This window comes from Dipodomys merriami, unplaced genomic scaffold (genome assembly GCF_024711535.1).
Source record: "Dipodomys merriami isolate MVZ:Mamm:240054 unplaced genomic scaffold, mDipMer1.0.p SCAF_213, whole genome shotgun sequence".
Classification (NCBI taxonomy): Eukaryota; Metazoa; Chordata; class Mammalia; order Rodentia; family Heteromyidae; genus Dipodomys; species Dipodomys merriami.
This window is the reverse complement of record NW_027203527.1, coordinates 1,962,501-2,077,315: the sequence shown is the minus strand read 5'-3', so window position 1 is coordinate 2,077,315 and position 114,815 is coordinate 1,962,501. Positions and strand designations below refer to the sequence as shown.

The following is a 114,815-nucleotide window of genomic DNA, read 5'->3' as shown; positions in this document are numbered from 1 at the left end:
TTCACCAGATAATCTAACAACATGATTTAAGATGTGGTCTTTGGAAAACAACATATCAACTCTGACCTCCAGAGAAGTAGAGAGGGCAAAGGTTCATACTTGCCTAGCAAGTATGAAGTCTCAAGTTCTAACTCCAATACAGGTAAGATAAAACAAAAAAGAAAATACAGGTACTAACTCTATACTTTGTGTTCTCTTATTTTTTGTTCTTAATTTTTTTAACTCTTAAATTGCATTGTTGCAAAGCATGGTGGCTCATCCTAGGTCGCTTAAAAAGAGCAGAAGGACTGGAACATGGCTCAAGTGGTAGAGCATCTGCTTAACAAGTGTGAGGCCCCTGAGTTTAGATGCAAGTACTGCAAAAAAAAAAAAAAGTATAGCCATCCTAATCAAAACAAAAATACTATTTTAAAAAAATTTACTTCTGAAAATCTACTTTGCATTCCCACAGAGACGTAGTATGTATTTTAAGGTCTTTTTTTTTTTTTTTTTGAAGAATCATGAATATCTGATGTTCACTACATTTTATCTTTTTTTTTGCTGGTTGTGGGGGTCTGAACTCTGGGCCTGGACACTGTCCCTCAGCACTTCAGCTTAAGGCTAGCACCCTACCACTTGAGCCACAGCACAACTTCTGGCTTTTTCTGCTTATGTGGTGCTGAGGAATCAAACCCAGGGCCTCATGCATGCAAGGAAAGCACTCTACCACTGAGCCACCTTCCAAGCCCTTATCATTGTTTTATACCTACTTTAGAACCCACTTTCCTCCTGCGTTGTTAGACTGAAATCCATCCCTTCTCCATTTTAGTGAGCTGTGCTTTTGTCAGAAAAGCACTTTTCCAGATCTCTCTCTGAAATGATGCCTTTATAAGCCTTAGTGCCTAAGACTCAAGGCTTAAGAGTTTAAGCTTATTTCAAACTTTCATAAAAGGCAGTTTTACAGAAAGTCAAAAGTGTTGGGGAGCTGGTGGCTCACACCTGTAATCCTAGCTACTCAGGAGGCTGAGATGTGAGGATCGCTGCTCAAAGACAGCCCAGGCAGGATAGTCCCTAATACTCTTACCTCCAATAAACCACTCAAAAAACCAGAAGTGGCTGAAGCTTTTTCCTAAGCGGAAAAAGCACAGGGAAGGTATAAAGGCCCTGTGTTCAAGTCCTAAAAGAATTTGATTATTTAGCTTTAGCTAGTCAGAAATTTATATTATGAATCAAAATTACCTTTTCTTTCAGAAGCATAGAACATACACATAAACACTATCATAGAAAGGCTTTTGGGATAAGAAGTAACATGCATACTTGTCCTGAGTCAGGATCTAGCTTCACTTTTAAACTGGGATCTTCACGCTGAAGACATTTCAATGCATGATCCAAATCTAGGGGACAAACAACATTTTATAGATCACTTCTATGCTGTAATGGTGAAAAGAGATAAACAAATAAACACATTTTGAAGAAGAAAATTTCAGATGTAAATGCTTTGTAGACTTTAAAACAAAGTAACATAATCATGATGACCACAGACCGAGTGACCTAAAAGGTACCTCCAATAAGCCAATAAGCAAAAACCTCAGGAAAAAGAATTCCAGATAGTGGGAATACAGTGTAAAGAATAATCTGCTTTTAGAAAAGCAGCAAGAAGGCCAATAGCCAGATAGAATGAGGAGTAGCATCAAATTAGGAGAGACATGGGACAAGGACATCATGGAAGGTCTTAAAGGCCATGGTGAGAAGTCTGAGTTTGCATTAGGAAGCCACTGAAGGTCCTTAAAAGGGACCAGTAACAGCTGAGCACCAGTGGCTCATGCTTATAATCCTAGCTACTCAGGAGGCTGAGATCTGAGGATCACAGTTCAAAGCCAGCACGGGCAGGAAAGTCTGTGAGACTCTTATCTCCAATAAACCACTAGAAAATGGAAGTGCCACTGTGTCTCAAGCAGTAGAGCATTCGCCTTGACCTGAAGAGTGCAGGGACAGCACCCAAGCCCAGAGTTCAAACCCCAGGCAGACAAAAACAAAAACAAAAAAGGACAGTAACATCACATGATTACATTCTGCAAAGTCCAGTCTTTGGAATCCCATAGATAGCACCATAAGAATAAGAGTAAGGAAGAATATAAAATGAGAAAAAAATGGTCAAGATATAAGAAAGATAAAATAGGGGGAGAGGGTAAGGGGGGCGAGGGGAGGATGGGAAGGGATGGGAAGGGAAAACAAAGGAGGAAGCAACAATGTTTAATAAGAAATGTACTTATTATCTTGCCCATGTAATTGTAACCCCTCTGTACAGTATTTTCACAATAAAAAAAAATAAAAGAAAAATAAAATAAAGGAGGTTATAAAATCCAAAGAATCTCTTAAGTAAAACACTAGATTTCCATAAGAAATGCTTACCAATAAATTCAATTGAAATTTAATTCAATCACATAAAAATATTTTTGAAGGTATACTATAACTATTTTACCTAAATTATCAGAGCACTAAGATTATTCATACCTGGCTGCTTAGCCACTGATGGGGGTTCGATGGTACAGAAGAAAACAGGTTCTGGAATCTCTACCCCAGCCAATAAAAGCCTGTCGGCATCACTGTTTTGCCTGTGCTTCTTTTCTCCCTCCTTTTTGGCTCGGCGAGCTGCAGCTAATGCGCTAGACTTGGATGAGACAATAGTGTCTCCAGTAGCAGTCTGCAAGCAAACAAGACAACTCAAACCCAAGAGGCTGCAGCGAGCCCTTACCTTCTGCCCCCCCCAAGAACCTCAAGGCAAAAGACTCTTTTTCGGACTTCAAAATTTTAATCATATTATATGACATTTAAATCATTTAAATATGACATTTCAAATATGACAAAATATCCTTAAAATATGAAGAATTCTAGTAAATCAAGATCAAAACAAAATTTTAATATGATACTTTCTTCTCATCAGAACTTAAGAGGAATAGATTTATAAAGCTCATTTTAACTTTGCATATTTGCTCATTTGATTAGAATAAGAACTCTATCTGAAATACTGCTACAAATGTTCTAACAATGAAACATACATACACACATTCAAAATTCATTTGGCAAAACAAATGTATCTGCCTAAATTTTCAGTCACAACAAGACAGATTAAATAAAAGTCTACTTGGAGTGTTTTAATACCAAAAAGATTTTTATTATAATTTGACAGAAAATAACTGACTAAACTACCCAATGAGAATACACTTGACCATACAGAAATCGAAAGCGTCGATGCAGAATTTGGCTCTTCTTTAAAACTATAATTTCACTTTAATTCAACATCACAAAGTTTTGTGCTAGTTCCCTTCTCTGTAAAGACAGTCCTGCTTAAGCAAGACTCCACACAAACTTGTGGAGATCCTTCCAGTATTTCAAGGAACAGATAGTTCAACATTAGAAGTCCAGTATCTACATTTTCAATATGGAAATTTCTCACCAAAAAAACCCTGAAACTTGCATTTAATCACAAAGAGTTGAAAATGTTCAAAGTAACACTGTGTACTCAATGTGAAATTTTTTTTAAAAAAAGGAGAACTGCACTTGATTTAATCATAAAAAAAGAAATGTCCTTAGTTTTAACCCATTAAAACTAAGTGTTTTAGCATCAAGTGTTTTCATCCATTCATTCTAGGAGTACCTACGCAATCCTTATGATGTGCAAGCTCTGATCTATAAACTGAACAAAAGAAACCAAAACTTGGGCTGGGAAGGTGGCTCAGTGGTAGAGCGCTTGCCTTGCATGCCTGAGGCCCTGGGTTCGATTCCTCAGCACCTCATAAGCAAAAAGAAAAAAGCTGGAAGTGGCGCTGTGGCTCAAGTGGTAGAGCGCTAGCCTTGAGCTGAAGAGCTGAGGGACAGCACCGAGGCCCAGAGTTCAGGGCCCATGACTGGACCCCAAAAAAAAAAAAAAAAAGAAACCAAAACTTTTCCCCTGAAGGAGGCTTCATCAGCCAAATATCTTCTATTACTACCTAACCAATTACATGGTAAAATTATCTATAAAGAGCATATAAGGAGAAAAAAACCCAATGAGAATGAAACTATTTTAAGTAAACTTATAGCCTATATATGTATCCATGAAAAACATACTTTAAGTCAGATGCGGGTGGCTCAAGGCCTGTAATCCTAGCTACACAGGAGGCTGAGATGTGAGGATAATAGTTCAAAGTCAGCCCAGGTAGTAAAGACGATGAAAATTATCTCAAATTAACCACAACAAGTGGAGTTGTAGCTCAAGTTATAGAGTGCTACCTTTGAGCACAAAGGCTCAGGGTCAGAGCCCAGGCCCTGAGTTCAAGCCTCTAGACTAGCATGTGTATGTACACACACCAACACCACTACCACTACCACCACCACCACCACCATCACCATCACCACCACCACCACCACCACCACCAGGGAAAAAAAAACCCAGCATCAAAAAACCCCATAATTTACTTGGATTTGAACTATATGTGAATATAATCCCTCTTGGCTGTGGTCTGTTGTAATTTATTTTTCTAACAATGAATAACATTCAAACATACTAATGTATATATACAATATTTTCTATTCTTCTAATGATGTCTATTTACATTGTTTGTGGACTTTTACTATTATAAAGTACTTACATAAGAGCAATATTTAAATTATTATCATTTATTATAGAGATCATTTAGTTACTTACATGTTTGAGCCCAACAGTCAAAGCAATGTTGCCAGCAGTGAGGGAAGGGATTTCTACATGTTGGTCAGCAAATGGCAAGAGTAGACGACTCACTCTCTCTCTACAAAACCATAATATAGATCTTTTTTTCCAGTAAAGTGCTTTTGAAGAAATAAGTGCAGGTTTAGAAAATAACCTAATTTTCTACTTACGTGCAGTTTCCATTAACATTATGGATGGCCAGCTGGGGCTTCAATGTGCCTGAGTAAATGCGTATAAAAACCAGTGGTCCTCGCTGCCTGTCATGGAGAACTTTAAATGCCAGTGCACATAAGTCACCCTTATACCACGGGCTATAAAATAATGATACATTACAGAAAGTCACTCTTATACCACGGGCTATAAAATAATGATACATTACAGAAAGTCACCCTTATACTACGGGCTATAAAGTAATGCTACATTACAGAAAGTCACCCTTGGGGCTGGGAAGGTGGCTCAGTGGTACAGCACTTGCCTTACATGCCTGAGGCCCTGGGTTCGATTCCTCAGCACCACATAAGCAAAAAGAAAAAAGCCGGAAGTGGCGCTGTGGTTCAAGAGGTAGAACACTAGCCTTGAGCTGAAGAGCTGAGGGACAGCGCCCAGGCCCAGAGTTCAGGCCCCACGACTAGACCCCCCAGAAAGTCACCCTTATACCACAGACTATAAAATAACGATACATTACAGAAAGTCACCCTTATACCATGGCCTAGGAAACACACTTCCTATATGTCTATACAGATCACATCAGAATCACTATGAAAATGTAACTCACATCCTCCAAAGATCCGTCATACCTTTAAATAAAGCTAGCCAGGTCTGTTAATTTACATCACTAAATATCTCTTCCCCCATTGGCTAAATTACTAAATGGAGATATTACTACTAAGTCTTCAAAAGTGAAAAGAACAGACTATCTTTAAATTATGACCTCTAACTTCATTGCTAAAAGTTCCCTCTTCAAAAAGACTATCTCCGCCAGGCGCCGGTGGCTTACACCTATAAATCCTAGCTACTAAGGAGGCTGAAACCTGAGAATCTCGGTTCAAAGCCAGCCTGAGCAGGAAAGTCCATGAGACTCTTACCGACAATAAACCACCAGAAAACCAGAAGTGGCACTGTGGCTCAAGTGGTAGAGTGCTAGTCTTGAGCTGAAGAGTTCAAGCTCCATGACAGGCCAAAAAAAAAAGACTATCTGGGAATGCCATACCACTTCTCAAGACACAGGATGACCAAATGGCTACTTGCCGGTGAGTGCCTTCACTCTTTCCTTTAGCCTTGTCCAGATACATAATCATAAAAATCTATAGTAAGAATCTGAGTTTGTTTATAAAGATCACAATCTTATAGAATGGTGTTTTTCAATTGGTGTTCATGGATAGGTTTTAGAAAGTTTGAATTTTCTTTAAATCGTCAAATTTTGTGTATAGGTACATCTTTTTGAAGAAATACCATGTTTTCATTAGTCTCAAAGAAATCCATGATCCCTAGATGATAGATCCTCTTCTCTGCATTTTATATATGGAAGCATAAGCAACTTGGAATTTAAATCCAACATTACCACGCCTGAATAATAGCTTCACAATGATGTCTTTCTACCTTAGAGATATGAAAAGTTATTAATGCCCTAGTTAACAATTACAAACCACTTCTCTATTTTGTACAATGCTCATATATTCAACAACTATTATTTAAGTACAAAGTTGTTAGTGACAACAGAAATAAGACAGTGACCTTTCCTATAATTGCAAGGTGAAATGAAGTTATTTTATTTTCACTATAATTGGATGTGTCTTTTATCTCCTTTGTCTCTTTTATTTCTGTGTCTCCAAGGTTCATTCTTTTTTTTTCTTTTTTGAGGTGTGGAGGTGATACTGGGGTTTGAATTCAGGGCTTTTGTGTCCATAATATATCATTTTCAAAGACTGTTTTTCATCACTGTTATTCCAAATGGGTAGTGTAACTATTTTTCATTAAGTAAAGTCCACTGCAGGAATTCTACTTATATGACAACATACTTACAGAAATTCATACTCCCGCTCTTCAGGTGAAGGCAAGTACATAGTGATGGCATCTAGCAAGGGCTGGACACCTTTGTTTCTCAGGGCACTTCCACAAAGCACGGGCACTGCTGTTTGGGCCAGAGTCACTCTGTGTATTGCAGCCTGCAGCTAAGTTAAGAAAGTGGAGACAGTAAGTATCTACTTTGTGTTGAGTGTACTGTTTTCTGCCAGAATCTTGCAAGGACAGGCCTTCCAAGCCACCCTTATAAAGCAACCCTTCTTACCACATCATCTTACAGTCATCATTTTCTTTATAACACTAATTACTACACCTGGCATGTGAGATATTTATTAACTGTCTCTTGCTTATTAGAATGTAAAAATCCCCACAAGTATTACAATCTACCCAGTGAAAATATTACTAACTGTCCAGAAACTAGAAAAGTTTAAGATATAAGCAAGTAAAAGAATATGAGTAAGTGAATTGATAATTTTGTGGTTCATCCACAGTTTAACAGAAGAACTGGAAATAAAAACCCACTTTATAATTACTTTTCTCAAAATAATTAGATCTAATATGTTAAACAAAATCCAAAGGAAAACAAAAAAATTAAAGTAGGAAACATTTTTTAAAAAGCACAAAAATCAAGGCTCTTGCAATCTACCTGCTTTTCCAGCTTTCAAAAAAGAACTAGTATGTCTGTTTTACTTTAGATTATAAGCATGCTAAAAACAGAATTCATGTTGGAGGACAACAGGAAACACTACACATCAAATTCTAAGCAAAAATTTTTTAAATGATTTCATATAATTAAAAAGAAAAAGACTTTTTTGTACCTCTAATTTTAAGTAGCTGAAAAGTAGGTTCTTGTGTCTTTAATTAATTAATTAATTTTTGTAGTAGTAGGGTTTGAACTTAGGGTCTTGAATTTGCTCAGTTGGCTTGCTTTTTGGCTGACTACTTGAGCCACACCCCAAACCTTGTTTCTTGCTGGTTATTTTGGAGATGGAGTCTAGTGAATTTTTCTACCAGGGATGGTCACAAAATGCAATCCTTCAGCTTCCAGCCTTTTGAAGAGCAAGGATTACATGCATGAATTAAAGTGCTGGACTTACCTTCATTTTTTTAATGGCTGTTTTGAGATAGGGTCTCACTATGTAGCCCAAGTTGGCTCCAAACATACAATCCTTCTGAATATCCCAAGTGCTAGGATTATAGAAATGAGCTACCATACCTGGTTTTATATTTTTTATGTGAATGATAACTAAGTAAACTTGTTGGGCTCACTCTTGGTCCCATATTTTTTAGATTACCAAAGTGAAACTTTCTTGTTAACTCTTAGAATCATAAAGGAAAATAAACAATATATTTGTCTACAAACAGGGAAAGGTATCTGGCAGATTCCTTGAGGAAATCTCAAGGAAATCTCAAATACTATGAGTATCTCAATTTCCTCTTTGCAGTTTTAATGAATGTTAAAAGACAAAAAACTGGGGCTGGGAAGGTGGCTTAGTGGTAGAGTGCTTTCTTTGTATGCATGAGGCAGTCGGTAAGATTCCTCAGCACCACATAAGCAGAAAAAGCCGAAGTGGGGCTGAGGCTCAAGTGGTAGAGCACTAGCCTACAGCTGAAGAGCTGAGGGACACCACCCAGGCCTAGAGTTCAGGCCCCACGACTGAAAAAAAAAAAAGAAGACAAAAACTATAACAAGTTTCTATTAAATATAAAACAGGTACAGAATATTGATCATGAAGTAGGTTGACATACCCGTAACTTTTAAGTATAACTTTGTATCTATGATTTCCCTAAATATCCTTAGAAAAATCAGAATGTAGAAGGACTGAAGAGTGAAAATACAACTCAATATAAATAAAAAACATCCAATTTCTAATTTTGTAAAGTGTATCTCAAAATAGTAAATCATTGGCATTAATACTTGCATGAGTAATGACTAACCTAATTTTTTAAGTTAGTATTTCCTAATAATATACATAGTTAAAAAACTAAATAAAATTTTGTCAAAGCAACTAAGTAATACAATTACCTTTTCAGCTGGTAGCAAATCAAAATTTTCACTAAATTCTTCTAAAACCAAAGCAGCAAATTCATCATCCAAATCTGCAACCTAAAGAGAAAGGCTTTAAGTTCTTCCCTGTACTTCCACAATTATTAATTTTCTTAAATACAACCAATATGAATTATTTAATTATTTCAAGATAGCTATAGCTTGCATCTTATTATACAGGCGCCCAAACTCTTCATAGCTTTCAGATAGTTTTTCTCTTGAAGAGAAGAAAATTAGAAACTAAGGAAATACTAATAAGACTCCTAAACTCAAAGAGCCAGAATTTGAGTAGAATCTCAATAAAGCACTTTCCCTACCAAGAGTGCTCAGAAGAAATGAAAGAAAACATACAACTTGCAGCCAATAGTAACACAATAGTTTGCTCTTAGATAATTTGGGATTTTAGTTAATAAAAAGTCATCTGGTATCCCTCTAACATTCTAGTTGACCATATTTCCTAAAACAGTCAAAGAATTGATCTTACTGTAATTCTTCACCAAGGGAAATCATTTCATGGAGGGATATTGACATTATTTCAATTCTTTTCTACCTTGAGGAAACAGGAGAATCTAGCAGGTAATAAATTAGTAAAACAGTTTAAAAAGTTGATAGCAGTATAAGGTAGCAAAATATTCAAACTATAGCAGAAATATACCTAATTGTCCAGGAAAGTAGTATCTGTGAGGTCGATCCCATCTGGACTCAGCCTGCTGGAAACAATTCCCCACTGTCTACCTGTTCATTTTCAGTCAAATTATATTACCTCCTTCTACATTATACCCTATGCAGTTAATATTAGAACCGTCTCTCAGGGCTGTTGTGAGGATTAAGTAACCAATTTCAATTCTATTTTCCACTCTATTCAGACATACAAAGTTGATTCTAGTCCCTAATAATATTTTCCACTATGAAAACCAAGACAAAATTGACCATTGTAACCATTTTTAAACACAGTTCAGCAATGTTAAGCACATCAATATCGCTGTGCTGAATACTATCCCACTGTGTGTTTATGACATATTTTATTCACCTCTTGATGAGCAGACGCTTGGCTGGCTCCCACACTTGGCTCTTGTGAGTAACACTGCTAGGGATGCAGATGTACAAATATTTTTTTCAAGGCCCTGTTTTTCATTCTTAGGAGTATGTATACAGAATGAAAATTTGGGATTATATAGTCATTCTATTTTCAATTTTCTGAAGAGCCTCCATGTTTTTTCAATAGCAATGATACAACTATACTCACTAACAATAGTGCCAGTTCACCAACAGTGAAGTTCACCAATAGTGAACTCAGGACCTTGTGTTCACTAGGCAGGAACTCTTTCACTTGAACCGTATGCCCAGCCTTTTTAAATTTTGTTATTTTCCAAGTAGGCTCTTGCTTTATGCCTAAGCCTACCTGGACTATGATCCTCCTATTTAAGCTTCCCTCTTAGCAAAGATAACAGATGTGTGCCACTACATCCAGCTCTTTAGGGATTGAGAAAGATCTCAAGAGTTGTTTTTTCCCAGGCTGGTCTTGAACTGCAATCCTCCCAACCTCAAGATTCCCAAGTAGATAGAATTAGTTGTGAGCCATCACTATGCTCATTTTTTTTTGGGGGGTGGGGGGTTGATTGTAGGTACATTAATGCATGTGAGGTGGTCTCATTGTCTAAATTTTCTTTTTTTTGTCTGTTGTGAGGCTTGAACTCTGGGCTTGGGCACTGTCCCTGCGCTCTTCAGCTCAAGGCAAGTGCTCTACCACTTGAGTCACAGCAGCACTTCCACTTTTCTAGTGGTTTATTGGAGATAAGAGTCTCATGGACTTTCCTGCCCCTGCTGGCTTTGAACCGTGATCCTCAGATCTCAGCCTCCTGAGTAGCTAGGATTACAGGTGTGAGCCACTGGTGCTTGGTTCATTCTCTAAATTTTATTTTATTTTATTTCATTATTTATTTTTGGTCAGTTGTGGGGCCTGAACTCTGGGCCTGAGTGCTGTCCCTCAACTCTTTAGATCAAGACTAGCACCCTACCACTGAGCCACAGTGCCACTTCTGGCTTTTTCTGCTTATGTGGTACTGAGGAATCAAACCCAGGGCCTCATGCATGCAAGGCAAGCACTCTACCACTGAGCCACCTTCCCAGCCCTCTCTAAATTTTATATATACTTATATACTCCTTATAGTTAATTAGGTATTGATTGATAATCACAAATTTTTTGTCATCATATATTATCATGTCCCTGAAGATGCGAGAATACATGCAAATATGTGTTGGCTCCTCAATGAACTATAAGATCCTTCTTTATAGTCCTATCTTTTTTGTATTAAAACAATATGTGTTCACACAAAACAAACCCACAGAAAAACCAACTATACATGCAGTCATGCTGTCTATTTTATTTTTTGTTCTGTGCTCTGCTAACCTAGAGTAGCAGTACTACAAAGTGGGCAGCGGTTGTAACTGAGCTAAGGCAGATCAAGATTCCAGCTCTACCACTTCATTAGCGGTGTGACAATTTAGTTAAGCATTTGAAGACTGTTTCTCCCTTTAACCACCAAAGAACCAGAAGTGGTGCTGTGGTTCAAGTGGTAGGGCACTAGCCTTGAGAAAAAGAAGCTCAGGGACAGTGCCCAGGCCATGAGTTCAAGTCCTAGGGCCAGAAAAAAACAAGCATATAGATAGATAGATAGATAGATAGATAGATAGATAGATAGATAGATAGATAGATAGATAGATTACTTGGTCAAATTTAAGTTAGAAGTGAAAAAAATCAAAGGGATCACACTCAAATACTTTTATCTATTGTAAGATTTAGGGAGTCTGAGGTATGTATTACTTTGTACTATAAATGAATACAAATATTAGAAATATGAACAAACATGAGCTTGCTATTTTCTGTCAAAATTTTGAGGATACAGTCTAGAGCTATATGGTTTAAAATTTTTCTAAATACTTTAATCTCTGGTAAAGATAAAAGCAGCTTGATCTCTGACCATCTTGTCAGTTGCTTTGGTCCAGCAATTATACAAATCAAACCTCAAGAAACTGTTGCACATGTGCAGTGGGAGATACAAAGAGGTTCATAGCAACAGTATTTGTAACAAAAGAAACCTTAAAGTCCATCCACAGGGGAAGATGGTAAGTTGTGCTCAAATCACATATTGAAACATTATGCAGGATAGAAACTGAATATGGTTAAATTTTAACTACATATAGTAACAGGGATGAATCTCTTACATAATAGGAAATAATGTAATAAAATACAAACAGTATATTCCACTTTAAGCTCACAACATGCAAAACTAAGTTCTTTAGGGATATAATTTGTAGTAATTTATAAAAAGCTAAAAAAAAGACAAATACTAAAATACGTCAGAGCTGGAGGTATTAGCTCAGTGGTAGAGCATATACTTCGCACTCTCAAGGCATTGAATTCAACAACCAACACAAAAGTATGTACTCATGCTTCTGTGCATGTGCCAGCACACACACATACACATAGTGACACAGCTGCATATACTGGTGTTGGCTTATTCATTAGACTTAAATATTCCACGTCATTTTATATAAATTTTTACAATAAATAATGCTCTTTCAAAGTTACTGAACACTTAATTTTAAACTCAAGAATTTACTTGTTCAATTAAGCTGTTCCTTGCTTCGAGTGTCTTCTTCAGCAATTCAGGATCACTCATTTCCAAGAGGGGTTTTCTCTCAAAGTCTTTTCCATCGTCTGAATTAGGATTCCAAAGAAGTTTTTCTTTACTTACTACATCCACAATTCCTTTGAAAGTTTTGGCTTCACCAATCGGTAACTATGAGCAGAGTGAGATTAGCATGATAAAAACCATCACTCACTTAGAACTGCCCTGATGACAAAACTCTACTCATACCATTTCCTCCCAAATGTCTATTGCCATTATAGCAATTTTTATTTATAGCCCAACTTCTTCCAAAAAGGTTTTGAGATTACCTCAAAAATGTATATGTCACAAAAAATAAATTAGTGAGGAACCTAAGGAACTTATGTTAATTAATGAATTTACCTGTAAAAGCAAAGGCTTTGCCTTTAACTTCTCTCTGATACTTTGAACTGCATAGAGGAAACTGTAAAAAGCAAAATAATCAGTTTAAAATATTTGAAGCAGGATTAAAAGTATTCCCTAATGAGGGAAGGGGTAACATTGACAAGAAGCCATGTACCCATAACCTTTGTTAATAGTAACAACTTAATAGTAACAATAAAATGTTCTCTAAAATAACTTATTATTTTCAATGCTTACCATTTAACAGCTTTATATGGGACAACACCTCGAATAAACTTGTTAACAGTAATTAAAAATCTACTATAATCCTACATAAAAGAGTTTAGAGATTAAGTTTACAGATGAAGGCTAAATGAGTTAAGATCACATGGGGAAAAAAGATTCAAAAGCAAGTTTACATGTTACTCAAGGATTCTTCTACAGTTGTATTTGCTATTACACAAGGTTACCAGATTTCTTCCAAGAGCCAGACTATTCTCTACATACATCACTGGTATGATACTATGTGGCTCATTTCTATGGTTACCTATGCAATAATCATCTTTGTCACACAGGTAATTTGTAGCTACATAAGGAGATCATTTTGGTCCCAATGTCCTGAGAACCAGCCTATTATTCAGCTATCTCCTTCCCCATCAGCACAGGCACATCACCCTACCAAGGAAACTCCAAACAGAAGGATCAGAATTGAGGCCAGCACATTTTAGAGACTGCTGTGCTGGAATTAATCAAGACAAGAATCCATTCAATAAATAAACAAGCAGCTTTGAATTACTGTGGAGAGTTACATAAACACAAAGAACACAGCTATGCAGTCCCAGAGGAATAACAGTTTGTTCTGTGATTTTAGTGCACGCTCTCTGGTGCTCTCTCTCGCTCTCTGGTGCTCTCTCTCGCTCTCTCTCTCTCTCTCTCTCTCTCTCTCTCTCTCTCTCTCTCTCTCTCTCTCTCTCTCTCTCTCTCTCTCTCTCTCTCTCTCTCTCTCTCTCTCTCCCTCCCTCATCTCCCTCTCCCTCTCTCTCCATAGACCAGAATCTTTCCCTATCACATTTTCCCTGGAATCCTTAGTGTTCTTGATTTTCTCCCTTTCACTGAGCTGTTCCCAGTAGCTGGAGAAAATCAGGGGATAAGTGCAGGAAACTACTCTCTAGCTCTAGGAATTATGAGGGATAAGTAAACATTAGCAATACCAGGTACTATCCCTCTAGAGTTCCAAAGATAACCAATAAAATCAATAAGATAGATAAAACTTTATCAGGATCTGAGAAACATGATCTAGCCCCCTAAACTCAATTGTAATCCATGAAAAGATCAAATTATATGCTAACTTTGATAAACCAAAGACATCCTATATACCTTGCTCCAGTTTTGTCCATCTTGTTTAAAAAACAGATTCGAGGTATTTTGTGTTTGTCAGCTTGCCTCCATACAGTAAGAGTTTGGGCCTAAAACAAAGAAGGGGGGAAAACCCTCAGTGTTAGGTTTTATTTCATTGTCGAGGATCGTCAGGTGGGGCATTCAATAATTTATTAGTACCCTGACTTCATTTTGAAAATTTTCAAATCTGTAGAGAAGCTGGTAAGAGAGTAAATGATTCTAGAATATTAATATTTGGCCACATTTACTTTACTGTCTCTACCAACATGCATGGATTGTGTATGTGGTGGCAGTGTGAATGTGCTGCCCAAATCCCCATTTTCAGGGAAACTGACTGATGTACCAACTGCTGTCCCTCTGGATCTACCACCATACCTGCCCAGGTCCATCTTCTTAGCTGTTCTGGCTAAGGACTGAGCATACCACGGGTACAAGTATAGACCTGTTCCTCTAGGACATGATTTCTCTGACATGATTCCAATTTGGCTCAAGTACTCCCCACTAGCTTGGCCAAATCTTTCGTGGAGCTTTGGTACAGAGACTCAATCTACCTAATGCTTCCTTGCACTTCCTTCACAGGCATCCGACCTGCACTGTGATCTGAATGTTCTCCACCACTTCTGTCTCCTCTCCCTTGCTCTTCGCTCAGTGGCAGATATTGTCATACTTTAACACATGAACAAGGACTTTTTCCTGAATAAATAAATGTAATTACCATACTCAGAAAACTTTATGTTTGACACAATATTTTTATCTGATATCGGTAGTCCATGTTCAAATCTCTCTAATTTTTCCCAGTGATATTTTCTGTAACCTTCTTTTATGATCTGGGACCCAGCTGAAGAGCATAAGTCACATTTAGTTTTCTGGCCTCTTTAGGATTTCTCCAGCTTCTTACCAACGACCACCATCCCCAGTCATTTATAGTACTTTAAGACATTTTTCAATTTCCAGAAAGTTATAGTTAGTTTTGTTATTGTTGTTGTTTCTAGAGGTTTTTCACTTAGATTTCTCTTATTGTCCCATGGTTACATATAGACCAAACATCTTTGGGAGGAATAGAACACAGGTAATACTGTGTCCTTCTTGGTTCATTATACTATATCAATTTGTCCTAATTTGGGGACTACTTAAGATAATATCATGGCCGATCACTGGTGGCTTGTGCCTGTAATTCTGGCTACTTAGGAGGCTGAGACCTGGAAGACTGGAATTAAAAGCTAGCCCAGGAAGAAAAGTCTGTGAGACTGAATGACTCAAGTGGTAGAATGCCTGCTGTGAGCAAGAAAGTAGAGTGAGGGCACAGAAGTCTTAAAGAAGGCCTTGAGTTCAAGCCCTGGTACTGGCATATACACAGAGACACAGAAACATATAATTAGTAATTTTAAGGTTAAAAGAAAATGGATTCCACATTCAACATAGAGCCTATGTTGGTTGTAGGAAAAGAGGATTTAACTATCCCTTAAAAAGAGAGCACTAATAATTAATCCACTATCAAAATTTAACAATCTTCACACACAAATACATATACTTACACACTTCTTTTTGGCAGTGCTAGTATCAAATCCTGGGTCTCATGCACATAAGGAAAGTGACTCCTAGCCCAAGACCTTTCATAGGAGTTGTTGGGAGATAATTTTTCACAGGTCTCTCATGTTCCTACATGTTGTTTTAAAAGACACTGATTCCCTCTATTCTGGCCCATTTTTTCAAGGATCTAGGTCTATTAAACAGCTTTAAAAACAGATAGTGTGTCTTTGGGAACAAAATGCAGGTTTGCTTACCTTCCTAATAAATAATGTCTGCCTTCAGAAGAAAAGGCAGGAATTGATTATTGCACACTATAAAATATTCCTATTAAGTACAAAATTCCTCTTTTTATTGGCTTTTCCCCTGCTCACCGTGTCCAAGACTAGAACTCAAGCTTGGTATCTGATGCTTTTGCTCCTTGGCTGATGGTCTCCTATTTGGGCCCCTCACCCCCACCCCCAAGAGTGCTCTTAATCCCCTTCAGAGCCAATGGTCCCTAACCCCTTTCATGCCACCCTGTAGAGATCCAGAAACCAGAACAAGAAAATACTAAAACTCATTTGTGACTAAAAAGTTCTTTGTCTCTTACTCAGGAACTCTGTGTGTCCTGCCAGAAGCCATGAAACTAGGGCAGATGAATGGGTTGGCTTCAAGTAACAAAACCTCAGGCTCTTTGCAGTTCTTGACACTAACTCTCATTATTTTCTACAGAGAAGCTAACATTTCTATCAAATATCCAAGATCATATTCAATATTAAATTTCAGCCTCCCACCAAAAGTGAAGACAAAGGGTGAACCAATTCAGCAGGGATACTCAGTAGACACTATGTTGGAAATGAACTACACAACTTGGGAAGAAGGGATGTCAGGAGGGGAAAAACTGGGAGAGAAATGTACTCACTACCTGACCTATGTAACTGTAATCCCTCTGTAAATAACCTTTACAATAGAATTTTTAAAAGAAAAAAAAATTAAAAATAAATTTCAGCTTCCCAAAACCATAATGAAGGGCTACAGTTATCTAATTTTAACATATTCTACATATATGTATAGACATGTGTGTCTATATATGTGTACATATACATACACATACATGTTTATAAACACACACGCACATAGGTTCACAAATCATGGTGTCTTTTTTTGGGTGGGTGGGGATCTGCTTATGGGCCTGAACTCTGGGCCTGGGCGCTGTCCCTCAGCTCTTCAGCTCAAGGCTAGTGCTCTACCACTTGAGCCACAGCGCCACTTCCGGTTTTTTCTTTTTGCTTATGTGGTGCTAAGGAATCGAACCCAGGGCCTCATGCATGCAAGGCAAACACTCTACCACTGAGCCTCCTTCCCAGCCCTGCTGTCTTTTTTTTTTAATTTAGCAACATTTTTACCTCTACACCAGCAGAGGCATCAAATACAGCCACTGCACCATCCAATACTCGTAAGCAGCGCTCAACCTCCAGGGTAAAATCCACATGACCTAAGAAAAGGACAAGGAATACTAACAACCATCTTAAAAACAAAAACAATCACAAGACTCAGCAGTTTCACTTCTGGTTATATACCCGAAAAGACATTTGTACACTCATGTCCACAGCAACATTATTTACCAAAAAGTAAAAGCAACCCAAATATCCCTCAGTGGAGGAATAAACAAAACCTGGTACAGACAGGTAGGCCCTCTACATCCACGGGGTTGCAACTGCAGATTCAATCATGGATGGAAAACATTGGAGAAAAAACTGTGTTTAAACTAAATACTTGCAGACTTTTTTTTTGTTATTCTCTAAACCATACAGTATAACAACTTTTTGTAGCATTTAAATTAGTTATTACAATCATGTGAGAGGATATACATAGGTTATATGTAAGTATTTTTCATCTTGTATAAGGGACTTGAACATCTACAGATTTTGGTATCCACAGAAGATCCTGGAACATTATCCCTCACACATATTGAGAGATAGCAATACATAAAAGGGAATACTATGTTCTCTTCAAAGGAAAGAAATCTTACAAGCTGCTACAACATGTTATGTGTTAAGTGAATAAGACTATCATAGGACAAATGTGATATGATTCTATTTGTATGAAGTATTTAAAGTAATCAAGTTCATGGATGTATAAATTGGAATGATGGTGTCGGATGAGGGACAAAACAGAACAGTTGTTTAATAAAGTACAAAGTTTATGTTCTGCAAGATGAAAAAGTTACTGCGCATCTGCTTCAAAGTGATGTGGATATACTTAACATTACTGAATATATATTTAAAAATAGCTGCTGTGGACAGAGGGGAGCAAGATAGTGGCACCAAAAGGGAGCTACTGGGTCCAGGCCCAACTGGGATTCCCACCACTGCTGCTGCTATTGACCATGGCCCTAGCGTTTGACTTGATCTTGGGTGATACGGCATCCTGCCACGGGGCCTGTCAGTTGACCTACTCCTTACACACCAACCCTAAGGAAGAGGAGTTGTCTGCATGTCAGAGAGGTTGCAGGCTGTTTTCAAGTTGTCAGTTTGTGGATGATGGAATTGATTTAAATCGGACCAAATTGTAATGTGAATCTGCATGTACAAAACATATTTCCAACCTGATGAGCAATATGCTTGCCATCTCGGATGCCAAGATCAGCTACTATTTGCCGAATTGAATAAGAACAACTAATGTCCCTGATGCCAAAAATACACCTCCTCTTCCCTCTAACTCTGGTAAGCTCATTCTGGAGTTACATGATGGACTCTGCACAGAGCTTCATAACCTCTTCATGGACCTTTCATCGTCAAGCTGATGATGGGAAGATAGTGATATTCTAGTCAAAGCCAGAAATTCAGTTTGCACCACAGTTGGCACAGGAGGCTACAAATTTGGGATAATCTTCTCTGAGCAAAATGTCCTATCTGCTCTTGAGAAGTTCACAGTCACACAGAAACTATCTTGAAGATGGAGAAAGTGATGGCTTTTTGAGATGCTTCTCTCTCAACTCTGGGTGGATTTTAACCATGACTCTTGTCCTCTCAGTAATGGTTTTACTCTGGATTTGTTGTGCAGCTTTTGCTACAGCTGTAGAACAGTATGTTCCCCCTGAGAAGCTGAGTATCTATGGTGACTTGGAATTTGTGAATGAACAAAAGCTAAGCAAATATCCAGCTTCTTCTCTTGTGGTTGTTAGATCTAAAGTTGAAGATCATGAAGAAGCAGGACCTCTGCCTACTAAAGTAAATCTTGCCCATCCAGAAATTTAAGAGGTCTTCTTAAAAAGAAAAGTGGGAAGGTGGCTCAGTGGTAGAGCACTTGCCTTGCATGCTTGAGGCCCTGAGTTCAATTCCTGAGCACCACATAAGCAGAAAAAACAAAAAGCCGGAAGTAGTGCTACGGCTCAAGTGGTAGTGCACTAGCCTTGAGCTGAAGAGCTGAGGGACAGCGCCCAGGCCCAGAGTTCAGGCCCCACAACCAGACCCCCCCCCCAAAAAAAAGGGGGCTGGGAAGGTGGCTCAGTGGTAGAGCGATTGCCTTGCATGCATGAGGCCCTGGGTTCGATTCCTCAGCAAAAAGAAAAAAGCCGGAAGTGGTGCTGTGGCACAAGTGGTAGAGCACTAGCCTTGGACTGAAGAGCTGAGGGACAGCGCCCAAGTTCAGGCCCCACAACCGGACCCAAAAAAAAAAAAAAAAGAAAAAGAAAAGAAAACTGAAATTTCCATTCCTCATAGAGCTTTTAAAATGGTTTCATGGGGCTGGGAAGGTGGCTCAATGGTAGAGCACTTGCCTTGCATGCATGAGGCCCTGGGTTCGATTCCTCAGCACCACATAAGCAAAAAGAAAAAAGCCGGAAGTGGTGCTGAGGCTCAAGTGGTAGAGCGCTAGCCTTGAGCTGAAGAGCTGAGGGACAGAGTTCAGGCCCCACGACCGGACCCAAAAAAAAAAAAATGGTTTCATTAGATTTAGGCCATAAGTCAATATGAAATGCAAATTAATTCACCCAAATGTGTGAGGACGATATTTACTATAACTGTACCTATAGGGTTTTTCCCCCTAGTAACTTAAGACATGGACATTTGGGGTTGTATTTTTATTTTACTAATGTCTATAGCCACTTTGTAAGTTGTGTTGGTTTTGTTGGTTTTTTTCTCTGTTAGCCAAATTCTATGAGCTGATCGTAGTTCTTCCCCACCTCCTATCATGATACTGTCAATCATCTTAGTTAATAAGCTGAATACTTAGGATATGACACTTTTGCTTAGCAGTGGCCCACAAAGCTGTAATTTGAAATTTAGCAGAAAATGGCATTTAATGACACTACATTTTCAATTGTATTGAATTGAAATAATTAAAATTTTATTTGAATAATTATGTGCTGAAAAAAATAGCTGCTGTGTGCTAGTAACTCATACCTGTAATCCTAGCTACTCAAGAGGCTGAGATCTGAGGACTGCAGTTCAAAGCCTACCTGGGCAGAAAATTCCAGGAGATTTATCTCTACCTAGCTACCAAAAAAAAAGAAAGAAAGCTGGAGGTAGAAGTGTAAAGCACTAGCCTTGACCAAAAAATAAATAAAACTAAAAAAAAAAAAAAAAAAAAAAGAAAGCTTAGGAACAGTGCTCAGGTCCTGAGTTCAAGCTCTACAGGACTAGCACACACACACAAAAAAGTTATGCCAGGGATGCTGGTGCACTCCTGTGATCCTAGCACTCACAGGAGGAGTACATGCAGGACAACTACAAGTTTGAGGCTAGCCTGGGCAACTAAGCAAGACTATATCTCACTATTTTCCCCCAAAAAGTTTAGGATGACTAATTGTATAATGTTTTAATAGCATAATAGTAAAAATAATAATACATCTCCACCCAAATCCCACACAAACAAAAAACTAAAGTCCTATATATCATATCTGTATGGGTGAAACAGAAGCATACCTGGTGTATCAATCAGATTGACTCTGTACCCCTTCCAATCAAAAGTAACGGCTGCTGATTGAATGGTAATGCCTCTTTCTCGCTCCTGAGCCATGAAATCTGTTACTGTGTCTCCATCATCAACATCTAATCAGGAAAAAGAGGACACAGTTTAACAGCCAGAGCATTGCATTGATACTTGGAATCTATTTGACATAATTTTCCTTAAGAAAAATCTTTCCCCAAATATTTGCTCTAATATTTACAAAGCTTTTCTTTTTTCTCAAGGATAGCACTCTACCACTTGAGCCACAGCACCAATTCCATTTATAAAGCTTTTTTCAAACTACTTTGACATAAAAATGCTTTTTCTCATAGTAGGGCATGGCTGAAGTTATAGAGTACTTACCTAGAAAAATACAAGGTCTGGAGTTTTACCAAATATTAATTTGATTAAACTACGTACTTTTTAATTTTTTTCCCATTTTAACTTTTATTACCCTTCTTTATCCTTCTTGATCCCTTGATAGGAGGCAAAGTTGTGTAATCTAACAACACAAACTTATATCCTAGCTTACCACTCACTTACCCTATGATCTTGAGCAAGTTACTTAACTTGGTTTGGAGAGTGAAATGAGATGGTACTGAGTACCTAGTCCAGTAGATGATAAATGGCAGCAACACACAATAAAGTAATAGAGATAACTTAGATATCAGACCATTACTTCAGGTACACAATTTGGAGATATGAGGAAAAGACTTATCAGACATATGACAAAACAGAGAAAACTTAACAATGCTGCATAATACAATAATTATTTTATGAGAAATCAGGTGGTTATACAATTAGGAACCTACTCTCATGAAGCTTCTAATCCTATGTTCTCTCCCTGAAGAAATTCTAAGTCTCAGTCACTTCTCAGGGGATAGAGAAATGGCTACCAGTAGGGGGCATACCATAAAGTAGACTTCTGAACCTTAATTTCCAAAGTAAGCTAAGAGCAGCACTGCTATTTTAAAACAAAAGAAAAACACAAAACAAAATAAAATATTATCTAAGGATCCACATTTACATGCTTAACCAAACAGCTTAATCTTCACATTACAGCTACAAAAATTCAAAACTTAGGTAAATGCCATTATAGTAAACTAAGGATTTTTTAGAAATTCTTTTTTTTCTCCCTTTCTACATGAGAATTTGAGGATTTACTTTTCAGTTCTTTTCTTCAAGAAATGAGACAACCAAAAAATTAATCGTGTTCCTGGGCAACATACAACAAAACTTCTGATGGGTAAACTAAATGTGAATTGGGAAGAATTATCACTTAGGGATATCACTTTGGGCTTTCCTGAAGAGGGTATGGCATGTCCCTATGTGAGACCTGCAAAGAGGCCTACGGATTTGTAACAGCAGATAGTCATTGCTACAGAACATCAGTCTCCTACTAAACTAGGGTGGCTTTTGTACAAAGAAACATCTAAAGCTATTGGGAAACTGTCCCATAACCTTCTGGGTGCAGTGGTGCCAATGAAGCCATTATGGCCTTAAAGTCTGCATGTTCAGTGCAGTATTAAAAGAGCCTTTGATGTATGTTGCAGCTACCTTGTCTTTAAGTTGTGGTTTAGACATCAGTGATTCCATGCCATAATCAAAGGTTCTAGATTGACTTCTTAATCAATTATTTTCCAATGATGCTTTTGCTAATAGGGAGTGGGGATAGGAGGAATCCATTCTAACCTCCCAATGATCTTGTGTATCCAGAATAGTACAATATTCTTTCTGTGGTGGTAGTTTTGCCTGCATCAATATGAGCCATAATTCCAATATTACGGATTCTGTTTAAAAAGGGGAGGGAAAATGCATTATTAGGTATATACTAATAAAATATAAAACAAAATATATATAGTATATACATTTCAAAGCTGGTTAGTATTCTTATAATTTATATAATTACGTAAAACCTAGAAAAAAGCTAGGCGCCATTGGTTCATGCCTGTAATCCTAGCTACTCAGGAGGCTGAGATCTGAGGATCAGAAGGAAAACAGCCTGGGCAGAAAAGTCTGTGAAACAGACTCTTTCTTATCTCCAATTAAATCACAGAAAAAACCAGAAGTGTTGCTGTGGTTCAAGCAAAAGTAGCTCAGGGACATGCTTAGGCCAAGTTCAAGCCTCAGGACTGGCAAAAAAAAACAAACTAAAAAAACAAATTTGAAAAAACTGAAAACATATCCTATCACATTAGTGTGAAAAAAACAGGTAAGCAGAAAAAGCAAGCAACAAAAGCTGCTAAGCAAGTACAATCTTGAGAGAATATCTTATATTCAGTTCGATGAGAAGTTTGCTGTTGTTGTATTAAAAATGTTTAGCATTAAACTGTGAAAGGAAAATTGCTTTTAAGATATACTAACAGCCAGGTGCTGGTGGCTCACGCCTATAATCCTAGCCACTCAGGAGGCTGAGATCTGAGGATCACGGTTCAAAGCCAGCCCAGGCAGAAAAGTCTGTGAGACTCTTATCTCCAATAAAACCATCAGAAAACTGGAAATGGTGCTATGGCTCAAACGGTAGAGCACTGGCCTCGACCTCGAGCTGAGGTGCTGAGAGACAGCGCCCAAGCCCAGAGTTCAAGTCCCAAGACTGACCAAAAAAAAAAAGAAAAAAGATGCACACTAACATCTATCTTTACTTAGCAAAGGCAGAAAGCTACAGAAATTAACATTTCACTAGTAATGCCCATTATAGTATATTTTTAAGCAGTCCATGGGGAGGAACAACATAGTATCAACCATAGTACTTACTTAGCTATAGGAGGGCTAATGATGGAATGTAGCGACTTAATATCATTTCCTATTAAGCCTAAAGGAAAGAGGGTTAAAATTGAACTGTTAATTTTATGAAAATTCCTTTAATTTACAAATGGAAATATCTAAACTTAATTATATCTAAATATATATAAATTATATCTAAATATATATAAATATCTAAACTTATTAATTTCAAGTAAAATTCAAATTTCAAATAAAACTGACATTATTTAAAATTCATTCCCCCTCCCCCCGCAAAAAAATAAAACATGTTTTCCTACAATCTGTAAGGAAAAAGCTAGAGTTGATGGTAAAAGTTGTTTTGGTTTTTTTGGGGGGGAGGGAGGGTCCGGTCATGGGGCCTGAACTCTGGGCCTGGGCGCTGTCCCTCAGCTCTTCAGCTCAAAGCTAGCACTCTACCACTTGAGCCACAGCGCCACTTCCAGCTTTTTTCTTTTTGCTTATGTGGTACTGAGGAATCGAACCCAGGGCCTCAGGCATGCAAGGCAAGCGTTCTACCACTGAGCCACCTTCCCAGCCTGATGGTAAAGGTTTTAAATAGCCAGATACAAGTGGTTCACACCTATAATCCAGTTGCTCAGGAGACTGAGGATTAAGGACTGCAGTTCAAAGCCAGCTAGAGGAGACAAAAACTTAGAAACTGTTTTTTTGTTGGTGGTGGTTTTTTATTTGGTTGTGGGGTTTGACCTCTGGATGTGGGCTCTGTCCTTGAGCTCTTCAGCTCAAGGTAAGCTCTCTACCACTAGAGCCACAGCGTCACTTAAGCCACTTCTGGCTTTCTGGTGGTTAACAGGAGGTAAAATTTCTCAGAGCCACACCAGTGGCTCACACCTGTAATCCTAGCTTCTCAGGAGACTGAGATCTGAGGGTCATGGTTCAAAGCCAGCCTAGGCAGAAAAGTCTGTGAGACTCTTATCTCTAATTAATCACAAGAAAACAGGAAATAGCACTGTGGTTCAAGTGGTAGAGCACTTGCCTTGATCTGTGGAGCTGACGAACAGTGCCCAGGCCCAGAGAGAGTTCAACTTTCCTGCCCAGGCTGGCTTTGAACTGTGATCCTCAGATCTCAGCCTCCTGAGTAGCTCCTCACTTGTGAGGCATCCAGTAGAAACTCCTATCTCCAATTAACCAGAAAAAAAAAAGCAGTTGCATAAAGTAAAAATTTTTTAAAAACCAATATCTAGGTCATATTTTCTGGAAGATACAAAGTAGCCCCAATCTCTGTCACCTCCTATACTTCCAATTACCAAATGTAGAATTAGAATTAATGTTCATAATGATATTGATACAAGTAAAATCTGAATTAAAAAATTTTAAATGCACAGTTCAGGGTACCTATATTTTCTAAAACTTGCAAGCTCAGCATGATCCTCTAAATAGCTAATAACCAAATCATGGTACAATCTGAAACTTACCTGCCCTTGGCAATCCCAGGACACAATACCTTTAAAGATGGCTTGGGAGCTATCACAGAAAATAAGCTGTAAGGGCTGGGAAGGTGGCTCAGTGGTAGAGTGCTTGCCTTGCATGTATGAGGCCCTGGGTTCAATTCCTCAGCACTACATAAGCAGAAGAAAAAAAAAAAAAGCCAGAAGTGGCACTGTGGCTCAAGTAGTAGAGCGCTAGCCTTGAGCTGAAGAGCTGAAGGACAGCACCCAGGACCAGAGTTCAGGCCCCACGACTGGACCAAAAAAAAAAAAGAAAAGAAAAGAAGCTGTAATAATCTAAAACTTCTAAAAGGTCAAGCAGTATTTCTTCTTGAGACACAGTCTTACTATATATCTCAGCCAACCTAGAATTTGCTATGTAGTTCAGGCTGACCTCAAATTTGGTCCCAGTCTCCTGTGTGCTAGGATTATAGGTGTGTTCCACTACACCCAGCCAGCTTATATTTTTTAAAATATAAATATATGCCCATAGTGTCTAAATGCCATGCTTACCATAGATTTCATTAATAAGTAATATTAAAGCACTTTTAAATGCAATTATATTTGTAAATTTAATCTGTATCTTGGTGCTATTTAAACGAGTTCTTCCAAATTTCAGTTTCATATTATTTCTTAAAACCCTGTGACGGTCTAAAGATCAAAAGATAACCTATACTCTACAGCTGAATTCACATAGATAGAAAATGAAAACCTACATATGAACAATTAATGCAGTCTATTAAATTCCTTTCAAGTCAAGAACTAATGAGTATTTTCAATGCACCATTTTCTTTTCTTTTTTTTTTTGTCGGTCATGGGGTCTGAACTCTGGGCCTGGGCACTGTCTCTCAGCTCTTCAGTTCAAGGCTAGAGCTCTACCACTTGAGCCATAGCACCACTTCTGGCTTTTTCTGCTTATGTGGTACTGAGGAATGGAACCCAAGGCCTCATGCATGCAAGGCAAGCCCTTAATCCATCATTTTCTTGACAAAGATGGTAATGAGAATAACAATAGAATTAAACTAGTTTCAACCAGTCTACCACGCACTTGCTAATACAAGACACTAGGAATAATGTTGCACATATGTTGGCTTAGTAACAATTAGAAATTAAAATATTTTGCTCCTAAGCCTGCCAGCCCCTAATAGCTATATATCAAAATAAATATTTGCCAAGCACCGGTGGCTCATGCCTGTAATCCTAGCTACTCAGAAGGCTGAGATCTGAGGATGGCGGTTCAAAGCCAGCCTAGGCAGGAAAGGCTGTGAAATTCTTATCTCCAATAAACCACCAGAAAACCAGAAGTAGCTCTGTAGCCTTGAGCTGAAGATCTGAGGGACAGAGCTCAGGCCCAGAGTTCAAGCCCCATGAATGACAAATGAAAAATAAAAATAAATAAATATTTAATCAAACTACTCCTAAGACTCTTCACATTAATATTTTCTAGTAAACTTGCACTGACAGAAAACAGTTTGCATAAAGCCTAGCAATGAATTACAAAAAAAATTTTTACAGCAAGAGCTTCTCCACATGAACTCACATGCTAATTAATCAGCTACCACCTCCAGCAATCTTGTCTTTGCTCATTCCCTCAGTATGTCCAGCAGAGGTGGAACACAATTCCATTGTATTCCTTCCCTCCTAACATCCCTCACAATACCCTTACCCCCAAGAATCTTAAGAAAATGGCCAAGAAGTAGAACAGAGTCAGAGACCTCTGAAAAAAAGAGATTCTCGCAAACAAAAAACATAAAAGAGCAAGAGAAAAAAGAAAGGAAGCAAATTAGTAAAATCAGAATCAAACATCTGTACCTGGTAAGGAACTGTAATTTCTCCCAAGAAGTATCCATGGCTTTGATCTTTTTAAACTTGCTCTTATACAGCAGCACATATTCTGGTAAAGAGAAAACAAAATCTGACATTAATTTTATTTTAGATCCTAATTAGATTTTTATTGCAGTAATTTTAACATTGTAACATGCTTTGTCAGAAGAAAACACTTTGCATCCCCTTTTGAAGGAACCCAAATTCTCATATTCTTTTTTTTTTTTGTTTTTTTTTTGGGTTTTTTTTTTTTTTTTTTTTTTTTTTTTGTCGGTCGTGGGGCTTGAACTCTGGGCCTGGGTGTTGTCCCTCAGCTCTTCAGCTCAAGGCGAGCGCTCTACCACTTGAGCTACAGCGCCACTTCCGGTTTTCTGGTGGTTTATTAGAGATAGGAGTCTCACGGTCTTTCTTGCCCGGGCTGGCTTTGAACCGCGATCCTCAGATCTCAGCCTCCTGAGTAGCTAGGATTACAGGCGTGAGCCACCAGTGCCCGGCTCTCATATTCTTTTAAGAACATCACAAACCAAATCTATATTACAGAAAAGAGTAAGAATAAAATTAATACTAATATAAATGTTCTATTTGGAACTGACCTTTAGACATGGCTTAGACATGGCATGGTGCTGGGCACTTATTGGAAATGCAAATTTTCAGACCCTACTCTAGACAAGAAAAGCAACTGATTGTGATAGCTACAATTTGAAATCTGGGACAGACAGAAAACTTTAGATAAGAGTCAGAAAAGTTAAATAAGTATTTCCACACTGGATATTCTTGGTTCTACTAAACGCTTGTGGAGAGCAAGAGTTCAAAATACAATAGCTACTTTAAGGATTTATGTTTGTCTGTGTTGGTTTTTGTGTGTATGTGTGTGTGCACACACACACATGCATGCGTGCCAGGACTGGAGCTTGAACTCTAAGCCTTTCACTATAGCTGGGCTTTTTCCCATAAAGCCCTCAGCTCAAGGCTAGCACTCTACCACTTGAGCCACAGCGCCACTTCCAGCTTTTTTCTTTTTTGCTTCTGTGGTACTGAGGAATCGAACCCAGGGCCTCAGGCATGCAAAGCAAGTGCTCTATCACTGAGCCACCTTCCCAGCTCAGTTTTTTGTTTTTTTGTTTTTTCTGCCGGTCGTGGGGCCTGAATTCTGGGCCTGGGCACTGTCCCTCAGCTCTTCAGCTCAAGGCTAGCGCTCTAGCGCTTTGACCCACAGCACCACTTCCAGCTTTTTCTGCTTATGTGGTGCTGAGGAATCGAACCCAGGGCCTCATGCTTGCAAGGCAAGCACTCTACCACTGAGCCACTTTCCCAGCCCCTAGCTCAGTTCCTAAGTAACTAGGATTATAGATTTGAGCCACTGGTGCCTCAAGATAGCTTGTTTTCAGGATTTCTAACAGTAGCTATCCATGTGAGTCATTTGAAAGCTTCTTTAAAACAAGACAGTGGGGCTAGGCACTGGTGACTCATGCTTGTAATCCTAACTATTCAGGAGTCTGAGATCTGAGGATCATGGTTTGAAGCCAACCCAGGCAGGAAAGTCCATGAAACCCTTACATCCAATAAACTACTCAGAAAAAGATGGAAGTGGAGCTGTGGCTCAAATGATAAAGTGCTAGCCTTGAGCTAAAGAAGCTCAAGGACAGCCCCTAGGCCCTGAGTTCAAGCCCCAGGACTAGAAGGAAAAAAAAAAAAACATGACAGTGAGATGGAAAAAACTGGGAGAGAGCAAGGGAAGGGATAACATTATCTAAAAAGAAATGTACTTATTACCTGACTTATGTAGCTGTAACCCCTCTGTACATCACCTTTATAATAACAATTAAAAATTAAAATTAAAAGAAACATGGCAGAGGGGAAAGGGAGAGAAGAGCTGGGAGAATGGGAAGCAATATTGTTAAAAGTCTCCCAGTTGCCTCCAATGTCACATCACAATGAGAATCAGAGTTAGAGCAGGCCTATGTAAAACCAAGTCTATCTTCTATACTAGCTGCTGTCTTTATCTTCTTACACTGGATACTCTCCATCCTAATCTATCCCTAGACTACTAGACACACATTTACACCCGTCAACATATGCAGACTATTTAGCGTATGTAATAACATCACAAGTTAAATATATAAATATATATTCTTCTGAATGCTGCACAGTAGCAGAACTGAATTTACAGACTGATGATCAAAGATGTGTCTTCTGGGTTAAAGGTTCTCCACTAGTCCTCTCCTCTGCTAAGTCACTGCTGGAGAAGAAAAACCAGACAAGCTGTTGCCTGTCACTTAGCTGTAAATGATACACTGCATGGCTTCATTTGAGAATATTTCTAATGTACACTGAAGATGTGACCATTTACAAAATCATTTATAATATTTGCAAGGAGATTCAGAAATCAGGCAGAGCTTAAAGACTGAGACAATATTCCTGAAATATGGGACAAATTCCAAAGTAGCCAAGCAATTGGCTTTCAACAGCTCTGCAGAAAAAGTCTGATTGATTGATTGATTGATTGATTGATCAATCGATTGATAGTACTGGTGAAGTAAGGAGAGCCTCACACTTGCTATGAAGGCACTCTAACATCTGAGCCACTCCACCTTTAGAACCATACTGCCTGTACAATTTGCAATATATTTTCAAGGTGGAGTCTTGTGCTATGCTTGGGCTAGCTTGGACTGTGTTCCCCCTATTTATGCTTCCCTTTGTTGCTGAAATGGCATGCATACATGAGCCTAGTCATTGTGCTTTTCCCACAGCTTGGAATGCCTCTATGCTCAGGCACTGACTGAGCTGGAGTATCCTGAACTCTTATGCCTGGGCTGGCCTTGAACTGTGTTTCTCTCTCTCTCTCTCTCTCTCTCTCTCTCTCTCTCTCTCTCTCTCTCTCTCCCCCCCCCCCCCAAGTTGCTAGGATAAAAGTCACACTACCTTGCAGAAAAGTTTTATTTTAAATCTTGACACTGACTTTAACAGAAGCTTTATTTCATAAAAGCTTCAACCTACAGACTTTAGAGTATAAAGCATATCTTTGCAGTTTAAAGATGATAATTAAGTGCTGCCATTGTTAGGAAAGATATAGACCACTACTGTCCTCCAATAAATGGCACTTTATACCTCATGAGAACAACACTTCCTCTGTTTTTTGTTTTTTTTATTATTAAAGTAATTTCTTTTGACACTTGTTAAATTAAAAGAATTTCTTCTCAATTAGTTTACCTTGAGGATAGCCAAAGGCTATGATTAAACTTGAGTTTGGAATAAAAAAGTAATGATTTACAGCCAGACACTGGGAGTAAAATAACTGAGGTTGTTAAAGCACATTTAATTTTACAAGGAGAGCTTACATGAATGTGCATGCTAGGCATTTTCTGATGACTCACTGCAAATATCCACAAGTTAGTCAACATCTTGATCTTCTAAACTGTTTTCTGCAAAATGAAAAACACAGAAGTATAAAAATTAAAATTGTCCATATGAATGAACTATAGGGCCACAGTATTAATCATAGTGTTATGTAAGAAGCCATGTCTAATCCCCTCTGAAATCTGTTATGTTCTTATTCAGAAAATCACCAAGTTCTTTTGTTTCATTTCCTAAACAGAATCTTGAATCCATTCCTTCTTCATTCCAAATGGCAAAGTTCTGGCCTTATCACTCTCTGCAGTCACTATTGTTACGAACATTTGTCTTTTGTAGGTCTAACCCAATGTTGTCAATAGGAACATGTCAACACCCCACCTGTGCTTAGAAACATTGGCAAAGATTTTGGAGTACAAATTAATTTCTTTTTTTGTTGTTTTTTTTTGGGGGGGTTCCAGTAATGGGGCCTGAACTCTGGGCCTGGGCACTGTCCCTCAGCTCTTCAGCTCAAGGATAGCTCTCTCTACCACCTGAGCCACAGCGCCACTTCCGGCTTTTTTCTTTTTGCTTATGTGGTGCTGAGGAATTGAACCCAGGGCCTCAGGCATGCAAGGCAAGCACTCTACCACTGAGCCACCTTCCCAGCCCAAAATTAAAGTAATTTCTTGAACCTGGTGCTGATTATAAGAACAGGAAAAGAGCCAGACTAGGCCAATAGGAGCAAGGTCTCCCTCCTGTAAAGGTTTTGCATCCCACACCATGGCCTTGAGCAGTCCTATGAGCAATCCTTAGACATCATATCACTATGGCCTTGAGTAATTAGGCATGCAGGGCCTCTAGGCTTCATGCCATGGCCTGTTGCTTATGGAAGACTTGCAAGTGAACAACAAACTGACTGGCCCCCAGAGGTGTGCTCCTAATTAAAAGAGCTAAAAATGTATGGAGAGCTTATGCAGGATGCATGAAAGCCTGATTGTGTCTGGACACTGACATGACCCATAAGCTGCCCAATCATCTTGAGTGTCATGTAGCTCTTTCCTAGAGACACTTTAGTAATCCCTAAACAACACAGACCCAAAGTGCCTTCCCTTTGGCCCCCTCATAAGAGAGGAGCAGGAGCCCTGCTTATCTTGTTCTTCAATAAATCATTTCTGTTCTACTTCTCCCTCTGTGTCCAAGGATTCATTCTTCAAGACCACAGAGACAGAGGACCTGATCCAAGTTTTGCAGTTTTTTTCAGTAGCAATTACAAGATGTGTTTGGGTTTTGAAAATGAACTAAAATTTACAGTATATGCATTTTTCAGATACACTTCAGTGAAGACTTCTAAGTTTTTAAAAAGAGTAAAAAAACTAGGTATTAAAAGACAGAGGACTTGCTGGAGTCCCAACTTGTCTGTGACCTTAAATTACTTTAAAAAATCCCAGCTTCGGTCTTTCACCTATCACATCACAGCATTGGTATAAAAATTCACAGATTTGACAAGAATTGTCTGTACCACTACCCCCTACACATTAGGATTCAAATAATGAACAAAAGACAACAATCTCAGCCTTCATAGTGCTTCTATTCTATTAAAAAGGTTAAAAAATACAATACACAGCATCTCCTATGGAGATAGACACTATAGGGAAAAACTAACCAGGAAAGGGGAAGAAGGACAGTTGTAACTGAGGCCAAGCAGGGCCTCACTAAAACTGTGGGACTTAAGCAAAGACCTAAAGTAGGTGAGGGTGGCAAGGAGAGGGAGCCATTCCACCGAGAATTTATTTAATTTATTGTACCTGAAAATAGGACATGTTCTGCTATTAAAGATGACAGAAGAGGCCTCAAAGACTGCACTATGACTTAACAGATAGTTTCTTTGGTATTTTTGTTCTCATCATAATCAGGTTACAAACTATGGAAGCAATTCAGGGAATTTTGCGACTGAGCAGTAAAAGGTAAAACTGACAGCACTCTGAGGTACCATCTTGTGAATTACTTCCTTCGTATCGCTAGAGGGCAACTATGGTGCAAGTCCACTCGGCATTTGGTCCAAGGCCCCAACAGTTCAGAACCTCCAGAAAAAAACACAAGTGTCTCTATTTTTTTCCCTCCGAGTAGTTGGCCTAGTCGTTTTACTTTTTTCACACAATAAATTTCCATTCTCCCGTATCCTTAATTATGTCTACATTAGGGGGACGGCAGGGAGATAAATCAATCGCCCTTGCTGAAGGATGGAGAGCCGACGCCAGGGTATGGGGCCGGAGACCCCGGCTCTGACCTCTAAGGCCGGCCAAGCACCCGGAGCAGTGCAGCGCAGCACCCACCTGGCACCGTGTCGTGCGCCGGGTCTGGCCTCTTCCTGCCAGGCTGTGGAGAGAGACGCCCGCCTCTACAAGGTCTGCAAAGGCCTCGGGGTTGAGCCCCCCACGCCCGCCGCCACCCTCACGCCTCCAAGAACGAGCCCAGAGCACAAGGGGCCTCCTGCCCTGCCTGCTCTGACAGCTACCCGCCCACACTTCCGGCGGTGCAACAGGCAAATAGCGCCGGCTAGCAATTTCCGGCGCCGGACTGAATGCGGAGAACCGAGAGTCGGAACGTCTGCGTCGCATTTGCTGTTCCCACGGCGGCTTTCGGGAGCTGCTCTTTCCGGTCCCGGGTTGCGCCGAGGCCTGTTGCGCGTGTCCGGGTCCCCCGAAGCTGAGAGTGCCTTTGCCCGCCCGAGACTGCGCCCGGCGGGCCCGCGGCTCTCGTCATGGTAGGCAGGCCGCCTCGGGCGCTCGTGACGCCAGGTGTCCGGGCCGGGGGGGGCCCGGAGCCGGGGTGCCGGGAGTGCGGCGGGGCGGAAGTGCGGGGCGGGGGGAGGGCGGGCGGTCTCCGCGGAGCTCGGGCAGCGCCGTGCTGGGCGGGCGTCGAGTATGCAGTCTGCCAGACACACGGGGGCACCGGGTGGCGTTTGCCAGGTCACCAGTCTCGGAGCCCCGTGCCCGTGGTGGCTGAGACTAGTGGGAACATGCTGGAGGTGTGTGGTCATCTACAGTACGCGTCGACACCAGCGCATCCCTTGACCACTTGGGAAACTGAGTCCCCTTGCCAGAGGCCAGTCCCCGAAGACATCGGCTCTCCTCCGTCTCAAGGAATGCCTCCTCGTGGTTTTGTGCTCGCCACAAAGCCTGAGCCATAGCGGTTGATACCACCGCCTCACGACTTTGTTCGCGGTTGCTTAGCCTGGTTCGCTGAGCGGGACTGGACTTGGCATCGTTTTAGTTTTGCGGTCGTTGTTTTGTGCCGATCGCGTAGCTTGAACTCCAGGCTATCCCAGGCTTTTCGTTTTTTATTTCCACTCCAAGGGTAGCACTCTGCCACTTGAGCCGAGCTCCACTTCTGGCTTTTTGGTGGTTATTTGGAGGTGAGTCTCCTGGACTTTCCTACTTAGGAAACTGATGGGTCTTTGCCAAAGGATAAATCAGCGAAGTAATTTCTGGCTTTGAACCGTGATCCTCAGATCTCAGCCTCCTGAGTAGCTAGGATGACAGGCTTGAGCCACCGGCTTCCAGCTGTATTTGGGGGATCTTAAAACGAAGATATAGACCGGCCACGTGTTTAAAATAAAGCAGCTTATTTAAAATACAAAAAGGATTCTATACATTACTAGTGAAATACAAAATACATCCACTTTGGAAAACAGGAAGGCATGCAACTTTATATTGCAGCCTTATTCCTAAATACCCAAAACTATAAATCTTTCATCTTTAAATAACATCCTTAGCAATAAAAAGGGCTGATGTACTGACATATCCAACAAAGTAGGAAAAACCCCTAAGTCTTCAGCAAAATGAAAGAAACCATATGCAAAAGGATGTACATAACATAGATCTTGTTCACATTTCATTCTGGGAAAGACAAAATCCTAAGGAGAGATAACAGATTGAGGATAAGGAAGATGATTGGTTTCAAACTGGCACAAGGGAACTTTGGGTGATGAAATATTTTTATTGTAGTGGTCAGTCAAAACTTGGCCTAAAATGGGCAAGTTTTATCATGTACAAGTTATACTTCAATAAAATATGTTCTTTTAATAAATTAGAAATGTTTGAAAGGCAGTTTCCCTTACTAATGGTAAGAAGAGATTTCTGCAGTCAGATCATTCTTTTAATCGAGTAACTCACTGAGATTATTACAGATGTATGCTTTTCATTTATCCAAGATTAAAATATGTCTTATATCATGGGAATAAGCAAGTGAGGACAATACAGGATCGTATCTACGTACTGTGTCATAATTTTAGAGTAATTTTGTCACTACTTTTACAATTTAAAGTAACATTTCTTACATTATAGCCACAAAATGAATATATTGAATTACACCGTAAACGCTATGGATATCGTCTGGATTACCATGAGAAAAAAAGAAAGAAAGAAAGCCGAGAGGCTCATGAACGGTCAAAGAAGGCAAAAAAAATGATTGGCCTGAAGGCTAAGCTCTACCACAAACAGCGCCATGCTGAGAAAATACAAATGAAAAAGACGTAAGTGGGCCCATTCATTTCACCTAACAAGTTACTATCTGTTGTTAGGGGTTATTATTGAATCTTCTTTCCTTCTTGATAGCATCAAGATGCATGAAAAGAGAAACACCAAACAAAAAGATGATGAGAAGACTCCTCAGGGAGCAGTACCTGCCTATTTGCTGGACAGAGAAGGACAGTCCCGAGCAAAAGTACTATCCAATATGATTAAACAAAAACGGAAAGAGAAGGCGGTAAGCAGTAAAATTTGAAGTCTTCTCTTTTGTTCAGGACAGTTAAATTTGTTCTGAGTTTTTCTTCAGTTTAATTTCAAACATGAAGGGCAATTCTTATTCACAATTTTTAGGTAATTTTTTTGAAGTTTGCATATTTGATTAAATAATTTCTCATCACCAGGTTTTAGAATGTGATATTTTGTTTTTATTTAAACTTGCTAGAATATCATTGTATGACACCAAAAGAAACCTTATTGGTTATCTCTTTAACCCCTTGTTTCACAAGAGTGGAGTCCCATAAGTTCTCAGTCATTCTTCATGGTTAATTATGAAATAGTGATGCTGCTCTTGAAATTGGTATCTTAGTAATAGGTCCAGAATTTTTCTTTTTTTTGGGGGGGGGGGGGGCCTGGTAGTGGGGCCTGAACTCTGGGCCTGGGCGCTGTCCCTCAGCTCTTCAGCTCAAGGCTAGCGCTCTACCACTTGAGCCACAGCGCCACTTCCGGCTTTTTTCTTTTTGCTTATGTGGTGCTGAGGAATCGAACCCAAGGCCTCAGGCATGCAAGGCAAGCGCTCTACCTCTGAGCCACCTTCCCAGCCCAAGGTCCAGAATTTTTCCACTGCTGTTGTGTGTACATAAAACTTTGCATTATAGAGAGGAACAAAACATCTACTGAGAGATTTTCTTGCTAGTAGTATAATCCAAAAGTCCACTTGAGGTACATTTGGCAAGATTTTATGTTACTGACTAGTAAAGTAAGTACATCACTACTTACAGAAGCTACTGCTTTGCTGTAGATGTATTTTTAATTACCCATTATAAGGCCTTAATATTTTTAGCTTCAATACCTGATGTCGCCATGATTTATCAACTTAGTTTTGTGTGATCATGGCTAAGGAGACTATATTTGTAAAAAACTCAACCAAATGTGTTGAATGTTAGGGGGAAAAAAGTGAATCTATTACTTCATAAGCCCAAAGCATGTTTGATTTATTCTCATTGTCCTTTACTTAAAATATCAATTCCCATTTTTAGGGAAAGTGGGAAGTCCCTCTGCCAAAAGTTCGGGCCCAGGGAGAAACAGAAGTATTAAAAGTTATTCGTACAGGAAAGAGGAAAAAGAAGGCATGGAAGAGGATGGTTACTAAAGTCTGCTTTGTTGGAGATGGCTTTACAAGAAAGCCTCCTAAATATGAAAGGTTCATCAGACCAATGGTAAGTCCTTGGCAAAAGTGCAGTGACTTCAGTGTTAATTCCTTTGTTAAAATTGGTAAAGTCCATTAGAGTTTCCTGAAGTTCCTAAAACTGGTATGAGAACCAGGTTGAAAAAAAAGTTTTATACTGTTTTTGTTACTTTGTTATTGATGGGAATTACTTAACATTTTCTTCCTATAGTCAAGACTCATGACTTCCATATTCCTAAAAGTATATGAAAAAAATTTAAAATCTCCATTTTCTTTTTTTTTTTTTTTTTTTTTTTGTCGGTCGTGGGGCTTGAACTCTGGGCCTGGGCGCTGTCCCTCAGCTCTTCAGCTCAAGGCGAGCGCTCTACCACTTGAGCTACAGCGCCACTTCCGGTTTTCTGGTGGTTTATTGGAGATAGGAGTCTCACGGTCTCTCCTGCCCGGGCTGGCTTTGAACCGCGATCCTCAGATCTCAGCCTCCTGAGTAGCTAGGATTACAGGCGTGAGCCACCAGCGCCCGGCAAAATCTCCATTTTCTACATATAGTCACATTTTATATTTTCAACATGCCTGACACTGATAGACTTCAAAACATTTGTCTATGTCTTTGAGACCAGTTAGACAACTTAGGTAGTACTGTAGTGTCACTGAGTCAGACTGCAGTAAAGTCAGTATCATTTTTTTTTCAGTCATGGGTCTTAAACTCTGGTGCTGGGTGCTGTCCCTCAGCTCTTCAGCTCAAGGCTAGTGCTCTACCACTTGAGCACAGCGCTACTTCTGGCTTTGAGTGGCTTATTTGAGATAAGAATCTCACTTCCTGCCGGGCCTGGCTTTGAACCTCAATCCTCAGATCTCAGCCTCCTGAGTAGCTAGGATTACAGGTGTCAGCCACCAGGCACCCAGCAAGGTCAATAACTTAATTCTTTTGAAATCATTCAAGATATTGCCAGCAAAAAGAAGAGCTAGGGGGGAATAGAAAAGTGGCTTTTCTATGGCAGCGGTGTAACTATACCCCCAAACAAATCCCCTAACTCCCATTTGTCTACCTCTTTGGGGGGGAAATATAATTGTGTATTTTTATAGAATCCCTTCAAAGAAACTGAATTTTACTGCTAGATATCTAATTGCTTAGAAAGAGAAGGAATTGGAAAGAGAAAAACAGATGGTATTAATTATAGTGCTCAACCTGAGTAACTTTTGGTGTATTTAAATATGAAGTCTTGCTTTTATAAACAAAGTCTTAGTGAAGGGAAGCCGTAACATCAGATCACATGGCCTATAAACTCTAAAAGTTTGCTATCTAGACCTAGTAAGGATTCCCTTAGTTGGGGTTTTTTGGTGGGCTCTTTTTCTTTTTGGAGTGTCTGTGTGGCTTGAACTCAGAGGATGGTCATTGTCCCTGAGCTTTTTGGCTCAAGGTAAGTGTTCAACCACTTGAGCCACAGCTCCAATTCCAGTTTTTTGGTGTTTATTTGGAGATAAGACAATCTCACAGACTTTCCTGCCCAGACTGGTTCCAACTAAAATCCTCAGATCTCAAGCTCCTGAGTAGCTAGGATTACACGTGAGCCACTGGTACCTGGCTTCTCTTGTCAGTTTTGTTTTGTTTTGTTTTTTAAGTCTATAGAAATGTTATGATTTTATCTGATAGTTTAGAATCTGACATTATTCAGCCCATGCTTAAGAAAATTGAAAAACATCCAAAAAGTCTACTTGTTAACATTTTGGACTCAGACATTTTTGTGTTTGACCTTCTAGGGCTTACGTTTCAAGAAGGCCCATGTAACACATCCTGAACTGAAAGCCACCTTTTGCCTGCCAATACTTGGTGTGAAAAAGAATCCCTCATCCCCACTGTATACAACTTTGGGTGTCATTACCAAAGGGACAGTCATTGAAGTGAACGTGAGTGAGCTGGGGCTAGTGACACAAGGAGGCAAGGTTATTTGGGGTAAGTAAATCTTTGAATATGAGACTGTTGTTCTATGTTCTGTAGTCCTAGTAGAAATTTGATTTCTTTTTTAGGTTAGTATAAAATGTTTTTTAATGTAGAAGACCTAAATAAGTTGAAACTTGGTGTAATCAAATGTAACTCTTACAAAGAATTTTTTTTTTTTTTTGGTGGGGCCTGAACTCTGAGCCTGGGCACTGTCCCTTAACTCTTCAGCTCAAGGCTAACGCTCTACCACTTGAGCCACAGCGCCTCTCCCAGCTTTTTCTTTTTGCTTATGTGGTGCTGAGGAATCAATCGAACCCAGGGCCTCATGGATGCAAGGCAAGCACTCTACCACTGAGCCACCTTCCCAGCCCCCCCCCCTTTTTTTTTTGTCAGTCGTGGGGCTTGAACTCTGGGCTTGGGTGCTGTCCTTGCCCTCTTCAGCTCAAGGCTAGCACTCTACCACTTGAGCCACAGAGCCACTTCTCATTTTCTGGTGGTTAATTTGGAGATAAGAGTTTCATGACCAGGCTGGGAAGTTGGTTCAATGGTAGAGTGCTTGCCTCACATGCATGAGGCCCTTGGTTCAATTCCTCAACACCACATAAGCAGAATAAAGCTGGAAGTGGTGCTGTGGCTCAAGTGGTGGTAGGGCGCTAGACTTTAGTTGAAGACGTGAGGGACAGTGCCCAGGCCCAGAGTTCAGCCTCCATGACCGACCAAAAAAAAAAGTTATGGCCTTTCCTGCCCAGGCTAGTTTTGAACTGTGAGCCTCAGATCTTGAATAGCTAGGATTACAGGCATGAGCCCACCGACACCTAGCTAATTGTTTTTTAACTTAGTTTGTTTTCAGTATATAAGATATACTATTAGATTTGATTTTTTCATAAATTTCTTTTAATGAGGGAAGCAGATGGAAAGTTACATGGAATAATTCATTGTGAGGGAAGAGGCATACATTAAACCTAAAGATAGTATTTCAGTAATTAAGACTAAACTTTTTCATTTAGTTTTAACTTTTTTTATTTGCTTGATTTTATGGTTTTAATGTCCAGAATGTTTTCTAAATTTCAATGTTCTCTGGCAAGGAAAATTACCTTGAAATTCTTGAATCACTATCTCAATGTCATGTTGGATGACCTTAGTTTTTGAATAGGTTGTAAAATTTATCTGAAACTCTTTAAAACCCCATAAGGACTGGGGCTATAGATCACTGGTAGAAAGCTTGTTACATATGTACAAGTCCCTGGGATTTATTTCTAACATTACTGTCACCACCCCCTATCCCTCTCTCCACCAAAAAAGTACTTGCATTACTGAGCATAGTATAGTGGACACCTGTAATCCTAGCACTCAGGAAGTGGAAAGAGGAGGATCTCAAGTTCTAGGTTAGCCTGGTATACATAATAAGACCTCATTGCAATACTGAGCAAAATGCAATGTATTTTTCAGTGAGTGTCATGGGGGAAATAAGTATAAATATATATGTATGTATGTATGTATGTATGTATGTGTATGTATTTTTCAGTGAGTGTCATGGGGGAAATAAGTATAAATATATATGTATGTATGTATATATGTATGTATGTATATATATATATATAAGGTACAAATAGAGACTGCTGTTTAGAAAACACTTAATATAAAGGTTGGATTCAAGGAAGGGGTAACATTTTCCACAGAAATATACTCCTTACCTGACTCACGAAACTCTAAACCTCATATACATCACCTTATTAACTACAAAAAAGAAAAAGGTTGTGTGCAGAACCCAAAATTGGCTTTTGAATGACATGTTTGTAAAATTTTAATTTTAATTTCTTACATATTAGGAGTGATAATTATATTTTAAATCAAAGGTCATAATCTTTAACAAGTTTTTGGTAGCTAACATTCCACTTGTCTCCTTGTTTTGTTTTCCTTAGGTAAATATGCACAAGTTACCAACAATCCTGAAAACGATGGATGTATAAATGCAGTCTTACTGGTTTGACAGACATTTCAAACAAGTAATTACAATTTTTGAAGACTACAAACCAATCAGGAAAACCACCATCATTGTGTTGTTTCTGAGTGCTATCAAATAGCCTTACTTAGCTGAAATCAACAAAACTAGTTAACTAAATTGTAAAAAAAAAAAAAAAGGCCTATTTTTACAAATTGGTATTTATTTATAGGGGACTGGTAAGAGCTTACATGTTACTAAACTTGAATGATTAAAAAAGCAAACATACAGGTAACAGTATCTGCATGAAAGTGAGTATTTGGTGATATAAGTCTGTTACTACTGGAAAAACTACCAGTATAGAGTTGAAAATATTAACAGATGAATTCACACTTAGAAGTCAAAACCAGGGGGACTGGGAAGGTGGCTCAGTGGTAGAGCGCTTGCCTTGCATGCATGAGGCCCTGGGTTCGATTCCTCAGCACCACATAAGCAAAAAGAAAAAAGCCAGAAGTGGCGCTGTGGCTCAAGTGGTAGAGCGCTAGCCTTGAGCCGAAGAGCTAAAGGACAGTGCCCAGGCCCCATGACCGGACCCAAAAAAAAGAAAAAGTCAAAACCAGGAAATTTTGTGGTTTTCAACCTCAATGTTCTCACAGACCCTAAAAAATATAACATTAAAACATAATGTGTTAAGCATATAAAATGTTTAAAGTATCTGAAGGCATACCAACAAGAAAATGTAGAACTTTAGAAATACCTTTTTACCTGTTGATTAGTCTTTAAATAAAGTTTGTCAGTGAACTAAAATGTAGTTTAAGCAGTTTCTATATCCTAAAAATAATAGTATATATACATACCTTGAGAATAGTTAAAAAATTGATTTAAGTAACTAGCTTAATTTGCACTGATGTCCCGAAATTTATTTGCAGATACTTAGTTAAAATTAAAGTCATATTTGTGTCTTCAAAGTACCATCAGTGTAACTAATTGTCCCTTTAAGAAATCCATTTAAAACAAATTCGGTATCCAAACACATTTCATAAGTAATACTGGGAACAGAAGGGAAAGAACTTCAGAACAGACCAGAACACAGTAACAAAATATAGGTTTAATTACTACTTTAAACTTTAAAAAAAAAAAAAAAACTACCAAGGAAAAATTTCTCCAGTACGACTTGACTTGCTACTCTGAATAAGACAACTTTTTTTTTTTTTGTAAATTTTATAGACAAGAGTTTTAGAATACACACAGACACTTAGGAAGATGATCCAGTGTGGCAATCAGTAGGACAAGACTGCACTTTTCTTACAATTAGATTTCAAGTTACTTCACCTGTAATCAAAGTAAGTAGTGTGCGAATTAAGCTCTAGAAAGTGAAAAGATAAAAAGAACTGACTTCAGGTAATCACTGGATACTACACAAACGAGCTTTTTACTTATTTTTTTAGAACTCAAAATAAGCCATTGTCTTGTACAAAAGTTTTACCAGTATGAAAACAAGGGTAACTAACATTTGTAACAAACCACACCATTGGACTGGATCACACCTGAAATACTGTAGTGCTACTAATGGACACAAAAGGCAGGAATTTGCTTCCAAAATACTGTTCACAGATGAATAATTTTAGTATAAATTCTTTATTTACATTAAAATCTGTTTCAGCTTGCTGGTGTGACCAAACCTTAGAAGGTAATCCCAAAGGATAAAGCAGAACTTAAGAGCAGATACTTAGGTATTAGGTAAAGGCTCAATGCAGTGCCATCATAAACTTTCAAGGTACTTTATAATAGTTACAAACCATTTTAGATAGTGTTCTGGTAGTCTTTAAAAGTAAACTGAATGACTATAGGTAATAGATAATCATCTGATATAATTATACTATCTATATGACTAGATAGTAAATAATAACTATACTCTTTACCATCTCTGCACTGAATGCAAATGCCACGAATATAGACACATTTTAAGTATAAGACTGACATTCTAAGCCATGCCATTTGATTATATTTTTAAAAACCATAATAGAACTCACCTTTATAAGTTGTAGAGGAGCTTTACAGTAAATTCTTATTTCTGTGAGGTCTAGCATTTGAATAAACTAAAATTCTGCTAATAACCATCTGCTTTATATTATACAAGGAATTATATATGTATATACACAAGAAGTGAACTCCCTTCTCTGCAAAGAAGGCTTTTTAAACAAAATACCAGTTCACAAAGGACTATGTAGAATGTGACTGAACACTCAACATGCAGACTGGCTGGTTGAAATCACATTGCAGTCCTCCGTGATACTGATGGTTTTTCCAATAAAGTATCAGGTTAAGTTTATTTAGGCTCCTATTGATAAATTCTGCTATGGATTTTATATAATTTTAGTTACTGAATATAAAAGGTTTTTCCATGTGACCTAGCTTTTCCCCTTAGTATCTATAAATCCTCAGCATTTTCTGTCTGAATAAGTAGGAGGCCAGACATGGTGCCCATACTTAATACCAGCATTTTAGAGGCTGAGACGGGGAGGATGGAAAATTCCAAAAGTAACCTGGACTACACAGACGCTGTCTCAAGAAAAACAGGCAATAAAAGTTTTCTTGTATGGTGAGCAAAAAGACTTAAAATTGCTTAGTTACTGTTTAAACCAAATTTAGTAAGTTTATACTGTTAGTCTCCAGTGATGGTAGATGAATAAATACTTTTTTTTTTTTAAATAAGAGAACCACTGACATGTCAAGATTGCCAGTAAACGCACTTTTTTAGAAACTCCACTCATTTAAAGAAAGCAATTTAAAGGGAAAAGTGGTGAAAAGAATTAGTAAAATATCTAAGGAATTGAAAAAAATGGAAGTTAGTTTTCAGAATCTTTAGTTACTTGCCTAGGTGTGATATTAACAAGGTTTTACAAACATACAAAGCAATGTATTTTATAGATTCATGACTTTCATGTAGAAAAAATTGGCCAAAATACTTTGATTTTCACTCAGAAGTTATATAACTGCCTCTGAACAATTAGAGAAAAATGGCAAATATGATAAATCTAGATGTTATATGAAGGGCAGAGTTGATTTTGTCTGCTTAAATATTTTAACTAGATCTTTATAAAAATAACATCTAAAAATGTAATGTAATGGTAACACATAACTTGACTGAAGACAGCAGACCTTCAACATAAACATACCACTTCAAATAAGGACACAAAGTCATAATGTATCAATTCTTTTTCTTTTTTTTTATACTATTACTGTAGCTTGAATTCATGCCTTCATACCTCACTTGGAATTTTGCTCAAGACTGGTGCTCTACCACTTACGCCACAACTCCACTTCCAGCTCTTTTGTTGATTATTTTCTGTCCAGGCTGGCATCAAGCCTTGATCCTCAGATCTCAGCCTCCTGAGTACCTAGGATAGCAGGCATGAACCACCAGTGCTTAGATGTAACTTACTCACACATGATTCAAGAATAGGCTAGTTCAAAAATCTGAGTGGTTTGAAAACATTCTCCAGTCAAGTACAAATTGAAGTACATGTATTATTTTAAAAAATTACTTTTGAAATTCGAGTTCTCAAATAACTATTTTGTACATTTAAAAATAAATTACCATATAGCAAAAACAGTTGAGGAATGGGATGTTTCCCCTCCAGATTTCCCTAAGCCAATAAATGCTTTTGCTATGGCAACACAAAGTACACACAATAAGCTAGCTTGCAACCAGAACTCTCAGAACAAATCTAGAGCTACAAGACCAAAGGGATAGCTGAATTTCCCCCAATTCATTGAAGTTTTTGTAACTACAACTTCTAGGGCAGATTTACCCCTACCATTTTAGGTTTAAGATTGTGGGACATAGTTCTATACCTACCCAAAATATGGATACAAGGGCACAAACTGGGAGGCAGGAAGGCAGGCAGACCTTCTAACCTGAGAATCACTCCGTGAGTTAGAGGGACAGATGCAAACTGAAGAGAAAATAAGACTACAGAATTAGGTCAGAAGGAGGATTAGGAGAAAACGGCACATTTCTTAAGTACAGGAATTAACTAGGTAGGATCAAAAGTATACTCTAACTTAATTTATCTGTGAGCAGGACTGATAGTCAAGATAAATGGTATCCCTAAATTCCCTTACTTGGAATATTTACCAGATTAAAAGTAGAAGTACACTTTGTAAGCTTGTAAGCATCTGCAGATACGCAAAGATAAAAAAATTACAGGAAACTAATACTTCATATGGAATTTAAATAATGTGCCCACGTGCCAGTTACCCCAGCAGTCTTGTTAATATCAGATCATAAAGGGTTAGAAGTAGATCTTATATATACCAATCCACAGACACTGAAGTGGAAAGAAACTGTACAAGTAGGAAGCTGAAAACCAAAACATTGGCTTCAAAAATCTCTGACCATAAATTTTTGTGCTGTCATGTAGTTGAGGTTCTATGTATTCTAATTTACTGATGCTTGTTTTTTTAGGCATGCCTACATTTTAAAAAATGAGTTTTGATATCTAAGATAAAACTTCTAGAACTCTCACCATGTTTTACTATTAAAACCCTTAATATAAAAGATTTTTATAATCCTTACAAGAAACAAAAAGCCTACTACTTTCACAACTTTTTATTTTTTAATATTAATGGTCTGATGTCCCACTTGCTAAAGAAAAATATAATATGATCTGGATTCCCAAAATTGAAACATGGTTAATAAAAATAAGAAATTGTTATATACACAAAATAGCCTGCAAAATTAATAACTATGGTGAATCCTAGTTCCTAAAGGGAAGAGAAAAACTGCACTGTAAATAAGTTCAAATTGAAATTTTGGAAATTTTTGTCCTGTGCCCCATGCTGTTTATTAATTACCATGTTTTAAAAACAACTATTATGTCACAAAGAAGAGGATTGATCATACGTATTTCTTCAGGTCAGCTTGGCTTTCTTCTTGGCAGGTCCTTTGTGTCCTTTGGCCTTTCTTCTTAAATTCCGCCTGTCTACCACAGGCACTTCTACTTCTATCTCCTCGGAGCTGCTATCTACAGCTTTTTCTGCTGACTGTGTGAACTGATCCAGTTGTTCAGAAGATGCTTCAGACTGCTCCTCTGATTGGTTCTTCTGTCCTGCATTCTGAGAAAATGGCACATCCTCAAGTTCTACCTCTATTAGAGAACTCTGAGGAAGAGTGGTAGACATTTCCTGGGGCTCAGGTGCAACCTCCTCACCCTGGTCTTCCAACGAGGAAGCAGTGTGGGGTGATAAATTCTCAGAGACTGGTTCTTCAGAAAATTCTGTTACCACAGAGTTTGGAAAACCACTATCAGATCGTTCTTCATTTGAGATAGTAGCAACATTGTCTGAACTCCCCAAATGTGCTTTCTTTTTTGAAACTAGGGACAGTTTCTCTTCAGTGTGCCCCTTGTCATCAGATGGGCCTTGATCCATCAAAGTTTCTGAGTCAGTTATATGTCGGGTCTGAAAATAAAATACTTGATCAACAGATAATCTTTTGCAACACAGTTCTAAACTGTATTATTCTCAGACATCAACATGCAATTACACTGAACTACAACTGAAAGAATTCAGTATTCATTATTTTTTTAACCATGTGTATACATTCTGAATACAAGTCAATGTCTTCAAAATTGTCTCATGGAACATTAGATAGATAGATAGATAGATAGATAGATAGATAGATAGATAGATAGATAGATAGATAGATAGATAGATTAGTGTATAGAACAAAAGTAATTATTTTATCTCAAAGAGTACTTAAACATTAAACTTCATATTAATTGTCTTCAAAATCATGAATTATTCAGGCACTGGTGGCTTATATCTATAATCAGGAGGTTGAGATCTGAGGGTTGCAGTTCAAAGCCAGCTTGGATAGGAAAGTCCCTAAGATCCTTTATCTCAAATTAACCCCCCAAAAAGCCAAACAGAATAGAGACAGTGCTAAGGTCCTGAGTTCAAGCCCTAGGACCAGCATACGTATATAAAAAATCTTGAATCATCTAAGGTCCTAGTTTCCTAAATTTTACTAGAGGCAGAAGAAAGAATGCCCTGGGACATGTGTTTCCCTTCTACCTTTGACTCTGGTTTCACTAGATGATAGATAAGGCAATGGAAGTTTTATTCATTGATTTAGGTTTTTGGAATATTCCAAAGTAACAAAATTAAAGCTCTTTAAATACTGTACCAAGTTTCTTTTCCAATAATCTAGTCTGTCTAAAATCAGAATTACATTATGTAAGCAACAATATATCCAATAGTTGGTAAACCTTGTTTTATCCTTTTTTTGTGTGTGTTTTGTAGAGTTTGAACTCAGGGCCCAGGCACTGTCCCTGAGCATTTCTACTCAAGTACACCTTACGTCTTTGAGCCACGGCTCCACTTTCAGTTTTTGAATGGTTAACTGGAGAGTCTCATGAGACTTTTCTACCCAGGCTGGGTTCCAACTATGATCTTGCAGATCTCAGCCTCCTGAATAGCTAGGATTACAGGCATGAGTACTGCTTTTTCGTTGTTGTTGTTGTTGTTGGTTGTGGGGCTTGAACTCTGGGTACTGTCTCTCAGCTCTTTAGTTCAAGGCAAGTACTCTACCACTTTGAGCCATAGCACCACTTCTAGTTTTCTGGTGGTTTATTGGAGATAAGAGTCTCATAGAGCCGGGTGTTGGTGGCTAATCCTAGCTACTTAGGAGGCTAAGATCTGAGGATCACGATTCAAAGCCAGCTTGGGCAGGAAAGTCCGTGAAACTCATCTCCAGTAAACCACCAGAAAACAGGAAGTGAGGTTGTGGCTCAGTGGTAGAGCGCTAGCCTTGAGCTGAAGAGCTGAAGGACAATGCCCAGGCCCAGAGTTCAAGCCCCACAACGGATTAAAAAAAAAAAAAGTCTTAAGAGACTTTCCTGCCCCAGCTTGCTTTGAACCGTGATTCTCAGATCTTAGCCTCCTGAGTAGCTAGGATTACAGGTATGAGCCACTGGTGCCCAGCAAGTATTTCTTAAGTCTAAAGGAAAAATTAAATTCATTATCATAAAGTAGACTGAATTCCCTGGACAGATATGATTAAGGTTACAAAGATATGTAGAATGTTACTGATTATATTTTCTTCATAAAAGTTAATTTTCCTGAAGAACTGTACATGTTAAGATGGAGGAAAATATATAGACTACACCTGTTACCTACAAATGGCATTGAAATTTACATACTTTTTAAGTATAAAAAAATGAGTTTATTCCAGCCTTACCTTATCCAGTGCAGCAGGCTCAGCAGGCTTTGAAGATTCTGCTACTAATGGAACAAGATTTGTAGCATCTTCACCAGAATGAAAAGACTGTACTTTTACTTCTTCTTCTACACCTTCACTAGTAGAGTCTTCCTCTTCAGTTGTAAGTGATGTCTTAAGATTATCATCCACTATCTCACCATTCATAGGCTCTAAATCAGGGTCCTACACCAGGAGGAAAAATTCATGACATAACTACAGGCCAGCTTCCTTATTATATAAGATAGGTCTCTTTCCAGGGTGCTCTGGTTGCTCACTATGTGTCATATTCAGTGAAAAGATGCTTCCCCTTTTTGCTCTTCCTTTTAAAGGGCAATCATGGAGAGAACATTTTAAGTAAAAAGGTACCAGAGGGAGTCTTGACTTGATGCCAGCTCTTATTCAGGAAACACGAGCTGTTGAGCAACTGGAATCTTTAAGGCTTTGGGAAATGAAAGTTTACTATGCTAGAGGGAGGAAGTACTATCAGTGTTGTGGGAAGCTGGAAAGAAAGAACCCCTATCTCAGCCAGCTAACTGTCAGTACAGGGCCATTTCTGAACATCTAGCTCTTTCCACCATATTACTTCTATTTAATGTCAACTACTAATGAATCGAATGACAGTTTGATACTCTCCACTGTTATACTCTCCACTCTTATCACTGTTTTAAAAATTTGAAAACTGATGTAGTCTAGTGTTCAAAAACATGTTTGAATGGATCTCTGAACGCATATGAAATTTTCCAAAAGAAATAGTGAAATCAAGGCTGGGAATGTGGCTAAGTGGTAGAGTGCTTGCCTAGCATGCATGAAGCCCCAGGTTCGATTCCTCAGTATCGCATAAACAGAAAAAGCCAGAAGTGGCACTGTGGCTCAAGTGGTAGAATGCTAGCCCTGAGCAAAAGAAGCTCAGGGCCAGTGCCCAGGCCCTGAGTTCAAGCCCCATGACTGGCCAAAAAAAAAAAAAAAAAAGGAAAGAATAGTGAAATCAGAGATTCGTGTATTTATATACTAAATTTTTTATAGTATAAGTTTCTCAGGCCAGACATCATGTGTGCCTATGATCCTAATATGCAGGAAGCTAAGGCAGGAAGATTTTAGGTCTGAGGCCAGCCTGGGCTATAAAGACCCTGTTTCAAAAATACATTTTCTGGGCTGGGAAGGTGGCTCAGTGGTAGAGCGCTTGCCTTGCATGCATGAAGCCCTGGGTTCATTCCTCAGCACCACATAAACAAAAAGAAAAAAAGCCGGAAGTGTGCTGTGGCTCAAGTGGTAGAGCGCTAGCCTTAAGCTGAAGAGCTGAGGGACAGCGCCCAGGCCCAGAGTTCAGGCCCCAGGACTGGACCCAAAAAAATTTTTTTTCTATAATTATAGAAATTTGTAATAATTGTCTATTATTAATATATAGTTAATAATATATAGTTAATAGCATATAATTAATTACATACTATATAGTTAATATATAATTGATATAATTATTGTAATGATTATATATTAATATATGTTGTAATTAATATGTGTAATATTAATATAGTTAACATATAATTAACATATAATATATATGCTATCTGTCATAGTACACATGCACACAGAAGATAAATACAGTAAATTCATAAAAGGACCAACCACACTCAGATAATTTTAAAAGGAAGAAAATGAGAAAGATACAGCAAAAACATACAATTGTGGTAACTAAAAATGAAAAGCAATAAAAGAGAAAATGTCAGTCCTCCAGCTTTTAGAATTGGGAACCAATAAATGTAATAGGAAAACAGGTTCAATACATAAGTAATTTTTTAAAAATAGATTTGAGTCGGGCTGGGAAGGTGGCTCAGAGGTTGAGTGCTTGCCTCACATGCATAGGCCCTGGGTTCAATTCCTCAGCACCACATAAATAGAAAAAGCTGGAAGTGGTGCTGTGGTTCAAGTGGTAGAGCACTAGCCTTGAGCTGAAAAGTTGAGGGAAAGTGCCCAGATCCAGGGTTAAAGCCCCACAACTGACCAAAAAAAAAATATTGAGTTCAAGCCGTAATACTGACATTTAAAAAAGACAGAAACATTTAGTAAGCAAAGGAGTATAGATCAGTATTAAAAATCTAGAGTTATTGATCATTCCTATACATGTACAATTTATTAATTTAGAAGCATTTTTTTATCTCTCTCGCTCTCTTTGGCTTTTTGCTCGTTAACTGGAGATGGAGATGGGCTGGCCTTGAACTGCCATCCTTCAAATCAGTTTCCCAGGTAGCTAAAACTGCAGGTATGAACCACCAGTGCCTGAATTTTAAAAAACACAGTATGAATCAAAGATCAGGTAGTCAATAACTGAGTCTCCTATCATATCCACAGTAAAGAGAAGAATGGAAAAAAGTTACATATAGAAAGATGTATGCATATACCAACTTCAATGGTTTTTAAAGAAAAAAAGAAGTGCTATAAAGCCAGAGGATTAAAGAACTTGTGAAGAATAGTTAACTCAAGTAAAGGAAGTCACTGGAATAAGTTGTCACTTGTCCTACAAGGCCATGTGCTCATTGTTTTACTTAGATGAGTGAAAGAAATTTCAGAATGAATAGTATATTGAAGTATACTACAATGTATTCTAGTGTTTAAGGAAGAAAAAACCTGAGAGATAAGTTATTTCCATAAACATTTGCATGAATGTAAATCCTGCTTTTATATGCCTTTGCAAACCAATTTTTGACCAGAAGAAAAATGTCAAGTTTAAATATAATTTCATTAAGTAGGAGAAGCAGAAGCTAATTATTAGAATGACTTAGGAAAATAAAATTGGTAATCTAGTCATTCACTTCTTGTAGAGGTGGAAAACAGAAAATCAAGCCAGATGAATAGTTTACTTAGTTACAAAGGGTCTATTTGCTTTTGTTTTTTTATATGATTGATTTTGCTGATCCTGGGGCTTGAGCTCAGGGCCTGAGCTCTGTCCCTGAGCTTTTGTGCTCAAGGCTACCACTCTACCACTTGAGCCACAGCTATAGTTCCAGCTTTTGGTGATTAATTGGAGGTAAGAGCCACAGACTTTCATGTCTGGGATGGCTTTTTTTGTTTTATTGGGTTTTTTGGTCAGTTATGAGGCTTGAACTTGGGACCTAGACATTGTCCCTGAGTTATTTTGCTGAAAGCTAGCACTCTATCATTTTGAACCACAGCTCCATTTCTGGTTTCCTGGTAGTTAATTGGAGATAAGAGTCTCACTGGACTTTTCCTGCCCAGATACCTTCTAACTGTGATCCTCAGAACCTTCAGCCTCCTGAGTAGTTAGGATTACAGATGTGAGCCACTAGCACCCGGCTTGCTCTGGCTTTGATTCACAATTCTTGTATCTTAGCCTCCTGCGTTGCTAGACTTACAGGTATCAGCCATCAGTGCCTGGCTGATTGTAGTTATTTTTACAGAAATTTCTAAAGTAGATTGTGGTTAAAAAAATTTTTTTTTGTATGTTACGGGGGCTTGAACTCAGGCCTGGGCACTATCCCTAAGCTTTTTTGCACAAGGCTACCACTCTACTACTTTGAGCCACAGCACCACTTCCAGTTTTCAAGTGGTTAACTGGAAATAGTCTCTTCCTGGCTAGCTTCAAACTGCAATCTTCAGATCTCAGCCTCCTGAGTAGCTAGGATTACAAGCATGACAACCAGTGCCCTGTATGACTAATTCCTATCTTCTTAACCAAAATCGGCACTAGAATGAGAACTTGCTGGACCTGAAGACATTCTAACTGGTTCTATAAAGTCACACTATTTGTGTACCTACAAGTGTTTAATATCATGTTTCAATTTATAATTTAAATACAGTGGGAGATCTTGCTTCTTAAATATCCCCATTTATATTAACATAATTCTAACTTCTACAAATTCACTTGAAATAGAGTAACCCCTACTCTAGTGTTTGAGTGACTTGATTTATATATGCTTTTTTTCCCACCCCAATACTGGGATAGAATCCAGGGCCCTATACTAGTACATACTAGAGAGGTGTTCTATTGCTTTTTTTTTTTTTTTTTTTTTTAAGTACTAGGGCTTGTGCTCTTGCTTGGCTTTCTTGCTTATGGCTGACACTTTACCACTTGAGTCTAGCATTTTACTCACTGGAAATGGGATCTTGGAGAGTTTTCTGCCAGGGTAGCTTTGAACCAAGATCCTTTAGGTCTTGACCTCTGAAACAGCTAGGATTGCAGGCATGAGCCATTAGGACCTGGCATAATGTATTTTTTAACACTAGTGACAATTTATGTTTATATTTTTTCAAACAATGTATGATCGATAAAGTTAAATTTTATTGTACTTCTACTCAATTTATTTAGTAAATGACTCATACCTTCACACCATCTTGTTTCTCCAGGCCTGTTTGGTTTTCTAGTGCAGGCCGTGCATCTTTGTCACTGATTTCGTCATCAAATTCTGTCACTCGCTGCTCAGGTTCTTCCAGGAATTCTTCTGAGCTCTCTGAAGTGTGTGCAGTAGACTCCAATCTACAAAACAAGAATACTATTTTTAGTTGTTCTATATAAAATTTCAGGAATTAGCCAGGTGCCGGTGGCTCACACCTGTCATCTAGCTACTCAGAAGGCTGAGATTTGAGGATCGCAGTTTGAGAACAGCCCAGGCAGAAAAGTCCCTGTGAGACTCTTTTCTCCAATTAACCACTCAAAAAATGGAAGTGGTGCTGTGGTTCAAGTGGTAGAGTACTAACCTTGAGCACAAATAGGCTCAGGGACAATGCCCAGGCTCTGAATTGAAACCCCACAACTGACAAACACACAGAAAAATTGAGGAATCATTTCTTTTTCTTTTCTTTCTTTTAACTGGTATTGAAGCCAGGACCTTGATTATGTTAGACAAGCACTTTACCCTAAGCTATATCCACACCAGCTCTATTCTTTATTTTTGAATCACAGACTCACAGCATTTTCCCGGGCTAGCCTGGAACTCGCCATGTAGTCCAGACTGGCCTTAAATTTGTCAAACTCCTATCTTAGCCCCTTGGAATATTTTCCTAATAAAGCAACATTCTGAAGGAGCAAGGGTCACTGAGTCAACTTTAGTGTTTTGTGGATCCAAAAGCAACCTTTTATCCATCCTTTTCATTCTCTTTCAAACCATGTTCTTAGGTCAATAACATCACCATTTTCTAAATCAGTTAAACTAAACCTGTCTTTTTATCTATTCATATCTATTGGATCTTATTCTTCTGGAAGAAAATTAAACTTCATTTTGCCTGGAACAATCTCAATTAACAGCTTTTGCCATAACTATGGATACCAACACCACACACACACACACACACACACGTATGTATGTATGTATGTATGTATGTATAGTACAAACAAAAAACACCCAGTTATTACAAATACTGGGAAAAATCTAATTTTATTATAAAATTTAAAATCTTGTTTTCTTAAGATTCAAAAGAAGACAGACTAAAGTTTTGACCTATGACTTCTGTTGATTCAGCTGACTGCCAGTTTCTGAAAGAACTGTCTACATTATTTATGGTTGACAATAATGACTCAATGTCAAGAATGTTCCCTGGATTTTCACACATGAAAGATTCAAGAGTGTATCTATGTCATGTCTCACTAGCAATGCTCCTTGCAACACTTTCTATGTAACACCTAGTACAGGGAAGCCTAAATAATACAAACTCCTAAAGAAGGGTATTTGCTATACAAACAACCAAATAGTTGCTATCCTTATTACAATACTAATAGTATGAAAGTAAGAATAAATGAGAGATTGGAAGCAATATAAACAATTGTTTACTTGTTTATTGAAGCTGTAGGTAAAGTCTGGACAGTTTTCTCATCTTCACCTTGAGAACTACTAAATTCAGTATCTTGAAACCGCTTTCCTATCTTTGGCCGCTTTAGATGACCACTTCTAGTACGAGTAGAAACAGGTGTTTTATCATGGCCTGAGGAAGAAAATAGCAAAATAGCACTTCAATTATGTACTGAAAGGATTACCTACCAAAATATACAGAAATCAAAAACTATGCTAGTTTACACATTTCCCCCTTCAGAGGTGCTTTTGCCCTCACATCAGGCTAATAAAACAATGTCAGTGTTTTTTCCTAAATTTTAAAATAAATTAGTCAAAATGTACTAGTCCTCATGATCTCTACTGCCCCTGAACTTTCCCAAGTGTTTCCCCATTCTCAATGATTTAGGGAAATAATTAGGACATGACCATCCCTATTTCACAGATAAGGAACAAAAAAAAGATGAAGGCACCTGCATCCTTAAATGTTCACACACAATAAAACCAGGAGCAGTGGCATTTGAACACAGGTCAGATGTGAGAACTGGCTAAGTCTTCACTTATTCTACGTCTCACTCATGCACACACATACACCTAAGTATCACAAAAACTTACTGAGATCAGCTCAATTTCTTACCTTCAGAAGTGCTTGCAAAGGCATCTTTTAGAGAATCAATCTAAAACAAAGATATAAATTAATACCCAATATTTTAAACTATTTTACCCTGACTGTGGGTTTAACTCATAGTTTCAAAGGAAAAATAAACTTTTTCAAATAGCACTATTCATGAAGAGATTATTTGAAGTCTCAGTTATCTTGAGCCTAAGAATTTATATAAGCATCTTTCAAAAAAGTTACAGGCTTACACTGGAGTTTCAATCCTCAGCCATCTGCTCTCCTTACCTTTTTATGTACTACTTTAATGTCAACATCTAAAACCCCTTAATTCAAATCCTGATTTGCAAAGCAGTATCTCCCAGTGGATGAGTCCATTTGATTTCACATTCAACCCATCACAAAATGAACCTTATCTTTCTCCAACACTACTTCCTATCAAGGTTAGTTGCAGTAACAGTCAGTCACTATGAGGCCTATGAGGCAGAAACAAATTTTTCCTATCCCTCATTGAATAAATCATAAAGCTACCAATTTTAACTCAAGAGTTGTTCTATCTACTGCAATTGCTTTAGTTCATGGCTTTAGTATCTTTAACCTGAACTACTGTAATATCTGCTCCCTGGTCTGGTTATCACTGTCTAATCCCTTCTACCCTGATGATAGAATGATGCTTCCAAAATACAAACTGTGCTGCTACTTCACTCAAAAATTTGAAAAGAAAAATCACTTTAGTTTACCACTGCACACAACACAAGCTTACAAGCTCTTCAATAATTTCAATAACTCTGTAGGACTTACTTTTGTATTATATGTGTCCTTTTTTTAACAGCTGCTGGTTGGTTGGTTTTTTTTAATATGCTATCTTCTGAAATGCTCTAACAACCCTTATCTCAGAACTCCCATCCACCCTTTAAGACTACCCCCTCAGCCAAGTACCTCCCATCATTTGCTAGAATCATTGATTTACACCAATTATTATGGAGTAGTATATTTATTTACTTGTTTCACCAGTGGATCAGTTAGATTTCCCAATCATGTAAGAACTATAGTTTTATATGACTGTCTATACCTATTCCACTATACCACCATCCACACACTCATCACATACTAAAAACCTGGGTGTGATAGGCTCATAGACTGCATTCAGAATGTTTTTAAAACTAAAACTGATGATGAGAATCCAAATGTTCCCAACATAAAGAAATGACAAATGTTTGAGATATGCCTGTTACTATGAACTCATCATTACATATTGTATACATTCAATATACACACTAAAATGTCACACTATGTCCCATAAATATGTTCGAACACTAGGTGTAAATATAATTTCTTACAAACCTACTTGTAGAACCTAAACAAGAGAGTAAATCTGACAGATAGTATGATTTTAAAAAATTGCCTTGGGCTGGGCACTAGTGGCTCATGCCTGTAATCCTAGCTACTTAGGAGGCTGAGATCTGAGGATCATCGTTCAAAGCTAGCCTAGGCAGGAAAGTCCATGAGACTCTTATCTCCAATTATGGACCAAAAAACCGGAAGTGGTGCTATGGTTCAAGTGGTAGAGCCCTCGTCTTGAACTAAACAGCTCAGGGACAGTGCTCAGGCCAAGTTCAAGCCCCATGACCAACAAAAAAGTGCCTTCTAGATATTTGTTCCTGTAATGGTAATCCCCACAAGTTAGACCATAAGGGAGGTATGAGCAAAGGATGTAAGTTGACTTCTATGCTATTTTACAATTGGATATATTTCTAAAGGAAAAGAGATATTACAGTGCTAGTACTTTAAGAAAAACTGCTAATTTCCTAACAGTAACTGAGACTGCTGAAAAATGTGGCCAGTTTAAACTTTCTGCCAAGAGGTAATGGGTGTAGCCCAGTGTTTCAATGAAGCATTTAAATGCAAATTAATATGATTAATGTGACTTTTTAAAAAGGGATTAAAAATTATGTCCCCTTTGTGAAAATTTGGGAAGTTGTGGGGAGTGGCTGGCCTCCCAGACAAAGTTTAAAATTAAAATTGTCTTAAAGGTTTTTTTACAGTCCAAAAATATAAATTAGGATTACTAGAATGATTGTTTAATAAATTCATCTGTTAAGTAAAAAAGTTTGTAGACCTGAGATTATGTCCCTATTGAGATCTGCCTAAATCAGGTTCCTCAGCCAGCCAGAAAAATGCTTTTATAAACCAGAGTGTTAAACAGGCTACCCTGCTGTAGCCCAAGATATAAACCACTTTAAACAGGCTGCCCAGAGGCAATGGGCCGTACTTAGAGTGCCAATCAGTTGTAGTTTAAAAACATCTACTGAGTTCTAGTAAAAAAAAAACAAAAAACCCTCTGGCAAGCAATTGTTAGTCAATTGTTAACAAGTTACAGGTAACCTCTATCTCATTGATCTCCTTGTTGCTTTAATTGGAAATTAAAAGGGCTTTTGTGACACAAAGACTCCTTTTGTCACAGTTCAAAGCCATCCCGGGCACAAAGAATCCTGTAAAACTCCATCTCCGAGCTGCACAGAGCCAGGCTGGAGGCATGGTTCAAAACTCACCTCTAAGTATCCAGCTGAAGGCTGAAAATGGCATTGTGACTCTAAGTGGTAAAGCATTAGCCTTGAGCAGAAGTGCTCAGGGACAGTGCCCAGGCATTGAGTCCAAACCTGGTATATGCCAAGTGGGACAAGCTATCTCAGCAATGGATGCTGAGACACCTGCCAGGACAAAGTCAGTCAGTCAGTCCTGACAATGGAAAACCATGGAGAGGAGTAAGAGGAGATGACATCCTAAATGGAGTCACTTTACACTCGCCTTTTCAAAATTAATCAGAGCCGAGAGATCAAGAGAAATAGATGTTTGCCCACCTAATGTCCAAACCTGTCTACCTTCTTTTTTTTTTTTTTTTTTTTGGGTCCGGTTGTGGGGCCTGAACTCTGGGCCTGGGCGCTGTCCCTCAGCTCTTCAGCTCAAGGCTAGCACTCTTACCACTTGAGCCACAGCGCCACTCCCAGCTTTTTTCTTTTTTGCTTATGTGGTGCTGAGGAATCGAACCCAGGGCCTCAGGCATGCAAGGCAAGCGCTCTATCACTGAGCCACCTTCCCAGCCCTACCTGTCTACCTTCTAACTGCACAGAAAGTTAACAGTCTTACCTTTGTTACCTGCTGTTTGTATTTATAGTAGCCTCTGACTGGTATTCCCAACCAGTCCATTATGCTTTCCCCTACCCATTCACCCAAAAGACCCTAGACACCCACTTCCTGCTTTCCTTGCCCTAAGTCATTATTCCTCCTTCCCTGTAATGGGCTGCAATTGGGCTTATACTCCAAATGGAACATTTCTGGCCCATGGCTAATGTGTGTTCTCCTATGTCATTCATACTAACTGATCTTGTTGCCTTGTCAGCTTTTTTGTCTGATCTTTCCAAAAGTCTCTTTCAATAGGATAACATCCCCCAGCCCAGGATACCACCTGGGAACACGTCAAGCCATCCTGTTCCTTCAGGCAACCAGAGACATTACTTCTACTGCCATGCTTTGCCAACACAGACCTAGACCCTAAAAAATCCAGCTCTAGGGATTCTCTAATGCTCCCAGGCCAGCAGGAAGTAGCCAAAAGAGCCCATGACACCCATTGGCTCTGGCATCTTTAAATATCTCTGCCACCTCCTCCTAAGATTACTGTGAACCTAAAGCAGGAAAAGTCTTACTCCCCCTCCTCCAATATGCCAGGAGTCAGGTACCATGCTATGTCTCCAATACAAGACAGAAAAGGCATATTCCTCTCTTGGGGTACTAACAACAATTTTTGCCTTTTATTAACTGGGTCTTGTATTTAGATAACTATTGTCACAGAAAAAGGAGGACCTCTACCAACCATTGCCAAGCAGATGGTACCCGGCCAAGCAACGAAGCAGAGACCTCTTAACTACTTCGCCCCTTTACAGCAGTAAGTAGCTCCAGATGATCTCCGCCCATACTCCCTGGCCTGGTACCCCCTATCTTTATTAAACAACAGAGTGGGGAATGTAAGCATTATGCCCACCTTTGATCCTCAGCTCCACCTAGACCTGAGTTCCTCCCTGCCCTAGAGTTCCTGCTATACAGCTGGCCCCTCCCTCTCTCCACCCAGACTCACCTGGGCGCCCATCTACCTCACCCCTACCTCCAGACCCTGCTGCTACCTAGATAGTGGAAGCTGCCAAGCACTTTCTCTTCAGGGCAAATATGGCTCCTCTAATAAATCTTGTAATAATCTTTCTCCTATGCCTGCCCGCTTCTGCGTGGTCCCCTGGGATGGATATAACAGATAGATCCTTTCAACGCCTGAAATTCTAGCTACTCAGGAGGCTGAGATCTGAGGATCATGGTTCAAAGCCAGCAGGACAGGAAAGGCCACTGGACGCTTATCTCCAATAAACCACTCAGAAAAGTGAAGTGGTGCTGTGGCTCAAGTGGTAGAGCACTAGCCTTGAGCTGAAGAGCTAAGGGACAGCGCCTAGGCCTAGAGTTTAAGCCCCACGACCAACAAAAATTAAAAAAAATTCTAAAATGAAGGGCTAATTTTGCATGTATAATTTTTTATGCATGTATATAAGACTTTTTTTTTCAATACTCACTAAGAATATACTCTGATATGCATGTAAAAAAAATACAATTGCAAGCAGGGTACCGGTGGCTCATGTTTGTAATCCTAGTTACACAAGAGGCTGAGATCTAAGGATTTGAGGCTCAAAGCTAGCCCTGGTATGAGAAGACTCTCGTCTTTAATTAGCGAACAAAACAGTCTGATATGGAGTTGTGGCTCAAAGTGGTCAAGTACCAGCCTTGAGCATAAAAGCTAAGGAATGGTGCTCATACCCTTAGTTCAAGAACAGTACTGGCACAAAAATAAGTAAATAAATTACATGAATAAATAAAATGCAACTATAATAGATGCCATCAACTAAACTATATAAAAAACAGACTTGTGGAATCCTAATAGAGTCATAGTTTATGTAATGTTAAGTACCACAAAATATGAATTCTGGACTAGATCTGGCAAGTCCTGTGATATTAGCAATTGAGACCTGTCCTTTTACTTGTAGGACATCCAACATTTGCAAAGTATATTCATCCTACAAAGACCCAGCAGTCTGAAACTTCCTATAAAACCCTTATAATCTTTAACCTGATACAAATTCTAGAAATTTCTATGTCAGGGAAATAACTATGTATGTACAAAGACTCACATATAAATGTGTTTGCTCTTAAAACTTCAATAACTTAGCCAGGTCTAGTGGTTCGCGCCTGTAATCCTAGCTACTCAGGAGACTGAGATCTGAGGACCACTGCTCAAAGCCAGCCCAGGACAGAAACTCTGTGAGACTCTTATCTCCAGTCAACTACTCACAAAAGGCTGGAAGTGGGGCTGTGGCTCAAGTGGTAGAGCCCTGGCCTGCAGCACAAAGAGGCTTAGGAACAGCACCGAGACCCTGAGTTCAAGCCTCAAGACTGACAAAAAAAAAAAAAAGTCAGTAACTTCAGTGTCTAACATCAAGAAAATAAATGATGGTGTTTATATGTAATAATGTGCTGCTACATTAATGCTTACAATCATGCTTACAATAATGCCAAAAGAGAAAAAGGAGCTACAAGCAGTATAACAGTATAAATACAAAAGAAATGTATATAGATACATATTTTATAATACATACTAAGTGAATATACAAAAATTTCAATACTGGCTGTAACTGAGTAGCAAGATTACATATTTTTATTTTCTTCTATGCTATTTTATGTATACTTTCAGCCATCTTTAATTCCTTGTAATGCTATGCATACCATTAGAATTATTTTTCAAAGAACATTAAGTCCTTGGAAATCAACTGCAAAAACAACATCTCTGCCTTCAAAAAAAACTCTTCTCAGTTGAAATTACCTAAGCTGGCTGATGAACTGTAACACTTAAAATTTAAATATGAGCTAAATCTACTTTAAAGAGATAGAAACATTATTTCTTACAACGAACATATAGTGTACCTACAGTTAGCTGCATCTCACTAGACTGACTGTCTTCAGCACCCGGTTCATATTCTGGATCTGCTGCAACACCACATTCCCCGGACAGAGCTCTCTTGGCTTCATGTTGCAAAACTGCTGTGTGTGGAAAAATTTTGAATTATAAACCAATCCATACTTGTTTTCATTGTAACACTGTTTGTACTGGTTTTTGTTAACATTCTGAAAAGTAGCCTAGACATAAAGGACTGAAAAATCTTGGTGTGGGATGTCACTTCACAATATATTATCATAAATATTTGCCATTATAAATGGTATTAAATAGATTTCTTCAGTATTTAGTGAAGCTGGAGAGACATGTTAGAGATTAGGGTTATCTCTAGTCTGCAGAACCCTATTGTATACCATTTTAGTGTTCTTTATTTTTTGTTCCAATTCCTACTGGGCTGTTACAAAAGAAAATTCAAACTTGGAATTAGAGTCTGTTATTAGGAAGATACACTACCTCGTAGAGAGCCTGTCAAATTCCAGTACTAGGCCCTTCAAAAATAAAGAAGACAAGCTAAGGGTTGGTGGCTCAGCCTGTAATCCTATCTACTCGGAGGTTGAGATCTGGGAATTGTGGCTCAAAACCAGCTCAGGCAAAAAAGTCTGTAAGACTCTTATCTCCAATAAACTACTGAAAACTGGGAAGTGGAATTGTGGCTCAGATGGTAAGACCTAGCCAGCCTTGAAGAAAAAAAAAAAAAATCTCAGGGTAGCATCTCAGGATTGGCACCAAAAAAAAAAAAAAAAAAAAAAAAAGACACCATTATTATTAGATGCTGCTTTTTGAACTAGAGTATGTTCAAACATAGTTACCTGTCATTTTAAGAGTCTCTCTCTGTAATGCTCTGGTGACTGGTATTCGCTGGTACCAGTGTCCAACACCTTCAACTTCCCAAAGGAGTTCATGGTCTCCTGGATACTTTTCAACATACTGCTTGGAAGCTAAAAAACACATTTAAAATTTTCTAGAAATCTCAAATATCAACAGTTATGTAAAAGAGAAGATATAAGGTAACCTGCCCAACTGACTTAATAGAAGTAGTGTAATCTTAATACCAAAATGCCACTAACAGAACTTAAGAAAGTACACAACAGTAGTCTCATTTATGAACAAAAATCCTGTAACAGGGCTGGGAAGATGGCTCAGTGGTAGAGTGTTTGCCTTGTATGCATGAGGCCCTGGGTTCAATTCCTCAGCACCACATAAGCAGAAAAAGCTGGAAGTGGTGGTATAGCTCAAGTGGTAGAGTGCTAGCCTTGAGCTGAAGAGCTAAGGGACAGTGACCAGGCCCAGAGTTCAGGCCCCACAACCAACAACAACAACAAAAAATCCTGTAACATTTCAAATGAAAAGTTGAACATTAATATAAAAAAGTGTATATATATATATACACTTTTTTATATTAATGTATATATATATATATATATAATTATTTCTACACAGCAAAGGAAACAATCAACAGAGAAGAGACAACCTAGTCCACTTACCTGTGTACATTAGAGAAGACAATGGATAGCGCAATCCAAGTGCATCATCTGTAAAGGAATCAACAAAATCCTCCAGCATAAGAAGCCCACAATCTTTGCCTCTGTGTTTCTTTCTTACAAACATTGTATCAAGAACTGGCAGTTGGTAACTTTGGGTAAGATATGAGGTACATAAGCTTCCTGCAATAGTAAGAACAGAAAACCAACAACTTTTCATATTAAAATATGTATACACTTAATGACATGAATTAACAATCTTTTCTAAAAACATTTAGTTTTTCTCCTACTCAAGAAAAATGTTCAGGAAATATGTAAATGCTATAGCAAAGTATTTCCAGCTTTTATTACCTATTATATTTATGTTTTATTATATATTATAATGTATATATGTGATCATTAGAAAAACTATGTGCTTTTGTATCATATTACCTTTTTATAAAACATATACTTGACTATGTATGATATATATTATCACTCCCTATAGGCATGTAACTTTAAAACTCATCAACCTTCACAATACCAGAGTATTTGATGCTTAGATACATGAAATATTTCATTCCAGCCTTAACTAGAAAACCAATTATTGTCACTTTTTCCCTAGTGTGTCCTGTCTTGTTCAAGCTTCTTGACAATGGTAAAAAAAAAAAAAAAAAAAAAGAATTCGTTCCCCAAAGTTCTCAAGACTATGGTCTATAGACTAGAAATAACTGGAAACATACATCTTACAATTGGCTAAATTAGCACTTTCTTTTTTGCTGTGGAGCTATTTCTAGATGTACTTTATATATCTACATATTAATGTAGATATATAAGTACATATATATTTAATGTTAAACAGGAAAAATAATTTCTGCTGTCCAAGTATTTCTCTTCTTATCACATGGTGATACATTTTTAAGAATATCGCTGTGTATTTAGGCATTGGCTGTCCATCTTAGCTCATTTAATATGAGTTTGCTTTGTTTTTAGACAAATTCTTGTTATGTAGCAAAGGCTGGCCTCAAACTCACCCCATATTCTTGCTATGTAGCCTAGGAGTACACCCACTCACCTATAAACTACCAAGCCCAGCCCTAATATGTCAACATGTTATCAATTAGGGTACATGGCCGGGTCTTTCACCTTCCATTCATTTTATTAACTCAAACCACTAGTCAATATATTGCCCTTATTTGCCTCATATAAAGAAATTTCTAATTTTTAAATCATTCACATAATTTTGGATTAAAATTTTAGTTCAAACATGAAACAATGTTAGAAAGCAAAGATCTCACAAATTAACTTTCACCAACATACTTGCATAACTTGAGGGATATATTACGATTATTTTTCCTTTTTAGTTCAACTAAATAATTTAAATTATTTATGATTTAACTGGAGAACTTCAGTAATTTTTTAGAAGTATCCATTTTTATGTAAAGTAGGTCATATTATATAGCTAAATTTTGGATTTTAAGTGCTGATATGAATTCAGGATGGATTGTTACATGAACCAAACAATTAGTCACGCAGTCTAGCTAACTGTGGCCATTATCAATTCTGAAACCAAAATTTTCTCTTTTTTTAGGTCCATGACCAGTACTCAAACTCAGTAGGGGGTGTCACCTTCACTCACTGGTTAGTGCTTTACCAAATGAGCCATGCCTCCAACTCTAGAATTTTCTCATAACTATAGTAGTGACTATGAAATAAGAGACACTGTAAGTAACAATAGTTTAAACTACCAACCAAGAATAAGTGAGAAGAGAAAGAAATAGCTCAAGTTCTCAACACAAAGTCTAAGGATCTTTTTTTAAAATCTATTGTGCATGTTGCAGATTCCTTCAAAAAATACTCATATTCAATTTTCAAATTGGAAAATTAGACCTGTATTCAAAATACTTAAAGAACTCTATCTCAAAATGGAAAAAGGAAAGGAGAAAGAGAAAAAAAATTCACTTACAGACTAAATGTAGATTAGTAGTTGGTGTCCAGGGACTAGGGGCTGGGAAGGTGGCTCAGTGGTAGAGCGCATGCCTTGCATGCCAGAGGCCCTGGGTTTGATTCCTCAGCACCACATAAGCAAAAAGAAAAAAGCCAGAAGTGGCACTGTGGCTCAAGTGGTAGAGCGCTAGCCTTGAGCTGAAGAGCTGAGGGACAGGGCTGGGAAGGTGGCTCAGTGGTAGAGCACTTGCCTTGCTTGCTCGAGGCCCTGGGTTCGATTCTTCAGCACCACATAAGCAAAAAGAAAAAAGCCGGGAGTGGCGCTGTGGCAAGTGGTAGAGCACTAGCCTTGAGCTGAAGAGCTGAGGGACAGCGCCCAGGCCCAGAGTTCAGGCCCCACAACCAGACCCAAAAACAACAACAAAAAAAAAACAAACAAAAACAAAAAAAGAGCTGAGGGACAGCGCCCAGGCCCAGAGTTCAGGCCCCATGACCGGACCCAAAAAAACAAGCAAACAAAAAAAAAAAAGAAATGGGAAGTGACCACTATGGCTTCTAGTGGCTGTTAGCAGTGGGTAAGGTGTTTGCTTGAGGACAAGGAGAGACAGGTAAAAGAAAACTTCTGGGCTTAAAATAAGGCTCAGGTGAAAGAGTACCTGCCTAGCAATCACAAGGCTCTGATTTCAAACCATAGTGTTACAAAAAAACAAAAACAAAAAAGAAAGAAACCTTTATGAAATAGATTATGTTCATATGTCCACTGTCTTGATTATGATATATATGACAAAACAAAACAAACTGCAAGTTTAAATATGCCAATTTTATGTATATACATAAAATGTGGAACTATTTGTTTGTTTTTTGTCGTTCGTGGGGCTTGAACTCTGGGCTTGGTCGCTGTCCCCAGCTCTTCAGCTCAAGGCTAGCGCCCTACCACTTGAGCCATAGTGCCACTTCCAGTTTTCTGGTGGTTTATTGGAGATAAGAGTCTCACGGACTTTCCTGTCCGTGCTGGCTTTGAACCGTGATCCTTAGATCTGAGCCTCCTGAGTAGCTAGGATTACAGGCATGAGCCACCAGCGCCTGGCCTGGAAAATATTTTTAAAAGCAGTAAGATAGGCATGCAAATGTTGACCAAGATGTGGAGAAACTATAATCCTTGTATGATACTCATAGGAATGTGCAATAACTTTGAAAGTTTGGAAATTCCTTTACAAATGAAACACAGAGTTACCACATGACCAGCAATTCCATTTCCAGGTATGCAGATCAAGAGAAATGAAGTACACATTTGGTTATTCAAAATAGAAAAACATTAGAAAGAACCCAAGTCTATCAACTAATGAAAGATTAAAAAAAAAAGTAGAATACTTCACCATGAAAAGCAATGAAGGACTGATACATATTATAATGTGGATGAGACTTGGGAAAAAAGGCAGCAACAAACCGTATGTTGCATGATTCCACCATCTATCTCATATATTCAGTTGATTCATGGTTACCAAAGCCTGGGTAGCTTGCAATGCAGAATTTCCATTTGTAATGCTAGCTGCTCAGAAGGCTAAGATCTGAGATCAAGGTTCAAAACCAATCCATAGACAAATCTGAGGGACCCTTATCTCTTGGAAAAGTAATGGCACAATCCTGGAATCAAACACTGATCAGACTAGAAGGGAATGGGATACTTTTTTTGTGTGTGCCAATCCTAGGACTTGAACTCAGGACCCTGGCACTGGCCCTCACTTTTCTTTGCTCAAAGTTAATGCTCTACCACTTGAGCCACAGCAATGGCAAGGTTTTTACTGATAGTGTTACACAGAAAGCAAGCCCTCAATAAAAAGTTATAAAATAACATGCATTCCAAAGGTCTGTGAGATGTTTTCCTGTAGGATATGTGTGAGCAGCAAAACATTGACAATTTACATAGGAACTGCCTTGTATAAAATAAAAGATTAAAACACTATGTTTTATTTTATAAATCATACCTCAATACCAATCTTTTATGCAATGCAATGAAATTCTATTAAACCTTTTTTATCACCACATTGCAATAATATTTCTGAATACACTTAAATCACTGGCTCTATTTCAAACACACACATGAATTAAATATGAAAGGAGACCTGAAATATTTAGCATAAAATAATTAGCATAAAAATAGGATTAAAGCTATCAGTCACAGTCGGGGGCTTGAGGCTCACACCTGTAATATTAACTACTCAGGAGGCTGAGATCTGAGGACCGAAGTTTGAAGCCAGCCCAAGCAGAGAAGTCCCTGTGAGACTCTTATCTCAATAAACTACTCAAAAAAAAAAAAAAAAAAAAAGGCTAGAAGTGGCGCTGTGGCTCAAGTGGTAGAGCGCTAGCCTTGAACACAAAGAGGCTCAGGGGACAGTGACCAGGCCCTGAGTTCAAGGCCCATGACAAGCAAAAACAAAAACAAAAAAAAACACTATCAGTTACTACTGATCTTCAAATCAACAGTGAGTTTGGTAAGATCTTTAGACTATACCTTATCTTAACAGAAGATTTAAGTTTGGAAGATTTATAATGGAAATAAGGAAGACTTTTTTCATTATTCCAAGTGTGGCAGGTTTGGTGAGTACACAACAGTAGGCAAACTTGAATAGTTTGGTGGTAACCAAGCATGGGGGTCTATATGCACTAAGTAAGCAGACAAGATCTTTCTATTCAGTGGCTCTATGGAGCTGAGAAAATGATGAGGGTGAAGAAGCTGTACTAGTCATCAAAATAGTACCAAAAATACTAAGTAGGAATACTATATAATATGCAGTACATATTAACAAATACAGTCTGAGTGTTTAAAATGGAGATCTCCATAACATACTTTACATAACTTTTAAATACTTACCTGTAGGTTTAACTGAATAAAACCCAATAGCCTCTCCTTTCTTCCAAAGAATCTTAGCATAATCAGTACTGCTGTGACACAGGAACGGGATCTCATTTCTCTCCATTTCTTGTTTTCTATAAATAATTCGATTCAGAACATACAGAACCACTCTTTCCCCAAGAGTGCTCACCTACAAATAGAGTTGGACAACAGGCACAGTAGTTACAATATGCAGCGCCATTAGGAAATTTTACTCATCTTGCTCTCTGAACCCACACCTCCTACTGGCATTCACAGCACTCTGAATACAATACTTTGTAAGCCATTTTATCATCATAGAGTTGACGTTAATCATTCATGACAGTAACAACCCATTTCCAAAAGCACATTTTATGCATGGAATACTGTCTCAGCAAATTCAAAACCAGGGAAAACAGGTTCCCAATGCACCAGGAGCCTAGCATCTCTTTATTCTTCATGCTTCCATGCTGAGACCCAAAATCTCCTCATATTTTTAACTGCTATCCACTACATGCCCTGCTTAGACTCTCTTTGGCCCCATTTCAGCCTCCACATTAAAAAAAAAAGAAAAGAAAAGAAAAGAAAGTTATCCCCTGAAGACTTTAAGAGCAATTACCTCATTTGATGAAGGAAACCATAATCATACCCTTGGGAAAAGGCATCTGCCTCTTGTTTTTCAGGTGAAATGTTCTTTTTTTTTTTTTTTTTTATCTAGTCATGGGGCCTGAACTCTGTGCCTGGGTGCTGTCCCTCAGCTCTTCAGCTCAAGGCTAGTGCTCTACCACTTGAGCCACAGCACCACTTCCAGCTTTTTTCTTATGTGGTGCTGAGGAATTGAACCCAGGGCCTCATGCATGCAAGGCAAGCGCTCTACCACTGAGCCACCTTCCCAGCCCCAGGTGAAATGTTCTTTTAACAGCCTTGTCTTATCTATACTTACAGGAATACCTTAGTTCTCTACTACCACCCCTACACCCCTCTGCTAGACCAGATGAACAAAAACTGTGGCCTGGGGGAAGGACTGTGAAACACAGACTTAAGGCAATCACAGACCAGAAGCACTACTTCACCTTCTACACATGAGACCTATGGTCACAGTGACCCAACAACATCAACAGCCTTTTAACATTCAATAGCCATCTATTCCCTACAGATATCTTTAGCACTAAAAACAAGGGTTGGGCTGGGAAGGTGGCTCATGGCAGAGTGCTTGCCTTGCATGCATGAGGCTCTGGGTTTGATTCCTCAGCACCACATAAGCAGAAAAAAATGCCGGAAGTGGCGCTGTGGTTCAAGTGGTAGAGTGCTAGCCTTCAAGTGGTGAAGAGCTGAGGGACAGCACCCAGGCCCAGAGTTCAGGCCCCATGACCAGACCCCAAAATAAAATGAAATAAAATAAAATAAAAATAAAAACAAGGGTTCTGTTCATAAAGTCTATATTCCCTCAAGTACTTCTAAAAGAAGACAACTTCATCTTCTGATCTGTGGAGTAGAGAGAAAGGATTAACTATATGCATATACTAGTGCCCAAAGTATCCCTGGTAGGGATCTACCATACAAAATAATACACTAAATGGCAGAACTGATTAGCACTAACTGACAAGATCATTCCTTCCTTTCAGTCCCAATTAACATAATTTTTTTCCTCAAACTGAGCTGGAATCTATTTCACAAAAATCATATTATGAACTTCTGCAGCTACACAGAAAACTAGTTATTTGAATATAGCCATGATATTCCTCTAAAGTTTATACCAAAACTAAACATTATAACAATGAAAGAAAAGGCTAAACTAACAGTGTGAGGTACTCTTGTCAATTTGCTCCTTTGGAAATAAATGCTCCAGATCTTTGACGTCCCTCTACAAGTCTGGCACATGGCCATTATAATTACAAACACTGAACAGACTGATGAGACAGTGGAGTTTTCAAGACAAATTCAGAGGTTTTATCAACATATCAGACAAAATGAAATAAGGTTTATAACAAGTAAGTCAATTGTTCAAGGTCCTGGGTTTATGAAGTAGTAATAATAGGTACTCTCTCCTATGACTTTACTGATCAATTTTTCTTTAATGTAATATCTGAGTCAGGCACTGGTAGCTTACTCCTATAATCCTAGCTATTTAGGATGCTCAGATCTGAAGAGCACTGTTCAAAGCCTGCCCAGTCGGGAAAGTCATAGAAACTCTTATCTCCAATAAACCACAAAAAAGATGGAAGCAAAGCTGTGGCACAAGTGGTAGAGCACTAGCTGTGAGCAAAAAATCTCAGGGATAGCACTCAACACTCAGGCCCTGAGTTCAAGCTCCAAGACCAGTATATGCATACACTCATACCTTCATACACACATACACACATACATACATACATACACACACACACTCACAAATTAATACAATATCCAGAAGGAACAAACAATACTAACTGTACTACACTTTCCTTCCATCTTTTCTTCCCTTTGGAGTGTGATCTCTTCCAAAGTTTCAAACTCAAAAAGGAGAAATAGTAACAACACAGGAGAAATAGTAACAACACAGTAACCTGCAAGATTCTCACTTTTCTATCCTAGATTTCAAGGCTTTTTGAGATCATTTCCTTGTTTCTTCTGATTGGTTCAATTACCCCACAAAATTGAAAAAAAGTAGCTGACACTAGATTTGACAAGATTTTACAGATTTAGCCTATCCTAAAAACCTTTTAGAGGACAAGTATCAGGATACATGTTTGTTTTTTAGGACACGTATAGGGTACATATTTGTATCTGTTTATTCCCCAAAGCAAGTCTTTCTTCCTGTTAGGATTAATTAACAAGATTTATGCATCTGTTAAAAACCAGTAGTGGGGGGCTGGGAAGGTGCTCAGTGGTAGAGCGCTTGGCTTGCATGCATGAGGCCCTAGGTTCGATTCCTTAGCACCACATAAGCAAAAAGAAAAAAAGCCGGAAGTGGCGCTGTGGCTCAAGTGATAGAGCACTAGCCTTGAGCTGAAGAGCTGAGGGACAGCGCCCAGGCCCAGAGTTCAAGCCCAATGACCGGACCCAAAAACAAAAACAGTAGTGGGCTGGGAAGGTGGCTCACTGGTAGAGTGCTTGCCTTGCATGCATGAGGTCCTGGGCTCGCTTCCTCAGCGCCACATAAGCAGAAAAAGTTGGAAGTGGCGCTGTGGCTCAAGTGGTAGAGTTCTAGCCTTGAGCTGAAGAGCTGAGGTACAGGGCCCAGGCCCAGAGTTCAAGCCCCATGACCAACAACAACAACAAAAAACAAAAACAAAAACAAAAACAAAAAAACACAGTAGTACATCTCTAAGAAAGTCATTATTCTCTTAAAGAAAGACAGGTCTAATGTATCTCAACTTAGTCAACTGTCCTATTCCTCAACTTATATTAAAAAATCATACTCTTGGGCTGGGAAGGTGGCTCAGTGGTAGAGCGCTTGTCTTGCATGCTTGACGCCCTGGGTTCACTTCCTCAGCACCACATAAGCAGAAAAAAAAAAAAAAGCCGGAAGTGGCGCTGTGGCTCAAGTGGTAGAGTGCTAGCCTTGAGCTGAAGAGCTGAGGGACAGCACCCAGGCCAGAGTTCAGACCCCACGACCAGACCCCCCCTCCAAAAAAAAATCATACTCTTCCAGAAGGAAGATGTTAACACTTCATATTACAACTTGATTTCTATAGCTTTTCTCTCTTATATATGCCCGTCCTGTATCCCTGCACTGAAGCTGGTTGGCATCTACTTAATCCCCCGAAGAGGCCAGAAAGCTGTGCATCTTGGTCTCCAACAACTTGGTTATTCCCCAGCTAAAGTAGGATAGGCTAGCATGTAAGGCTCAACCAACAAACCAATTTTGTAGTTAATCACTCCTAGAGACAAGAAGCTCAGCAACCACAGTCCCTCCTTAGGCAGCTAAGAAAAATCAGAATCTTAAGTGGATAAAGGTAACCGCAGTTCAATAGTTAGTTCCTCTCAGAAACATGTGGAATCATACAAAACAGAGGAAGCCTAACTTGAGGGGTGGATTCATTATAAGAATAAAATACCAATATAATGTAGCATGGTTATAATGAAATGGGGAAATAAGCTATCCCATTTAAACAGTGAATTATAGGACCTTTTGTTACCTGCTTAAGTCCCTCTCTTGAAGGAACAGATGTTTTCACAATATCATCAATGGCCCACCACTGATCAGCAAGGTAAAGTGCCACAGCTAAAATAGAATAAATGATGATTAACATTTAAGTCTTAGGCGTTAATATAAACAATTTTACTATTTAGTAAGGTTCATGTAGTCACTCTTAAATATATCTACACTTTATTTTCTTCATTTTTTTGATAGTGCTAGGACTTGAACCCAAGAACCCAGGCCTTTACTACTGTTTTACTAAGCTACATATTCAGTACCTATATACACATTTTATACTATATGATACACTGTAACCCCATTTGTACAATTTCATTTTATTTTACCTATTAAACAATTAATCTAAAACATTAAAAGAAACTTCCTTCAGATAGCCACCTTCTTTTTTTTTTTTGGGGGGGGGTCCCGTTGTGGGGCCTGAACTCTGGGCCTGGGCGCTGTCCCTCAGCTCTTCAGCTCAAGGTTAGCGCTCTACCACTTGAGTCACAGGGCCACTGCCAGCTTTTTTCTTTTTTCTTATGTGGTGCTGAGGAATCGAACCCAGGGCCTCATGCATGAAAGGCAAGCGCTCTACCACTGAGCCACCTTCCCAGCCCCATATAGCCACCTTATTAATAAATTCCTATTTGAAGAAAAACACCTCAGTTAACAAAATCAAAGCAAAAAGGAGACCTGTAAGTGAATCCTCGGGTGCAAAAAGAGCAAGAATTTTCTGAGTCTGATCTCCACCATAAAGAGGTACAAAGCCTACACTTGAGAGGCTAATGGGAATCTGAAAGGATAACAGATTTAAGATTAGTAAAGTGGTTGTTAGAAAACAGATAACAAAACACTACTAAAACATTAAACTTTCCTTACATTTATTTTAATTATAAAAGTTAATTTCATAGAACACAATATACCTAGTTTCTCAAGAAAAGAGCAAAAAAATACAGAAAGTAAACTCAGTCAAACTTTTAGAACAATTGTGCTGCCTGGGGAGTGAAAGTAAAAAATTTATTTCAACAAATATTACTAAGCCCTAGACATACCACTAAATAAAAACAAAAGCTATGATAGGCCCCCCAAACCAACTGTAACTTACCATCTTTACGTGGACTACATGAGGAAGACATTGATCATTTTCTAGTAATAGAAACTAGTTAGGCACATTTATTTTTCAGTATGATACATGCAATATTTTAATGTTCTTTTTTTTCGTCAGTCCTGGGGCCTGAACTCTAGGCCTGGGCGCTGTCCCTCAGCTCTTCAGCGCAAGGCTAGCACTCTACCACTTAAGCCATAGCGCCATTCCGACATTTTCTGCTTATATGTTGCTGAGGAATCGAACCCGGCTCTCATTCACGCAAGGCAAACATTCTACCACTGAGCCACTTTCCCAGCCCCTATTTTAATGTTATTTCTGCCTTCATTAACCCAGTACTAATTCTTCATTTACTTTCCATATTAATGAATTACAAAATATTGGTGCTAGTGAAGACTTGAAATCTTATATATCCATATAATTTCTAGAAGACAAATCTGAGGCCTAAAATGATTCTTCCCATCTTATTTCACAGTGGAATTCAAATGATTCCAAGTCTAAGGGTCCATCACAATGTATCCTCGATTATTAACTAGAATTTTTAATTTTACTATTTTTAAAAACCAAAGATTCATGACACAATAATGTACTATGTCTTCCTGATTTTTTAATTAAAAAGAAATTTCTCAACTCAAAATCCAAATCTAAACTAAATTTTAGTTCTAGTTGGTAACTAGTCAGCATAATTAGTAAACTTTTTGTTTATAATTTGAAAGACAAACATTTAACAATAATTTGTGGGTTTTCTCTTTTTAAAAAATCAGTCATGATCCTCTATTCAACCAATACTAACACATTTTCCTAATAAAGATTTCAAAACAGAGTAGCAAATACTAAAATGAATATTTAGAAAAGAATGCAGATTTTATGCAGAAACTCGGCCAAACGATTGGCAAAAATCACTGAAGGCCTTACCGTAAGATTGAGAAAAGAAAAATATTCTGGATTTTCAGGGTCTCCACACCTTAAATCTGACATGTAATCTTCAGCAGAACTTTCTAATTCCTCATGACTGCAGTTATTCAGCAAATCCACGGGGAAGGCCATCCTCCTTAACAAACAATATGAACAGCTTGCTTCAGAGTAGGAAATGCCATCTTCCCTACAGACAAAAGTTCTGTGATTTTGCTAGATTTCATTGTAGCAGGTTTTCTATTGTCTATGCCAAGTTATTTTAAGCCTGTTTATTTAATCAGATATATAAAAGGAAAAAAAATACTTTCTAACATATTTAATCTGTTTTAAAAATGGCAATGAAATAAGAATTTATGGATTCTTTCTTCAATGATAAAAATGTATGTAATTATATAGATATAAGCCATATAACATAAAAAAATATACATAACTTCATATCTATATGTATATACCTATATTTTCAGATGTATATATGTATATACATTATATATACTTATACATATACATATGACTTCATATATATAAATATATAGTTTATGTATATAACCCTCAACATAAAAAACCCTTACAAAAGGACACAATGCAGGTCAGGTGTTGGGTGCTTACACCTGTAATCTTAGTTAATTGAGCGGCTGAAATTGGAAGGAATATAGTTTTAGGCAAGCCCAGGGGGAAAAAAATTACAAGACCCCATTTCAAAGGAAAGAAACTAAATATAGTGACATATATCTATCATCTCAGCTATCACAGGAAGTATAAAATGGGACGATCATGATCCAGGCAAGGGCCCAGGAAAAAAAGGGAGACCCTGTTTCAAAGCAAAGCGCTTAGGGAACTTTTTGAAATGATGCAAATGTTCCACAACTGGGTTATAGTGAAGAATTATACAGCCCTAGAGAGCAAGGGAAGGGGTGACACTCTCCAAAAAGAAATATATTCATTACTTGAATTATGTAAGTGTAATACCCTTGTACATCACCTTTATAATAACAATTTTAAAATAATAAACTTACTTTAAAAACTAGCCCTACAAATGTACAGAGGGGTTACAATTACATGGGCAGGATAATGCATACATTTCTTACCAAGCATTGCAACCTCCTCCTTTGTTTACCCTTCACCTCCCTTTACTTTTTTTTTTTTTTTTTTTGCCAGTCCTGGGTACTGTCCCTGCGCTTTCTCAGCTTGATGCTAGTGCTCTACCACCTGAGCCACAACTCCACATCCTACAAATGTACTTTTTTAAAGCATTACATTGTACAATTGCAATGAGTAAATATTGTGGTACTTAAACTGTATCTGATATACAAATATCTTTAAAACACAATTATTCATTTCACTTCTTTTAAGAATGTTTTAAAGTTTTTAAGCTTTATGGGCTTTTCTATTAAAGTCAAGAAAAATATAGACTCTATCACCATATAATATTTCTCAGGTATTAACCAAAGCAATTACATAAGGGAAAACAATTAGAGACCTAACAGATGGGTGTGGGATGGGAGGGTAGAACTATCATTATTTGCAAATAATAATATACTAAACTGAAAAATGGGTCTGTACAGGTGTCCGCAAGCCTCTCTTCAAAACCAGCTAAGCTTTATTCCTATGTACACCTGTCTTCCTTTTTTCTTTCTTTTAAAAAAAATTCCATTTATTCTATCCTTTTCTAATCACTGACTACTTATTTTTAACATGATTATTTCATTTACCCCACATACTTCATCTACTTTCTCCATCTGCTTTCTTCTTTTTTCGTTCCTTTGCTTCCATGTTTACTTTTCCTACCTAATTTTGAAATTCTTAGCTTTTTTTTTTCTAGAGCTCTAGCACACCATATAAGAAAGAACCCTAGTCTCTTTTGTATACAGTACAATATTATGGGGGGATACAGATGATATCTCCAACTGTTTTTTACTTTATCCAAGTATCTGCTTGGTTCTAAATTAGTGCATTTTTTTCTTTTTTTTGGTCATGGGGCTTGAACTCTGGGTAAATTAGTGAATTTATTATTGCTGAGTTATACCCCAAGACTAAGGGCAAGAAATGGTACATCAACCTTACAATTCAACCCTTCCTGAACATAAAAAATTAACTGAAAGACTTCAAGTGGTTACAACCTCCAGTTAACACCTTGACTTAAAAGCAAATCATAAAACACAAACATAAGAAAAAAATTTAAAGGCAAAAGAACAAATCCCACATACAGGGTACAATGATGATGAAATAGATGAAATCTCAAATACTGAACTCAAATGAATGGTGTGAAGGTGGCTCAGTGGTAGAGTGCTTGCCTTGCATGCATGAAGCCCTGGGTTCAATTCCTCAGCACCACATAAGCAGAAAAAGCCGGACATGATGCTGTGGCTTAAGTGGTAGAGCGCTAGCCATGAGCTGAAGAGCTGAGGGACAGCGCCCATGCCCAGAGTTCAGGCCCCATGACCGACAAAAAAAAGAATGATCAACAAATTGAGGATGATGTATACAAACACTTCAATGAATTCAAAGAGAATATATATGTGTGTATATATATACATATATATGTGTATATATATGTGTATACATATACACATATCTATACATATATGTATAGATATATGTATATATATATACACACAGACACATATATATAAGCAGCTAAATGAATTTTAAAAGATTGCAAAGAAACTGTATAAAGCTGCATGAAATAGAGAATACAATTCAAGATACAAATTTCAATACAGGAATTCTGAAAAAGTCAAGTCAAATAAAATACTGTTAATAGATTCTCCATAAACTTATCAAATGGAAGACAGAGTATCAGAGCCAGAAGACAAAATAAATGTGTAATAAAAATCAGATAGAAACAAATAAGTACAAATAAAGCACGAAGACCGCTAGGACACCATTAAAAGACCAAACCTATGAATCATAGGCATAGAAGAAAAACATTACAGCTAAAGGCATGGAAAAATTATTCAATAAAGAAATAGTAGAGGGGCTGGGAAGGTGGCTCAGTGGTAGAGCGATTGCCTTGCATGCATGAGGCCCTGGGTTCGATTCCTCAGCACCACATAAGCAAAAAGAAAAAAGCCGGGAAGTGGCGCTGTGGCTCAAGTGGTAGAGTGATAGCCTTGAGCTGAAGAGCTGAGGGACAGCACCCAGGCCCAGAGTTCAGGCCCCATGACTGGATCCAAAAAAAAAAAAGAAAAGAAAAGAAATAGTAGAAAACTTTTCAATATTGAGAAAGAAATTGTCTTCCAAATAAGATGCTTCTAGGACTCCAAACATATATAAACAAAAACAGAACCATTCCACATATCATAGTTAAAACATCAACTATACAGAGTAAAAAAATATATATTGAAAACTAAAAGAGGAAAATGCCAAATCACCCATAAAAGACAAACCCACTACAATGATGGATTTTTTTTTTTAAATACCAGTCCAGGGGTTTGAACTCAGAGCTCTGAGCTTTTTCAATCAAGGCTGGTACTTTACTACTTGAGCTATAGCTCTACTTCTTACTTTTTGGTTGTTAACTAGAGATAAGAGTCTCATAGACTTTCCTACCCAAGTGGCTTCAACCCACAACCCTCAGTTCTCAGTATCCTGAGCAAGATTATAGGAATGAGCCATCAGTGCCTGGAAATGGCAGATTTCTTAAGCTCTGAAAGGAAATAACTGCCAACCTAGACTACTATATCCAGTAAGCTAACCTTCCTAATTGGGAGAAAAACAAAAACCTTCTATGATAAACAAAAGCTAAAGCAATTCATGAACATAGAACAAACTATAGGAATTTTAACCCAACAAGAAAAATAAATGCAACGTGAGTATACAGGAAAGAATAATTTTTACCACATAAATTAATGAGCAAATAAGAGTGAGTTAAAAAATTAGTAGTAAAAAAAAAATCACTAAATGGCAGGAATTATTATATCCTTTCAATAACAACTCTGAAAGTTAATGCTCTCAATTCTCAAAACTGGCTAGATGTGGTGACTCACACTCATAATCCCAGTCACTCAGGAGATAGATTGAGAAGACTATAGTCCCAGGCCAGCCAGATAAAAAGTTAATGAGATCTCAACTCCACTAACAGTTGGCCACAGTTATCCCAACTATGTGTGAAATTAAAATAGGAAAATTGAGGTCTAAGCTGGCCTGAGGATAAAAACAAGAAGACAGTATTCCAAAAATAGCTGAGGGCATGGCTCAAGTGGTACAGTGATTATCTAGCAAGCATAAGGCAAAAAGTTCAAGCCCCTCTACTGTACCACAAAAACAAAACAAAACACTAGACAGGCAATTCATCTCACTGGCAAAGAGACAAACACAGACTTAAAAGTGAAATGTAGCTCAGAAGTAAGCAAGAGTAGCTATCCTCATTATATGAGAAAGCAGATTTCAAACAAATACTAGAAGACACAAAGAAGTTCATTCATATTGGTAAAGAAAATATCCATGAAAAGATTATCACAATTTAAATGTATAAGCACTGAATACTGGTACACCTAATTTCATAAAGAAAACTCAAGCAGACAAAAAAGTTCAGACAGAACTCAACTCCAAAACAAGTGGGTGACTGTAATGCACTACTCATTTCAAATGCAGGCCATCCAGACAAAACAATCAAGAAATGTCAGAGCAACATTACAGATCAAATGGATTTAACAGATATCTACAGAATAGTCTACCTCAAAAGCCACAGAATACACATTCTTCTCAGTAGTCCAGGGAACTTTCTTCAAAATTGATTGTATTTAAGCAAGTTTGAATAAATAAAATTGAAATGACCTCCTTAATTTTATCAGATAACAATGGAATAAAACTAGAAATCAGGAACTGTAGAAACTACTCAAATATATGGAGCCTAAACCTTTGTAGATGATCATCAGTAAGTCACTGAAAAAATAAAGAAGGAAATTTTTTTAATGCCTAGAATCAGCTAGATGCTAGTGGCTCATGCCTGTAATCCTAGATACTTGAGTGGCTGAGAATTGAGGATCTCAGTTCAAAACCTGCCTGGGTAGGGCAAGTCCATGAGATCTCATCTTCAATTAACTAACAAAAAGCTGAATGTGGTAGAATTATAGCCTTCAGCAAAAAGAACTCAAGCCCTGAATTCAAGCACTGGCGTACGCAAGGGCACGCACACACGCGCACGCACACATGTGCGCACGCATGTACACACACACACGCATACTCAAAAGCCTAGAGTCAAATGAAAATGAAAACACAACTCATGAGAACCTTTGAGACACTGAAAAGGCAGTACACTAAGAGGAAAATGGATAGCCATCATTTCCTACATTAAAAAAATCAGAAAGATACTACATAGATAACCTAATAAAGCATCTCAAGCTCAGAAAAGCAAGAACAAACATTTATAAATATACATGCTAGCATATACAGAAACACACACACACACGCCTAAGGAAACTGATTAGCTAAGGTGTATCTTCATCAATAGGGAAAAGAAAAACATTCATTCATTCATTCATTCATTCATTTTGTGCCGGTCCTGGGGCTTGAACTCAGGGCCTGGGCACTGTCCCAGGGTTTTTGTTTGTTTGTTTGTTGATCAAGGCTAACACTCTACCAATTGAACCACAGCTCCACCTCCAGCAACCTGGGTAGTTAATTGGAGAAAAGAGTGTCACCAACTTTCCTGCCCAGGCTGGCTCTGAAATGCAATTCTCAGATCTCAGCCTCCTAAGTAGCTAGGGTTACAGACAGGCATGAGCCACCAGTGCCCTGCCAAGGAAGACTTTTTAATAGTATTGTTTCACTTTGCAAGGGGAAGAGGGGAGGCACAGAAATGAAAGGACAAAGGGTGAACAAATACAGCAGTGGTACTCACTAGACACTATGTTGAAAATGAACAATACAACTTATGGGTAGGGACAAGAGGGAAAAATGGGGAGAGAGCAAGAGAAGAGGTAACACTGTCCATAAAGAGACGCATTCTTTACCTGACTTATATAACTGTAACCCCTCTGTATATCACCTTTATAATAACAATTAAAAATAATATTATTTCAATGGTCTGAAATCAATCAGAATAATTTCTATTAACTCTTTACATCAGTATTATTTCTATGAGCAACACAAATGTTGTTGCATCTATTAGTTAATTTGCCCTTTTTGTTGTTATGTGGTATTCTATCATATACAAATTTATTTGCCCACTCTAATAATAGACAACTGGGCTGTTGCCAATATTGAATAATTTTGAATAAAGCTTCTATAAGCAGTCTTGTAGGACTCTTATGGTGGATATATGCACTCTATTTCACTATTTCACTCTATACCACCAGGCTAATCAGTCTTACTAAAAGTTAGGAAAGTATATATTGCATCATCCTGATGGAATACAACAAGAAAATTTGACCCAAATCAAATGAATCCATTAGAGAAATGAGTTAAAGGATGCCTAAGTATGCAGTTAGCCAATTTACAGTAATACTTTCTTCAACAAGTTTGTGGCATGGAGTAATACAGTAATATAAAAGAAAAGAAACTTAAGAGACATATCAAACACTGTGTGGAAAGAACTCTCTCTGATTGGTGTTCTCTTGAAATTTTCCATGATAAAAAGTTAAATAAGACAGTTTGGAAGCACAGGCCTATTATCTAAACACTCAAGAGGCTCAGGCCAGCCTTGGCTACACAAGTCCCTGCCTCAAAACAAACAAGCCAAACAATAAATAAATAGGCCCTATGAATTTCAAAAGAGATCAACTAGAAGCTTAGGTAAATATGTTCGAGTTTGAAAAGGACCACAAAAGCAGGGCACTGGAATTCATGCCTATAATAGGCTGCGTTCTGAGGATCACAGTTCAAAGCCAGCTGGAACAGAAAGCTCACAAGAATCTTATCTCCAACTAATCACCAGAAAACCAGAAATGGTGCTATAGCTCAACGTGGTAAAGCTCTAGCTTTGAGCAAAAAGAGCTCAGGGATAGTGTCCAGGACCCTGAGTTCAAGCCACATGATTACCAAAAAAAAAAAAAAAAAGAAAGAAAAGAAAAGAACCACAAACTAAAAGAAACATGTTATAGTTAAAGAAGCCTGTTTGTTCGCTTAGGTAAATCTTTATATCTCAATCATAAACCTAACATGTAAAAACAAAACTAAGAAATACAGTATGTTTCAATTTACTGATTCTGACAGTTAAAATTTTAGAGGAAATTATAAACACAGAACCAACAGTGGATAAAAGAAGCATTAATTAGGATACTAGTCAAGAAAATGCACTATCCATCCTCTGTTATAAACAAGATCCCAAATATCATATATTCAAATATCTGAATATATGTATCAGAGACTCATGAAGAAAAACATTGTAAGATATTTTTATGTCATATCACTGATTGGATGAAATGCAATAGGATTAATACAATATTCCCCTTAAGTAAATTCACAAGATTCATTTATGTATTATCTACCAAAATACTGTATGTCTGAAACACATTTTATAAGCTTTTTTCCTCAAAGTAATACTCTAAAGGATGGAGTTTAAAATCAATATTTGAAAACTACTGTCAAAAACCTGGTCTATAAAAACCACCACATAAAAATAATACAGCAGTGATGGGCACCAGTAGCTTACTCCTGTAATCCCAGCTACTGAAGAGACTGAGATCGGAGGATCACAGTTTGGAGTTGGAGCTGTGGTTCAAGTGGTAGAGCTCCAGCCTTGAATAAAAAAGGTAAGGGAGAGTGCCCTGGCCCTTAATTCACCCTGTATGACCAAAAAATTAAATTAAAAAAAGTTTAGACAAAGAACTTTACAACTTTGGTGGGGGGAGGGAGGGAAGGTAACAATGCTGGCTAGAAAAAGTACTTATTACCTTACTCATGTAACTGTAACCCCTCTATACAGTATTTTTACAATAAAAGACATAAAAAAGGAAGAAAAAAAAGTTTAGGCAAAGGACATACTACTGACCAAAAGAAAAAAGACCTGATCAAACAGCAAGTTTATGAGTGATCTTTTCTTTTTCATCTGTTACTATGATATGGTTTTTAAATATTTTAAATAATGTCTTATTTAAAAATTCCAAATATACATTTACATTTTACAACTGAAAAGGTTTGTCTGCCCTGTACATGGCTGGGAACACAGGCCAGCCAGTTCTTCTAATCTATTGATTATTCCTCTATCCTGATGTTACTCAAACTTCAATATTTTGTGTTATCACCTCAACATCTGTCTTTGTTCCAAGTGTCTTTACTCTTTTAAAAATAACCTACACACTGCCAGGCACCAGTGGCTCATGCTTATAATCCCAGCTACTGAGGACACAAATCTAGGCCAAAAGTCCTCTAGATTCTTATCTCCAAACAAAATTGCACTCTCAAAAAAAAAAAAAAGCTGGAAATGGAGTTGTAGCTCAAGTAGCAGAGAGCTAGCCTTGGGTAAAAAAGGTCAAGGATAGTGAGTGCTCAGGCTCTAAGGTTAAGACCCAGGACAAGCACAAAAATAAATTCAATAAATAATCACACACACACACATCCCACTGCTTCCTCCTTAAATTACAGTTAAAATATACATAACAACATTTATCATCTTAATGTCTTATTTTAATCACTTTTTTCTTTTTTTCAGCAGTCCTCAGACTGTCCCTTAGCCTCTCTATACTCAACCACTTGAGCCACAGCGTCACTTCCGGTTTTTTCTGTTTATGTGCACTGAGGAATGGAACCCAGGGCTTCATGCATGCAAGGCAAGCACTCTATCACGAAGTCTCATTCCCAGTCCCTTTATCACTTTTAAGTGTACAGTTCAATGGCAGTATACTTGCTCACAATGTTTTACACAAGCCACCAGTATCCATCTTCAGAACTTTCTTACACCAAACAGAAAAATCTGTACCAATTAAACAGTAACTTTCCATTTCTCTTTCCCCTCACCCCAGGAACAACCTCCATTTTTCTCTGAGTTTAGCTATTTATTCTGAGACTCTTACAAGTAAGAGTCATACACAAACAGTCCTTTTGTATTTGCTTATTTCACTACCCATGATGGGTTCAAGGTTGCCCATGGTATGACATATATCAAAATGTGAACTTGCTTTTAATAGAAACATCCTAAAATACTAAGATCTACAACCAACTTGATATGTTAGATTTGCATTCTCCTAACTGGCATTAAAATGTCTATTTTAATTTAAATGTCCACTGAATATAATTTTAAAACATTAAATCACAAGTACTACATCAGCACATTTTAGACAATACTGTTGGAGGCCCTGGGCTCAATCCTTAGAACCTCCAAAAACAAACTGGGGAGGTAAAGAGAGGGGAGAGAAGGAGAAGGAAGGGGAGGAGAGGAAAAAGATAATGGAACAAAACATACTCTATATTCACCAGATAAGATTTTCCTACAAATCAAAATCAAGTGAAATATGACTAGAGTATAAAACAAAACTCATCATTCTTAAACTTTCCTAGATCAAATACTGCAAGTAGAAAAATAACTGTGGAGCTCATCTATATTGTTAGTCAATGATGTAAATTTTTATTGAAGTTTAAACAATCCTGTTTTCCAAGTCTGAAAACTTAAGATACATTCAAATTTTCACACAGATAAGCACTGGGAAAAATAAAATAAAAGTTGTGAATACAAGTTAAAAACAACCATATCTATCCGTTTTCAATAAAAACAAAAATAAATTAATTCCAAAGGTGTGCGCACAGACACAGGAACCTTCTAAAATAATCTAATGTTTGAAAAACCTGTCATTTGCAATGTTTAATTGTATTAAATTTGAAGGGCAATTAAAGAATTAGGAATGATTATAGATCAGTAACAGCAGGAAGTAATATGTACTGGGAGTGTCCATGTGTCAGGCTTTATGTAACATCTAATGAGGTACTTATTACCTCCAGATTATCAATGCAAGAAAGAAATTTACAGTTTAAAAGCCTTAACTAACATCATGCTGCTAATGGGATAAGAAAAAAAACAACCGGGCTGGGAAGGTGGCTCAGTGGTAGAGTGCTTGCCTTGCAAGCCTGAGGCCCTGGGTTCGATTCCTCAGCACCATATAAGCAAAAAGAAAAAAGCCGGAAGTGGCGCTGTGGCTCAAGTGGTAGAGCGCTAGCCTTGAGCTGAAGAGCTGAGGGACAGCGCCCAGGCCCAGAGTTCAGGCCCCACGACTGGACCCAAAAAAAAAAAAAAAGAAAAAAAACAACCATGAATCCTGGCAATGAAGGATAAGTCATTATATACAAAATAAAATAATTATTTTAATTCAGTATAAAAACAATATTTTGTCATGGTTATATAGCATTTTTTGTAAAATAATGTGAAAATAAATAATATGAAATATGCACTGGAATTGGAATTCTATGACTTTGGTTCCTAGGTCCACTCTGCCACTAACTTTATCTTTATGACCACAGGAAAGTTATTTACTCTCTTTAGGCTTTTGTATTCTCAGTGATAATGTGATGCAACTAGACAGAATAATCCTAAAGACCTTTTCACCCCTAAAATCCTAAAGCTGTTTTTCAAATCTCAGTGATTTTAAAACTATCAGTGCCTTATAGTGGCTCTGCCCAGTTTAGAGAAGCAACGGGAAGAACGTAAGGTTCTGGATAAAGATACAGGCTGGCTGTGCTAAGTCCACCAATTCTCCCTCTTTCTGTTGTTAAGCTTCTGTTCTGTGTTACATAACTTTGAAGCTGTCAGATCAAATTTTGTCAAATACTTCATGCTCTACCCATGAAATAAACCAAAAAGCCTAACTAGATTCTACATGACCGAGAAAGCTTAATGTAGCTTTAAGCCAACTAGCTCATGAAAAAATGGACACAGAATGGACAGCGAAGTGTAAAGTGTCCAAACTAATTTATAAATTAAGCAAATGGTATGCCCATTAATCCCTGCTAACCTTTGTAAAAACCTAACCATATTTCTTACATAAGAGCTCTAATACCCTCATCTGCACCAGCTATACTATCCATTTTATAATAATTTTACCTCTTTTACTTAGTTTTATAGAACCATTTGGAAAAAAACAATATTCTTAAGAAAAATATGAAAAAGAATTGGAAAACAAATTCCTACAATTGTGAGATTTCCCCTATTATCCCTATTATTGGTGTCTACTGTTTATCAAGTACATTTTTAAAAGAGGGGAACATATTACCATATTTTATGACTAAAATATTGCATGATTTTCATAGGTTTTATTATTGTCTGGGGGCTTTAGAGGATCTAAGACAAACATACAGGCATTTTTAGTGCTAAAAGATATCTCAGAGAATATACTCTGGGAGAAAATTAACTCATCCAATCCAAGTCGTGATTCTACCTCTTAAGACTATTTCTATCACTGATAACAGGTGAGGTAGATATCCAGGCAACACAATCCGCAAAGTTTTCAATATTTTACACAGAAAGCCAGTTCCTAACCTATGGTTCTTCCTTTTTTCTTCACCTCTTAACAGCATTTCTTTCCCTTTCTAATACTGTTCCTGCACTAATCAGCTCTACTGATTTCTTTGCTTATCTGTTACTTTTCTAGCCCTCCAGTCATATTCAAGGCTAGATTCATTGAACCATTCACCTCTACTCAGAGCTGAAATTTTCATAATGACAATGTGAAGTGATTGAACAAAAAATGCTGTAACTCCCCAAAATCTCAGGTGGGTGAATGTTTACCAATCTCTTCTTGTCTTTTGTGAAAGGAAAATGTTTAATTATATATGAGTGAAGACTGCCTATAAGTTTGGAGATAATGGGCAAACAGTTAACAAACGTCATACTTGTTGTCTCCTTACTTAAAGCAGTAATCAAAACCATCTTTTGAATAATCATTAATCCAATACTGCATTTTGTGGTAAAATCTACTGTAAGCAATTCATATAAATTCCATGATATATTTTTTAATGCAAACCCATGAGGTAGGTTTTTTTTTTAAGTTGGCAGATGAGGAAACAAGAAACAAAGCAGTACAAAGCAATTAAGTTATCTGTTCAAGGACAAAGAACTACTAAGCAAGCTATACCTGATGTCTACTCCTCAGTCACAACTATATAGCATCTCAGGGGTCCTAAGATGGTAAAGATTGACTAATGCTTTCAGGAAAGTCTGAAGTATTCTTTAAAACAAAAGGTTTAATTCTCTCTTCAAGCCCTAAAATACAGTGCCAGACAACCCTCATTTAAACACTAAGGCACTATTTGGGATATTATGGTCTTTCAGAGGCAAAAACTATCACTGTGGCAAGATTTCGCATGTGCAAAAGTAGTTAGAATAAAACACAAGTGCTCAAAAAGCAAACTTGACAGAATTACTAGTTGTGTAATTATAAACAAATTACTTGAACATAGGAACATGTAGAGGAAAAGGGTCACTTATTAAAGAAGAAATAAACTGAAACTAATGGCTGAACACATATTAAAACATTTTCAGTGTGCCAAGTGAAGTGGTGTTGTCTTTAGGCCAACACAACCAAGGAGGATACTTCAGACCATGAATATGGGCAACAAAGATCCTCACACAAACACACACATTCACAAAGTTTACATCTAAAAATGAAAACTTTAGAGGTCATTTATAATCAATATGATGCATAATCCCCAATAGCAAATTCCATTATACAGACCAATTAAACAGTGCTTTTTAAAAGTAAAAATGCAAATAAACAAGTAGAGAGAATGAACAAATAATTCATAAAACAAGAAAAATAAACATCAAAAATGCTAAATTCTATTTTGAAGAAATCTATGTGTATATAATTTAAATTAACTCATTTGTTAATAATACCGGCATGGATTTATGAAGAAAAACTTGAAAGGGCATACACTATACTATTAACAGTATTCGTTAATTCTGTGCAAGAAGCATAAAGGCTCAAGGTAAAAACCACTAAAGAAATTAGATTCCATCTGAGGCATGCTTCGTCTAGTAGCTCACTTTGTAGAGTAGTCTTAGATGTATCTAATAGGCAAAATTTAGATTGCAGCCAGCACTCTACCTCCAAGGCAGGTTGACCTTCGAGGGGTTGACCTTTGGAGAAGCAAAGCAAGATATACGTGGCTGAAATGAAATTCTGTGTCAACTAAGATGCTTAAAATGTTCCAGATAGTCAGAACATAGAATACCAAATATTCATACCCAAGGGTGGATATTAAATCCTTAATTTACTATCTCTACATTACAAGCAAGACAGAATGCTACTTACATTCCTCTGAAACACAAAGTCTAGCAATAAATTAACAGATGACCTTCAAGAGAGAAAGAAATAGAAGCAAACTTGAAACTGAAGAGTCCACTTGACCCTAGTACATACTGTACTGCAATAAAGACAACATGTAACTCCACTACCTCATGACCCAAATTACTGAGTACGGCTTGTAATATCACAGAAACCATTTACAAAAGCTCAGAAAATGAACTAGTTAAATGACTATACCATGAAATTTTGTTAGTTTCAATATTAGACAACTGATCTAAAATTTGTTATTTTATACTTAGCTTTTGATGCTATTATTGGGGCTGGAACTCACAAGTGCTGTCCTTTAGCAATTTTTGCTCAAGGCTGGACTCTACCACTTGGGCCAAACTTCTACTTCTGGTTTTTGCGGTGGTTAATTGAGGGTAAGAGTCTCATGAATTTTCCTGCCTAGGATAGCTTCAAACTGTAACCCTCAGATCTCAGCCTTCTGAGTAGCTAGGATTACAGCGTGAGTCACTGGCTCCTGTCCTATACCTGTCTTTAATACATCTGACTTCACAGGGTTTTACTAAAGTTGTCTGGGGTTTGACATAAGCCTGAAGGCTATAGTTTTTGGCTTTTACTTTTAAAAAGGTAGTCAAAACTATATGCTCAGTGTTGTAAGTATCTTTAATATAAAGTATCAGAGGTTTGTCTCATTTAGAACCATGAAGGTTAATGTTTTAAATTTCAAGGAAATACATTTACATCTCACAACAGAAGCAAAACGAAATTTCATGCTTAGTTTTGCCACACTACCACCACTAAACCCTATTCCCTCATATTATTACTAAACTGCTATGGCTTGGAAAAATATCCCCCAAAAGGACAGTCATTAAAGGTTTAGTCACCAGTCTGTAGGGCTAGTGGGAGGTGATGGAAGCCTTAGGAAGCAGAGCCTGATGAGAGAAAGTTAAGTCTCTGTGATAGGAATGCCAGTAACCCAGCATTCAGCAGCTGGAGAAATCCTCTGTGCAACAGCTGGCAACAAGCACAGTGCTCAGGAGTCAGCAGCAGCCAATGTTACCACTCTTCAGCCTTAGGTATTGGGACCCTTGGGCTTTCAAGGCAGCTAGTCTAGTAGCTCTCAAGCCCTGGACAGCAGGATCCCTCAGCTTTCAAGGCCACACAGCTCCCAGGTATTTTTCCCGCAACTGGGGCTTACATTCTCTTGCACACTGCCTTCTATAGTTTATACGCCCTTCCTCTTGTTTGCTCTCTACTACTCCTGACCTGCCACTATCTTCAGCTGCCTTCTTGCAACTGTCACCCCTTGTGTTACCAGTTCAGCCTGTTCTGCTTAAGATAAAAATCACAAGAAAAAAAAATCCAGTCAAATTAGACTTATTGGGTCTAATGTTAAAACACCAGAGAACAAGGTATCTCCTGGATTGCACAAAAGTTAGCTGCTGAACAGCCTAGTTATATAGTGAAGAAAAAGGTATGGCATACAAAAGAAGTACAGATTCCAGTCTACAACTTGCTGGCTTCTTGCTGAGATACTGAAGAGGTATCCTCCTACCCCATCTTGAGTGAGAAAAACTTCAGGGTCATCTATAGTTTACCAAGGCTCATCTTGCTTGGGGTGCTGTTTTCTAAGGCAGGCACAGGCTGTGTGAAGCAGTGGTGATTTGGGCAAAGCCTGCTGGGTTAGGAAGAACGCAGTTAGAACAGGTACAGTGGCCCTTACAGCTGGAGTGTTCTCACAGTGATGGTAAGTAGTCTGAAACAGCCACACTATAAAAGGCCAAAAACAGCATCTACTGCTATTCAAAGACCTAAGTAGTTCGCTCCCTGCAATTTTATTCACAAAAGGAGGGAATTTTTTAGGGCTGAGCACCAGTAGCTTATGCCTTTAATCTTAGCTACTCAACAAAGTGAGATCTGAGGATTAAGGTTTGAAGTGAGTCTGGGTATAAAGTCTTTGAAACTCAATCATCAATGCATCAGCAAAAAAGCTGGTCTGGAGGCATGGCTCAAGTCGCAGAGTACCAGATTTGAGCACAAAGCTAAGCTAGAGTTCAAACCCTGAGTACTAGCACAAAACAAAACAAAAAAATTATAGGATTCTTGCAATAAAGACTTTAGTGCTCAACATTCTCAATAGCATTTCACAGTGCTGATTAACATTTAACAATGCTTAAGAGTGCTTTACTAACTCAAGGGCAGCGATGGGAAGCAGGAAATGAGAGGGAAAGAGGGAACAGCTTACACTAAGCAAAAGGAAAGAAATGTACATATCACCCAATGTGGAAGAAACAGTTGTATTGTCAAAGTTCACAGAATTCACAAATATGGTAGACCATAATGACAGAAGGAAGGAAGGAAGGAAGGAAGGAAGGAAGGAAGGAAGGAAGGAAGGAAGGAAGGAAGGAAGGAAGGAAGGAAGGAAGGAAGGAAGGGTCTTAAGAGCGCCAACTGTTAGGGTATAACCAGGCCACACAGCAGATATGTGAATGAGGAAACCTTGGATAATTTCAATCCCTGGCCTTCATTAGTCACTCCAGTCAGCCTCATATGTAAAACATTGAGCCTTGTAAATAAATTTAAAAAAAAAAAAAAAAAAGAGTGCTTTACTTCTGCTCCAGCGCCCGAGTTTGGTTTCTCTATCTGTGTCAACCAAAGGTAGGCCTGTGAATGGGGATACGGGGATCTCAGTCCCTTTTTCTCTCCACTTCCTAGCAACCATTAAGTGAACAGCTTTGTTGTCTTATGGTGATGGTGTCTCAGCGCAGGACCAAAGGCAGCAGAGCCAAGTGGGCATGGTCTGAACACCTCTGAAACTGTGAACCTTTTTTCTTTTTGAGCTAATTATCTTAGGCATTTTGTCATAGTGATTTTGTCATAGTGATCTAAAGCTGTCTAACACAATAACTAAGATTGCAACCAAGGGCTGTTACTCCCTGTAGAGCATCACACCAATAGAAAGCAGCTGTCTCTGAACCACAGCCCCAGCATTTCTTGTTCCTTTCTAGGTCTCTCCAAGTCTGTACTTGAAGACAGAGCCTATGTACACACTTACTCTTGCTACATTTTTGCAAACCCACATGAGTGTGTGTGTGTGTGTGTGTGTGTGTGTGTGTGTGTACTGGTGCTTGAACTCAGGACCTGGGTGCTATCCCTGTGCTTTTTTGCTCAAAGCTAGTATTCTACCACTTGAACCTCAACTGCACTTCTGGCTTTTCTTTAAATGGTTAATTGGAGATAAGAGTCTCAAAGACTTTCCTGCCTGGGCTAGCTTTGAACCATGATCCTCAGATCTCAGCTTCCTGAACAGCTAGGATTATAGGCGTGAGCCACCAGTATTATTTTGGGGGGAGGGGATGATACTTGGGTTTGAACTCAGGGCCTGTGCTTGCTAGGCAGGCACTCAACCACTGGAGTCTTCTTACTTTCATGATTTTGAAATAAGATCTCACATTTGCCCAGGCTGGCCTGGACTATGATCTTATTTATGTTTACCACATAGCGGGAATGACAGCTATATCCAGCTTTTATTGAACAAGATAGGAGGTCTCATTTTTGCCTAGGCTGACTACAAACCACATCCTCTTGATTTCTGCCTTCCAAGTAGCCAAGATTATAGGCATGAGCCACTAAACTCAACTGTATTTTTAAAATATACTTATCAAAGCCAGGTGCCAATGGCTCACGCCTGTAATCCTAGAGCACTAGCCTTGAGTGAAAAAGCTCAGGGACAGCACCCAAATCCTGAGTTCAAGTTCCACAACCAACAAATACATATATTTATATATGTATATATATGTATATTTCACATTTTTCTATGTACTAACAGTGAACAGGCTGGGAAAGAAACCAGGAATAACAGTTCTATTCACAAAAGCCTCAAAAAAGTATAATTTTGTATAAACTTAATTAAGCAGGTAAAGGATCTCTATAAATAATACTATAAAAGTTTGAGGAAAAAAATGAAGACTCCAAAAGATGGAAAAACCTCCAATTTTCATAGATTGGCAAAATCAGTATTGTGAAAAATGGTATACTACCAACAGCAATCTACAAGTTCAATGCAATACCCATAAAAATCCCAATTAATTTGTTGTGGAAATAATAAAACTCATATGAAAGCATAACAGACCACAAATAGCAAAATAAATCTGAGCAAAAAGCATAACATTGAAGGAACACAATACTAGCATCAGATTCTACTACAGAGCCGCTGTAACAAAAACAGCATGGTTCTATCAGAAGCGGATATAAAGATCATGGAATAGAAAACACAGAAATCAAACTATACAGCTACAATCAGCTTTTTTTAAAAAGGGAGCAAAAAGCATACAGTGAAGAAAAGATGGCCTTTTTAATAAAGGGTGCTAACAAAACTGGTTATCAATAAGCAAAAGACTAAAACCAGACCCCTATCTAATCAGGTAGAAAATCAACTCCAAATGGATCAAAGAGCTTAATATAAGACTTGAAATCTTAAAACTACTATGGGAAAACATCAGAAGAAAAAGGCATAGGTAATTATTTTCTGAAGATAGACTATATTCAGCAAGTAAGAGCAAGGGATAAATGGGAATGCATTTAGTTTCTGTAAACAAAAAAAATTAAGAGAATTCAGAGACAACAAAATAGAAAGTCTTCATTAGCTATTAATCCTTTATCAGTTGTAACAGGAAGCATATTTCTGTGAGAGAGGGTATATGATATGGCATCACTTGTTTGTAGAAAATTACCATTTGACTAAATAGAAAAAGGATTAATGTATTTAAAAGGATGACAGGATTTTTACTTTCAAAAAATTCCAAGTATTAAACCTTTTGTTTTCTCCATGTCAGTCCTTCGATAAATATCCCACCTTTACATTAAAAAATTGCAATTATTTGACTTAATTTATGATCACTTATTTAGGTCAATGTTACTCACTCAAGCTATTTCTAAATTCCTCAAACTGATCCTCATCCTAAGTTTAAAGAAGAATCCACTATGTCTACTATTAGTTTTCTGTGAAACACTAACCTGTTTTCCTTTGCTTGTACTGGAAGTCTTACTACAAATGGATGTTTCCTAGGTTTCTCTCACCATGTCATTCCCTGTTTCTCACCTTACACAAGCCAAGGCAAAAAATAAAATGTTTGAGTCCAGTCCATTCAACAGTAGCCACTAAAAGCTTCCCTTTTGTAAATGTTCCATGGGGTAACAAAGACTTGCTCTGTAAGGTAACCTGCACATCCTACGATGTGCAAAATTTTTAAAACTAAAAAGTATATGGCAGGCACTACAAACCCAGACCCGTTTTGGAGAATTCCTTCCTGGGCTCCAATGTATGCATGCATTATGCAACAGCCACCATTCCAGATGTTAATCCCCGGCTGTGATGCAGAGATAAAATACCAGTGCCCAGTACATAATCCACTCCGTGCTTAGGCAGTACATCTGGAAGGAAATCGATTAAACAAGAATCGCCAAATTCTCTGGAATCTGAAATAATAGATGGTGTTAACTAACAGTTCTGCAGAGAATCACAATATTCTCCCTTGGGGTAATTTTCGGTGACACATACCTCCTCTCCGCACCTCCATCCATATATATATAGATATATAGATATATGTATGTATTATATATATGCATAGATAGATAGATAGATAGATAGATAGATAGATAGATAGATAGATAGATAGATAGATAGATAGAATCTCCCCAAGGTGTTTTATGTTTGGATTTTTACAAGGATCTCCCGGAGGAGGACAGAACCTGCATCAGGTGGTTTTCCCAGAGCCGACTCCTGCTACGATGCCCACACTAATCTCCACAATCTGACAAGCGAGGGGGATGTTTTTGTGCAGTGTTAGGGGTCCAGGTCACCGCAGACCCCGGAGCCACACGCCCTCCAGGCTTCATCCGCCCCCGCCCCGGGCCCAGGCCTCGGGGGAGCCTGCACAATGGACAGCCGAGAGCGAAACTACAACGAAATTGCGGGGATCCGGATTGCGCACGGGGACCGCGGGGAGGACGCCCCTCCGCGGTGGTCCCAGGTCCCCCCGCGAGGCCCGGCTCGGCGGGCCGGCCGCTCAAGCCCTCCATCTCCCCAGCCCGCTTCCCGAGCCTCCGCGCCCGGTAAAGAAGAAGGAGAAGGGGAAAAAAAAAAAGCCCACGTTCCAGGTGGGGAAGGTGGGAGGGCAGAGGGGGCTCCCCGGCCGCAGCCGCGACACCCGCGGCCACGGGGAGGCGGCGGCATCCCCTCACACAAGATGGAGTCGCCGGCGCACCTGGAGGCGCCCCCAGTCCCGCCGGACCCCGCGGCCGCCGCCCGCCGGACCTGCGCGCGTCTCCGGACCCCGCGGCCTACGCCGGGCCCAGTCCGCCCCGCGCGTCCGCGTCCCGCAGCCGGCGTCGTCGCCCACCCGGCGAGGAGGGCGTGGGGCCGCCCAAGCGGGACGCGAGGCCGGTGCGGGGCCCCTCGGCCTCCGGCCTCGCCCGGCGCCCCCCGGCGCGCGCGAGCAGCGCACTCACCTCAGCCGCGTCCCGGAGCCGCGGGAGCCCGAGCCAGGAGGCGGAGTCGCGCGAATGAATGGAGCCGGCGGCCGCTGGCTGGCTGGCTGGCTGACTGGCTGGCGACGCCCCGGCCCGACCACCCGCCCCTTGCCTCGGACGCCCGGCGTGCCGCCGCTCGCGGGGTCGGCCGCAGCCCACCGTGCCCTCCGCCGGCGTGACGCACGAGCGCCGCAGCGCCTTCAGCTCCGCCGCGCCCGCGCCCCCCGCGAGTCCCCCCGCCGCGGCGCGCGCGGCCCTCCTCCACGCGCCGGGCCGCCGCCCTGCCTCCGCCGAGCCGCGGGCAGGTGCACGCTCGCCGCCGTGGGGAGAGCTGGGGGTGCCGCGGGCGGCCCCCGCCACCCGACGCCGCGACGCCCGGGCCCGGATAACGGCCCGGTATTAAAGAGTGACCTTGGCTTACGTGTAAAAATAGATGCGGGTAAGCCGCGGGGGCTACGGCGCGGAATCTGCGTACTGCGTGAATGTCACCCTTGGTAGAATCGCGTTTGCGGAGTTCCGCCCCAGCCTGCGCCCGCCAGGCCTGAAACGGCCCGCGGTGGTCGCGGCCATCCCGGCCTAGGATCGGGGATGCTGAGGGCGCCGGCCTGCGGGGATCCTGGGGCTCCGCTTCCCCCCCACTCCGCCCGGCCCACCGGCGTGCTAAACACGCTGCCATCCTCGCGGGTGCCTGCGAGAAGGGAGATCCCGGGCCCCATTCGCCCCCCCGGGGAGACCCTACTGACCCGACACGATGTGGACATAGTGGGGACCACCACGTTCCCGCCCTGACCCTACCTGTTTGGGAACCTCACGTACACAGTCTGACCTGACCCCAGAGAACCGCCTCCCCTCCTCTTCCCCTCCCTCCCCCTTTCTCCCCCCTCCCCCTCCCCACTGCCCAAGGCCTTTTAATTCTATTCTCACTGAAGGAAAACAAGCTTGCCCGCATTCATATTATGATAGCTTTTCTTCAGAAGTATGCAGGACTTGGTTTAAATGGCTTTTTAATAAAAAAAAAAGAAAAAGTGATGACAAACCATTTTGGATTTAAGTAATTTTAAACCCTAGACACTAAGTTCACTCAAGACACAGCATTATTTTCAGCTCATCCGGATAGATTTGGAATTGCTTCTTTCATTCCTGAGAAGTTATATCATAGTTACAACACCAACCTTTTACGAATGATCAGCAACACCGGTAAATACTTTGGCTAATACTTTTGGATATAGACCTTTTTTATAACTCTGATTTTAAAAAAAAATTATAAGTAGACCTTTCTGCCCTCGAGTTGCACATTACAGCTGTTGTGTTTTAATTTGTAATTTCTAGCCTGTAGAAATCTTAAATGTTACACGTAAAATAATTAACACTTTTGGTGGAACTGAACAATGGATTTGAATTAACTGAGCAGGAATTTTGAGTAATTGAGTTCTCTCTACAATTAATCATGAATAAATAAGTTATATAACTTGAATTTACATTTCTAGAGCTGCTATTATCCCCAGGGGAATCCCAAGCAATTACCACATTAGGAAAATTTTGTTTTTGTCTTCCCGACTACCCTGCAGGTGTTGGAGTAAAATGATTATAATATTTAAAATGTCTAAATGGAATTGGCATTTTAGCTATTATTTTAGAAATCTGTGGGAACATGTGCCTCAGAAGCAAGTTCACAAATGCCTGGCCACTGATAAGTAGGGGCATAGAGGATTCTTGTGGCAAGCATGTACATGCTGAGACCTACTCAAGAGGTGCTATGCTTTGTCCTACCTCTGAACGAGAAGATAAGGACTTAGCTTTCATGACCACACTGGAGCTTGATTCTCTTCTCTACTTAAAACATGACACCACTTTCAGAAAGAGAGATATTACCATTTATGTCCCTCTTTGGCTAAAATATATTAAATCTTGCTTGTGTTAATCAGATAATAGCTACCAAAATATTTTAAAATATGCTTTGAGGCTTTCATATGAAGTTTTTGGAGGCTGTTGCTCTGGATTTTGTTATTGCATATGCTTACTTTAATGATTGTGTTATGGCATAAGTAGAAGAAAATATGTTAAGGGGACATATCTTTAATCAGAATTCTATTTTGCCCTTTATTTGATTATATTTTTGCTTTAAAGCCCTACAACATACCCTGTAACTTCATGTTTTTGTGATTTTTTTTTTAATCTAGGAGAAAGTATTTTTTGGCTTGGTTTAGGTTGAGTAGAGTTTTGGATTTACACTAGGATTTAAACTCTGGCTCACTCAGCTTATTAATTCTGCTGGTGATCTACCACTTGAGCCATGCCTCCAGTCCTTCTAGGAGAATTTTCCTGGGCATAAACAGAAAACTAAACCTATTTTTAGAAAGAAAACATGTAAAGACTTCTTCTGATATATATTTAAACAGATTTTTATAACTTGTTGGTTTTTGAAAAGTGCACTTTCTTTTTACGGTCTTTTGGGGCTAATTGCTCTCCAACTTCATTTTTAAAGTTGCTAGATATTTTTTATTTTTATTTTTGAAATATATACAAAACGTATGTGTGTTTTTGTTTTGAGGGCTTCATTTTTTGTTTTTGAAAACATGGTCTTGCAATGTAGCCTGTGCTGGTATTAAATTTCCCACCCTGCTGCCACTGCCTCTCAAAAGCTGGATCAGAGGCATGCACTCACTTTCATGTTTATTGATTGATTGATTGATTGAAAGATAACATTTCATCACAAAACATTCACCACCATCTTTGACCCTGTACTTGGACTGAAATTATGTGTGTGTGTGTGTGTGTGTGTGTGTGTGTGTGTGTGTGTATGTGTGTGTGTGTGTGTGTGTGTTTCAATTTCATACAGTCACAGAAAGATGGCTTTAATGACAAAAGTCAGCCAGGGATTTCTAGACCTAAACTAAGAGCCAATCAGCTAACTAAACTAATTCTATCAGCAATGGCAGTAGGTAGCTAAGAAGGCAAGCCTCCCTCCTTGTATTAAAAGAAAAGGAACTCAAGTGTTCATTTTCTCCCTTGCTGTATAATGAAACATCACAGAAATGGTTTCAGAATTTAAAACAGTCTTATAATTGTGTTTTGTCAAACACTACCAATATCTTCAGATTTCAACTTCATATGTACTGGGAGGAAAAAAGACTGAACAAGAAAATAATAGGTTTGAGAAGCCCAGTGACTGTTTCTTTGCATTTGATTTGGTTTAATACCAAATAGAAATTTAAGAACCAAGGACTTTGGTAATGTGACTGGGTTTAAGAGAAATAATGTGGTGCATTTCATGTTACTAATAAAAATTACAGATTTATATCCACGGTAGATACTACAAGTTTCCTCATCAATGTTTTCCCCCTTTTTTCAGATATTCCCCCTTTATTCAGAGAGGCAATGTGCCCAGTTCAAACAGTTGTCTCCCTCAGGCTTTTGGAGCTGGGCTAGCCATTTGGCTATTTTAGCCAATGAGATATAAATGGAAGACAAGTATGGCTTCCAGTAACGTTTTTGATATTTTTTTTTATCAATAGGGATATATTCAACTGGCCTATGATGTTATCACTATATGGTTATATCAACATAGCCAATACATACAGAATAGAGAAGTATGTATAACTTTCAGTTTTAATAGACAACCAGAAGGATCAGAATGTAGTCAGAGATCCAGAAATTAGAGTATGAAGTCAATATAGACAACAACCTGGCCAAACATATCAAAAGTGATGAAACTATGAATGTATAACCCATAATATCACCCCAGTAAATTTATCCCCCTCCCCAAATCCTTTAAGATGAAGAAAGGGGGAAAAGGCTGGGTGTGGTAGTCACACCTGTAATTCTGGCTACTTGAGAAGCTGAGGTAAGGAGATGGAAATTTTGAGGCCAGCAGGGGCAAAAGCTCTAGCCCTTAAAAAAAAACAGTAGTGGTAAAGCCCTTGGTGAAGGAATTTGATACTTGGTCTAATTAGATTTTTAAGACTAGATTAGCAACTTAAATATACTGCCATCAATCTGTACATATTTTCTCATCTAAAAAAATATTTACAGAAACTGGCTCCCTGTCACCTTATACCAATATCAGCTCCAAATGGAAGGCCTGAAACCTTGAAACTACTACAAGAAGGAGTAGGAGAAACATTAGAATTTATTGGCATCTGCAGTAACTTTCTGAGTAGAGTTCCAGGGATTCTTTAATTCCATTTTGTCTATTGAGTTTTACATGCTATGAAACATCCAGATGGTTAAAGTTGGATATTAGGAACACTGCAGTAGGGAAAGAGCTAACTAAGCTCAATTCAGATTTGTTCAAAGGTGATTGGGGAACAAAGGGGGAAAGGGAAGGAGAATGAACTGAGCTAGAGCAATTACAGCAGTCAACAATTACAAAACAGGGGCAAGAGGATGGTCACTGTCTATGCTAATTATTGTTGCTCAAAGGTAGCCTTTTCCCTTTCCCTGGGAGACTAGGAGATAGAGACCATAGATAAAGAAAGAGAGGGGAGGACACTCCTTCCTGATGATTACATTCAAAGAATAGCTTTCACGTCCTTAAAGACACTGTAGAGTTGGTTGTACAAGATACAGCTATATCTCAAAGCAACCAGGAAGGATTTATAAGTCTAAGAGTTTTATTTGCACAAACTCCAAGGAAAGGATATCTAGGGCCTATGGCTAGACATTGGCTGAACAAATGATACATTTTCCCCACATACCTGGGTGTTTCCACACTGGAACTCAAGATGTGTCATGTCATAAGGGGCATACAGCCTCAGTGTACTGGAGGAAATGCCAGAGTTTGGTCTAGTGCTTAGGGGAGGGATTTGCATGGAGATTTTTGTGCCAATAGTTGCTGTTCTTAGAGCCAAAACAGTAGAGATCAAAAAATACAGGCCAGGCTGAGTGGGATCTCTTCCTCTGCTCAAGTGGATAACATCCCTGTACTTTCAGCCTCCTATGATATCTGAAGCAGAATCTAGTCCACTTATTTGGAATCACCTTCAGTGGAGCCCTTTAACAAGATATAACCCATGCTAATTGAAAACTAACTTAGGTTTCTATTGGCCTAGTCCACATTTTGAAGACACTGTTATGGAAATACTCTATTAGCCAAAACCAGTTTGCTAACATCAGAGGCATTGCCATTCATCCTCTACCCATCCCTCCCCCACTTACTAAAATAAAAGAATATTGCAATGTAGAAGACAGCCACACTGCTACTTAATTTTCCATCTTTTCTGTTACCTGAACAAGAGATGTAATTAACAGCTGACTTCTGTCCTATAGATAAGGCTGGAACTAAGCTTGCTAGTAAAACAGACTACAAACACCAACCAAGCAAAACCTTCCCTATTCCAACTTCAAAAAATAATCAGACTATTCTGGCTCAAAATGACAGGAGAGAAAAAAAGATCAAGTGATATACTCTATTTTGGAAAGGAGAAAAATGGAGAGACAGGAACAGAGATGAACTTTCAAGGCACACAAAGCACATCCCATTGGGAAAGGAGGCGTCCTGCCAGGGCTTAGGGAAGGACAATCTGCTTCCCCCACATCCAGGCTGAAACAATGCACAATGCCTCTCAATTTTTCAGCTTGGCCTTGGTCTGTAAATGCCCCAGTGGAACTGATTAGAGCTAAGGGACGAGGGATGGAAAAGGGCCTTCACTGTGGGGCCAGCTGCCTTGGCTTTACAGTGTTTTTGTTTTTGGGGGTTTTTTTGTTTTTGTTTTTGTTTTTTGTCAGTTGTTGGGCTTGAACTCTAGGCTTGGTGATGTCCCTCAGCTCTTCAGCTCAAGGCTAGCACTCTACCACTTGAGCCCCACAGCACCACTTCTGGTTTTCTAGTGGTTAATTGGAGATAAGAGTCTCACAGACTTTCTTGCCAGAGCTGGCTTTGAACCGAGATTCTCAGATCTCAGCCTCCTGAGTAGCTAGGATTACAGGCGTGAGCCACCAGCGCCCGGCTAGTGTTTTTTTGTTTTGTTTTTGCTGGTCGTGGAGCCTGAACTCTGGGCCTGGGCACTGTCCCTCAGCTCTTCAGTTCAAGGCAAGCACTCTACCACTTGAGCCGCAGTGCCACTTCCGGCTTTTTCTGCTTATGTGGTGCTGAGGAATTAAACCCAGGACCTCAGGCATGCAAGGCAAGCACTCTACCACTGAGCCACTTTCCCAGCCCCTTTACAGTGTTTTTCAAGCTCCAAGTGTAATAACAGAAAAGCCTTGAGTTTTCTACCTCTGAAGATTCCAATCTGGGAGATCTAGAATGCAGCTGACTAAATAATCTGCATTTTACTTATTTTTAAGTTGTACTTTAAATGAATATATACTCGATGCATGCCGTTCGGGCTAGAATGAAATGATCTGGTAAGAGTTGTGGCTTATACAATTATGGTATCTGTTATAACCTACCCATCTCAAGCATTTGTCCTTTCTCTGTGATGAGGACACACAAGCTCCTCTCTCTTGCTATTCATTCGTATTATCTATGGTCACTTTAGTGTGCACTAGCACGTCAGAATTCATTCCTTCTAATTGTAACAAATCTCAGCCCTTCACAGGCCTGCCCTTGTCAGCCTTGGTATCCAGTTTTCTACTCTCTGCTTGTTTAGATTCAAATAGGAGTGAGATCATGTAGCAGTTACCTTTATCTCACCTGAATCTGCACTTCAAACAAGCTCAAGTGTTCTTTTTTTAATCTGAAATCAATAGCTGGTGACAAATGGGAACAAAGTCAGCTACCTATGGAAAAGTGAAGGAATTTTAACTTCTGGTTTTTTTCCATATGTAGAAAGGTATAATATTTACAGGGGAAAAAAAAACATAAGGTCTTTTAATAGTGAGTACACACAGCTCAGTGAGTTTTTACTATGTAGACACCTAGATAAATGATGATGGCTGCAAATGAATAGCCATATGGCCCAAGTTCACATATTGAAATATTTTTATTCAGTGTCCCCATTGTGATGATAAGAGGTAAGATCTTTGGGAAGTCAGTAAGATTAGGTCATGAAGTTGCCCTCCTTATGAATCGGGATTAGTGCCTTTCTGCCAATTGTAAAAGAGTTTGCTTCCTGGACACACCCATGCTGGCACCCTGATCCTGGACTTCCAGCTCTCAGAACTGTGAGAAATAGATTTCTATTGTTTATGAGTCATCAATCTAGGATACTTATTTTTTTCATTTTGGGGTTCTAAGGATATTGAGCCTTTTAGGCAAGTCTTCAACCATTGTCTAGTATTTTTTTATAGGAGCATGAACAGGCTAAAACAACCACTGAAGTAAGATATAGAACATTTCCAACACCCTCTAAGGCTCATTCATTTCCCTTCTCCATAATACCTCCACATAGAGGGAACTATTATTCTGACATTTGATATAGATTTGACTGATTTTGAGCTTCATATATATTGAATAGTATAATATGAACACTTTTATGAGGCTTCTTTTGTTCAATATTACATATGTAAGATTCATTTTGTACTGTTGAGTGTAGAAAAACCTACTTTTGCTTTCTTTGTGGTATGTCATTGTATAAAATACAATGATTTATTTACCCCTTTGTTGTGGGGCATCAATCACTTCAAGATTATTTGGCTTTTTTCATATGAATTTTAGAATAAGCTTCTCCATTTTTTAAATAGTTAAATTTTTATATACATTGTATTGAATCTGTAAATCAGTTTGGAGAGCATTGTCACATTTTTTTTAATTTCCTCCTCCTTTTCATAAATGTTTTATAGGCCTAGATTCTGCATAAAAGACAGAACAAGCAATATTTGTCTTTGCCAGTTTGGCTGATTTCCTTTTTTTTTCTTTTCTTTTCTTTCTTTCTTTTTTTTGGTGCCAGTGCTGGGACTTGAATTCCAGGCCAGGGTGCTGTCCCTGAGCTTCTTTTGCCCAAGGCTAGACCATTTGAGCCACAGCTCCACTTCTAGCTTTTTTTTTTTTTAAGTAGTTTTAATGGAGATAAAAGTTTCACAGACTTAACTGTCCAAGTTGGCTTCAAACTGTGATCCTCAGATCTCAGCCTTCTGAGTAGCTAGGATTATAAGCATGAGCTACTGGTGTCTGGCTGGCTGATTTTTTTTTTTTTTTTGCCAGTCCTGGGACTTGAACTCAGGGCCTGGGCACTGTCCCTCAGCTCTTCAGCTCAAGGCTAGCACTCTACCACTTGAGCCACAGCGCCACTTCTGGCTTTTTCTGCCTATGTTGTACTGAGGAATCGAACCTAGGGCCTCATGCATACAAGGCAAGCACTCTACCACTGAGCCACTTTCCCAGCCCCTGGCTGATTTCCTTTAACACAATGTCTTCCAGTTTCTTATATATTCCTGCAAACAACAGAATTTCATTCTTCTTTATAGTTGAATGATAATCTATTGTATATGATACCACATTTTCTTTATCCATCTGGTAGTTGATGGATTCTTAAGCTGATTCTATAGTTTGGCTTTGGTGAATGGTGCTATGATAAACATGGTTGTGGAGGTACCTCTATTATATGCAGATTTACAATCCTTTGGATATATGCCCAGCGGTGTCATAGCAGTTTCATATGGTAGTTCTATATTTTAGTTTCTTGAGGAAGCTCTGTAATGATTTACATAGTTGTACTAATTTACATTCCTATCAATAATGTAAGAGGATTCTTTTTCCAATATCCTTCTCATAAAAGATTTCACCCTTTCTGCTCTCTGTTCTTCAAATTTGTCTTTGAGTGATTTCATATAATCTTTAATTTACTTCTTGTTAGGTTTCTTTTGTGAAGTTTGTTTCTGATCATTGATGATGAGCTCATGACAAAAATCTCCACACCAATGATGACAGTTCTTTTGGTACCTTTACCCTGGAGGCCTTCTGTGGAGGCATTTCTACTAAGTGAGTCATCAATGTTAACTCTGTCCTACTGTCTATGTTACCCAATACCTCCAGGCACAGCTCATTATCTCCTGGATCTTCTCCAGTAATTACTGGAGAACAGATCATCATGGCTCATGAGCTTCCTTAATCATGATGGTGGCTTAAGGGAGACCATAATAGTGCTAGCTTAGTATGAGCTGAGATCTCAGAGCAATTGCAGGGCTGCTTAGAGTAGTGCTGGGGGTTTGGGGATGACAACAATGAGCTAGAAGAAAAAACTCTCCCTCCTCCTAGTAGGACACATCCAATCTCTTAACATTGTTTCTGTAAGGTCCTCTCCTGGATGGCTAGCAGACTCCACCCTCCTCGCAGCAAAGTCTCCACCCAGTACCTGCGTTACCTAGGCAACTGGGACACCTGGAAGAGGTCACATCTTCATCCGCTGAGGTCACATCTGAATTTGATGTGGCCACACCTTTCCTTGCCCATACCCTAGATAAGGCCTAGCCCAGGCCCAGATGCCCTCTCTCTGCTCTCTCTCTCTCTGCTCTTTTCTAGCTCTTTTCTCTCTTTCCTCTCTTTCCCAGCTCTCCCAGCTCTCTTTCCCAGGCCGTTCCCCACCGCATGGAGGACCAAGATGGCCTGTGCCAGCCGGAACGATGAATAAACCTTCCCCTTACCTGAATACCACATGCGTGGTGCTGTTCTTACTTGGTTACCTCTTTTTAAATGGTGCCGTGACTCGGATTCGAACCGAGGTGCTGCTGTTCTTACTCGGCTCTTTTTAAAAACCTAACAGTTTCCATCTGTGCCTCCTCTGTTTTCTAGGTGAGATATACTCAGTATTGGACATTTCTTCATGTATTTATTGCTCATTTGTATTTCTTTGGAGAAATGATGTTTAATTTTTTTTACCCCTTTATTAACAAGATTGGTTGTCCATTTAGTATTTAATTTTGGATATACACACATGATAATAATCTTTTTTTCTGATGAATAATAGCTGTAGGTAGGTTTGATTCTGGCAGTTGTTTCCTTTGCTGTACTGTTTAATTGGATACAATCCCATTTGTCAAATCTTATTATTAACTTTATTGAGTCTTTCAATTCTTAACTATTGATGTTTTCCATTTATTAAGTATAGGGCTTATAGCATTCAGTGTACAAGGCTTTCATTTCTTTAAATTTATTCTTTTTTTTGCTATTCATGACATTGTTTTCTTGGCTTAATTTACATTGCTTATTAATTTCATAGTTTGTTTCCACTGCTTTAGTTGATTGTTCATTGCTACTACTATACAGAAATATAAGAGATTTATGGATTTCACCCTGCAACTTTGATTATTCATGAGCTCACATAGCTTATATGTGTGTTGTGTGTGTGTTTTCGATGTACAATGTCAGGACACCTACAAATATACATTTTATTTTCTTACCTCCAATCCTGATTTCTTTCATTTCATTTTGGTACTCAATTGCTCTGGCTAGTATTCCAGTACCATGTTTAATAGGAGTAATGAAAGGAAACATCTTTACTTTGTCTCTAGTCTAGGAGGAAAATTGTAGTCTTTCACCTAACTGAAATCTGGTGCTAGCTGTGGGTTTTTTACAGATGCCCTTTATTAGGCTGACAAAATTCCTTTTTATCACATTTTGTTAATTTTTTTTATGATGAAAGACTATTAGATTTTGTCAGATATTTTTCTGTCTTTGGAGATTATCCTGTGACTTCATTTTATTCTGTTAGAATGGTGTATTGCATAAATAAGTTTCATATGTTAAATTAACCTTGAATGGTTGTTGTTGTTGTTGCTTGCTGGTCTTGGAGCTTGAACTCAGGGCCTGGGCACTGACCCTGAGCCTCTTTGCGCTCAAGACTAGCACTCTGCCACTTAAGCCATAGTGCCACTTTGGGCTTTTTTTTAGTAGTTTGTTAGAGATAAGAGTCACAGACTTTCCTGCTTTGGCTGGCTTCCAATCTTGATCCTCAGATCTCAGCCTCCTGAGTAGTTAGGATTACAGGTGTGAGCCACTGGTATCAGGCTTATTATTCTTTTTATATGATGCAGAAGTTGTGTTTTCCAGTAGTTGTTGAGAATTTTCACATCAGGTTTTCTTTCTTTGTAGTTACATGTGTGTATTTTCATTATACTTAAAATGTTTTAAAAACTAGTAATGAACTCATGCAAAGATTTTTATTTTCCTAAACAGTGTTGTTGTTCTGTTGTTGGCTTTACTTTTAATTAATTTGAGACAAATTAATTAACCAAGTCATTAATGAATTAATAAATTCATGATCCTCCAGATTCAGCCTCCTGAGTTCTGGGATTATAGGTATACAACATCACATACAGCTCTTGGAGTGTTTCACTGATACTGTACTATGATAGTAATAGCCAACTATATATTAAGTGCTGCTAACTTGTACTAACTTTACCTTCATATCAGCCCTATCTTCTTTACATTATCACTGCTCACATCCTTCCCTTGTTAGACTTTAAAATTTTTGACATGTTGATAGATGTAAAAATTTTTTTTATAAAATGCTCTATAAAATATATTTGATCTGGATGCTGGTGGCTCAGGTCTGTAATCCTAGCTACTCAGGAGACTGAGATCTGAGATTCATGGTTCAAACCCAGCCTGGGCAGGAAAATCTGTGAGACTTCTATCTCCATTAAAATACTCAGAAAAAGCTGGAAGTAGCACTGTGGCTCAAGTAGTAGAGCACTAGTCTTGAGCAAAAAGAAGTTCAGGGACATACCAAGGACCAGAGTTCACACTCCAGGGCAGGCATACACAAAAGAAAGGAAAAAGGAAGAAAGGAAGAAAGACTGTATTTGAAAAATAACTAAAGCAAAATAAAAAGTTTATATTTACTGGCCAGTTGGGCTTATGTTTCTACTTATTGACTGTCTATTTCTTATAAATAAAAGGGAACACTTACATGTGTATGTTTATATGAAGTATATTTTAAATACTGATAAATTTGGAATCACTGTTTAAAATAACATAGTGAGGTATAAAAGCAAAATGGCAAAAACACATGGTTTGACAAATGTATGAGAAAAGTCTAAAAAACATGATGGAATTGATGCAAAAATCAAGCTCCAGAGTTGGGGACAGGAAGACATTACTAAGCACTGCTGGAATTTTGGTGGAAGTGAAGGGATCAGAGAAGCCGCCAGTGGTCAAGTAAGAAGGACTTCAATGAATCTCTGGGAAGCCCTTGGTCTTCTTGTGACAAAGACTTAAAGGTAATGCCCTTAGACATAACTCAATGAACGAGGTCAGGAAAGGGACAACCTTGGTCTTTCTTACTGGCATTACCTGAGGAATTTGCCAATATAAAGACCAGGTGCTCGTGGTTCAGGAAGCTGAGACTCAAAGGATGGAGGTTCAAAGCCAGCCTAAGAAGAAAACTCTGAGTCTTATCTCCAATAAATCAGCAAAATAATACACTGGAACGTATGGCTCAAGTGGTAGAGCATTAGCCATGAGCAAGAAAGGCAAGTGAAAGTATGAAGCCCTGAGTTCAAGGCTCAGTACTAGCATCAATAAAATAAACTAAAAATAATTTAAAATAAAATAAAGGACCTAGGTTGTACCTCACACCATTTAAGCCCATATCTCAGATTCTTGCAGGCAGTAGCTGTCACTGCAGGGACACACCATGATAACCAGCTTTCAGAAACTTTCTATCATAGCTGGTGCTCATACCTCCTAGCTACTCAGAAAGCTGAGATCTAGAAGATTAAAGTTGGAAGCCAGGGTGGACAGAAAAACCCATGCTTCATCTTCAAAATAACCATCAAAACCATGGCAGCCTAAGTCTTTTTGTTTTTTACTGTGATTTTAAAAGAAAAGCCTAGATAATACTTCTTAAATTCAATATTTCAGTTCAGTTAAGACATACAAAAAACATGAAATCAAACAGGAGAAAAAATACATGTCATACTTGAAGAAACAAAGTTTATTTTTTTTATTCAGGAGTTAACTGTAACAAGAAAGCCAGGAATGGGGACATTTTAAAGAGAGACCAGCGTGTTAATGCAGATTGGTAGGATGAGCAGTGTTTCACTATGGACAAGTGGAGGTGGCAGGCAGATTCCAGGTTTGGAGGAAACAGTAGAAACAAAACTTAGAAAGAGTACATATGATTCACACCACATTACTTTTGCAAGGAGATCTACTGCTACACCTCTATCCCAATCTGCAAACTGTACCCACATCCACCTCCTACAGCTAGATTTCTATGACACATTGGACACTTGTCAAGACTGTGAAATTTGTTAGCCTGAGTCTGTGTAACAGTCTCTAAATTGTTATACCTAGACAGTTTTTTTTTTGGGGGGGGTCCAGTCGTGGGCCCTGTACTCTGGGCCTGGGCGCTGTCCCTCATCTCTTCAGTTCAAGGCTAGCGCTCTACCACTTGAGCCACAGCGCCACTTCTGCCTTTTTTCTTTTTGCTTATGTGGTGCTGAGGAATCGAATCCAGGGTCTCAGGCATGCAAGGCAAGCGCTCTATCACTGAGCTACCTTCCCAGCCCCCTAGACAGTTTTATATCACAAAATTAATAATGCTCTTGGTTCCAAGTTCAAACAATACTGAATCGTACAAAATAGGAAGTGAAGGTCCTCCCTCTAATCCAGTCATCAGGGCTGCTATCATTGTTTATAGGTTGGGGAAGTATCTATCCAGTTTGCCAATATGTTCCTTAAAAAAAATAAGTTGTTATTATAGAGGTGATGTACAGAGGGGTTACAGTTCCATAAGTCAGGTGAAGAGTACATTTCTTTCTGGACAATGTCACCTTTCCCTTGCCCTCTCCCAGTTTTTCCTTCCTGTCCCCACCTTCAAGATGTGCATACGGTTCATTTTCAACATAGTGTCAGGGAGTATCAGTGCTGCATTTGTTCAGCCTTTGTCTCAACATCTCTGTGCCCCCTCTTGCCCTCCCAAAGACAGACAAACAATACAAAAGGAAAAGAGAACAAAAACAGCAACAAAGAAAAAAAAAACCTTTTTTCCACTTCCTGGAGTTCCTTTTTTTTTTTTTTTTGTCGGTCGTGGGGCTTGAACTCTGGGCCTGGGTGCTGTCCCTCAGCTCTTCAGCTCAAGGCGAGCGCTCTACCACTTGAGCTACAGCGCCACTTCCAGTTTTCTGGTGGTTTATTTGAGATAGGAGTCTCAAGGTCTCTCCTGGTCAGGCTGGCTTTGAACCTCGATCCTCAGATCTCAGCCTCCTGAGTAGCTAGGATTACAGGCGTGAGCCACCAGCGCCCGGCCCTGGAGTTCCTTTTGACTATTTTATATGATTAGGCATTGTGCCTTGTCTATTTCTAATAACCATTAGAAACGCTCTCTCTATAACAGTATATCATGTGCAAACATACATACAATACACAGCATATTTTCCATTCTTTGTACATACATATCCATAGAGTATATACATATACATATGTTTATTCATATATGCATTTATTATATATCACATTGTGTGTGTTTATATACTGGATCCATCGGAATAAATGGAGCAATTGTATTTGGGCAGATATTTACATATGTATTTGGAATTGTAAGGTCTTTAAATGTACTGTGTCTGTTTATCTACACCTGCATCTGTATGTTTATGTTGGGGAGCTGAGTGTTGACTCTCAAGTGTGTTGTTTTTATTCCTGAAGTGACACGCTCCCTTGACTGACACCTTTTGCTGCTGCTGCTCACATAGCAGGTTAGGTGCTCAGCCACTTGCTGGGCTAAGCCCTATATGGTCAGACCTCCGCCATCCCCATCTTTAGTCACTAAGGCTGAAGGACTCTATTTTTCAGAGGGGTCTCATGGTAGGGGGAGCAAAAGGGAGGTTGCACCTCCTCAGCACTGACTTCCAAACTAGAATCTTTTCAGCTTTTTCTTTTTAAGAAACTTAGTTATTGTTGCAGCAATATTAGAAAGATGTTGAGAAAAGCAGAACAACAGCCAGAACAGGACCAATGCAGAGATAAGCGTCAAAAGGCAGTGCTTGACTTAGAGCTCTCTCCTCCCACTACCTAGAGACAGAGTCCCATTGAGACTTAGTCCTGGTGCTGCTGCTGTTGCCACCGAGGTCACACTGAGTGCTCATCAACCAATCAGCCCTTGGTTCTTGCACCAGCCTGGCAGTTTCACATTTCTAGGATTTTTAGATAGTCCTTAAAGCTGGAATGCCCTCACTGGCGCCACCTGCTGGGAAGACAATCATCTTTTCAAACTCAGCTCATACAAGGTTATTTGTTCTATATGAGGAACTCAGTTGAGCTGTTGCCCACCCCACCTAATGATTTAGAAAGAGGGTTGTCACAGAATAAAACAAATAAACCACATATGACATGGTTTAGGATGATTCATCTTCTGGAAAGGAAAACCAAGCAATTGTGTTTAAAATACATGGCTGCAGAAGGTAGAAATTTGATCCTTAAAACAAGGGTGGGGTATGGGGGTGTAGGTGGCAGGGGAGGCTGGGTGCTGGTGGTTCATGCCTGTATTCCTAGCTAGTAGGCTGAAGTGTAAAGATCCATGCGCAAAGCTAGCCCAGGCAGGAAAGTGTGAGACTCCTATCTCCAACTAGCCATCTAAAACCTAGAAGTAGATATGTAGCTCAAGTGGCAGAATGCCACTGGGTACTGTCCCTAAGCTTTTTTTTTTTTGTCAGTCATGGGGCTTGAACTCTGGGTTTCGGTGCTGTCCCTCACCTCTTCAGCTCAAGGCAAGCGCTCTACCACTTGATACAGAGCACCACTTCTATTTTTTCTGGTGGTTAATTGGAGATCAGGCTCATGGACTTTATTGCCTGGGCTGGCTTTGAACCACGATCCTCAGATCTCAGTCTCCTGAGTAGCTGGGATTACAGGCATGAGCCACTGGTGCCTGGCTCCCTGAGCTTTTATGCTCTAGGCTAGTGCTCTACCATTGTGAGCCACAGCTCTACTTCTTTAAAGCTCTTAAGTCTTTAAGGTTGGATAGCTGGATGCAATGGAAATGCTGTCTCATTATGGTTCTACTATGCATTTCTCTGACTCCTACTGATTGAGATTTCACAGCTTTCTGTATTTATTGGCCATTTGAGTTTCCTTTTCCTTTGCCTATTTTTCTGTTGGGTTCTTCGTATTCTAAGTATTATTTTGCAGAAAGTGTGTTGTGTGTGTGTGTGTGTGTATGTGTGTGCGTACGTACACGTGTTATTTTCCTGATCCACGGCTTGTTTTTGTTTTACTTTTGTATGTGTGTGCTGGTCTTGGTACTTGAACTCAGGGCCTGGGCACTGACTCTAGCATTGTTTTACTTTATAAAGACTTTTATTGTTTAAAAAGTACTGTTTGGGGGCTGGGAAGGTGGCTCAGTGGTAGAGCGCTTGCCTTGCATGCCTGAGGCCCTGGGTTCGATTCCTCAGCACCACATAAGCAAAAAGAAAAAAAGCCGGAAGTGGCGCTGTGGCTCAAGTGGTAGAGCGCTAGCCTTGAGCTGAAGAGCTGAGGGACTGCGTCTAGGCCCAGAGTTCAGGCTCTACGACCGGACCCAAAAAAAAAAAAAAAAAAAAAAAAAGTACTGTTTGTCAAAACGAATACCAGGAAGTAGAACCATGTTGTTGTGCATCTCAGCTGTAAAATTAAAACCATAGTATCAAGCAAGTTACTATATATAAAGTACTTAAAATAGTGTCTAAATCATGCCTACGGCTGATTGTGTAGCTCAAAACAAACAAAAACTACCACCACAACCACTCCTCCTTAAATAAAATAAAAAATAGTGCTTAGCGTGTAGGAAGCACTTTAAAGTTAAAATCATATTTAATTTTTTGTTGTTTTTAATTTTCTTTCCATGGCTTTCTTTCTTCATATGTCTGTTCAGTGAACTGAGATGATTCGCTGTTCTATGAAATAAAACCTCACACATCACATTAACTAAGCATTACAGTCATCTTTCAATGTCGCTTCTTCCTGACCAAAAATCACTTCCTGGCCCCTCTGCGGTCAGTTAGTCCTTTCTGCTCTATTGGAGACATTGTAGTACTTGTTGGGAAAGTTTTTACCACTACAGCATGAGTAGCCGTCACTCACTATTCAATAAAAATGCTGGCAAAGACAGAGCAGTCCTGTCCAAACTCATGGAGATCAAGATGGGCCATAAGCCACTGAACTTCACAGGACAACTTGAGTAACTAAAGAAGATGCTGGGAAAATTTCCAAAGCTACTTCCTAGAGAAATGTCATGCTTAGCCTACTGTAAGCCCTGGGGCTCCCTTCCACATGGACTCCAATGGTTTTCTGCCCAGCCATTTCAGCTTTTGAGTTTAGTTCCTACCTTATTGCTTTCTTGGGATTTACAACGAATAATATTTACACTCCTTAGAGAATAGGTAGCATTTTATGCTATTCAATTTATCACAGAAATCTAATTTAAAGAAGTGAGACTGGGGGGGGAGGGGGGAGGCTGGGAAGGGATGTGAAGGGTAAACAAAGGAGGAGGCTGCAATGCTTGGTAAGAAATGTATGCATTATCCTGCCCATGTAATTGTAACTCCTCTGTACAGTATGTTCACAAATAAAATAAAATTAAATTAAAAAAAAAAAGTGAGACTCAAGGAAGATTACCTTTAGTTTTCCAGGATGTTTCTGGTCATGAAATCCTTACTCAGGTGAGAAACTTTGGAAACTCTGTGTTTTTTATTTTTTGTTTATTTTGTTTTCCTTTTCAAAAGAATGAGTATACTCCTTTCTAAAAGTGAAAGGTATATTTAATAAAATACAGGAGTACCTTTCTTTCTCTGACCACGAAGTTCAATTCCCAGTTTAACTTTTTTTTTTTTTTTGGTCTTTCTTGTTTTGGTGCTGGAGAGCAAACCCAAGACATTGCATGTGTAGGCAAGCACTTTGCCATTGAGCTACAGCCCAGTCTCAGTTTAAATTTATACCTTGAAGCCATCATTCTTGGCTTGCTGTACTATTACAACCAGGCTACTACTTTGTACTCTCATTATCACTAATCTAGTCTTTGTATTGTAGCCAGATTGTTTGTATGTTTGTTTGTTTTTTGCCAGTCGTGGGGCTTGAACTCATGAGTATGGTGCTGTCCCTGAGCTTCTTTTGGGCAAGGCAAGCACTCTACTACTTGAGCCACAGCTCCACTTCTGGCTTTTTCTGTTTATGTAGTACTGAGGAATCAAACCCAGGGTTTCATGCATGCGAGGCAAGCACTCTACCACTAAGCCACATTCCCAGCCCAGCCAGATTGCTCTTTATGATTCTTATGGCCATTCCTTGGTGATACTTCAAATTTGTCACTCATGCTTTCTATTCAAGATACAATCCCTATCTCTCAGATCAGAAAGCGGAGGCTCCAAATCCTGGACAGCTCTGATTCCCTTCCACATGGAGATTAGTAGTTAAGTAACTTGCCAATCATCATTTAGTTAGTAACCAGCAGTGCCAGCATATGAATGTAGTGTTTATTAACTCCAAAGTCTTTCCCATTAAAGTGTTTCTTAATTTTAATTTTCCTTCTTTGCCTTGCTGCCCAATTCTATAAGCTTCAAACTCAATTTGTTTAAAGCCAAATGTATCCTTCTCTTTACTTCCCTCACCAAACATCCCTGCTCCTGAGTTCCCAGTGTCAATAATGGCACCTTCCATCTCTTTCCCCTCTGTATACAAGCTATTTCAGCCATTGTACTGCAGACCTCTGACTGGCCATCACTGCAGGGAGGGCTGGATTTGTATGTCCCAAATTGCAGTATACAGACTACCCAACAAGTGCCATAAATGGGAAGTCTTGGCGCCATGCCCAAAGACAGCTCATTAGTAGGGGATAGCATTCTAACAATACTCCGAGCCAAGAAATGAGATCAGAATCAGAATCCAGGGAATGAAGCCAAAGTTGGCTGGTCAGTTTGCCAAGCTGGAAGTTCTTGGACACAGTTTTAAACCAAGGGAGAGAAGCTAGACAGAAGGGAAAGATGGACCGATGATGGAAATGAACGAAGCAGTAGTGGAGGAATCAGGTCCAGGGGAGGCATGAAAGGGACCAGCACAAGTCTCTTAGGGTGAGATCTATCTTCGATGATGGGAGTCTTATGCCTGCGGATACTAGGCACTCAAAATAGGTCTTAATAAAATTATCTGTCCCACATTCCCCAGAAACAACTAGTGAAAGCCTCAGCTCAGAAGACCACGTGGACATCAAGTCACTTACAGCGAAGTTTGTCAGCAAACTGACAGGCTGACCCTCTCAGGCAGGGACAGCCCTTGTCCTTGAGCAAGGGGGTTTATATGGATAGGGGGCCAGAGGTGGAGAATTGCACTAAGGGCGGGGAGTAGTTTGTGAGGTGAGGGTGGGGTGGGGATTTTGTTGTGGTGGTTTATGGGTGCAGCTGCCTGTGTCACCAGATAAGATAAGGCCTGAGTCAGCTAATTTCAGGGAAATTAGCTGTCACCAGATTTCAAGAAAGGCCATGCTTTACATCAGGGCCTAAACTAGTGGAGTGGCTCCTAAGGTGGAGGAGGTTAGGCTAACAACTAGTTGTAACTAATTTAGGTTGTCCTTTTAAAAACTGGCATATCTCTTCATATTTCTCAGTAATGTACTTTGATTATGTCTTGATTTATCCATTAGAAGCTACTGACTTTTAGTTAAATAGATGGTGATTTAGTCTGTTAGATCATTACCTCCAGTGGTGCTGTGGCTCAAGTGGTAGAGCGCTCGCCTTGAGCTGAAGAGCGCAGGGATAGCGCCCAAGCCCAGAGTTCAAACCCCACGACTGACCAAAAAAAAAAGAAAGAAAGAAAAAAAAAAGATCATTACCTCCCATTTAACCCTCTACTTCTCCCAGTATAAATAAATTCCAGATAAATCAGTAGTTATTTTATCATTATGACTATATTCCTTGTATAATGTTTTCCCCAATTAATGATTTTTAAAATTCTGTCTTCTGTGGATGTATCTGTAATATTTCCCCAAGTGGTCTATCTGCTCTGGAAAACACTTTCAGTAGGTTTTTTTTTTCTTTTCATCTTTTTGGTATGTCTTACGGGAATATTAAGAAATCTTTCATGTCCATTTATTTCTCCTAGAAGCTTCTCTCATACCACCTCACCCCACTGTCAGTTGCTGCAAAGCCTTAGAGCATAGATTCTAGGAGGCTCCAAGATTGGGAAGTGTCTTACTCTATCCTCACACTTAGCACAGAGTTTGATTTGGTAATCTTAAAGCCATTACTCTATTATTGTCTACTACTGGCATTGAGAGTCATATGACCTCTGATTTTCATTATTTTAACATAATCTGTTTTGTCACTCTGCAAGGTTTTAAGATTGCCTCTTCCCCACCCCCCACCCCCCTTCCAGGTCATGAGGCTTGAACTCCAGGCCCTGGCACTTGTCCCTGAGTTCTTTTGCTCAAGGTTAGTGCTCTACCGCTTTGAACCTCAGCTCCACTTCTGGTGTTCTGGTGGTTAATTGGAGATAAGAGTCTCATGGGGACTTTCCTGCCCAGTCTGGCTTTGAACCTTGATCCTCAGATCTCAGCCTCTTTAGTAGCTAGGATTACAAGCTTATACCACAGGCACCCAGCCAGATTGCCTCTTTATTCCTGATACTCTGGAAAATTTTCTTCTATATCTCCCAAGGAAAATTGTCAGTCTTCATTTGCTTTATTTTCTCTGTGATTCTTGATCTCCTGGCTAGATTCTTTGTGCCCATTCAGTAGCCCTTTTTTTGATGTTGTTTGTTTGTGTAATTGCTTTTTGTCCCACTGTCTGGAAGATAATCTTAATGACTTCCTTACTTTTTTATTAAAATGTTTGGTTTTTGGCAAATGTATTTTATATTTCCACGTGTTCTTTCATAGTCTCTCACAACATTCTACCCTTACTTTATGAACATAAAAATTTCAATTATTTCCCCCCAAAATATTGTTACCAGTTGGTTTGTTTTCTTTTATTCTTGTTTGCTTCCATCAAGTCCCTTTGCTTTCTTCTTTTTATATATATATTTTTTTGATTGGTTGTGGGCTTGAACCTGGGAGCTGTCCCTGCTCAAGGCAAGTGCTCTACCTCTTGAGCCACAGAAGCACTTTCAGTTTTCTAGTGGTTTTTGGGAGATAAGAGTTTCACAGACTTTTCTGCCCGGGCTGGCTTTGAACCACGATCCTCAGATTTCAGGCTCCTGAGTAGCTAGGATTATAGGCATGAGCTACCTCGCCCAGCCTTTTTGTATGTTTTGTTTTAACTTTTCATGTTGTTGTTTTTTTTTTAAATCACATGGTTTTTGTTATATAAATATGGAGAAATTAGACAATGGTATTTAAATGTCTATATGAATTGTGACCTGTACACCAAGATAAAAGATATATAAGCATAATATAGGGATATAATGTAGGGATAGAAAAGACATGTCTGGGGGCTGAGAATGTGGCTCAGTGGTAGAGCGCTTGCCTTGCATGCCTGAGGCCTTGGGTTCGATTCCTCAGCACCACATAAGCAAAAAGAAAAAAGCCAGAAGTGGTGCTGTGGCTCAAGTGGTAGAGCACTAGCCTTGAGCTGAAGAGCTGAGGGACAGCGCTCAGGCCCAGAGTTCAGGCCCCACGACTGGACTAAAAAAAAAAAAAAAAAGAAAAGACATGTCTGAGAAGGTCATGGCTGACACTTCTATAGCAAAAGACAGATGATCAAGAGAAAAGCAGGGCAGATTGATTAAATGCAAGTTTGCTAAGTCACAGGAGCCTTCAAAAAGGAATACTCAAAGACTCAGGGAAAAATTTTTGGATAGTTTTGATGAAGAATGGATGACCATACAACAACGTGATTGGACAGAAAGGAGAGGGGCTAATGTTAACAGATTGTCGGGGGGAAAACTAGCAAGGCCTGTCAGTTCAGATTGTTCTTGGTCTCTTTGTGTGACATTCTTTCTTCTCAGTCCCTCTGGAATGGGAGTGTGATGACTAGACAAAACCAGTAAAAGAATGCCTTTTATGTCCACCTCTTCCCAGGAAAGGTGGGAAAGTTAAAGTAACAGTTCCAGTTTTGTGGCTATCTTTCGAGGAAAGATTTCTATAACTCAGCTTAGGAAGGGGAATTTTTATATCCTGTGACTTGTTTGGAGGTAGGAAAGGGAACAAGGGAAAGAAAAGCAGGAAAAAGTCAGGGAGATTGACTTCCAAGACCCTTTTGGTGTCCTTCAGTTAAATGTATTCAGTATGCCAATGTGCTGTATTGGACAGTAGCTTTTTTTCCGAGTCCCAATAGTAGAAAAAAAATCCTATGCAATTGCAATAGCATAACATAATTGTGTGTGTGTGTGTGTGTGTGTGTGTGTGTGTGTGTGTGTGTGTGTGTGTGTGTGTGGTGTGTTGGTACTGGGGCTTGAACTCAGGGCCTAGATGCTATAGTTGTATTGTTCAGGGCTAGTGCTCTACCACTTGAGCCACAGCTCCACTTGAAGCCTTTTTTAAAACTAATTAATTGAAGATAGAGTCTCAAGGAGTTACCCACCAAGGCTGGCTTTGAAGTATGATCCTCTGATCTCTGCCTTCTGAGAACGAATTACAGGCATGAGCCACTAGAATCTATCAAAAATAAGTTTTAAGTCATGCAAAATGACGTTTGTTTTGGTTGCATGTAACAGGAACCCTGACACAGTAGCTCAAATTCCTACCAGATGCCAGCAAACACAGATAGTACTGAACCTACACACCGTTTTTTTTTTTCTATACATCCTATTACAAAGTTTATAAATCTGGCACAGGAAGAGATTAACAATAGCTGCACTAGAACAATTAGAACAGTAGACTGTAGTAAAACTGCCACATCCATACTCTTACAATTTATATCCATGATCTACTTGAACACGGCTCCTGCAATACCATGACAGTCAATCTGACAATCCAGACAGCTAACAAGTGATTGGCTGGTGGGCAGTGTATACAGGGTGAATACCCTGGACAAAGATAGAAGTGAATGACTCACTTCCTGGGTAGGATGAAGCAGGACAGTGGGAGATTGAATCATACTTGTCAAAACAGCATGCAATTCAAAATGAGTCCAGTGTGTATTTCTGGAATTCCCATCCAATATTTTCTGACTATGGTTGATCATGGAATGTGAAGCCATCAATAAGTGGGGCTCAGAGACTACAGGAGACCCTGGGGTCTATAGATATGTGGTTCTCAGGGTACCATCACTGAGGAAAACGGGAAGCAAAGCATGCATAGTCAGCACTTTCCTGCTGGTGCTTGGTGCCTTTCTTTCCATATGCTGCCTAACTTCTGTTAAAGTTGTGCAGGGACAAACCTA

At 38.9% G+C, this 114,815-nt stretch overlaps 3 protein-coding genes and 1 pseudogene across 6 annotated transcripts; 2 read left to right on the top strand and 2 right to left on the bottom strand.

Annotated features, from left to right (window-relative positions):
* Nucleotides 1-731: 731 nt before the first annotated feature.
* LOC138834394 (ribosome-releasing factor 2, mitochondrial-like) lies at nt 732-32,503 on the bottom strand. 2 transcript variants are annotated; one of them, XM_070033031.1, is made up of 16 exons: nt 32,328-32,503; nt 30,000-30,083; nt 26,650-26,731; nt 23,384-23,441; nt 22,322-22,419; nt 20,605-20,730; nt 17,083-17,171; nt 14,147-14,235; nt 12,791-12,851; nt 12,380-12,559; nt 8,736-8,816; nt 6,710-6,858; nt 4,858-4,998; nt 4,667-4,766; nt 2,494-2,683; nt 732-1,373 (listed from the first exon to the last, which is right to left on the bottom strand). In XM_070033031.1, the coding sequence occupies exons 2-16, from the start codon at nt 30,060-30,062 to the stop codon at nt 1,258-1,260; spliced, it is 1,623 nt and encodes a 540-aa protein (XP_069889132.1). In that variant the 5' UTR covers nt 30,063-30,083; nt 32,328-32,503; the 3' UTR covers nt 732-1,257. The 2 variants fall into 2 exon arrangements, with proteins under 2 accessions (XP_069889132.1, XP_069889133.1); XM_070033032.1 differs by lacking the exons at nt 26,650-26,731; nt 30,000-30,083; nt 32,328-32,503 and adding an exon at nt 24,826-24,916.
* On the top strand, nt 18,354-18,950 carry LOC138834372 (transmembrane protein 59-like; annotated as a pseudogene).
* A 128-nt stretch (nt 32,504-32,631) lies between the features above and the next one.
* Nucleotides 32,632-40,616, top strand: LOC138834396 (ribosome biogenesis protein NSA2 homolog). The gene is made up of 6 exons (XM_070033033.1): nt 32,632-32,758; nt 34,341-34,528; nt 34,611-34,761; nt 35,780-35,959; nt 37,687-37,879; nt 39,790-40,616. Exons 1-6 carry the CDS (start codon nt 32,756-32,758, stop codon nt 39,855-39,857), a joined length of 783 nt encoding a protein of 260 aa, XP_069889134.1. The 5' UTR covers nt 32,632-32,755; the 3' UTR covers nt 39,858-40,616.
* A 281-nt stretch (nt 40,617-40,897) lies between these two features.
* LOC138834393 (soluble lamin-associated protein of 75 kDa-like) lies at nt 40,898-92,462 on the bottom strand. Of its 3 annotated transcripts, none has more exons than XM_070033029.1 (13): nt 92,442-92,462; nt 71,935-72,070; nt 70,608-70,707; nt 69,916-70,001; nt 65,795-65,966; nt 61,000-61,179; nt 60,325-60,453; nt 59,489-59,601; nt 53,491-53,530; nt 52,857-53,007; nt 51,412-51,565; nt 47,056-47,259; nt 40,898-45,275 (listed from the first exon to the last, which is right to left on the bottom strand). In XM_070033029.1, the coding sequence occupies exons 2-13, from the start codon at nt 72,064-72,066 to the stop codon at nt 44,727-44,729; spliced, it is 2,010 nt and encodes a 669-aa protein (XP_069889130.1). In that variant the 5' UTR covers nt 72,067-72,070; nt 92,442-92,462; the 3' UTR covers nt 40,898-44,726. The 3 variants fall into 3 exon arrangements, with proteins under 3 accessions (XP_069889130.1, XP_069889129.1, XP_069889131.1); XM_070033028.1 differs by lacking the exon at nt 92,442-92,462 and adding an exon at nt 91,626-91,710; XM_070033030.1 differs by lacking the exon at nt 92,442-92,462 and adding an exon at nt 91,382-91,402.
* Between the last annotated feature and the right edge of the window lie 22,353 nt (nt 92,463-114,815).

Bases quoted from the DNA above. Each gene is read 5' to 3' on its own strand.
- LOC138834396 (XM_070033033.1), top strand. The intron at 34,529-34,610 runs GTAAGTGGGCCC...CCTTCTTGATAG, and splicing joins AAAATACAAATGAAAAAGAC to CATCAAGATGCATGAAAAGA. The intron at 37,880-39,789 runs GTAAGTAAATCT...TGTTTTCCTTAG, and splicing joins AGGAGGCAAGGTTATTTGGG to GTAAATATGCACAAGTTACC.
- LOC138834394 (XM_070033031.1), bottom strand. From the start codon at position 30,062: ATGTTGACTAACTTGTGGATATTTGCAGTGAGTCATCAGAAAATGCCT. The intron at 12,852-14,146 runs GTATATAGGATG...TGCTTTTTACAG, and splicing joins ATGGACAAAACTGGAGCAAG to TTTCCTCTATGCAGTTCAAA. The intron at 6,859-8,735 runs GTAATTGTATTA...TTCTTAACTTAG, and splicing joins ATTTGCTACCAGCTGAAAAG to CTGCAGGCTGCAATACACAG.
- LOC138834393 (XM_070033029.1), bottom strand. From the start codon at position 72,066: ATGGCCTTCCCCGTGGATTTGCTGAATAACTGCAGTCATGAGGAATTA. The intron at 47,260-51,411 runs GTATGAGTCATT...CTCCTGGTGTAG, and splicing joins AGAAACAAGATGGTGTGAAG to GACCCTGATTTAGAGCCTAT. The intron at 45,276-47,055 runs GTAAGGCTGGAA...TTTTATTTTCAG, and splicing joins AGCCTGCTGCACTGGATAAG to ACCCGACATATAACTGACTC.